Source organism: Pan troglodytes, chromosome 19, assembly GCF_028858775.2.
Source record: "Pan troglodytes isolate AG18354 chromosome 19, NHGRI_mPanTro3-v2.0_pri, whole genome shotgun sequence".
Lineage (NCBI taxonomy): Eukaryota > Metazoa > Chordata > Mammalia > Primates > Hominidae > Pan > Pan troglodytes.
In genome coordinates, this window is record NC_072417.2 from 35,669,691 (window position 1) to 35,812,635 (window position 142,945).

Here is a 142,945-nt window from a genome sequence, read left to right on the forward strand (position 1 = left end):
AAGTGATCTCTGCAAATGACGTATATAGTATTTGGCATTTCAGGAACACATCTGAAATTAGGTATACCTTCTTACCTGAAATAAGGAATCTGTTGTTAAGGACAAGCTATATTTTATATTCAGACAAAAAGTTCAGAATCCCCTCTTGTTTGTTACACTATCCTCTGTAGTCTTTTTTTTTTTTGAGACGGATTCTCGCTCTGTCACCCAGGCTGGAGGGCAAGGGCGCGATCTTGGCTCACTGCAACCTTGGCCTCCCGAGAGAAATATCAGTAATTTCTCTTGGTAACAAAGCCACAGGCACTGCTAACACTACTATGATTTGTCACCTATTAGTAGTTGAAGGAGATGCTAAATTCTAGCTAGAGGTTAGTGTAAATAAATATATATATTTTTTGTCATTCAAGTTCTCAGACTTCCTGAAGCCTGTTCAAGTTAAGAACCTTTGTGTTATAGCAGCAAGTATTTTTCTTTCTACTTTACCGTTAAGCTCTTGGGGCACGGATGATGGATGCTTTGGTAGCTGAGGTGTCTATCACTGTGCCTGGCATAGAATCAGGATTCATCCAATGAGTCTTGATGAATAAAGTTGGACACCAGCGCACAAATATAAATTAGGATAATAATGACTGAGTGCTTACTATGTGCCAGGCAATACTTTAAGTTTTTACAAGCTTAACTCATTCAATTCTCACACCAATCCTCTGAGGTAGACATTTATTAATATCTCCATTTCATAGATGAGGAAATAACAGCAAGACTTGTTAAGAAGCTTGCACATACTGGGATTTTTAACCCAGGCAGTGTCTCTGGAGCCCTCATGCTTCACTTTCATGCCAGAAAAATAAAGAGTTTTGTTTTGTTGTTGTTGTTGTTGTTGTTGTTTTGAGACGGAGCCTCACTCTGTGGCTCAGGCTAGAGTGCAGTGGCACAATCTCGGCTCACTGCAACCTCAGCCTCCCGGGTTCAAGTGATTCTCCTGCTTTAGCCTCCCAAGTAGCTGGGATTACAGGTGCATGCCACTATGCCTGGCTAATTTTTTGTATTTTTAGTAGAGATGGGGTTTCACCTTGTTAGCCTGGATGGTCAGGATCTCCAGACCTTGTGGTCGACCAGCCTTGGCCTCCGAAAATGTGGGGCTTACAGAAGTGAGCCCCACACCTTGCCAAGAGTTTTAAAGATAAAAGATGTAGGATATGTCAGGCCGGGCACGGTGGCTCACACCTGTAATCCCAGCACTTTGGGAGGCTGAGGCAGGCAGATCACGAGTTCAAGAGATTGAGACCATTCTGGCCAACATGGTGAAACCCCATCTCTACTAAAAATACAAAAATTAGCTGGGCGTGGTGGTGCTTGCCTGTAGTCCCAGCTACTCGGGAGGCTGAGGCAGGAGAATTGCTTGAACCCGGGAGGTGGAGGTTGCAGTGAGCTGAGATCATGCCACTGCACTCCAGCCTGGCGACAGAGTGAGACTCCGTCTCAAAAAAAAAAAAAAGTTGTAGCATATGTCATGTCTAAGTCAAGAAAGATCAGTAGGCTGGGTGCGGTGGCTCACGCCTGTAATCCCAACACTTTGGGAGGCTAAGTTGGAACACAAGGTAAGGAGATCAAGACCATCCTGGCCAACACAGTGAAACCCTGTCTCTACTAAAATACAAAAAATTAGCCGGGCATGGTGGCATGTGCCTGTAGTCCCAACTACTGGGGAGGCTGAGGCAGGGAAATCACTTGAACCCGGGAGGCAGAGGTCACAGTGAGCCTGGATCGTGCCACTGCACTCTAGCCTGGTGACAGAGAAAGACTCCGTCTCAAAAAAAACAAAAAACAAAAAAAGGCCGGGCACGGTGGCTCAAGCCTGTAATCCCAGCATTTAGGGAGGCCAAGACGGGCGGATCACGAGGTCAGGAGATCGAGACCATCCTGGTTAACACAGTGAAACCCTGTCTCTACTAAAAATACAAAAAAATTAGCCAGGTGTAGTGGCGGGCGCCTGTAGTCCCAGCTACTCAGCAGGCTGAGGCAGGAGAATGGCGTGAACCCAGGAGGCGGAGCTTGCAGTGAGCCGAGATCATGCCACTGCACTCCAGCCTGGGGGACAGAATGAGACTCCGTCTCACAAAAAAAAAAAAAAAAAAAAAAAAAAATCAGTAAATATTGCCTCTAAGGCTGGGCGCTGTGGCTCACGCCTGTAATCCCAGCACTTTGGGAGGCCAAGACGGGTGGATCACGGGGTCAGGAGATCGAGACCATCCTGAATAAAATGGCGAAACCCTGTTTCTACTAAAAATACAAAAAAATTAGCCGGGTGTGGTGGCGGGCACCTGTAGTCCCAGCTACTCGGGAGGCTGAGGCAGGAGAATGGTGTGAACCCGGGAAGCAGAGCTTGCAGTGAGCCGAGATTGCGCCACTGCACTGCAGCCTGGGTGACAAGCGAGACTCCGTCTCAAAAAAAAAAAAAAATTGCCTCTGATGTGCTGAAATGAATAATCATCAGTATGAATGCACTTGACTTAAAATAACCAAGGTATCAAGCCTCCCTTTTACTTGTACAGCGTCTATCCTCCATTCATCCTCATTTCCTTAAAATTTAGCGCTGAGACTATTAAAATAAGTCAACAAGGCCAGGTGTGGTGGCTCACACCTGTAATCTCAGCACTTTGGGAGGCCAAGGTGGGCAGATCACAAAGTCAGGAGTTCGAGACCAGCCTGGCCAATATGGTGAAACCCTGTCTCTACTAAAAATACAAAAATTAGCTGGGCATGGTGGTGGGTGCCTGTAATCCCAGCTACTCAGGAGGCTGAGGCATGAGAATTGCTGGGTGTGGTGGCATGCACCTGTAGTCCTGGCTACTTGGGAGGCTGAGGCAGGAGAATCACTTGAACCCGAAAGGCAGAGGTTGCAGTGAGCCGAGATCATGCCACTGCACTCCAGCCTAGGCGACAGAGTGAGATGCCATCTTAAAAAAAAAAAAAAAGTCAACAAAGGCTATATCCGAAAAAAAATTTTGTCTTGCTTGAGGAAACTGACATGTTATATTAGCTGTTAAGTTCTTAAAGAAATAGAATCAAATTTGATTTTTTTAAAAAAGAATGTCAACTGGTGATTGATTATCTGAATAGGAAAAACAGAAAAAGAAAAAGAAATAAAAATAAGTAAAAGACTGGGTGTGTTGGCTCATGCCTGGAATCCCAGCACTTTGGGAGGCCAAGTCAGGTGGATCATCTGAGGTCCTGAGTTCGAGACCAGCCTGGCCAACATGGTGAAACCCCATCTCTAGTAAAAATACAGAAATTAGCCAGGCATGGGGGTGCATGCCTGTAATCCCAGCTACTTAGGAGGCTGAAGCAGGAGAATCTCTTGAACCCGGCAGGCAGAGGTTGCAGTGAGCTGAGGTCGTGCCACTGCACTCTAGCCCGGGCAATGCAGCAAGACTCCATCTCAAAAATAATAATAAGTAAAAAAAGGCCTCCAAGATAAAAATAGTAATGACCTGCCTAATAAAATGTAGTTCGAAGGAACAGTTTTAACAGTCCTGTTCAACTCTTAAAACCAAAAGTTTACTCATTTTTGTTTTCTTTGTGTAGGAAAGAAAAGCATGAGAACCATGGAACATTCACTGTATATTATAGGGTTTTCATAATAAACCACTGATTTGTGTATGTGTGTTTATCTAGAGTTAACGAGATATAATAAGGATGTTAGTAAGCCATAGTTAGAACTCCTGGGACAGGAAGAAACTTGACACTAATAACCTGGGGAGAAAAAAAACCACCTGAGCCAAAGTGGAAATATCTAAACCTGAATTTCGGGAGGCCTATGTCTGGAAAAAAAACTATTATGGCTGTTTTTCAGACTGTGGGACAAGTTGTTTTACATTTAACTTTAAACAAATGTGAAGTAAGTTGCCATTTATTGAGCAACCTGTCCACACAACAATCATAAACAGTAATGTTAGTTACTATTAGTATTAGTCAACCCCCTCAGATACTTCTCACTGAATCTCAAAGAGATTAAGTAACTCCCCCACCATTACACCATCCCACAAATGAGAGAGCTGGAGTTTAAACCCAGCTATAGGGGGCTCAAAACCCCATGTTTTCCAGTATGACTAAAGTATCCAAGCTGTCTTTCTGGAACCCCAGAGTTTCAGGAAGCTACCCTCAGGGAGAAGAGGAAGCTGCAATATGGTGGGCTCTGCATTCCCATTTGTCTTTCATCAGAGATGTTCTACTTGTGACTGTCTTATAATTTGTTTGAAGATAATGGTTCTACTTGCTAAAAAGAATTTTTTTCGAAAACCACCACAGTATACTATGCTGTCTTCCCAAGTCTGATAATGAGAAATAACCAGCTAAAATAGCACCAATAGTGTATTCTGGGATATACTCATCTCAAAATTTGACAGCATTAAAAACAAACCTGGCCAGGTATGGTGGCTCACGCCTGTAATCCCAGCATTTTGGGAGGCCGAGGCCGAGGCAGGCAGATCACGAGGTCAGGAGATCAAGACCATCCTGGCTAATACGGTGAAACCCCGTCTCTATTAAAAATACAAAAAATTAGGCCAGGCGTGTTGGCTCACGCCTGTAATCCCAGCACTCTGGGAGGCCGAGGTGGGTGGAGCACGATGTCAGGAGATTGAGACCATCCTGGCTAACAAGGGGAAACCCTGTCTCTATTTAAAAATACAAAAAAAAATTAACCGGGCATGGTGGCGGGCGCCTGTAGTCCCAGCTACTGGGGAGGCTGAGGCAGGAGAATGGCATGAACCTGGGAGGCGGAGCTTGCAGTGAGCCGAGATCACACCACTGTACTCCGGTCTGGGTGAGAGAGGGAGACTCCATCTCAAAAAAAAAAAAAAAAAAAAATTAGCCGGGAGTGGTGGCAGGCGCCTGTAATCCCAGCTACTCTGGAGGCTGAGGCAGAGGAATCGCTTGAACCTGGGAGGCAGAGGTTGCAGTGAGCTGAGATCGCGCCACTGCAGCACTGCACTCCAGCCTTGGTGACAGAGCAAGACTCTGTCTCAAAATAAAATAAAATAAAATAAAAAATAAAAACCTATGACAAGACTAATGAAGATTACTTTGTTTCATGGTAATGAAATGCAGATGAAAAAGATCATTCTGGCTGGGTGTGGTGGCTCACGCCTGTAACCCCAGCACTTTGGGAGGCCGAGGTGGGCATATCACCACACGTCAGGAGTTCAAGACTAGCCTGACCAACATGGAGAAACCCCATCTCTACTAAAAGTACAAAATTAGCCAGGCGTGATGGCGCATGCCTGTAGTCCCAGCTACTGGGGAGGCTGAGGCAGGAGAATCGCTTGAACCCGGGAGGCGGAGGTTGCAGTTAGCCAAGATCACACCATTGAACTCCAGCCTGGGCAACAAGAGCAAAACTCCATCTCAAAAAAAGAAAAAGAAAATGAAAAAGATAATTCTGTAAATATTTCATGCATGCCCTGCCCAGAAAAAAAAAATTAGTTTTGCTGATAATACCGCTAATCTTTGTGTGAACTTATGTTTTCTTCATTTTCTAGGGAAAAAAACAGCATTATTATGTCATCATACTTCATAAATCATGTCAACATGATTATTAGGGTCAACCTGTCAGGTATTATCATCACTTCTTTTTTTTTTTGAGACCAAGTCTTACTCTGTCACCCAGGCTGGAGTACGGTGGCACGATCTTGGCTCACTGCAACCTCTGCCTCCCAGGTTCGAGCGATTCTCCTGCCTCAGCCTCCCGAGTAGCTGGGATTACAGGCATGCGCCACCACGCCTGGCTAAATTTGTATTTTTTAGTACAGACGGGGTTTCACCACATTGGTCAGGCTGGTCTTGAACTCCTGACCTCAGGTGATCCGCCCGCCTTGGCCTCCCAAAGTGCTGGGATTCAGGCATGAGCCACTGTGCCCAGCCATCACTTCTATAATACTACTATAGTCTGGATATCTGGATTTCCATTCAGAGTTTATAAATTAACCTTTATTTTGCAATTGCTAATTTACTGCTGTTAAGCAGAACATATTAAGAGATGCAGACCTTTATTTTTAGCTAGTTTTTTTTTTTTTTTTTGAGAGGTAGTCTCGTTCTGTCACCGAGGCTGGAGTGAGTGCAGTGGCGCAATCTGGGCTCACTGCAAGCTCTGCCTCTCGGGTTCACGCCATTCTCCTCCCTCAGCCTCCCGAGTAGCTGGGACTACAGGCATCCGCCACCATGCCCGGCTAATTTTTTTGTATTTTTAACAGAGACAGGGTTTCACCATGTTAGCCAGGATGGTCTCGACCTCCTGACCTCGTGATCCACCCGCCTCGGCCTCCCAAAGTGCTGGGATCACAGGCATGAGCAACGCACCCGGCCAGCTAGTTGTTATTATTACAAATATTGTTCTTATTTTCATAATACGATTTTATTTATTTATTTATTTATTTATTTTTTAGACAGAGTCTCACTCTGTTGCCCAGGCTGGAGTGCACTGCACCCTGGGCAACAGGAGCTAAACTCTGTCTCAAACCAACAACAACAACAACAACAACAACAACAAAAACATATTTAGGGCCAGGTATGGTGGCTTAGGCCTGTAATCCCAGCACTTTGGGAGGCCGAGGCGGGCAGATCACAATGTCAGGAGTTCGAGACCAGCCTGGCCAACATAGTGAAACCCCATCTCTACTAAAAATACAAACAATTAGCCAGGCTTGGTGGCACGTGCCTGTAGTCCCAGGTACTCGGGAGGCTGAGGCAGGAGAATCGCTTGAAGCCAGGAGGTGGAGATTGCTGTGAGTGGAGATCATGCCACTGCACTCTAGCCTTGGCAACAGAGCCAGACTGTCTCAAAAAGAAAGCAAAAAACGTATTTAGGGTGTAGAAGTACATATTTCCTAAAGGCATATATTATGTAGTGGTAAAGTCTAAGCTTTAATGTAGGTTCTTGTTAAAGTTACCTCAGTTCTTTAATTCTGAGAACTCACAGAAATTACCAGTGTGCAATACCAAAGTTAAATTCACTTTTTTACACCAAAGTTAAATTTATACAAATGTTATTTTTCTATGGGGTTTTATAAAGCTTGAGATCCATTTTTATTCCTGAATTATCCAAAAATAAAAGGCAAATGGTGTTATCTTCTAATGGGTGCAAAAAAGGGTTACAAATTTAGCTCAAAACATGTCAAGTGATATAGAAGAGTTCGGCTGGGCGCGGTGGCTCAAGCCTGTAATCCCAGCATTTTGGGAGGCCGGGGCAGGAGAATGGCGTGAACCCGGGAGGCAGAGCTTGCAGTGAGCGGAGATCGCGCCACTGCACTCCAGCCTGCGCCACAGAGTGAGACTCCGTCTCAAAAAAAAAAAACAAGAAGAGTTCCTGGTAAGAAAATATACAACACTTAGGAAGTGAAACAAAATTAAAAACTAAACTTTGCATTACACTTACCATATAGTAATTTAAAAGTTATCTTTTTTTCTTTTTTTTTGAGAGGAAGTTTTGCTCTTTTTGCCCTGGCTGGAGTGCAATGGCACCATCTTGGCGCACTGCAACCTCTGCCTCCCAGGTTCAAGCAATTCTCCAGCCTCAGCCTCTCAAGTAGCTGGGATTAAAGGAACTTGCCACCATGCCAGACTAATTTTTTGTATTTTTAGTAGAGACGGAGTTTCACCATATTGGCCAGGCTGGTCTCGAACTCCTGACCTCAGGTGATCCACCCACTTTGGCCTCACAAAGTGCTGTGATTATAGGCATGAGCCACAACATCCGGCCTTGTCTGATGTTTTTCTAATGATTAGAGTTCAGTTATAGGTTTTATGGAGGGAGATCACAAAAGGGAAGTACCATTGTTATCATACCATATCCAGGTTGATATCCATATGATTGTTATTGATGACATTAATCTTGATCACCTGTCCAACATTTCTCAACCTTCTCCATACTTTTCTCTCCTGTACTCTTTTTCTCTGCTGTACTCTTTCTCTCCTACTTTTTCTCTCCTATATTCTTTTGAAGCAAGTCCCCAAGTGTAGCACTACACTCAAGGTGTGGTAATAGTGGTTGTGATGAATTAAGCTCTACCACCTTGATGGCTAAGTATCTGTATGAATAATTTGGAATTCTTTCGTGAAGTGGATATTTACCTTCTCTTCCATTTCTATATTTATTCAATACTTTATATCAGTATGGATTCATGGGTATTTATTTTATACTTTGGGGTATAATCTAATACTATATATATATATATATTTTTTTTTTGAGACAGGGTCTAGCTCTGAGGCCCAGGCTGGAGGGCAGTGGCACGATCTCGGCTCACTGCAACCTCTGCCTCCCAGCTTCAAGTGATTCTCCTGCCTCAATCTCCAGAATAGCTAGAATTACAGGCTCCTGCCAACACGCCCAGCTATTTTTTGTTTTGTTTTGTTTTTTTGCTTGAGACAGAGTTTTGCTCTTGGTGCCCAGACTGGAGTGCAATGGCACAATCTCAGCTCACCACAATCTCTGCCTCCGGGGTTCAAGTGATTCTCCTTCCTCAGCCTCCCAAGTAGCTGGGATTACAGGTATGTGCCACGATGGCCTGCTAATTTTGTATTTTTAGTAGAGACGGGGTTTCTCCATGTTGGTCAGGCTGGTCTCGAACTCCCAACCTGAGGTGATCCACCCACCTCAGCCTCCCAAAGTGCTGGGATTACAGGTGTGAGCCACCGCGTCCAGCTATTTTTTTTTTTTTTTGTATTTTTAGTAGAGACAGGGTTTCACCACATTGGTCAGGCTAGTCTTTAACTCCTGACCTCAAGTCAGGCCAGGCGTGGTGATGGGCGCCTGTAGTCCGAGCTACTTGGGAGGCTGAGGCAGGAGAACGGCGTGAACCTGAGAGGCAGAGCTTGCAGTGAGCAGAAATCGCGCCACTGCACTACGGCCTGGGCGACAGAGCAAGACTCCATCTCAAAAAAAAAAAAAAAAAATTAAAAAGAAACCAAGGCCTGGTGCAGTGGCTCATCTAAAAAAAAAACAAAAAACAAAAAACAAAAAACAGAGAAAAAGAAACCAAGATGTGGTTGCTGGGTACACTCATTGCTTCTGGGGTGTCATTGCTTCCAGGCTCTCCCAGTAGACAGAGCTAAGATATATGTATGTATACTAACCCATATATACACACAAATCTATAATTATTTCTGTAAATATCCATCTCTATCTATAGTAAGCTAAACGTGAATTGTTGTAATCCAGTAGCCTTTTTTTTTTTTTTTTTTTTTGTGAGATAGACTCTCAGTATGGTGATTAGGCTGACCTCAAACCCTGGGCTCAAGGGATCCTTCTGCCTCACTCAGGCTCCTGTTGTGCACTGCCACCCTGCCCAGCTGTGGTCTTTGGTTTTATAATGTGAGTAGTCATATTCTTTTTCAATCTGTCTGTCTTTTTCCAGAGTACTTAATCCAGGGGATCCAAGTTTGTGCTGTTAATATAATTACTCATGTGTTTAACAATTGTTGCCACATTTTAATTAATTTATTTATTTATTTGTGTTGAGACAGAGTCTCACTCTGTCGCCCGGACTGGATTGCAGTGGCGCGATCTCAGATCACTGCAATCTCCGCTTCCCAGGCTCAAGCGATTCTCCTGCCTCAGCTTCCTGAGTAACTTGGATTACAGGCGCGCACCACCATGGCACACCTGTAATTTTTGTATTTCTAGTAGAGATGGGGTTTCATTATGTTCGTGAGTCTGGTCTTGAACTCCTGATCTCAAACAATCCACCTGCCTTGGCCTCCCAAAGTGCTGGGATTACAGGCATGAGCCACCGTGCCTGGCCCTGTTGCCACATTTTAGTGAGGAAGAACTAATTTCATTTTCCCAGGAACCTTGAAATGTTAGGGAGGTAAGAGATGACAACCAAATACTAGAGGAAAAGGAAAGCTGGAACCAGGTGCCATGGGTCATGCCTATGGGAGGCCAAGTCGGGAGGATCACTTGAAACCAGGAGTTTGAGACCAGCCTGGACAACACAGCAGGACCCTCATTTCTTTCTTTCTTTCTTTTCTTTTCTTTTCTTTTTTTTTGAAACAGCGTCTCGCTCTGTTGCCCAGGCTAGAGTGCAGTGGCATGATCTCGGCTCACTGCCAGCTCCGCCTCCAAGGTTCACACCATTCTCTTGCCTCAGCCTCCTGAGTAGCTGGGACTACAGGCGACTGCCACCACGCCCATCTAATTTTTTGTATTTTTAGTAGAGACGGAGTTTCACCGTGTTAGCCAGGATGGTCTCGATCTCCTGACCTCATAATCCGCCCGCTTCGGCCTCCCAAAGTGCTGGGATTACAGGCGTGAGCCACCTCACCCGGCTCTTTTTTTTTTTTGAGACTGAGTTTCACTCTTGTTGTCCAGGCTGGGGTGCAATGGCGCAGTCTCGGCTCACTGCAACCTCTGCCTCCCGGGTTCAAGTGACTCTCCTGCCTCAGCCTCCCGAGTAGCTGGGACTACAGGCACCCGCCACCACGCCTGGCTAATTTTTTATATTTTTAGTAGAGATGGAGTTTCACCGTGTTAGCCAGGGTGGTCTCGATCTCCTGACCTCATGATCCGCCCACTTCGGCCTCCCAAAGTGCTGGGATTACAGGCGTGAGCCACCTTACCCGGCTCTTTTTTTTTTCTGAGACTGAGTTTCACTCTTGTTGTCCAGGCTGGAGTGCAATGGCGCAGTCTCGGCTCACTGCAACCTCTGCCTCCCGAGTTCAAGTGACTCTCCTGCCTCAGCCTCCCGAGTAGCTGAGATTACAGGCGCATGCCACCACGCCCGGCTAATTTTTATTTTTAGTAGAGAGGGGTTTCTCCATGTTGGTCAGGCTGGTCTCAAACTCCTGACCTCAGGTGATCTGCCCGCCTTGGCCTCCCAAAATGCTGGAATTACAGGCATGAGCCACTGTACCCAGCTGCGAGACACACATTTCTACAAAAAATAAAAGAAGGCTGGGTGCAGTGGCTCAATGTCTGTAGTCTCAGCTACTTGGGAGGCTGAGGTGGGAGAATATCTGGAGCCCAGGAAGTCAAGGCTGCAGTGAGCCTTTATCACTCCACTGCACTCCAGCCTAGATGATGGAGCAAGACCTTATCTCAAAAACAAATAAATAAAATTAAAACAAAAGAAAAAAAAGGAAAGGGGGCACTGCTTATTGCCCTTCCCAGCAAATGTTGTTGAAAGAGGAGATGAGGGGCCAGGTGCAATGGCTTATGCCTGTAATCTTAGTACTCTGGGAGGCCGAGATGGCCGGATCACCTGAGGTCAGGAGTTCAAGACCAGCCTTCAACATGGTGAAACCCTGTCTCTACTAAAAATACAAAAATTAGCTGGGCGTGGTGGCGCATGCCTGTAATCCCAACTACTTTGGAGGCTGAGGCAGGAAAATTGCTTGAACCTGGGAGGCGGAAGTTGCAGTGAGCCGAGATTGCCCCACTGCACTCCAGCTTGAGCAACAAAGCAACACTCCATCTCAGGAAAAAAAAAAAAGGTAAGAAAATCATTTGAGCCCAGGAGTTTGAGGCTGCAGTGAGCCATGATTGCACTACTGTGTTTCAGTCTGGGTAACAGAGTGAGACCAAGAGAAAAAAAAAAGCACAGTTCCCTTTTCCACATTAGAAGCTACTTTTCATTACTTAGAAATCTTTAAATTTTACCAACGTGTCTGAGTGGAAGAAGGGAGAACAGAATATGTCATGAATAGACATTGAGTTCACCATAAAACTCCCAAACAGAATTGGGGAACTTGTTATATTCTGAAACTCTTGTTACATCAAGAGTTTTTCAGAGAGAAGCATGGCTTATAATAAATAGTTTGGAAATCTGAGTCTTAAAGACCTTTTCAAGAGCCTAAGCTACTGACTCCTCCTTCAAAGAACACTGAGATGGAGCCTTTTGCAAGTAAATAAATATCCCTAATTTCTCAGATAAAGGCATTGCAGAATGAGTGCTTCCTACCTTCTTAACTCCTTCCATTCCTGGCCATACTGCTCTCTGATCATTCAGCATTATTCCGTGAACATTTTCTACATTTTCTTTTTTTTCTAAGGCAGAGTCTCACTCTGTCACCCAGGCTGGAGTGCAATGGCGCAATCTCGGCTCACTGCAAGCTCCGTCTCCTGGGTTCACGCCATTCTCCTGCCTCAGCCTCCCGAGTAGCTGGAACTATAGGCGCCTGCCACCATGCCCGGCTAATTTTTTGTATTTTTTTAGTAGAGACGGGTTTTCACTGTGTTAGCCAGGACGGTCTCGATCTCCTGACCTTGCGATCTGCCCGCAATATAGAGCTTTACTCAAGGGAGTGACATGATCAGAACTGCATTTGGAAGATTATTCTGATTTACCTTTTTTTTGAACCCAGGAGGCAGAGGTTGTAGTGAGCCAAGATCCCACCACTGCACTCCAGCCTGGCCACTGGGCAAGATTCCGTTTCAAAAAAAAAAAAAAAAAAAGTTGGCACTAAACTGAATAAACTAGCCGTTTTTTCTGAGGACATGTCTTGTAGATTAAAAAAAAAATCGACTAGCAGTCTTTGAAATGAACACTATACTTTACCTTTATGGCTTGTATTGAGAAAAGTATATAACGCTTAATAAAATAAAAACTCCAGCTGTGTGTGGTGGCTCATGCCTGTAATCCCAGCACTTTGCGAGGCCCAGGCAGGCAGATCACCTGAGGTCGGGAGTTCGAGACCAGCCTGACCAACATGGAAAAACCCCATCTCTACTAAAAATACAAAATTAGCCAGGCATGGTGGTGCATGCCTGTAATCCCAGCTCCTCGGGAGACTGAGGCAGGAGAAACGCTTGAACCAAGGAGGCAGACATTGCAGTGAGCCAATATCACGCCATTACACTCCAGCCTGGGCAACAAGAGCAAAACTCCATCTCAAAAAAATAAAATAAAATAAGATAAAAACCCCAACCCACTAGGAGACCTAAAAGAGAAGGGAAGACATGCTAGGTTTTTCCATGGCAGATTCCCCCAGACTGAATTAGTCATTTGCTAGTCATTCCTATAATAGTTTGTGCATATATTTTTCATGTTCTTATCACATTGAGTAATATATACTTAAGTTTCTCCTACTATATCATGGAGTGCCTTAAAGAAAAGAAATGGCCGGGCGCGGTGGCTCACACCTATAATCCCAGCACTTTGGGAGGCCAAGGCGGGCAGATCACAAGGTCAGGAGTTTGAGACCAGCCTGGCCAACATGGTATAACCCCGTTTCTACTAAAAATACAAAAATTAGCCGGGCGTGGTGGCATATGCCTGTAATCCCAGCTACTCAGGAGACTGAGGCAGAAGACCTGCTTGAACCTGGGAGGCAGAGGTTGCAGTGAGCCGAGACCACACCACTGCACTGCAGCCTGGGTGACAGAGTGAGACTCCGTCTCAAAAAATAAAAAAAGAAAAAGAAAAAAAGAAAAGAAATGTATATTACTCATCCTTGTATCCTCAGCAGCTTGCTTAAGCTTGCTTAAGACTGTGCCCATAGCAGATACCTAATTAATATTTGTTTGAGTAACTAATAAGAAAAGTGGAATGTGGGCCGGGTGCGGTGGCTTACGCCTGTAATCCCAGCACTTTGGGAGGCTGAGGCGGGTGGATCACCTGAGGTCAGGAGTTCAAGACCAGCCTGACCGATATGGTGAAACCCCATCTCTACTAAATATACAAAAATTAGCCAGGTGTGGTGGCGGGCACCTGTGGTCCCAGTTACTGGGGAGGCTGAGACAGGAGAATTGCTTGAACCTGGGAGGCGTAGGGTGCAGTGAGCCGAGATCGCGCCACTGCACTCCAGCCTGGGTGATAGAGCAAGGCTCCTTCTCAAATAAAAAAAAAAAAGAAAAGAAAGGTGGAATGTGAATTGAGCCTTGAGGGTTTCAGTAAGCACAGAAGCAATATAGAGCTTGACTCAAGGGAGTGACATGATCAGAACTGCATTTGGAAGATTATTCTGATTTACCTTTTTTTTTTTGAGATGGAGTCTTGCTCTGTCACCCAGGCTGGAGTGCAGTGGCACCATCTCGGCTCACTGCAACCTCTGCCTCCTGGCTTCAAGCCATTCTCCTGCCTCAGCCTCCCCAGTAGCTGGGATTACAGGCATGCACCACCAAGCCCAGTTAATTTTTGTATTTTTAGTAGAGACGGGGTTTCACCATGTTGGCCAGGCTGGTCTCGAACTCCTGACCTCGTGATCTGCCCGCCTCGGCCTCCCAAAGTGCTGGGATTACCGGTGTGAGCCACCGTGCCCGACCCCTGATTTACCTTTATTACATTAGAGACCATGATTATTTTGAAGCAATAGTTTACAAGAGCTGGCTCATACCAGGTTGTAAGAATCAACTGTTGAATTTTTAGAAATTTTAAAAGCCAGTTGTTAAAACACTGTCACTGTTAAATTATTATGTAAAGTTATAATTAAATCAGTTATATTAAAAACCAAAATAAATACTCAAAACTCATTACTTCCAAATTATTATTATTATTTTTGCAGACGGAGCTTCACTGTTGTTGCCCAGACTGGAGGGCAATGGCATGATCTTGGCTCACTGCAACCTCTGCCTCCAGGTTCAAGCAATTCTCCTGCCTCAGCCTCCTGAGTAGCTGGGATTACAGGCACCCGCCACCATGCATGGCTAATTTTTGTATTTTTAGTAGAGGCAGGGTTTCACCATGTTGGCCAGGCTGGTCTTGAACTCCTGACCTCAGGTGATTCGCCCACCTCGGCCTCCCAAAGTGCTGGGATTACAAACGTGAGCCACTGCGTCGGGCCCCAGATTATTTTTCTACATTTTATTATTATCTATGCTCTTGAGATTATTTATGTGTGTTCTATCTATATAGTGGGAATGCTATGATATGCTACTGTGCATCTCTTCCTGACTCCATCTTCAGTGATATAATGTTAGTAGCTTGAAAGCAACCATGATGGAAATATTTGCACTATCAAAATAGGCAAACACTACAAATCAAGGCTTTCTTCCCCCTGCTTCTGAGAGTTGGTTGTTAGAAATTTAGTAGCACACCATTGTTTTTTGTTTTTTGGTTTTTGGTTTTTTTTTGAGACAGAGTCTCACTCTTGTTGCCCAGGCTGGAGTGCAATGGCACAGTCTCGAGTCACCGCAACCTCGGCCTCCTGAGTTCAAGCAATTCTCCTGCCTCAGCCTCCTGAGTAGCTGGGATTACAGGCATGGGCCACCATGCCTGGCTAATTTTTGTATCTTTAGCAGAGGTGGAGTTTCTCCATGTTGGTCAGGCTGGTCTTGAACTCCCGACCTCAGTTGATCCACCCACCTCAGCCTCCCAGAGTGCTGGGATTACAGGCATGAGCCACAGCACCCGGCCTAGCACACTATTGTTTAGAAGGCAACATTGATAAAAGGGCAATGAAAAGTTTGGAAAATAGAGTTGAGGAAATTTGCAGACCGTGGGGGAAAAAAGAAAGTTAAGTGTGAGAGAAAAGTTGAGAGGATTAGACTTACTTGGAGATTCCAATATACAAGTAACAGGAATTTAAGAAAGAAAGAACAAAGATGCATGGGGTGGAGCGGAGTGGGGTATGAGTGTGTGGAGGTGGAAGATATGAGTAATGCAAGAAAAATAAAGCAAAAAAAATTCCAGAACCGAGGGCAACAGTTTCTAAATTGAAAGGGCTCTCTGTCTAGCACAATGAGTGAAAATGCACATCAAAGCATGGCATGTCACTTGCATTTTCTTTTTCTTTTCTTTTTTTTTTTTTTTTTTGAGATGGAGTTTTGCTTTTGTCATCCAGGCTGGGGTCCAATGGCATGCTCTTGGCTCACCGCAACCACCTCTTCCCAGGTTCAAGCGATTCTCCTGCCTCAGCCTCCCGAGTAGCTGGGATTACAGGCATCTGCCGCCTCATCCAGCTAATTTTTGTAGTTTTAGTAGAGATGGGGCTTCACCTTGTTGGCCAGGCTGGTCTCAAACTCCTGACCTCAGGTGATCCACCTGCCTCGGCATCCCAAAGTGCTGGGATTACAGGTGCGAGCCACTGCGCCTGGCCTGTCACTTGCATTTTCAAAACATCAAAGATAGAAGATCCTCAGAGTTTCCAGAATTAATAATAAAATTAGGGTCATACAAAAGGTATACAGTTGTGTTAGCTGGGCGCGATGGCAGGCGTGTGTAATCCCAGCTACTCAGGAGGCTGAGGCAGAAGAATCGCTTGAACCTGGGCAGCAGAGGTTGCAATGAGCTGAGATCGCGCCCCTGCACTCCAGCCTGGGTGACTGAGTGAGACTCCATCTCAAAAAACAAACAAACAAACAAAAAAGGTATACAGTTATGTTCTTTTGTAAGTAAGGATTTCCTTAGATTTCTCAGCAATAACACAGAAATGAGAAGACAAGTCATAGTTCTAAGGAAAAATGGATTCCAACCTAGAATTATGTAACCAGACAAATTATCACATTAATCAAGTGAGATCAAATAAAGATATCTTTCACCCAGGAGGCTGAGACAGGAGGACGGCTTGAGGCCAGGAGTTTGAGGCTGCAGTGGCTATGCTGGTGCCTGTGAATAGCCACTGCATTCCAGCCTGGGCAACATAGCAATACTTCATCCCTTAAAAAAAAAAAAAAAAAGATATTTTCAGACACGCAACATCTCAAAAAATTTTCCCCTTCACCACACCCTTTGTCAGAAAGCTACTGGAGGACATATTCTACCAAAGTGAGGGAGAAAAACAAACATGGAATCCAGGACAAAGGGGACTCACACAAAGAAGTAAAGAAAATTCCCAGGATGGTGAAGAAGGGAATTCCCAGAACAGCTGTGCAGTTCGTCTAGTGAGCAACAGTTAAGATTGGCATGGGAGGGATATTTCCAAGAAAAAACAAAATAGGTGTATTATCTGATGAGTTTGAATGAATGGAGCCTCGCAATTCTGGCAAAGCATTTGTGGGGTGGGGGGTGGAAATTAATGATGGGTACATAGAAGCCTTAACAAACCAACCATTGAGACAATCACTAACCCCAAGGAAAATAAAATAAAAAAAAAAGTCTGATAAGAAAGGAAATATGGCTGGGGGCGATGGCTCACACCTGTAATCCCAGCACTTTGGGAGGCCGAGGCGGGCAGATCACTTGAGGTCAGGAGTTTGAGACCAGCCTGGCCAACATGGTGAAAACCCATCTCTACTAAAAATACAAAAATTAGCCGAGTGTGCTGCTGGGCCCCTGTAATCCCAGCTACTTGGGAGGCTGAGGCAGGAGAATCGTTTGAATCCGGGAGGTGGTGAGCCGAGATCCAGCCACTGCACTCCAGCCTGGGGAACAAAGCGAGTCTCCGTCTCCACAACAACAAAAAAGGAAATGTAATCATAGTATATTACACAAACCAACTGGGAAAAGTATTTTCTTTATTTTTATTATTTTTTGAGACCGAGTTTCGCTCTTGTTGCCCAGACTGGAGTGCACTGGCGCGATCTCGACTCACCACAACCTCTGTCTCCCGGGTTCAAGCGATTCTCCTGCCTCAGCCTTCCTGAGTAGCTGGGATTACAGGCATGCGCCACCACGTCCGGCTAATTTTGTATTTTTAGTAGAGATGGGATTTCTCCATGTTGGTCTGGCTGGTCTCAAACTCCCGACCTCAGGTGATACGCCCGCCTCAGCCTCCCAAAGTGTTGGAATTACTGGCGTGAACCACAGCGCCCGGCGGGGAAAAGTATTTTCAAACTCATAATAACGTAAGTTCAAAATCGGTTTAACCCACAATTTGGGGAGGTTGGGGGATGAATGTGTGTAGGGAGGGGGCGGGAAGAGTTGGTGAGAGGCCAAAAAGAGGATGATACCATACTTAGTGGGAAACAGACCCCCCACCATAAAGATAAAGGAAATCAGAAACTGCTCAAGTCCTGGACCCCCTCAGACGGATAATGGACAGAGAAAGGGGGTCAGGAGGGAGGAGTAGAGAGGGTTGGTAGGGGGGTTTGTTTGGAGCAAGTCTTCAGTGTTGCGACTCCCGCCCTCTTTGGAGGAAGGGGCATGGAGTGCTCCCCTCAATTCAGAGCTCCAGGAGGGGCCTTTGAACGGTAACGCGCGAGCTGGGAAACCTGAAGCCTTGGTGCCCTCCCCACGAAAGCCAGAGGCCGGCGGCGACCTGCGCCGGATTCCCTCCCTGTGGACAGGGAGGCCGACTCCTTGCTTGGGGACAGGACAAGGCTGTGAGGTTGGGCTGGAGGGGCGGGCGTGGAGTTGCCGCGGTGAGGACGGCCCGCTTGGGCGCCCCAGAGGCCGGGCAGGGGCGCGGGGACCCGGTTGCACCGGCGGCGGTCGTCCTCTCTGCGGCAGCTGCTGCCGCCCTGCCGAGCGCCCGCGGGAAAACCCCAGAAGGCCCCGGCCGCCGCCGGGCAGGGCAGCGCCCGCTTCCATCCGCTGCGGGCCCAGAGTCCCGGCCGCTCGGCCAAGCGAGGTGAGAGGCCTGTGGCTTCCAGCCGCGATCTGGGCCCTCGCCCTGCGACTCCGACTCCTGTCCCAGTCCCCTACCACACGGACCTCGGCCCCAACTACGGCGGTCACCTCGGACCCTGGCTCTCGCTCCCCGACCCTCGCTCTCTGACAAAGGGTCTGGGGCGAGGGCGTGGAGCCGCGGCCGGCGGGAGGCGAGCGCTCAGCCCCGGTGCGGGGTCCCGGGGGTAGGGGTCGCTGAGCCCGGGCTGGGCTGGCTGGGGCTGCGCAGCCCAGGGTGCCTGCGGCGGGCGAAGACCTGTGCCCCACCTAGAGCGGAGCCCGCGGTGTGTGCACCTAGGCCAAAGAGGTGACCCCGGGAATGAAATCTAAGGAATAGAGGGAGTTAACTGTAGAGTGGCGTTTTAGTTACATCGTAGTTAAGTCTGTGCCACACACCAGTTAAACCGGTTATTTAGAAAGACGGCGGGAAACCAGCAGAAATACCTGAAAAAAATACCACATGATTGCACAGGAAAGTTACAATTCCAGAGAGGGGATGCATGGGGGAGGGGAATGCTGTTTTTCTTTACAAGTCTTAGAGTGCTGTTTGGCTTTTAAAACTAGTTAATTAAAATTTTCCTGGTGGGGCGCGGTGGCTCACGCCTGTAATCCCAGCATTTGGGAGGCCGAGGTGGGCGGATCACCTGAGATCAGGAGTTCGAGACCAGCCTGGCCAACATGGTGCATTTTGTAAAAATGCAAAAATTAGCTGGGCGTGGTAACGGGCACCTGTAAGCCCAGCTACTCCGGAGGCTGTGGAGGGAGAATGGCTTGAACCCGGGAGGCGGAGGTTGCAGCGAGCCGAGATCCCGCCACTGTACTCCCACCTGGATGACACAGTGAGACCGTGTCTCTAAATAGATAATAAAATAAAAATAAAATTTTCTTTAAAAAAGAACCGTAGTGACCTTTAGTTACCCCGAATCCTAGATTTCCCAGCAGGCTCCCCAACTCACTGGCTGTGAGATCTTGGTCAAGCCATTTTATCCTCTGGAGCCTTGGTTTGCTTATCTGTTAAATGATACTAGTAACACCCAACCAGAGTTGCTGTAAGGATTAGTGACAAGTTAGGCGAAGTGCTTTGTCAGGGCCTGTGATGGGCACAAACCAGCTGTTCAATGAACCTTATGAATGAAGTTATTTTAAATGAATAAGGGGGTTTGTAGCCAAAAGCGGCCTCTAGCCTACAATACCTGTGTGCTTAAGGGCTGGAGTTTATGTGATCCAATTTGAATGTGGGTTTTTGAGCAGACCAAGGCTGTAAAGGAAAGCAATAATAGAACTATTTGTGTGAACAACTTGAGGGCTTTTTAAATGTTAATTGGTACCTGGACAGCTCCCAGGTTGTGGACTCTTGAAGTGAGATACGGAGAAAAGGGGGTGGAATTTGTGAAAGAGACAGAATATGCTATATTTATTATCTTATTAGCAAGTAGAAAAATTAGGGAAATGATTCACTTTACAAAAAATGAAAGATGGATCACAGGCCTCTTAAGAGGGAGTTGTCTCTGGTGTTTAAAAACAATGTATAAGAGAAAAGCTCAGATATTTCAGTCATTTGCTGTGAAGTGACGATCAGAAGTTAAGGTAAAGGAAATTTTCATCTTAATATTCCACTGAACCCTAAAAAGTTGATGGAACTAGGATTTGAATCAGAGTTTGATTCTGAAGCCTCTTCTTACTTTTTTTTTTTTTTGGTCTCCATTAAAATGTTTTATTTAAATAGAAATTACAGGTCAGGCGCGGTGGCTCATGCCTGTAATCCCAGCACTTTGGGAGGCCGAGGTGGGGGTGCAGATCACCTGAGGTCAGGAGTTCGAGACCAGCCTGACCAACACGGAGAAACCCTGTCTCTACTAAAAATACAAAATTAGCCGGACGTGGTGGTGCATGCGTGTAATCCTAGCTACTCGGGAGGCTGAGGCAGGAGAATCACTTGAATCTGGGAGGCGGAGGTTGTGGTGAGCCAAGATAGCACCATTGCACTCCAGCCTGGGTAAAAAAAGCAAAATTTCGTCTTGAAAAAATAATAATAGGTTGGGCGCAGTGGCACATGCCTGTAATCCTAGAACTTTGGGAGGCCAAGGCGGGTGAGTCACGAGGTCAAGAGATCGAGACCATCCTGGCCAACATGATGAAACCCCATCTCTACTAAAAATACAAAAATTATCTGGGTATGGTGGTGCACGCCTGTAGTCCCAGTTACTCGGGAGGCTGAGGCAGGAGAATCTCTTGAACCTGCGAGGCAGAGGTTGCAATGAGCCGAGACTGTGCCACTGCATTCCAACCTGTAGATGGAGTGAGACTCCATCTCAAAAAATAAATAAATAAATAAATAGAAATTACAAATATGATATGCCTTTGTTATATTACTTAACAATATAGCAAGGTATAAAGTCCCTTTTCCACTTCCCAGAGTTTATCAATATGAATGGTTTGGTGGGCAATCCTCCAACCATTTTTTTTTGAGATGGAGTCTCACTCTTTGTCCAGGCTGGAGTGCAGTGGTGAGATCTCAGCTCACTGCAACCTCTGCCTCCCGAGTTCAAGCAATTCTCCCGCCTCAGCCTCCCTAGTGGCTGGAATTACAGGCGCCTGCCACCACGCCCAGCTAATTTTTGAATTTTTAGTAGAGAGGGGTTTCACCATCTTGGCTAGGCAGGTCTTGAACTCCTGAGCTGGTGATCCACCCCACTAAGCCTCCCAAAGTGCTAGGATTACAGGCTTGAGCCACAGTGCCCGGCCGCTTTTTCTTTCTTTTTTTTTTTTATGACAGATACACATACACATATTTAAAATGGATTATTCAATATACTGTTCTGCAACTTGCCTTTCTAAAATTAAGCAATGTAAATTAAGCCTATTTCCATCCCATTAGATACACACACTCCTTACTTTCTTTAATAGTTGCATAGTACACTATTGCATGGATGTACTATAATTTATTTAACCACTTTTCTTATACACCATTTGGGATCTTTCAGATTTTTTGCTCTTATCAACATTGCTTCAGTGACCATCCTTATATATGTTTGTGCACTTTTGTTAGTATTTCTGTAGAACAGATTTGTAGATGTTGGAATTATTGGGCCTTAAAGTATGTATGTTTAAAATATTGGTAGATACTGCCAAAGTATACTTAAAATAAAGCTGGTGGTCTTAACTGTTATGCCCCACTGCCCCTCAAGCAAAGTAGTGAATACATTTTAAAATAGCTGGCTTCCTTTGTGGTGGTGGCAGCTGTGTGGACTCATAGGGGTGAGCTTCTCATGGAGAAGGAAAAAGAGAAAGACTGTGAACAAGTCTTTGAAGCAGAAAGCCCTTTTCCTTAGATATTTTGTGTTTATCCAAGGCAATGGTATTAACTGAAACTTTGCAGGTTAACTTTGGGTTTGTGGCTTTCTTGTGGTTCGTAAATTCTCACTATTCAAAATACATGGTATTTGAATTTCTTTTTTTTTTTTTTGAGACAGAATCTCACTCTGTCACCCAGGCTGGAGTGCAGTGGCGCGATATCGGCTCACTGCAACCTCCGCCTCCCGGGTTTAAGCGATTCTCCTGCCTCGGCCTCCTGAGTAGCTGGGATTACAGATGTCTGCCACCATGCCTGGCTAATTTTTGTATTTTTAGTAGAGACGGGGTTTCACCATGTTGGTCTGGCTGGTCTCCATCACCTGACCTCATGATCTGCCCGCCTCAGCCTCCCAACGTGCTGGGATTACAGGCATGAGCCACTGCGCCTGGCCAGTATTTGAATTTCTAACACTATGCTACTTTTGTGGTAATATAAATAAATAATTGTTAAAAGTGGCTGAATGATCTGTTGCTGTAAATCCAGAGTTTTGAACTTATTTAAAGCAAGGTGGCCGGGCACGGTGGCTCACACCTGTAATCCCAGCACTTTGGGAGGCCGAGGCGGGCGTTCACGTGAGGTCGGGAGTTCAAGAACAGCCTGACCAACATGAAGAAACCCCACCTCTACTAAAAATACAAAAATTAGCCGGGTGTGTTGGCGCATGCCTGTAATCCCAGCTACTTGGGAGGCTGAGGCAGGAGAATCACTTGAACCTGGGAGGCGGAGGTTGTGGTGAGCCGAGATCACGCCATTGCACTCCAGCCTGAGCAACAAGAGTGAAACTCCGTCTCAAAAAAAAATAAAAAATAAAAAATAAAAAAATAAAGCAAGCTGCATTCACACTGTAACTGTATTCTAGCTTGCCACAGGAGGGCAACCTTTAAAGGAGAACCAAATGGCTACAAAAAGAACACTCCTTTGTGCTTCCTAATAATTGTTCAAAGCTCCAAGGGTCAATCACCTTAGGATGTGAAGAATATCGCCAACGTATCATTTGGCAGAAAATACGAAAATGAAATACCCTGGCTCTTCTAGATGTGACAGCAATTATATAAACTAAGAATGGCATTTTTGTTAGGTTTTGGGAGTTGTAAAGAAAAGAGACACTCCCTTAAGGCACCTCAGCAATTTGGCATTATTGTAAATTGACACAGAGAATAACAAGAAGCACAAAGCTTCAAGAGAATTGGATTCAAGACAGCTCAAATGAGACCTTAACTGCAGTTTGTGGATATTGACTCCAGGGTGCTCTTATTAATGTGATTCATTGACTCTCCATTTTCTCTTAGGTACCGTGTTCCTTTTTCCTGTACTTTGCCCTGTATATCTTTTCTATACTTCATAGTTTCTACATACTCATATTTATTGCTCCGTTACATCTTTGCCTTGTCAAGCTCCTCAATCTCCTATCTCTAACTAATGGTAATTCGGAGTCCAGAGAGGGAGAGTTAGATTAGTTCAGTTCATCTTTTCATACCAGGGTACATTATAGGATTTTGGCCAACCAGTGGATTGGTTGCCCTTGAGCCAAGAGCTTACTTGTGATCTTATCCATAGTGGCAAATTGCCTAGGATCAAGTGGTCAGATTAAAGTAGCTGTAGGTTCATCAGTTTCCTTCAGGAAGCATTTTGGGCATATTAGACACTGGGATTCTTATAATAGGTGGCATGCTAAATGTCCAGTAGTTTCCTTTCAGATAGTGTTTATTGAGTACATACCTAATGTTTTCCAATGCTAGGTTTCGGGGAATTCAAAGATAAATTAAGTACCCATGGAAGTCACAGTATCACTAAATACAGACATATGGATTCAAGAAATGTTGTAACCAGCCTGGGCAACATGGTGAAACCCCGTCTGTACTAAAAATGCAAAAATTAGCTGGATGTGGTGGCAGGCACCTGTAATCCTAGCTTCTCGGGAGGTTGAGACAGGAGAATTGCTTGAACCCAGGAGACAGAGGTTGCAGTGAGCCAAGATCGTGCCACTGCACTCCAGCCTGGGCTACAGAGCAAGATTCCATCTGAAAAAACAAAAAACAAAAACACAAACAAACAAAAAAACCACAAATGTTGTAATAGGCAGTGGCTCATGCCTGTAATCCCAGCACTTTGGGAGGCTGAGGCGGGTGGATCACCTCAGGTCAGGAGTTCGAGACCAGCCTGGCCAACAGGGTGAAACCCCATCTCTATAAAAATACAAAAATTAGACAGGCACGGTGGTGCATGCCTGTAACCCAGCTACTCAGGCAGCTGAGGTTGGATAATTGCTTGAACCTGGGAGGAGATGAGCTGTTATCAAACCACTATACTCCAGCCTGGGCAACAGAACAAGACACCGTCTCAGGAAAAAAAAAAAAGAAGAAAAGAAAAGAAAAAAAAGAAATGTTATAATACAAGCTAAGTAGTACTGTACAATTATACAAATATACATTCAAAAATTTCAGTTCCAGCCAGGCTTGGAGGCTCAGCCTGTAATCCCAGCACTTTGGGAGGCCGAGGCAGGTTGATTACCTGAGCTCAGGAGTTTGAGACCAGCCTGGCCAACATGGTGAAAACCATCTCTACTAAAAATACAAAAATTAGCTAGGCATGGTGGCAGGTGCCTGTAATCCCAGCTACTCGGGAGGCTGAGGCAGGAGAATTGCTTGAACCCAGGAGGCGGAGGTTGCAGTGAGCCGAGATCGCGCCATTGCACTCCAGCCTGGGTGACAACAGCAAAAATCCCTCTGCAAAAAAAAAAAAAAAAAAAAGCCAGGCACGGTGGCTCACGCCTGTAATCCCAGCATCTTGGGAGGCCAAGGCAGGTGGATCATGAGGTCAGGAGATCAAGACCATCCTAGCTAACACGGTGAAACCCTGTCTCTACTAAAAGTAGCTGGGCATGGTAGGGGGTGCCTGTAGTCCCAGCTACTCAGGAGTCTGAGGCAGGAGAATGGCGTGAACCCGGGAGGCGGAGCTTGCAGTGAGCCAAGATTGTGCCACTACACTCCAGCCTGGGCGACAGAGCCAGACTCTGTCTCAAAAAAAAAAAAAAATTTCAATTTCATGGAGCTTATGCTTTAATGTACATATGAGAAGAGACAAATAATAAACACTATTATAGTATGTTAGATGGCGATCAGTGATATGGAGAAACAAAAAGTAAGAATGTAGAATAAGAAGTATTGAGGTGAGGGGCTGCAATTGGTAATAGGAGAGGCCTCCCTGAGAGAGTGACATTTGAGAAAAATCTGAAGGTGGTGAGGGAATGAGCCATACATTTATCTGGGGAAGAGAATTCCAGGCAGGGAATAGCCAGGGCAAAGGCCCTGCATTGCCATGTTGAAGGGATGCCAAAGAGGCTAGTGGATCTGGAGTGGAGGGAGCAAGGGATCAGAGTGGGAAATAAAGTAAGATATGGCAGGAGTGTGGTACCGGGACCAGATCATATGGGAACTTTTCTGCAAACAAAAAGATTTTTTTTCTTTTTTTTTGACAGCATTTCACTCTTGTTGCCCAGGCTGGAGTGCAATGGCGCAATCTTGACTCACCACAAACTCTGCCTCCCGGGTTCAAGCGATTCTCCTGCCTCAGCCTCCCGAGTAGCTGGGGTTATAGGCATTTGCCACCTTGCCTGGCTGATTTTGTATTAGTAGAGACGGGGTTTCTCCATGTTGATCAGGCTGGTCTCGAACTCCTGACCTCAGGTGATCTGCCTGCCTTGGCCTCCCAAAGTGCTGGGATTACAGGAGTAATCCACCGCACCCAGCCATGAAAGGGTTTTAGTTTTTGCTTTGAGTGAGTCAACCACAGCAGGGTTTTAAGCAAGAGAATGCTGTCCTCTGACATATTTTAACACAATCATTTTGGCTGCTGTGTTAAGAATAGACTTAAAGGGGCCAGAGTGAAAGCAGGGAGACCAGTTGAAGACTACTGGAATAATCCAGGTGAAAGATAATGGTGGCTTGAACTAGGGTGACAGCAGTAGCTGTGATGAGGAGTGGTCATATTTTGGCTATATTTTGTAGAGCAGAGAGGATCGCTGATTAATTAAATATAGAGTCAGGGACAACTCCAAGGCTTTTGGGCTGAGAAACTGGAAGAACGGAGTTGCCTTTCACTGAGATGGGGAAGACTACGGAAAGAACAGGTTTGTGGGAGAGCATCAGGTACTTGTTTTTAGACATACTAATTTTGGAATGCCTGTAAGCTCTCCAAGTGCAGATGTTGAGTAGGCAGCTGGATATACTGGCATGAGTCTGGAGTTCAGGGGACAGTTATGGATTGGCGCTACTAATATATTTGGAAGTTATATAGGTCAGTGTTGTCCAACATGGCAGCCACTAGCTACATGTGACAATTTAAATTTAAATTTAAATTCATTAAATGAAATTAAAACTTCAGTTCTCGGCTGGGTGCAGTGGCTCACACCTGCAATCCCAGCACTTTGGGAAGCCGAGGTGGACGGATCACTTGAGGTCAAGAGTTTGAGACCAGCTCGGCCAACATGGTCATGGAAACCCTGTCTCCACTAAAAATACAAAAATTAGCTGGGTGTGGTGGTGGGTGTCTGTAATCCCAGCTACTCAGGAGGCTGAGGCAGGAGAATCACTTGAACTCAGGAGGCAGAGGTTGCAGTGAGCCGAGATCATGCCACTGCACTCCAGCCTGGGCGACAGAGTGAGATTCTGTCTCAAAAAAAAAAAAAAAAAATTCAGTTCTCAGTTGCTCTAGCCATATTTCAAGTACTCAATAGCCACATGTAGCTAATGGCTACTGTATTTACTGTATTGGATAGTGCAGATGTGGGACACTTCCATTATTACACAAAATTCTATTGAACAGCACTGATGTAGGTGACATTTGAAGTCATGGGTCTGTAAAAGATCACTTATAAAATTAATATTAAGGGAAAAAGAGATTCAAAGACTGAAGCCTTTATGTTTCTGTACTTAAATATACAAATTGGTGGTGAGGGTGGGATGATGAGGTGGTAAGGGCATGCTTCCTTTTTATTTATTTATTTTTTTAAATGAACTGTGCTTACTAAGTGGATAAGGGGGCAAAAGACATTCCAGGCAAAGGGAATAGTGTGTGTTAATAGAGGTATAAAATGATATGATTGGGGAACTGTAAGAAAGCTGGCATTTCTGGAGCAAGGCCACATTATTTTAGTATAGTTACACACACACCCACCCACACACACACCCACGCACACCCAACTCCAAACCTCTTCTTTGCTTCAACACTTTGGGACTGAGCATGTGGTGCTGAGGCTAATCAGTTTAGGTCTAATTGGAAGGCAGAATGAGAAGGGGAAAAAGAATTTTCCTTGTCACTTGTAAATTGTGAATGGGAACAAATGTAAGAATTAAATTTAGGGAAACAAATACTGCCTCCTAACAAGTTTTTTCAGTGATAGAAATCAAATGTGATAGCCATTTTTAATTTTAGGAAGTCTTGTTCAAATAAAACCTAAAAGTTATTTAAGCTGGAACTGGATTTCTATCTGGACTAGGGCAAACTGGAGGTAAGCTGATGTAGCTAATCAGCTATGGCTTTCATGAGACGTATTCACGCACACAACAATCCCCAGGCACCATTCTGGAAGGCCAATCATTTCAGAATATGTTTTTTCAAGATGTCAGTTTGTTTTAACAGTAGGTTGTTATACCCAAACTACCATATTCTTAGTTTTCTTTTTTTGTATTTTTTTTTTCAAGTTTGCAAAAAGCAGTAACTTAAGCCACAGGGAAAAAAGCACAAAACTGTTTTTCACCAATTAAAAGGAACCCTTTCTATTTACATGTGTTTTAAACTAAAATAGCCTTAAAAAAGGTAAAGATTTCATTAGAATAAAAAAAGCTTAAAAATAGAATCTATTAAGATCTTGCATTATCATTCAACGCTCTTTGCAGTTAAAAATCATGTCATTATTTCCATTATACTTACCTCCTGTTTTTCTGGGCTTATTAGCCTGGCTGTAGAAACTTGCTCCAGCTGAAATTTGGCAAGCTGACAAGGCTGCGTGCCAGAAGTAATTTACTATCCAGTGCGGTTTGCAAAGTAAAAGAAGCTATAAATAATAGAAAAAGAAATGAAAAGTTACTGGTTCCAAATATTTTAATGTGTGTAAAGTGTGTCACCTCAAACTTTTCAGCTTTTGTTGTTGGCAATGTGAGATAACATGAAAGGTTTGAAAAGTACAGATGCTTTGCATTCGCATCAAACTGAGGGCTCTGATGTTCTTAGGCATCAAAGACCAGTCTGCGTCTGTCACTTCTCTGACTTTGAAGTCTACGAGCGCTCTCTGTATGGGAGGATCAGGCAGGGGACTTGGAACAAGGCAGGGGGATGGGATTCCAGGTGCCTTGCCTCTTATTATGGCTCAAACTAGGTACTTCCCTTTATCAAATAATAATAATGAAAAAAAGATGAGCATCTCTTTCTCTGCTGTTTTTAACCACGGAGCTGTCTGAGAACTTCAAATGTGACAATGTGAATATTCCAAGGAAAAGTTCAAGTTTACTTTGAAGTTTACTTTTAAGTACTTTGAAGGCAAGAACAGAAATTTTAACTTAATTTGCAAACATCTGGCTAGTGTTCATCTGGCAGTCTTCTTAAAAGATTCTGTTGGCACCCTGAGACCCCTCTCATTTTCCAGACCAAGTGTTTGGTCACCATGGGGTGATCAGGGTACATCTTTCTGTGATCAATCTTACAATCTGGAAAAAAAATAATTTATATTAAAGCAAATACTAATATATCATGGGCTAGAATGCAAAATTATCATAAACTCTTTTGGAAAGGGAAAAAGACATTGACCATTTGAGTTTCAATATTTCTGACCCTGCCACACACATAGAAATAACAATTGAAGCTCTTGAAGAGAATGATACGTTGAAAGAGAGAGTCTGGTAAGTAATTTTTTCTTAATTAAAGTGTAACTTCCATAAAGTGTAGATTTTTTTTTTGGAGATGGAGTCTCACTTGGTCGCCCAGGCTGGAGCGTAGTGGCATGGTGGCTCATGCCTGTAATCCCAGCACTGCAACATCCACCTCCCAGGTTCAAGCAATTCTCCTGCCTCAGCCCCCTGAGTAGCTGGGATTACAGGCGCACGCCACCATACACGGTTAATTTTTATATTTTTAGTAGAGATGGGGTTTCACCATGTTGGTCAGGCTGGTCTCAAACTCTTGACCTCAGGTGATCCACTGGCCTCGGGCTCCCAAAGGGCTGGGATTACAGGCTTGAGTCAGCGCACCTGGCCAGGATTTTGAGACATTGCGGGCTTTATGCAAACAGTTTCTTCTTCTGTCTTGGGCTTTCTCCAGTAGGTACTTTTTTTTTTTTTTTGAGGGGAGTCTCGCCTTGTTGCCTGGGTGGGAGTGCAGTGGTGCAATCTCAGGTACTATCTCTCTTTTTGAGGGCTCCTTCTTGAGTTGATATTTCAAAATATTTATGTGATGCTATTAGGTGAGTTAATACATAAAGGACTTTGGCCAGGCACGGTGGCTTATGCCTGTAATCCCAGTACTTTGGGAGGCCGAGGCGGGTGGATCACCTGAGGTCAGAAGTTCAAGACCAGCCTGGTCAACATGGTGAAACCCCGTCTGTACTAAATATACAAAAATTAGCCAGGCGTGGTGGCGGGCGCCTGTAGTCTCAGCTGCTCAGGAGGCTGAGGCAGGAGAATCACTTGAACCTGGGAGGCCGAGGTTGTAGTGAGCTGAGATCATACCATTGTGCTCCAGCCTGGGCAACAAGAGCGAAACTGCGGCTCACAAAAAAAAATAACATAAAATAAAGGACTTAGAACAGTGTACATAGTAGCTGGGCGCACAATAAGCCCTACATAATGAGAGCTTTTTTTTTTTTTTTTGAGACAGAGTCATGGGGTTTCACCATGCTGGCCATGCTGGTCTTGAACTTCTGACATTGTGATCTGCCAACCTCGGCCTCCCAAAGTGCTGGGATTACAGGCGTGAGCCACTGCGCCAGGCCAATGACAGCTATTATTATGAGATGCAGAAGTGAAAAGAAGGCTTTGTCATTTCTGTCATAATAATTCTTTTTTTTTTTTGAGACAGATTCTCATTCTGTTGCCCAGGCTGGAGTGTAGTGGCACGATCTCGACTCACTGCAGTCTCTGCCTCCCGGGTTCAAGCGATTCTTGTGCTTTAGCCTCCCAAGTATTTTTTTTTTTTTTTTTTTGAGATGGAGTCTCGCTCTGTCTCCCAGGCTGGAGTGTAGTGGTGTGATCATGGCTCACTACAACCTCCGCCACCCAGGTTCTAGCAATTTTCCTGCCTCAGCCTCCAGAGTAGCTGGGATTCCCGCCACCATGTCTAGCTAATTTTTGTATTTTTAGTGGGGGGGTATTTCATCATGTTGGCCATGCTGGTTGTGAACTCCTGACCTCAGGTGATCCACCTGCCTCGGCCTCCAAAACATCATAATAATTCTTTCTTTTTTGGGACAGAGTGTCGGTCTGTCACCCAGGCTGGAGTGCAGTGGCGTGATCTCGGCTCACTGCAACCTCCATCTCCCGGGTTCAAGCGATTCTCCTGCCTCAGCCTCCCGAGTAGCTGGGACTACAGGCACGCACCACCATGCCCGGCTAATTTTTGTATTTTTAGTAGAGACGGGGGTTTCACCATGTTGGCCAGGCTGGTCTCGAACTCCTGACCTTGTGATCCACCCACCTCGGCCTCCCAAAGTGCTGGGATTACAGATGTGAGCCACTGCGCCTGGCCCATCATAATAATTCTTGAAGGTAAATATAAAAGCTAGGCAGGGCGGGGTGGCTCACATCTGTAATCCCAGCACTTTGGGAGGTGGAGGCGGGTGGATCGATCACAAGGTCAGGAGTTCCAGACCAGCCTGGCCAACATGGTGAAACCCCGTCTCTACCAAAAATACAAAAATTAGCCGGGCGTGGTGGCATGCGCCTGTAGTCCCACCTACTCAGGTGGCTGAGGCAGGAGAATCGTTTAAACGGGAAGGCGGGGGTTGCAGTGAGCCGAGATCGCGCCACTGCACTCCAGCCTGGGCAACAAACCGACACTCCGTCTCAACAACAACAACAACAACAAGAATATATATATAAAAGCTAAATTTTGGCCAGGCGTGGTGGCTCATGCCTGTAATCCCAGCACTTTGGGAGGCCGAGGTGGGCGGATCACCTGAGGTTAGGAGTTCGAGACCAGCTTAGCCAACATAGTGAAACTCCGTCTCTACTAAAAAGACAATAATTAGCTGGTCGTGGTGGTGAGCGCCTGTAATCCCAGCTACTCGGGAGGCTGAGGCAGGAGAATCACTAGAATCTGGGAGGCTGAGGTTGCAGTGAGCCAAGATCACGCCACTACACTCCAGCCTGGGCAACAAGAGCAAAACTCCATCTCAAAAAAAAAAAAGCTAAATTTCAAAATAAGGGAGGATCGCTGGGCGTGCTGGCTCATGCCTGTAATCCCAGAATTTTGAGAAGGGGAAACAAGATGATCACTTGAGGCCAGGAGTTCAAGACCATGGTGACAATACAGCGAGACCCTGTCTCTATTTACAAAAACAAAAACACCATCCTCGGCAACATAGTGAGACCCCTGTCTCTACAAAAAAAGAAAAAAGGAAAATTAGCCAGGTGCGGTGGGGCACACATGTAGTCCCAGCTACTTGGGAGGCGGGGGTGGAAGCATTGCTGGAGCTCAGGAGGTTGAGGCTGCAGTGAGCTGTGGTCACACCACTGCACTCCAGCCTGGGTAATATAGTAAGACCCTGTCTCAAAACAAAACAAAAACGTAATTAGCCGGGCATGGTGGCTCACGCCTGTCATCCCAGCTACTCGGGGGATCGCTTGAACCCAGGAGGTGGAGGTTGCAGTGAGCCGAGATCGCACCACTGCACTCCCCATTAGGCAACAGAGAGAGGCCACCAGGCCCAGCTAATTTTTTTGTATTTTTAGTGGAGACGGGATTTCTCCATGTTGGCCACGCTGGTCTTGAATTCCAGACCTCAGGTTATCCGTGGCCTTGGCCTCCCAAAGTGCTGTGATGACAGGCGTGAGCCACAGCGCCTGGCCAGCGAGGCTCGGTCTTAAAAAGAACAACAAAACAAAACAAAACAATATAAAGGAGGAGCGTATTTATAGTTAGTTTGATTTAAAAATTGGGCGGGCGTGGTGGCTCACGCCTGGAGTCCCAGCACTTTGGGATGCTGAGGCGGGTGGATCATGAGGTCAGGAGATTGAGACCATCCTGGCCAACATGATGAAACCCTGTATGTACGAAAAACACAAAAATTAACTGGGTGTGGTGGCACGTGCCTGTAGTCCCAGCTACTCGGGCGGCTGAGGCAGGAGAATCCTTTGAACCAGGGGAGTCGAGGTTGTGGTGAGCTGAGATCGCGCCACTGCACTCCAGCCTGGTGACAGAGCGAGACTCTGTCTCTAAATAAATAAATAAAATAAAATAAAATAAAAATCATGGTTAATTTATCAAGGTCTCTATCAAATTTACTTTGAAATGATTACAGTCTGTCATAACTTGCTGACTTCCTTGTACCTAAAGAAATTTAGCAAGTGCCTTTTCTTAGTGTCATGCATTTATTAACTGAGTACTTATTATATGGTAGGCACTGCTATAAGCTGTAGAGTATCTAGCCAGTCAAAAAGGAAAAAATTCCCTGCCCATATGGAGTTTACTATCTAGTGTCATCTCCACTCTTACTGTTAACACAGCCCCAGAGATTTTACTTTTACAAATAAATTCTATCTTTGTCTTACATTCGTGATTTCCTTCCACTTCTGACATGTCTTACAGCTGAAGGATTCAAGAAATGGTGTAGCACAAGCCAACCCTCGTCTCAGTTCTGAGATGAGTGGGTAAAATGTGAAAGGAAAGAAAGAAATGAAAGGCACAGAGGTGGAACATGGTTTTGCTGAGCCCATTCTCCTTTCATAAATCACACACAGGATCCAGGTGCTAATGTGAATGTTGAAATAAGCGGATTTAGCAAGAACTGCTGCTTTGGCTTTTTTATATCCAGAACTAAAAAAGAACTGAACCATGTAGTTATCATTTGACGTTTACTAACTATACCAGCAATATTGCCTCCAAGCTGTGTTGCCTGGTGTTTCTCTTAGAAATGCTAAGTTGCTTGGGCAATGGTTTAAGGAGGGTGTCTATACCTTAGTGATTTATTTTGGTAATTCTCAAACTTTTCAATACAAAAATCTCCTTTTCTAAAAAGAATTTATAGTGTCTGATATTCACCTAGGGACATATATTTTGAAAGCTATTGCTTACAAAGCCAGGATATTGATTTAAATAATAAACAATTCTATTTTATTTATTTATTTATTTAGAGACGGAGTTTCACTCTTGTTGCCCAAGCTGGAGTGCAATGGCGCGATCTCGGCCTCCCAGTTTCAAGCGATTCTCCTGCCTCAGCCTCCCGAGTAGCTGGGATTACAGGCGCGTGCCAGCACGCCCAGTTAATTTTTTTGCATTTTTAGTAGAAACGGGGTTTCATCATGTTAGCCAGGATGGTCTCGAACTCCTGACTTCAGGTGATCCGCCCGCCTCGGCCTCCTAAACTGCTGGGATTACAGGCATGAGCCACCGCGACCGGCTTTCAAAAATGTTTAATTGTACAATATCCTCCTGCTTTGCTTTTTTTCTTGTTGTTGTTCTTGGTGTTGGGAAGTCAGGACGTGGGATGGGAACACAATGAAAATAGACAATATTCTGAAGAAAATGCATCTCGTGTCCCTTTCAGGTTTGAGCAGTCCACCTCTCTACACCTGGAGGCGCTTTTGCTGTCCAAGTCTAGCGGCGCGCGCACTTAACCCCTCCCTCCCGTCTAGCCCCGCCCCTCAACTCCTGTCCGCTAGAGTCGTCCGGCCCAAGACCAGGGCGGGTTCTCGCTGCAATCCCACAATTGGCCACAGGGAGGTGACGGTGGCTGTAGAAGCCGAAGGGCCTTCCCCTAAGTAGGAGGTGGCGGAAGCGGAAAAGGCGGGACCTAGGGAGCACGTTACGTCCGGACGCGTCGGTGGTAGAGCTGGGTCTCCGAACCTGAAACCGGGAGCTTCCTGCTCGTGTTCGCTGTTGAGAAGCTACCCGCGGGGTTGTAGACTTCGGACCTCATGGCAGAGATAATTCAGGAACGCATAGAAGATCGGCTCCCGGAATTGGAACAGCTGGAGCGCATTGGACTGTTCAGTCATGCGGAGATTAAGTGAGAGAGGGTTGGGGAGAGGGAAGAGCTGAGGCGGCCTGAGGGGAGGTTGGGAGTGTGTGGCAGGGGCTGGGTGTGGGGACGCTCGACCTGTGTTTACTTTTCCTAACGTGGCGGAAGCCCATTTCTCGTTTTCGGTGATGTCCAGAATTAATTTTTCATTCGTTGCAAGGTAATCCGTCCGCCTACTTCCCCATCAGACGTTTTGACAGCCCTTCATGGAGCCGGGTCTTAGGGCTGTAAAGGTGATAAACCCAGGATTCCTGCTCATTAGGAGCTAATTGGGCAGAGTGTGGTGGGGGAGACAGACAAATTAAATATTTTGATAACAGTGTACCGTAAGTTGATCGTAGTACCTTGTACTGCTGTAGGGATGGGAACAGAGTGCTGTGAGAGCCCAGGGGGAGTGGATAAATTCCTAACTAGACTTGAAGGTGGGGACCATTGAAATCAGTTTCATATGCTACTCCAGAGCCTAACTACAGCTCCTGGCACATAGGAGACATTCAGTAGCGTGTTAAAATTATGTTTAATAGTTTTTGATGGTTTCTGTGACTGTTGCTTTGTTTTGCAACGTCTGAATGTAGTAATGTGACTCAGAGCTTCAAAGTAAGCATTCGTTAATGAAACACAGAACAAAGCAGTGTGGACGCTTAGAAAGTGCTCAGTTAAGGTTAATGTTACCATTACTAAAGACACCTGTCTTGCACATCTTGCATTAAATTCTCCTAATATATATTTGTCATATGTTCATTCCTTAGCTAAGGACTCTGAATCTTCTCCCATAAGTCCTTCGTAGTAATAAGTCTTTTAAGGCAGACGCAATTTAGATTTTTAAAAAAATTTACATGTTGAGAACTCAGAAATAAGAGGAATTTCGGAAAGAAATTTATTATTAAAATTTAAGTGACCTGAACTTGGAGTAAAAGAAGTCTTTATTAATACCAGCCAGGCGCTGTGGCTCACGCCTGTAATCCCAGCACTTTGGGAGGCCGAGGTGGGTGGATCACGAGGTCAGGAGTTCGAGACCAGCCTGGCCAATATGGTGAAACCCCGTCTCTACTAAAAATACAAAAATTAGCTGAGCGTGGTGGCGAGCGCCTGTAGTCCCAGCTACTCGGGAGTCTGAGGCAGGAGAATCGCTTGAACCCGGGAGGCTGAGGTTGTAGTGAGCCAAGATCATGCCACTGCACTCCAGCCTGGGCGACAGAGCGAGAAAAAAACAAAACAAAAAAAAACACCATACATAAATGGTATAAAGTTCTTAATTGTATTTGCTTTGCTGGTGGGAATGTCATTGGTTTTGGGAGTTGATTAAGATGATTTTCCTGAAAGTTTAAAAATGAATCCTGATACCCTTAAGAACACAAAAGTAACTGTGTAAGAGAATACTTTTTTTTTTTTGAGATGGAGTCTCGCTCTGTCGCCAGGCCAGAGGGCAGTGGCGCGATCTCGGCTTACTGCAACCTCCGCCTTCCAGGTTCAAGCAATTTTCCTGCCTCAGTCTCCCGAGTAGCTGGGACTACAGGCACGCACCACCACGCCCAGCTAATTTTTGTATTTTTAGTAGAGATGCAGTTTTACCATGTTGGCCAGGGTGGTCTCAGTCTCTTGACCTCTTGATCTACCCGCCTCAGCCTCCCAAAGTGCTGGGATTCCAGGCGTGAGCCACTGTGTCCGGCCGATAATACTTTCTTATGAAAGATAACTCTAGGAATTTCGTATTTTGAAAAACATGTTTTAAATATATTCAAAATAAACTTAAACGTTTAATTTTTGCAGTTTTCAAGTGAAGTTTAAATGGCTTTCTCCTCAGGGCTATCATTAAGAAGGCTTCCGATCTAGAGTACAAAATCCAGAGAAGAACCCTTTTCAAGGAAGACTTTATCAATTATGTTCAAGTAAGTGTGTAATTAATAATTTCTTTCTTTTTTTTTTTTTTTTTTTTTGGTGAGATGGCATCTCACTCTGTCACCCAGGTTGGAGTGCAGTGGTGTGAATGGTGTGATCTCTGCTCACTGCAACCTCTGCCCTCCAGGCTCAAGCGATTCTCCTACCTCAGCCTCCTGGGTAGCTGGGACCATAGATGCATGCCACCATGCCTGGCTAATTTTTTGGTAGAGACTGGGTTTTGCCACATTGCCCAGGCTGATCTCAAGGGATCCACCCACCTTGGCCTCTCAAAGTGCTGGGCTTACAGGTGTGAACCACAGTGCCCGGCCAATAATTAATAATTTCATTACTTTTTTTTGAGGCAGGGGCTCGCCTTTCACCCAGGCTGAAGTGCAGTGGTGCCATCATGGCTCAGTGTAGCTTCCACCTCCTGAGCTGAAGCCATCCTCCCACCTCAGCCTCTGGAGTAGCTGGGACTACAGGTGTGTGCCAGTATGGCTGGCTAGCTTTTGTGTTTTTTGTAGAGACAGGGTTTTGGCATGTTGCCCACGCCCAAAATGCTGGGATTACAAGTGTTTGTGAGCCACCGGGCCCAGCCTTACTTTTTTTATTTTTGTTTTTGAGACAAGAGTCTTGCTCTGTCACCCAGGCTGGAGTGCAGTGGCGCGATCTTGGCTCACTGCAACCACTGCCTTCCGGGTTCTAGTGATTCTCAAGTCTCAGCCTCCTCAGTAACTGGGATTACAGGCGTATGGCACCACACCCAGCTACTTTTAGTAGAGACTGGGTTTTGCCATGTTGGCTAGGCTGGTCTCGAACTCCTGGCCTCAAGCAATCCACCAGCATCGGCCTCCCAAAGTGAGTGCTATGATTACAGGCATGAAGCATCATGCTCGGCCCTAGCCTTACTTTTTAATCCCTTCACAAATTGATTGATTGGTTGATTAATTGAAATAGAGTCTCTCTGTGTCACCCAGGCTGGAGTGCAGTTGCACAGTCTCTGCTCACGCTCACCGCAACCTCTGCCTCCTGGGTTCAAGTGATTCTCCTGCCTCAGCCTCCCATTCCTTCACAAATTTAAAATCAGTTCTAGAATGATGAGCTTAACATCAATTTTTTTTTTTTTTTTGAGATGGAGTTTCACTCTTATTGCCCAGGCTGGAGTGCAGTGGTGCGATCTCGGCTCACTGCAACCTCCGCTTCCTGGGTTCAAGCAGTTATCTGCCTCAGCCTCCTGAGTAGCTGGGATTACAGGCGCCCACAACCACGCCGGCTAATTTTTGTAGAGACAGCTTTTCACCATCTTGACCAGGCTGGTCTTGAACTCCTGACCTGGTGATCCACCCGCCTCGGCCTCCCAAAGTGCTGGAATTACAGGCATGAGCCACCACGCCCGGCCAACATCAATTTTTTAAAAAAATTAAAAGAATTCCAGAAACGTTCATTAGATAGATATTTCTGAAAAGGAGTAGCATTGGGAGTAGCATTACTCCACTAAGACTGTAGTCCTGGCCAAACTGAACTTACTTTTCCCCTCCTCTTTCTCTCTTGTCGTTTTCTTTCTTTTTTTTTTCTACTGGGTTTGTAGATCAGAGATTGTCAGAGACATAGTGTGTATCAGGACTTCAGCAAGAGATTTGCCTCTTGGTGAGCAAGATAGAGGAGAGTGAATGTGATGAGTGTAGAGAATTGAAAAGTTACTGCTTGTTTATCTATTGTCTGTCCACTTGGAAAGAGGTGTACTGCAAGATTTTTTCATCTTGTAAATGCATGGAAGGTTTGAATAAAGAAAAATTATGTCAGACCAATTTTCCAATGGGGGAGAATAGCTAATATGTTGGATGACGGAATCAGGATTCAGAAAGAACCAATAACAAGATCACATGTTTATAAGACTAGAAGTTTTGGTTGGGCATGGTGGCTCATACTGTAATACCAGCACTTTGGGAGGCTGAGGCGGGCAGATCACCTGTGGTCAGGAGTTCGAGACCAGCCTGGCCAACATGGTGAAACCCCCATCTCTACTAAAAATACAAAAATTAGCCGGGTGTGGTGTTGGGTGCCTGTAATCCTAGCTACTCAGGGCCTGAGGCAGGAGAATTGCTTGAACCCAGGAGGTGGAGGTTGCAGTGAGCCAAGATTGTGCCATTGCACTCCCAGCCTGGGAGACAAGAGCGAAACTCCATCTCAAAAAAAAAAAAGACTAGAAGTTTTGAGCTTAGATTTAAAAAGACAAAAGACAGCTGAACAAACAATATATGAACCTTGGCTAAGCTATTGTTTTTGGAAGAGGTCCTATGAGTAGGTTGCTCACTCAAAATGAGCCAAGACCATATTATGTCAAAAATAGATTTTTTTTTTTTTCCAAATAATACACTCACTCTTGCCCAGGCTGGAGTGCAATGGTGCGAGCACTCATTGCAGCCTCGAACTTCTAGGCTCAGGTGATCCTCCTGCCTCAGCCTCCCAAGTAGGTAGGACTACAGGCTTGTGCCAGATGGCTGGCTAATTTTCTTATTTTTTGTAGAGATAGGGTCTCCTTATGTTGCCCAGGCTGGTCTTGAACTCCTGGGCTCAAGTGATCCTCCTGCCTTGACCTACCAGAGTTTTGGGAATTACAGACTTGAGCCAGTGTGCCCAGCCAAAAGATTTCTTAAAGCTAAATTAGACTGTGAAAGCACAAACCATGAGAGAAAAGACTGATTGATTTGATTGTGTTCAAAATACAAATTTCTGGAGGGGCGTGGCGGCTCACGTGTGAGACAGGCAGATCGCTTGAGCCCAGGAGTTCAAGACCAGCCTAGGCAACATGGCAAACCCCATCTCTACAAAAAATACAAAAATTAGCTGGGCATGGTGGTGCACACCTGTAGTCCCAGCTACTCTGGAGGTTGAGGTGGGAGGATCAGTTGAACCTGGGAGGTGGAAGCTGTAGTGAGCCATGATGGCGCCATTGCACTTCAGTCTGGGTGATAGAGACCCTGTCTCAAAAAAAAAAAAATTTTTTTTCTGTGCAAAAAAGACACTACAAATAATGTGAAAATACAAGCCACAAAATGTGAGAAAATATTTGCAACACATAATTAGAACTACATATACACATATATAAAGAACTGTAAATCGAGAAGAAAATGAAAACTAAAAAGAAAAATGGGCAAATCATGTGAACGTGAAAGTCACAAAGGGGAAACATCACTTGTAGTTAAACTTATGAAAAGACATCAGCCTTATCAGTAATTAGTTAAAGAAAGATTAAAACCAGGTGTAGGGGCCGAGCGCGGTAGCTCATGCCTGTAATCCTAGCACTTTGGGAGGCCAAGGCGGGTGGATTACTTGAGGTCGGGAGTTGGAGATCAGCCTGGTCAACATGGTGGAACCCCATCTCTACTAAAAATACAAAAATTAGCCAGGCAGAGTAGCACGTACCTGTAATCCCAGCTACTGGGGAGGCTGAGGCAGGAAAACTGCTTGAATCCGGGAGGCGGAGGTTGCAGTGAGCCTAGGTTGCGCCACTGCACTTCAGCCTGGGCGACAGAGCGAGACTCCATCTCAAAAAAACAAACAATAAAAAAAAACCAGGTGTAGGACTGCTTTATATTCATTATAAGAGCAAACTTTTTTTTTTTTTTTTCTTTTTTGAGATGGAGTCTCGCTCCGTCACCCAGGCTGGAGTGCAGTGACATGATCTCGGCTGACTGTAACCTCTACCTCCTGATCAGTCTCCCAAGTAGCTGGGATTACAGGCATACACCACCAGCCTCGGTGAATAGGGATATAGCTAAAGGGATAATGTTGAGTAGAAATATGGATTGATGGGCCGGGCACGGTGGCTCATGCCTATAATCCCAGCACTTTGGGAGGCCAAGGTGGGTGGATCACTCAAGGTCGGGAGTTTAAGACCAGCCTAGCCAACATGGTGAAACCCCATCTCTACTAAAAATACAAAAATTAGCCGGGCATGGTGGCAGGCGCCTGTAATCCAAGCTACTCGGGAGGCTGAGGCAGGAGAATCTCTTAAAGCCAGGAGGCAGAGGTTGCAGTGAGCCGAGATTATGCCACTGCACTCTAGCCTGGGCGACAGAGGGAGACCCTGTCTCAAAAAAACAAAACAAAACAAAAAAACCTATGGATTGATGGATGTAGCATGATACCATTTATGTAAAATTTAAAGGCATTCAAGACATCATTATAATAAAGTCCAAAGTCATATTTGGGAATGATAACAAAGTCAAGGTAATTGCTGCCTCTGGAGAGGGAGAAGAGTAGAATCAGAGATAGGTACATAGGTAGCTTCATTTTTATATGAACTGTTTTATTTCTAAAAAAGATTTGAAGCAAATGTAGTGCAATGTAGGTTTGGTGTAGCTGCATTGTAGCTGCATGGGGTGTTTTATATGCTTGAAATATTTCATGGAATAATTTTTAAGTGAAGCATGTAATTATAAGCTTGTTAATTCTGTTTAAGTTTTATAGCTAAGTGAATTTTAAGTGAGTTCTAGACATTTATTGTAAATTATGTGATAGCACATTATTTTTTATTTTATATTCTCGATTTTTGTTTTATGACTTTAACTAAATTTCCAGTATTTAAAAGGTTTTAGATTTTCTAGCTTCTCATTTTTTTGTATGTTTTTCTTTCATAGTATGAAATTAATCTTTTGGAGCTGATCCAGAGAAGAAGAACAGTAAGTAGAAGATTTTCTAGAAGTTGGAGAAAAATACAGAACTAAGCAGTATGGCTGTATAGTTAGGACTTGTGTTTGGGAGACAGTGTTGATAAAACTGTGGTGATGTGCCTATAATGGATATTTGTAATTATTTGTTTGCTTCATCAGTACCATTAAGTGGTCAAGTAGGAATGCTGTTTTGGACAAATATGATTAAGTTGAGGCTCTGTTTTTTTTATGTCCCCCTTTAGCGCATTGGATATTCATTTAAGAAGGATGAGATTGAGAATTCTATTGTACACCGGGTACAAGGTGTTTTCCAACGTGCCTCAGCAAAATGGAAAGTGAGTGATCAAGGCATCCTTAACTTTCTGAGATGTGAAGATAAGTATTATACATATTGTATTAGGGATTCAAATGCAGTTTTCTATTTTTATCTTGGGTATCTTTATACTTACTCTAATGATGGTATCATTACACAAAACATTTTTTGAGCCACTTAACAAACCAGTAAGAAAATTGATCTTATTACCTTATAGTTATTCTATGAGGACAGTGCTGAAAACAGTGTATTTGATACATTACTAAGGATTGGAAATTTGGGAGATATTTGTATATATTTGTAAGTACACTGAAGACTTAGAGCTAGAAAATAAATGGTTATGTAGGGGCAATACCTCAGAAACTTGATTTTTTTTCTTTTCTTTTCTTTTTTTTTTTTTTTGAGATAAGGTCTCACTGTGTTGCCCAGACTAGAGTACAGTAGGGTGATCTCGGTTCACTGTAACCTCTGCCTCCCAGGCTCAAATGATTCTCCCACCTCAGCCTCCCCAGTAGCTGGGATCACAGGCGCATGCCACCATGCCTGGCTAATTTTTGTATTTTTGGTAGACATAGGGTTTCGTCATGTTGCTTAGGCTGGTCTCGAACTCCTGGGCTCAAGTGATCTGCCCACCTCAGCCTCCCAAAGTGCTGGGATTACGGGAGTGTTTGGGATTGGGTATATTATATAAGAAGTATTTTGGATTCTTGGGAATGACAAATTTTATATTGCTACCCCAGATTGAGATTCTTTAAGAACTGCATTAAACCAACTGGATAGATAACAAAGTTTTTTTGGAGCATTGTGAGTGGGAGTTGGGGGAAAGGTTGAATTATCATAGTTAAGAGATCTGAGGCCTTTGTGAGGAAGAGCCAGATAGGATGAGAGGTGACTGGATTTTCTGAAATCTGCTGCTTTTTTTTTTTTTTGGTGGGGGATGGAGTTTTGCTCTGTTGCCCAGGCTAGAGTGCAGTGGTGTGATCTTGGCTCACTGCAACCTCTGCCTCCCAGATTGAAGCAATTTTCCTGCCTCAGCCTCCCCAGTACCTGGGACTTCAGGCACGCACCACCGCGCCTGGCTAATTTTTGTATTTTTAGTAGACAGGGTTTCACCATCTTGGCCAGGCTGGTCTCAAACTCCTGACCTCAGGTGATCCACCTGCCTCAGCCTCCAAAAGTGCTGGGATTACAGGCCTGAGCCATTGTGCCTGGCTTTTTTTTTTTTTTTTTTTTTTTTTTTGAGGTGGAGTCTTGCTCTGTCACCCAGGCTAGAGTGCAGTGGCACACAATCTCGGCAGCTCACTGCAACCTTCGCCTCCTAGGTTCAAGTGATTCTTCTGCCTCAGCCTCCCTAGTAGCTGGGATTACAGGCACATACCACCACACCTGGCTAATTTTTTTTGTTTGTTTTTTTGAGTTGGAGCTTCCCTCTGTTGCCCAGGCTGGAGTGCAGTGGCCCGATCTCGGCCTCCCGGCTTCAAGCGATTCTTCTGTCTCAGCTTCCTGAGTAGCTGGGATTACAGGGGTCTGCCACCACGTCCGGCTAATTTTTTTGTATTTTTAGTAGAGACAGGGTTTCACCATATTTGACAGGCTGGTTTTGAACTCCTGAACTCAAGTGATCAATCCACCTTGGCCTCCCAATAATCTTTGTAATTTTAGGTTAGGTGGGGTTTCACCATGTTGGCCAGGCTGGTTTCAATCTCCTGACCTCAAGTGATCTGCCCGCTTTGGCTTCACAAAGTGGTGGGATTACAGGTGTGAGCCACCGCATCCAACCTGAAATTTGCTTGTTTTTAGCAAAATTAATTAATGCAAAGGTGTATTATATGTAAAGGTCAAATTTGGGCAGCTTACTACATTGCTTTTCTTTCAGGACGATGTTCAACTTTGGCTCTCCTATGTGGCTTTTTGTAAGAAGTGGGTGAGTAAAGCCATGCATGTCTTGCTTCCTCTGACTGTCTTTTTGTTAATCTGCCCTTTAAGCTTCATGCCAGATGTTTTTTCCTGAAGTGTAGGGTTAACATGAAAAAAGAACCCAAGAAGGCGGAACATCAATATAACATTGGATATCTGAATGACTATGGTTTCCAATTCAATTGAAAAGAATATAATTTTTACGTGTATTTGTTCAATATAGTTGATTTTTTAAAAAGATATTTAAAGTGTTTAGTGGTTTAATTGAGGTAGAAAATTTTGAGGGTCTGTGTTCGTTTATATATCCCTAGCAATAGCATGTCATGCTCCATTGGATTTTACAGTTGGTAAAGTTAGGGTACATATTACTTAGAGAGTAAGATCAATGATTTATCTGTGCAGGAAGTAGAAATATTTTCCTTTTTTACAGGCTACTAAAACTCAACTTAGCAAGGTATTCTCTGCCATGTTGGCGATTCATTCCAACAAACCAGGTATGGTGAAATCTTTGTCAATTTTTCTACATTTTATTTAGACTCAAGCCATTTTGGATTTTATTTCGATTGGTGAATCTAAGAGAAATTATTTTGAGGACTTGAGCTTAGGCAGTTGGCCTCAGCAGTTTTTCTTACTGAATAGCTGCCTCGTAGTTCACCCCTGCCTACTATATACTAGTTACTGTCCTAGGTGTTGTATCTGCAGGCAAGAAGGACTGTATTTCTTTTTTTTTGAGACGGAGTCTCGCTCCGTCGCCCAGGCTGGAGGGCAGTGGCGTGATCTCGGCTCACTGCAACCTCCGCCTCCCAGGTTGAAGCAATTCTCCTGCCTTAGCCTCCTGAGTAGCTGGGATTACAGGTGCCCGCCACCACGCCCAGCTAATTTTTGTATTTTTAGTAGAGACTGGGTTTCACCACGTTGGTCAGGCTGGTCTCTCAAACCCCTGACCTCGTGATCCACCCGCCTTGGCCTTCCAAAGTGCTGGGATTACAGGCGTGAGCCACCACTCCCGGCCAGACTGTATTTCTTTTTAGATGATGGCAAAATAAACTTTTGAATCCTTTGTGGGACATTTTATTTGGAGGCAGTCAAATCTGAGGAATTTTAGAAGCTTAAAGGGGAAAATATCAATATAAATTTTAGAAGAGTGCTGGTACAGAGTAGACTCATGTTTTGTAAGAGAAATATTTCTCTTGTGAATAATGTATAAATGGTCTAGTTGATAGTGGAGGGGCCTCAGCACCTATTCTCAGGGTATTAGGCTTAATCAGATATCTTATACCACACAAGACTCAAATAGACTACATTTGGCACCATTTTACTCAGAAATATAGCAGGATAGCCTTAGGTATGTTCCTTCTGCAGAATGCTCTTAGCAGAATGGAGGTAGCCTCTGGTTCCTAAGGTGACTGTTCAGGTATGAGGAGATGAGATCATATCAGTAGGTAGGGGATCCAGTCTGGTTTAGAAGCCCCATGGATGGGCATGGCTTCTACAGATCCTAGAAAGGTCATGCTCAATTTTAGGAGTCACATGTTCAAGGAAGCCCAAAGCAATTGCTTGCCACCATTGCTGACCCTTCTATTCCAGGTGTGGTTACCAATCAGGCGTCATTTTTAACAAAAGCAATCTTGATAAGATAGGTGACCTTTATTAAATGTCTAGGGAAATAGCTAGAATGTTAACTCAGGGTTAATTTCCCATGTAGAAGGACAAAGGGTTTTAGAGAAAATTATGAATTATAATTTATTTTATTTTTTATTTTTTTGAGACAGAGTCTTGCCTCTGTTGCCCAGGCTGGAGTGCAGTGGTGCGATATCAGCTCGCTGCAACCTCTGTCTCCTGGGTTCAAGTGATTCTCGTGCCTCAGCCTTCTAAGTAGCTGGGATTACAGATGTGCACCACCACGCCTGGCTAATTTTTGTATTTTTAGTAGAGATGGGGTTTCACCATGTTGGCCAGACTGGTCTCAGAACTCCCAGCCTCAAACGATCTGCGCACCTCAGCCTCCCAAAGTGCTGGGATTACAGGAGTAAGCCACTGTGCCTGGCCCTATAATTTCTCTAAATATTGAGAAAAGAGCAAAAAATAATTTTATTTGTGGTAAGATAAGCAGTTTTTTCTGGACTTTTTTTTTTTTGACATGGAGTCTTGCTCTGTCGCCCAGGCTGGGGTGTAGTGGTGCGATCTCAGCTCACTGCAACCTCTGCCTCCCAGGTTAAAGTGATCCTTCTGCCTCAGTCTCCGTAATAGCTGAGACTATAGGAGGGTGCCACCACGCCTGGCTAATTTTTTGTATTTTTTAGTAGAAACGAGGATTCACCATGTTGGCCAGGCTGGTCTCAAACTCCTGACATCAAGTGATCTGCCTGCCTTGGCCTCCCAAAGTGCTGGAACTACAGATGTGAGCCACTGTGCCTGGCCTTTTTCTGGCATTTTACTACCTTTAAAATTTGTATGTGGGCCAGGCACGGTGGCTTATGCCTATAATCCCAGCACTTTGGGAAGCCGAGGCAGGCAGATCATTTGAGATCAGGAGTTTGAGACCAGCCTGAGCAACATGGTGAAAACCCATCTCTACAAAGCTACAAAATTTAGGTGGGCGTGATGGCGTATGCATGTGGTCCCAGCTACTTGAGGGGCTAAGGTGGGATTCTGGTAGGTGAAGACTGCAGTGAGCTGTGTTTGTGCCACTGCAGCCTGAGCAACAGAGCAAGACCCTGTCTCAAAAAAAGAAAAAAATTGTATGTGACTTACAATAATGTCCTTAGATCTGATGAAAACAGTAACAGACACTTAGGTACTCATCCTCTAAATTGAACATTTGTTATCATTTACTCATTTGCTTCAGAATACTGTTTCTAATTTTAGATAATGTAGCCAAGCTTTGCAGTTAGAAACTGTCTGTCCGAACTGCTTCCCCTTTTGTTAAAGGTTTTTTAAAAAAATTGTTTGAGTGGGCCGGGCGCAGTGGCTCATGCCTGTAATCCTAGCACTTTGGGAGGCCGAGGCGGGCGGATCACGAGGTCAGGAGATTGAGACCATCCTGGCTAACATGGTGAAACCCCGTCTCTACTAAAAATACAAAAAAAATTAGCCGGGCATGGTGGCGGGTGCCTGTAGTACCAGCTACTCGGGAGACTGAAGCAGGAGAATGGCATGAACCTGGGAGGCGGAGCTTGCAGTGAGCCGAGATTGCATCACTGCACTCCAGCCTGGGCGACAGAGTGAGACTGTCTCAAAAAAAAAAAAAAAATTGTGCGAGTATTAAAATTGGATCATTTGGTTCTTTTCTTGTCTGACTTGATTAATTTATTGAAATGAAATCTGATGGTTTTTCACTTACAGCTTTGTGGATTATGGCAGCCAAATGGGAAATGGAAGATCGATTGTCTTCAGAAAGCGCAAGGCAACTATTTCTTCGGGCACTGCGCTTTCATCCAGAGTGCCCAAAACTTTATAAAGAAGTGAGTGTGTATGCACATAGGATGAGACAGTGATGTTTCAGTTTGGTCCTCTGGAGACATATTTTTTTTTTTCCTGGATTCAAGCAATTCTTACGCCTTAGCCTCCCGAGTAGCTGGGATTACAGGTGCCCGCCACCATACCTGGCTATTTTTTTTGTATTTTTAGTAGAGGCGGGGTTTTGCCATGTTGGCCAGGCTGGTTTCACTTTTTTTTTTTTTTTTTTTTTTTTTGAGACAGTCTTGCTCTGTTGCCCAGGCTGGAGTGCAGTGGCACAGTCTCGGCTCACTGCAAGCTCTGCCTCCTGGGTTCACACCATTCTCCTGCCTCAGCCTTCCGAGTAGCTGGGACTACAGGTGCCTGCCACCATGCCCGGCTAAATTTTTGTATTTTTTATTAGGGATGGGGTTTTACCATGTTAGCCAGGATGATCTCGATTTCCTGACCTGGTCATCCGCCCGCCTCCACCTCCCAAAGTGCTGGGATTACAGGCGTGAGCCACTGCGCCCGGCCCATGTATTCTTTATTAAATAAAAAAGGCTTCAATTTATGGAGGCTAGGAATAAGTGTGGAGGTGTGGGTAAGGAAAAACATCTTTTTTATTTTTTGAGATGGAGTCTCGTTCTGTTGCCCAGGCTGGAGTGTAGTGGCCTGGTCTTGGCTCATTGCAACCTTTACCTCCTGGGTTCAAGCAATTCTCCTGCCTCAGCCTCCTGAGTAGCTGGGATCCCACGTCCAGCTAATTTTTGTATTTTTAGTAGAGATGGAGTTTCGCCCTGTTGGGCAGGCTGGTCTCGAACTCCTGAACTCAGGTGATCTGCCTGCCTCAGCCTCTGAAAGTGGTGGGATTACAGGTGTGAACCACCATGCCCGGCCAGGGAAAAACATCTTTTTGTAGGTGTTGACACTGCAGCTTCTAAGTTAGTTGAGAGGTTGGAACCCCCGCCTCCTTCCTGTGGTTGTAAGGAATAGGGAACTAGACTCTAACATTTTTTTAGCTGGGAGCCAGATTTAGCCTCTTTATACTTTTGTTTTTATTTTTTTTTCTTGTTCCCTTGGTTCTCCAAAGAAGCCCTCTTCTGGCTTCTTTGCCTTGTCTTCCTCTTTTCTCCATGTTCTTTCTGTCTCCTTTTCTTGAGATAGATACCTGGTAGTACTTCTTTCTCTCTTCGGGGACTTACTCCCTTATGGATGGTGCCCTAGAACATTTGAGGGCCAAGCTTTAGATAAAATCCCAAATAAGAGAAAGAATGTATTGGAAGCTGCACTGTTTTCTGAGTCATTTGTCAGGATAAAAGAGAAACTGCTATTTAATTCTTTTTTTTTTTTTTTTTTTGAGATGGAGTCTCACTCTTGTTGCTCAGGCAGGAGTGCAATGGTGTGTTCTTGGCTCACTGCAACCTCCGCCTCCAGGGTTCAAACGATTCTCCTGCCTCAGCCCCCGAAGTAGCTGGGATTATAGGTGTGCACCACCATGCCCTGCTAATTTTTGTATTTTTAGTAGAGATGGGGTTTTACCGTGTTGGGCAGGCTGGTCTCGAACTCCTGACCTCAAGTGATCCGCCCGCCTGGCTTCCCAAAGTGCTGGGATTACAGGCATGAGCCACCGCGCCCAGCCTGCTATTTAATTCTTAAATGAAAGTTAAGCCTGAGTGTGGTGGCTCATGCCTTTAATCCCAGCACTTTGGGAGGCTGAGGCAGGAGGATCACTTGAGGTCAGTTGTTTGAGGCCAGGCAGCAACGTAGCAAGATCCTGTCTCTACAAAAAATAAAAATAAAAAAATTATCTGAGTGTGATGGAATGCACCTCTAATCCTAGCTACTCAGGAAGCTGAGGCAAGGGGATCACTTGAGTGCAGGAATTCATGGCCGAAATGAGCTGTCATCACCAGTGCACTCCAGCTTGGGTGACAGAGCAAGACCCTGTCTCAAAAAAATTTTAAAAAGCATCTCCAAAGATTTTCAGTTTATTTCTCTTCTGTAGTACTTTAGGATGGAGCTGATGCATGCTGAAAAACTGAGGAAGGAGAAGGAAGAATTTGAAAAAGCCAGTATGGATGTGGTAAGGTTCTAATTATTTTATTCTCACTTGCTAACGATGTATAACATTTTGAGCCTGCTTAGGAGTAAGAGAAAATATTTGGAATATATTTTTCTTTTTTTTTCTTTTTTTTTGAGACGGAGTCTCGTTCTGTCACACAGGCTGGAGTGCAGTGGCACCATCTTGGCTCACTGCAACCTCTGCCTCCGGGTTCAAGCTTTAATGTTTAATGTTGTTACATTTTGAAACTTCCAGATGAGTTAGTGTTACTTATAAATGGACTTAGTTAGGAAAATGAAGCTTTATGCTATAAAAAGATATTTGGACTAATTAATGTGGTTCTCAAAATTGTTACTTACAGAATAGCCAAATGCTATTCTTTAACGCTGTATGATCTCATAAAGTGATATATTAATGGATTCAAGGAGCTTGAGAAAGGTTGTGAAATGTGTGGTTTCCTGGCCTTCTTTCTTTCCCTTTTTATATAATTTTTTATATGACAGAATAATTAAAAGATTTAGAATGTTAGAGCTGAGAAGAAACTTTGCTATTGTCTGTTATTGTGGTTTCCAGCTTAGAACTTTTTTCTCAGACGGAGTGTTGCTCCTTGTCGCCCAGGCTGGAGTGCACTGGCACGATCTTGGCTCACTGTAACCTCCGCCTCCCGGGTTCAAGTGATTCTCCTGCCACAGCCTCCGAAGTAGCTGGGATTACAGGTGCCCGCCACCACTCCCGGCTAATTTTTGTATTTCTAGTAGAGATGGGGTTTTGCCATGTTGGCCAGGCTGGTCATGAACTCCTGATCTCAAGTGATCCGCCTGCCTCGGCTTCCCAAAGTGCTGGGATTATAGGCATGAGTCACCACGCCAGGCCAGGACTTTTTTATTCAAATAAAATGTTACAGAGAAGCGCAAACAAGACATGTAAAATCTGACCTGTTTTGGTCCAAATGGAGAGTGAGGCCTTAAGCCATGTGATCTTGCCACCACTCTTGGAGCCTGAGAGAACACAGTTGGAAGGTCAGTGATCTTGTTCAAGCTGCACACTTTACAAGTGAGGGAACTGGCCCGGAGAGAGAGATATGATTTACCAGTGGTCATATGGCACAGGTAGTCTAGGATTGTTAATTTTCGTCCTAGTGCTTTTCCTCCTTGTACTACCTGTTAAGTTACGTTTGATATAACACTCTTTAGGAGAATCCTGATTATTCTGAAGAAATCCTTAAGGGCGAGTTGGCATGGATCATCTACAAAAATTCTGTAAGCATAATTAAAGGTAGGTATCTTTTGAACATTATTTTTGGTAGGAAAGTGAAACATTCTTTTCTTAATGAAGATCTTTAGCTAGTTTTGAAATTTTCCATTAGAATGTGTATAAAACTCTGTAGGAATAGTGTCCTGTTTCTTTCAGAAAATACTTATTTTTCCTAGGCTATAATTGAACATTTCAGTAACTTATTTATTTTTTGAGATGGAGTCTTGATCTGTTGCCCAGGCTGGAGTGCATTGGCGTGATCTTGGCTCACCACAACCTCTGCTTCCTGGGTTCAAGTGATTCTCCTGCCTCAGCCTCCCAAGTAGCTGGGACTATAGGTGTGTGCCACCCTGCCCAGCTAATTTTTGTATTTTTAGTAGAGACGTAGTTTCACTATGTTGGCTAGGCTGGTCTCGTACTCCTGACCTTGTGACCTGCCCGCCTCGGCCTCCCAAAGTGTTGGGATTACAGGCGTGAGCCACCATGCCCGGCATAAGTCTCTTTTTAAAATTTATATTCTACTCCCATTTTTTTTTCCTTAAATTTTAATAGGTTTGGGCCAGGTATGGTGGCTCATGCCTGTAATCCCAGCACTTTGGGAGGCCAAGGCAGGTGGATCACCTGAGGTCAGGAGTTCGCGACCAGCCTGGCCAACATGGTGAAACCCCATTTCTACTAAAAATACAAAAATTAGCTGGGTGTGGTGGTGGGCGCCTGTAATCCCAGCTACTTGGGAGGCCGAGGCAGGAGAATTGCTTGAACCCGGGAGGTGGAGGTTGCAGTGAGCTGAGAGCGCCTGGGCAACAGAGCGAGACTTCATCTCAAAAAAATAAAAATGTCAATAGGTTTTTGGGGAACAGGTTTAGTGGTGATGTCTAAGATTTTGGTGCACCCATCAACGAGCAGTGTACACTGTACCCAGCGTGTACTCATTTATCCTTCCATGTTTTTTTTTTGAGACAGGGTCTTACTCTGTCACCCACGCAGGAGTGCAGTGGTACAATCATGGCTCACTGTAGCCTCGACTTCATGGGCTCAGGTGATTCTCCCATTTCAGCCTCCTGAGTAGCTGGGCATGGACCTCTATGCCTGGCTAGTTTTTGTACTTGTAGTAGAGATGAGGTTTCACCATGTTGTCCGGGCTAGTCTTGAACTCCTGAGCTCAAGTGATCCTCCTGCCTTGGCCTCCCAAAGTGATGGCATAACTGGTGTGAGCCATTGCACCAATCCTCAGTAAGTTCTCATGGAGTAATTAAATCATGTGGGGAGTTGAAAATTAGTTCTTTTTTTATGAATACTCCAAAGATTAACAATAGCTTTGCTTGAGTAGGGGGACACTGGGGTGAGGGGACTATGGGATGACTTTTCTTCTATTTTATTCTATTTCTCATTTCAAAAACAAGAAGATTAACTCCAGTACATGAAGAGAATGCTACTTTTAAAGTAAAGTGATTCTTATTGGCAATAAACTTCCCCTCCCCTGCTTTTTAAATTTAGGTGCAGAATTTCACGTGTCACTGCTTTCAATTGCACAGCTATTTGACTTTGCCAAAGATCTACAAAAAGAGATTTATGATGAGTAAGTAAAGTTAGTAGAAAGGTGAATATATCTATTTCTGATCTTGAGATTAAGGGTTTGAGGTTGGATATTTAGTAGAAGAGAAAGAAGATACCACACTAAATCCCTGGAATAAAAGCTAATATTGGCCGGGTGCAGTGGCTCACACCTGTAATCCCAGCACTTTGGGAGACTGAGGTGGGTGGATCACCAGAGGTCAGGAGTTCGAGACCAGCTTGACCAACATGGTGAAACCCCGTCTCTACTAAAAATACAAAATTAGTTGGGCGTGGTAGTGCATGCCTGTAATCCCAGCTACTTGGGAGGCTGAGCCAGGAGACTCGCTTGAACCTGGGAGGCGGAGGTTGCAGTGAGCCAAGATCCCACAATTGCACTCCAGCCTGGGTGACAAGCAAAACTCCATCTCAAAAAAATAAAAATAAAAAAAAATAATATCATATTACATTAAAAAAAAATTTCCTGGCCCAGTGCAGTAGCTCACACTTTGGGATGCCAGTACTTTGGGAGGCCAAGGCAGGTGGATCCCTTGAGCTCAGGGGTTTGAGACCACCCTAGGCAACACGGTGAAACCCTGTCTCTACAAAAAATAAGCTAGGTGTGGTGGTGCATGCCTGTGGTCCTACCTACTCTGGAGGCTGAGGTGGGAAGATCACCTGAGTCTGGGAGGTTGAGGCTGGAGTGAACTGTGATCCTGCCACTCCACTCCTGTCTGGGTCACAGAGTGAGACCGTGTCTCAGAAAAAAAGTATCTTCCTGATTGAGTTCTTTGATTCACTTACTGGGGGAAATAGTTTATTCAATAAAAAAAAAAAAAATCTAGCCAGGCACAGTGGCTTAAGCCTGTAATCCTGGCACTTTGGGAGGCCGAGATGCATGGATCACCTGAGGTCGAGAGTTTGAGACCAGCCTGACCAACATGGAGAAACCACGTTTCTACTAAAAATACAAAATTAGTCGGGCGTGGTGGCGCATACCTGTAATCCCAGCTACTCGGGAGGCTGAGGCAGGAGAATCACTTGAAGCCGGGAGGCGGAGGTTGCAGTGAGCCAAGATTGCGCCATTGCACTCCAGCCTGGGAAACAAGAGCAAAATTCCATCTCAAAAAAAAAAAAAAAAAATCTAAAGCATAATTCTAAATTCTGTTTTCCTGGCATTTATCCATAAAATGAGAGTTATACTCATATGTTTATAGTTGAGTGCTGGTAATTTTATTCTTTTTATTTCTTTATTTTTATTTATTTATGTTTTTAATTATAGAGATGAGGTCTCACTATGTTGCCCAGGTTGATCTTGAATTCCTGAGCTCAAGTGATCCTCCTGCCTTAGCCTCCCAAAGTGCAAGGATTACAGGTGTGAGCCATTACACCTGGCTGGTAATTTTATTCTTTAATGTCTGATTATATGGTTTAACAATTATTTGTAAGCTTCGGCAACATGGCGAGACCTGTTTTTACAAAAAATAACAATAAAATTAGTTGGGTATGGTGACATGTGCCTGTAGTCCCAGCTACTTGCGGGGCTGAGGTGGGAGGATCCCTTGAGCCTGTGAGGTTGAGGCTGCCGTGAGCTGTTATTGCGTCACTGCACCCCAGCCTGGGTGACAGAGTGAGACCCTGTCTCAAAAAAAGAAAAAAAAATTATTTTTAGCCTACCTTGTGGGTACTTCCGTTTTTTGGTAGCACCTCTTCCTTTGACAGGTGGGGAAATGGAACTTGAATCAATCTGTTGTTTGGATATCTTCAGGGTTTTGAGAGAGGAGTAGGTTGTGCTTTTTCTCTATTATTTAGAAAATGAAGAACCCTGGGCTGGGCGTGGTGGCTTACGCCTGTAATCTCAGCACTTCGGGAGGCCGAGGTGGGCGGATCACTTGAGGTCAAGAGATTGAGATCATCCTGGCCAACATGGTGAAACCCCGTCGCTACTAAAAATAGAAAAATCAGCTTGGTGTGATGGCATGCACCTGTAATCCCAGCTACTCAGGAGGCTGAGGCAGGAGAATCGCTTGAACCTGAAAGGTGGAGGTTGCAGTGAGTGAGCTGAGATCGCGCCACTGCACTCCATCCTGGTGACAGAGAAGACTCTGTCTCCAAAAAAAAAAAACAGATGCAGTGGCTCATGCCTGTAATCCCAGCACTTGGGAAGGCCGAGGCGGGCGGATCACCTGAGGTCAGGAGTTTGAGACCAGTCTGGCCAACATGGTGAAACCCCGCCTCTACTAAAAATACAAAAATTAGCTGGGTGTGGTGTCACATGCCTGTAATCCCAGGTACTCGGGAGGCTGAGGCAGGAGAATCGCTTGAACCCAGGAGGCGGAGGTTATAGTGAGTTGAGATCGTGCCACTGCAGTTCAGCTTGGGCAACAAGAGAGAAACTCTGTCTTAAAACACACACACACACACACACACACACACACACACAAACGAAAATGAAGAGCTCATCTATAATAAAGTTCTTTAGGCTGGGCACAGGGGCTGTAATCCCAACACTTTGGGATGGACTATTGCTTGAGCACCCAGGAGTTGGAGACCATCCTGGGCAACATGGCAAAACTCTGTACAATAAAACTACCAAAATTAGCTGGGTATGGTGGCATGCACTTGTAGTACCAGCTACATGGGAGGCTGAGGTGGGAGGATCACCTGAGCCTGGGAGGTGGAGGCTGCAGTGAGCCATGATGGCACCACTGCACTCCAGCCTGGGTGACAGACCCTATCTCAAAAACAAAAAAAAGTTCTTCAGGTCTCTTGGAGACTTGTGTTGTCACAGATAACTGCTGATTTGACTTTGAGAGCTAACTTGAAAGTTAACATTTGTGAATGATACCTGAAATATTCTGAAACTCAATAAATGTGGGACAGCTCTGGCCAGGTGCAGTGGCTCACACTGTAATCCCACCCAGCACTTTGGGAGCCCGAGGCAGGAGGATCACTTGAGGTCAAGAGTTTGAGACCAGTCTGGCCAACATGGTGAAAACTCATCTCTCCCAAAGAAATACAAAAATTAGCTGGGCGTGGTGGTATGCGTCTGTAATTCCAGCTACTTGGAAGGCTGAGGCAGGAGAATTGCTTGAATCCAGGAGATGGGGGTTGCAGCGAACTGAGATTGTGCCACTGCACTCCAGCCTTGGTGGCAATGAGATTCTGGCTCAAAAAAAAAAAAAAAAAAGTGAAAAAGTGGGACAATTCTGATCCATTGACAAAATTTCTACAGTTAGTGAACATATTCTGGAGAGCCTGTTGGGAAATATATATATATATATTTTTTTTGAGACAGAGTCTCGCTCTGTCGCCCATGCTGGAGTGATGCGATCTCGACTCACTGCAACTTCTGCCTCCTGGGTTCAAGCAATTCTCCTGTCTCAGCCTCTCTAGTAGCTGGGACTACAGTCACATGCCATCATGCCTGGCTTATTTTTGTATTTTTAGTAGAGATGGGGTTTCAACATATTGGTCAGGCTGGTCTCGAACTCCCGACCTCAGGTGATCCACCCACCTCAGACTCCCAAAGTGCTGGTCTCCCAATGGCCGAGCCACCGGGCCCGGCCTGGGAAATAGTTTTTATGGTACTGCAGTTGTTACAGGGATGTCCTTTGTAGATTTTTTAAGCACAGGTAACTGTTTCTGTGATATTCTGAGTCAGTTTCTTGTTGTGGGATTGATACCAGTAAATTGTATTTTTCAGCCTTCAGGCTCTACACACAGATGATCCTCTCACTTGGGATTATGTGGCAAGGCGAGAATTAGAGATTGAGTCACAGACAGAAGAGCAGCCTACAACGAAACAAGCCAAAGCAGTGGAGGTCGGCCGGAAGGAGGAGAGGTGCTGTGCTGTGTATGAAGAGGCAGTGAAGACTCTGCCAACAGGTGAACTTCACCAAACCATGGTGTGATATAGAAGGAATAGTATCCCTGAGTGTGAAACTTAAGCTCCTGTTCCCATTGCCAAAATCAATATTGGGGATGTCTCTGTAACATAGTTTACGATGAGCCTGGCTTTTTTTTTTTTTTTTTTATTGGGAGGCAGAGTCTTGTTCTGTCACCCTGGCTGGAGTTCAGTGGCTCGATTTCGGCTCACTGCAACCTCCACCTCCCGGGTTCAAGCAATTCTCCTGCCTCAGCCTCCCAAATAGCTGGGACTACGGGTGCCCGCCACCATGCCCAGCTAATTTTTTTGTATTTTAGTAGAGACGGGGTTTCACTGTGTTGCCCAGACTGGTCTTGAACTCCTGAGCTCAGGCGATCTACTTGCCTTGGTCTCCCAAAGTGCTAGGGTTACAGGATTACAGGCGTGAGCCACCGTGCCTGGGTTTTTTTTTTGTTTTTTGTTTTTTTTTGAGACAGAGTCTCACTACTCTGTTGCCCAGGCTGGAGTGCAATGGTGTGATCTCGGCTCACTGCAACCTCCACCTCCCAGGTTCAAGTGATTCTCCTGCCTCATCCTCCCGAGTAGCTGGGATTACAGGCGTGTGCCACGATGCCTGGCTAATTTTTGTATTTTTAGTACAGACGGAGTTTCACCATGTTGGCCAGGCTGGTCTTGAACTCCTGACCTCAGGTGGTTTGCCCACTTTGGCCTCCTAAAGTGCTGGGATTACACGCATGAGCCACCGCATTTGGCCGTGCCTGGCTTTCTAACTTGGTCTTGGCTTTCTAACTTTCATGGCCTTCCTCCATAGTAGTGGTATTTATGTTCATCTATTTTGGGGGAAGCTTAGGAAATAATTCCTAAGATTCTTTAATTATTATTTCTTAATTATCTATGTTTTTTTTTGAGACAGGATCCTGCTGTGTCACCCAGGCTGGAGTGCAGTGGCGCAATTTCAGCTCACTCCAACCTCTGCCTCCTGGGTTGAAGCAATCCTCCCGCCTCAACCCCCTAAGTAGCTGGGTCTACAGGCGCATGTCTCCACGCCAGGCCAATTTTAATGTATTTTTTGTAGAGATGGAGTTTTGCCATGTTGCCCAGGCTGGTCTTGAACTGCTAGAATCAAGTGATCCGCATGCCTCGGCCTCCCAACTTGCTAGGATTACCGACGTCCTTAATTATCTTTTTGAGACAGAGTCTCACTCTGTTGCCCAGGCTGGAGTACAGTGACACGATCTCGGGTTACTACAACCTCTTCCTCCCAGGTTTGAGCAATTCTCCTGCCTCAGCCTCCCGAGTAGCTGGGATTACAGGTGCATGCCACCATGTCCCATGGATTTTTGTATTTTTAGTAGAGATGAGGTTTCACCACGTTGGCCAGGCTGGTCTTGAACTCCTGACTTCAGGTGATCAGCCTGCCTCAGCCTCCCAAAGTGATGGGATTACAGATGTGAACCACTGCCCCGCCCTTAATTATCTTTGGAAAGTGATTTAATTTTTATTTTGTAATAATGTAGAATAAAGGCAGAGGGGATATATAACCTGGATAAGGCTTTCAATTTTTATATTTAAGCTGTTACTCAGTTGTTTTCCCCCAATATTTGAGGTGTTTGATTGGCTGTAGTCAGCGTAACACTTCTTAAAATCAGGCTGATTTAAACTCTTCTTCAGAGGAGAGTTTTCCCCTTGAAGAAAAGGTGTATGATGACTGTTTTTTTCCTTCTCTTTTAATAACTTTGATGTGATGAATGTTGAACTAAGTGATCTGATCAACACAATCTTTCTGACTTTTCCAGAGGCCATGTGGAAGTGTTACATCACCTTTTGCTTGGAAAGATTTACTAAGAAGTCAAATAGTGGGTTCCTTAGAGGGAAGGTGAGGTTGTTACATGGTTACAGTGGTTGACTAGATAGTGACTGCCTTCTGAAAGAACAGAAGCACAGATCTTTTGGTGTCTGGCACAGTTTCTGAGAACTTTTATGTTTAGCCACTCTCTCTCTCCTTGTGGGTGACGTGTCATTCTAAAGGTCTGAGTCTGGTTTGCCGCCAGGTTAGGAGGGGCTCTCGTGTAACTGGGCTCTGTTCGGTGCAGCTGCCCATTGCATCTATTCATAAGTGAAACCACCATGCAGGAGCAAGTCAGCTTCTTTGAATTTTAAGAAATGCGCAAAACTGCTTTTGTTCTTGTCAGAGGCCAGAGGCCCCTGCTGGGATCTTTGTAATGAACTGAGGGATTTTTCTGTTTTCAGAGGTTGGAAAGAACCATGACTGTATTCAGGAAGGCACATGAACTGAAGCTTCTGTCAGAATGCCAATACAAGCAGTTGGTAAGAACATGGAGAAAATATTCTGTGCCAGTTACAAATACCTTATTCCAGTTGTTTTGTGCCAGAGTCATGTTTTAAATATATATAGTCTTAAGATGAAGGCCACTTGGGAGTTTGGTATGTGAAGTGTGTTTATATGTGTTTCCCAGTATTTGGCCTATGCAAAAAATGAAATCTGTACTAGCAAAGGGAGGAATATTATACAGTGAAAAGCACTTAGAACAAGAGTCATGATTTGGGTTTATTTTGTTTGTCCACCCATTCCTTTTTTTTTTTTTTTTTTTTTTTTTTTTGAGACGGAGTCTCACTCTGTTGCCCAGGCTGGAGCGCAGTGGCGCGATCTCAGCTCACTGCATCCTCTGCCTCTTGGGTTCAAGTGATTCTTGTGCCTTAGCCTCCCAAGTAGCTGGGATCACCGGTGCATGCCACCACGCCCAGCTAATTTTTGTATTTTTGGTAGAGACGGGATTTCACCATCTTGGCTGGGCTGGTCTCTAACTTCTGACCTCAAGTGATCCGCCTGCCTCGGCCTCCCAAAGTGCTGGGACTAAGGCATGAGCCATCACGCCTGGCCAAATTTTTGTATTTTTAGTAGGGACAGAGTTTCACTATGTTGGCCAGGCTGGTCTTGAGCTCCTGACCTCAAGTGATCTGACTGCCTCAGCCTCCCAAAGTGCTGAGATTACAGGCGTGATCCACTGCTCCTGGCCGTGCCTGGCTTTCTAACTTGGTCTTTCAGGCGTGAGCCACTGTGCCCAGCCTAGATGATTCATTTTCTGTCGGAAGAAACATATCAAACCGTTTCGTCTCTTAGACTGGAGGCTCTATGGGTGGTAGGGAATGCACCTGATTTGTTCACTATTGAATCTAGCACATATAGTGTGCAATAAAAATGCTTGCTGAATGTACTGATTATATACTGTCATTTAATTTTTCAGAAATTTGTACAATTGGATTGGTTTTAGGTTTGTTTTTTCTCTTTTTCAAATAATGTAGGTATAAGCATTTTGAACAGGTAAAATTTCCTTTCATTCATGTATTTTTTGGACCATATTTGTTAATGTAGAAGTCCCAAATTGAAGCGTTGAGCACTTTCATGACTCTTGCTACAAACTGTCAAATTGAATTTCAGAAAAATTGCATTAGTTTATGTTATGTCCAACTCTGTTTGAATATACCTGTTTCCTTGACACTCCACAAATACTGATTTTGTGGATTGATTTTTGTTTATTGATTTTTAAAATTTTTTTGGAGACAGAGTCTTGCTCTGTCACCCAGCCTGGAGTGTAGTGGCATGATCTTAGCCCACTGCAACTTCCTCCTCCCAGGTTTAAGTGATTCTCCCAACTCATCCTCCCGAGTAGCTGGGATTACAGGCGTGCACCAACACACCTAGCTGATTTTTGTATTTTTAGTAGAAACAAGGTTTCACCATGTTGGCTAAGCTGGTCTTGAGCTCTTGACCTCAGGTGATCTGCCTGCCTTGGCCTCCCAAAGTGCTGGGATTACAGGCGTGAGCCACTGAGCGCAGCCTATTTGTTAATTTTCATCCTCTGTTTGGTGAGCATGTGTTCTGGCATAATGAACTGTTTTGTTTTTATTTATTTATTATTTTTTTGAGACGGAGTTTCGCTCTTGTTGCCCAGGCTGGAGTGCAATGGCATGATCTTGGCTCACCTCAACCTCCGCCTCCTGGGTTCAAGCAATTCTCCTGACTCAGCCTCCTGAGTAGCTGGAATTACAAGCATGCACCACCACGCCTGGCTAATTTTGTATTTTTAGTAGTGACAGGGTTTCTCCATGTTGGTCAGGCTGGTCTTGAACTCCCGACCTTAGGTGATCTGCCTGCCTCAGCCTCCCAAAGTGCTGGGATTACAGGCGTGAGCCACCATGCCTGGCTGTGAACTGTTTTATTAAAAACTTATACGCCGGGCATGGTGGCTCACGCCTGTAATCCCAGCACTTTGGGAGGCCGAGGTGGGTGGATCATCTGAGGTCAGGAGTTTAAGACCAGCCTGGCCAACATGGTGAAACCCCATTTCTACTAAAATACAAAAAATTAGCCAGGCGTGGCGATGGGCGCCTGTCGTCCCAGCTACTCGGGAGGCTGAGGGAGGAGAATTGCTTGAACCCAGGAGTTGGAGGTTGCAGTGAGCCGAGATCATTGCGCCACTGTACTCCAGGCTGGGTTACAGAGCAAAACTCTTGTCTCCAAAAAAAAGAAAAACAAAAACAAAAAAACCTAACTTACAGTCTAAATTCTTTAGGTTCTCTGGTTTTTACGTCTTCCCTGTTTTTGGATAACCCTCATGGGTAGGAGCAGTGAAAATAGGAGAAATTCTAAATTGTTCACTTCGTGCCTGTTTAACAGCCATGGAAAATTTGTTTTGATACCTATAAATTATCACATAGCTCATTTCTTTTCTTTTTTTTTTTTTTTTGAGATAGAGTCTTGCTCTGTCGCCGAGGTTGGAGTGCAGTGGTGTGATCTCAGCTCACTGCAATCTCCACCTCCTGGGTTCAAGTGATTCTTCTGCCTCAGCCTTCCGAGTAGCTGGGATTACAGATGCATACCACCACACCCAGCTAATTTTTGTGTTTTTAGTAGAGACGGGGTTTCACTATGTTGGCCGGGATGGTCTTGATCTCCTGAGCTCGTGATGTGCCCGCCTGGGCCTCCCAAAGTGTTGGGGTTACAGGTGTGAGCCACCACACCCGGCCTCTTTTTTATTTTAAATTGTAGTGGAAAGGTTGGTGAAATTCTTGCCTCAAATGAGGCATAGGTTTACATTTACATAGATTGTTTGGGTTTCAGTAATTAATTTTCCAGTCATCCTTCATCTTGTCTAGAGTGTTTCGTTGCTGCGGTATAACTTCCTGAGGGAAGCTCTGGAAGTGGCAGTAGCTGGAACTGAATTGTTTAGAGACTCTGGGACAATGTGGCAGCTGAAGCTGCAGGTGCTGATTGAGTCAAATAGCCCTGACTTAGCCATGCTTTTTGAAGAAGCCTTTGTGCACCTGAAACCCCAGGTCAGTGAGCTGGATCTTTTGTATTCATTATATTTGGGAAACCTTTTAAGACTAGCCAAGGCTCATTTGGAATGTACTTGTCTATTGAGAGCCAACTCTAGAGTGGCATTTGCTATTAAGTGGTGATGGTTCATAGGTTAAGAGTAGAAGAATTTGCTTCTATTTAATATCCTTTATTTGAAAGTTAACCAAATTATATAAAACTTCCTATTCTATTTAGATATCTTATAAAGTTAGAAATACCAGTAGAATATTAATGTCACTTGCTGAATATAAGCCCAACTTTTTTTTTTTTTTTTTAAGATGGAGTCTCGCTCTGTTGTCCAGGCTGGAGTGCAGTGGCGTGATCTCAGCTCACTGCAATCTCTGCCTCCCGGGTTCAGGCAGTTCTCCTGCCTCAGCCTCCCGAGTAGCTGGGACTACAGGCGCACGCCATCACACCCGACTAATATTTTCTATTTTAGTAGAGACAGGATTTCTCCATGTTGGCCAGGCTGGTCTGGAACTCCTAGCCTCAAGTGATCTGCCCGCCTTGGCCTCCCAAAGTGCTGAGATTACAGGCGTGAGCCACGGTGTATGGCCAGATTCACTTTGCAGTGAATTTTTTATATTAGTAGGTAAAACGTATTCCAGAAGATAAAGTAGGAAAAAAACTACTGCTCATTTGGTGGTGTTTTTTCCTTTTTTTTGAGATGAAGTCTTGTTCTGTTGCCCAGGCTGGAGTGCAGTGGTGCAAACTTGGCTCACTGCAACCTCCACCTCCCAGGTTCAAGTGATTCTCCTGTCTCAGCCTCCCAAGTAGCTGGGATAAGAAGTGCCCACCACCATGCCCAGCTAATTTTTGTATTTTTAGTAGAGACAGGGTTTTGCCATGTTGGCCAGGCTGGTCTTGAACTCCTGGCCTCAAGTGATCCGCCTGCCTCCGTCTTTAAAGTGCTGGGATTACAAATGTGCGCCACCATGCCTCGCTTTTGCTGCTCATTTGTACGTACCTCTGGGACATGAATGAAGATCAGATAGTTCAGCCTAGATTAATTAGTTCTTGTGTTGTGGGTCTTAGACAGCAGAGACATGACCTGGGTAGCTGTGGGTCTAACTGTGTGGGCTGTTAATTACTTACTTAACTAAAAGATGATTGATGATAACTACATGAAATATTTCCCAATAGAAAGGAACTAAAATTCACAGAAGAGTGTTGCTCTGAGTGACTTGGTCAGAAGGCTGGCTGTGTTCTGGAGTGCCATTCCTGCTGGGCAATGAGAATTCTGTCACAATGAGGACTGTTTGGGAATGAATCCCTATTTTACATGTTGATTATCTTAGGAGGAACCTGCCTTTTTAACTAGTTTTCAGAGCATAGGACTAAACTGTCATTTTATAGCATAAAAAAATTGATACATAATATTTTACATATTTATAGGGTACATGCGATGTTTTGTTATATGCTGTTCTCTAACTAACATTTTTTAAACTGGGAGTAGGTTTGTCTGCCATTGTGGATTTCCTGGGCAGAGTGGAGTGAAGGTGCCAAAAGCCAAGAAGACACTGAGGCAGTCTTTAAGGTATAGGCTCCGTGTTCCAAGTCTTGTGGTGTGGGGAATGGCAGAAGGTTCCCTGGTTGGTCAGCTCTAGTGTTGCAGGTGTGCCTAAAGCACTATGGAGTGGCCTCAGGTGGTTCTGGGAAAATCTGTTTTGGTATCTATAAGTTTTCTCACATAGCTTCTTTCTTTTTTCTTTTAAATTGTAGAAAGCTCTCTTAGCTGTCATAGGTGCCGACTCAGTAACCCTGAAGAATAAGTACCTGGATTGGGCTTATCGAAGTGGTGGCTACAAAAAGGCCAGAGCTGTGTTTAAAAGGTACTCACAGATGTTCATAGTTGTTACTAGTCCCTCTACCCCATGCTCAGCCGCTCATACCCAGATTATTTGAATCACAGATAGCATCTGAGGGAGTAATCTGATACACTTTTTCTTTTTTTTTAAGATGGAGTCTTGCTCTGTTGCCCAGGCTGGAGTGCAGTGGCACAATCTCTGCTCACTGCAATCTCCGCCTCCTGCGTTCAAGTGATTCTCCTGCCTCGGCTTCCCGAGTAGCTAGGATTACAGGCACCTGCCACCATGCCTGGCTAATTTTTAAATTTTAGATTTTAAAGACAAGGTTTCACCATGTTGGCCAGGCTGGTCTCAAACTCCTAACCTCAGGTGATCTGCCCACCTCAGCCTCCCAAAGTGCAGGGATTACAGGCATGAGGCGCCACACCTGACCCAATACACTGTTTCCTTTTCCTTTTTTTTTTGTTTTTTTGAGACAGTGATTCTCCCGCCTTAGCCTCCTGAATAGCTGGGATTACAGATGTGCGACACCACGCCCGGCTAATTTTGTAATTTAGTAGAGACGGTTTCATCATGTTGGCCAGGCTGGTCTCGAACTGCTGATCTCAAGTGATTTGCTTGTCTTGGCCTCTCAAAGTGCTGGGATTACAGGCATGAGCCAGTGCATTTGGCCTCCAATGAACTTTTTCAAAAAGTAATGTTTCCTTTTCTTTTTTGAGACAGGTTCTCGCTCTGTCACCTAGGTTAGAGTGTAGTGGCACAATCATGGTTCACCGAAGCCTTGACCTTCTGGGCTCAAGCAGTCCTCCCACCTCAGCCTCCCAAATGTCTGGGTCTACAGGCATGTACCACCATGTCCAGCTAACTTAAAACATTTTTTTTTTTTGGTAGAGACTGAGTCTCACAGCATTGTTCAGCCTGGTCTCAAACTCCTGGGCTCAAGCAGTCCTCCTGCCTCAGCCTCCCAAAGTGCTAGGATTATAAGTGTAAGCCACCATGCCTGGCCTTCTTTTTCTTTTTTTTGAACAATAAAAGCAGTTCATTGTGGTGGGGGAAAACATAACCATGATAATTTATTACATCATCAAAGGAAAAATTACTGTTAACACATAATTTTAAAATTTGTTTTTATGTAGTTGAGATTATAGTATAACTGTAATTTTATTTATGATTTAAAAAAAATTTCTTTTTTTTTTTTGAGATGGAGTCTCACTGTGTTGCCCAGGCTGGAGTGCAGTGGTACAGTCTCGGCTCACTGCAACTTCTGCCTCCCGGGTTCAAGCGATTCTCCTGCCTCAGCCTCCTGAGTAGCTGGGATTACAGGCATGTGCCACGACGCCCGGCTAATTTTTTATATTTTTAGTAGATAAGGGTTTTTGCCATGTTGGCTAGGCTGGTCTCGAACTCCTGACCTCTGGTGACCTGCCCGCCTCGGCCTCCCAAAGTGTTGGGATTACAGGTGTGAGCCACTGTGCCCGGCCTAAATATTTTTTTTTTCTTTGAGACAGAGTCTTGCTCTGTTGCCCAGGCTGAGTGTAGTGGTGCCATCTTGGCTCACTGCAAACTCTGCCTTCCTGGTTCAAGTGATTCTTGTGCGTTAGCTTCCCAAGTAGCTGGGACTACAGGTGTGTGCCACCACACCCAGGTAATTTTTTATTTTTAGTAGAGATGGGGTTTCACTGTGTTGCCCAGGCTGGTCTTGAACTCCTGGGCCCAAGCAATCTGCCCAGGTCAGCCTCCCAAAGTGCTGGGATTACAGGCATGAGCTACCATGCCTGGCCATGCCCCGCTAATTCTTAAATTTTTTTGCAGAGTCAGGGTCTCGCCTTGTTGCTTAAACTGATCTTGACCTTATGGCTTCCAGTGATCTTCCTGCCTTGGCCTCCCAAAGGGCTGGGATTGTAGGTGTGAGGCACTGTGCCCAGCCAAAAATTCTTTATAAACATCATTTATTAAACATAGCTATATGAGCTGGGCACGGTGGTTCAAGACCTCTAATCTCAGGATTTTGGGAGACTGAGACAAGAGGATTGCTTGATCCCAAGCATTTGAGACGAGCGTGGGCAACACAACGAGACTTCGTTTCTATGAAAAGTTAAAAGGCCGGGTGCGGTGGCTCATGCCTGTAATCCTAGCACTTTAGGAGGCCGAGGCGGGCAGATCACAAGGTCAGGAGTTCGAGACCATCCTGGCTAACACGATGAAACCCCGTCTCTACTAAAAAAAATACAAAAAATTAGCCGGGCGTGGTGGCAGGCGCCTGTATTCCCAGCTACTTGGGAGGCTAAGGCAGGAGCATGGCGTGAACCTGGGAGGCGGAGCTTTCAGTGAGCTGAGATCGCGCCACTGCATTCCAGCCTGGGCGACAGAGCGAGACTCCATCTCAAAAAAAAAAAAAAAAAAAAACTTAAAAAAAGTTGGGTGTCATGGCATGTGCCTGTGATTTTAGCTACTTGGGAAGCTGAAGTCAGAGGATCACTTGAGTCCAGGTGGTTGAGGCTGTAGTGAGCCGTGTTTGTGCTAGTACACTCCAGCCTTGGTGACAGAGTGAGACCCTGTCTCAAAACAAAAACAAAAACACCCAGGCGTGGTGGCTCATGCCTGTAATCCCGGCACTTTGGGAGGTCGAGGCAGACGGATCACGAGGTCAGGAGATCGAGACCATCCTGGCTAATATGGTGAAACCCTGTCTCTACTAAAAATACAAAAAAATTTAGTCAGATGTGGTGGCGGGCACCTGTAGTCCCAGCTACCTGGGAGGCTAGGCAGGAGAATGGCGTGAACCCGGGAGGCGGAGCTTGCAGTGAGCCGAGATTGCGCCATTGCACTCCAGCCTGGGCAACAGAGCAAGACTCCGTCTCAAAAACAAAAAACAAAAAACAAAAAACCAAAACAACAACAACAAAAACAAAAAACCCAAAACAAAACAAACATAATAGCTGTATTGAAGGCAGCCAGCATACATGTGAAAAAATGTTCAAAATGACTAACTTTTAGAGAAATGCAAATCAAAACCACAATGAGATACCATCTCACTAGTCAGAATGGCTATTAAAAAGTCATAAAATTATAGATATTGGCAAGGCTGCAGGGTAAACCTTATATACTGTTGGTGGGAATGTAAATTAGTTCAGCCACTGTGGAAATCAGCTGGAGATTTCTGGAAGAACTTAAAACAGATCTACCATTTATCTCAGCAATCCCATTACTAGATATATACCCAAAGGAAAACAAATAATTCTACCAAAAAGACATGTACTCGTATGTTCATCACAGCACTATTCACAATAGTAAGGACATAGAATCAACCTAGGTGCTTATCAACAGTTGATTGGAAAAAAAACAATGTGGTAAATATACTCTATGGAATACTATGCAGCCATAAAGAACAACAAAATCATGTTCTTGGCAGTAGCATGGATACAGCTGGAGGTCATTGTCCTCAGCAAGTTATCACAGGAACAGAAAACCAAATACCACATGTTCTCACTTGCAATTATAGCTAAACATTGGGTACACGTGGATATAAAGACAGAAATAGTAGACACTACAGGATAGGGGGAAGGAGGGTAGGAGGAACGGAGGAAAGGGCTGAAAAGCTACCTATCGATTACTGTGCTCCTTACCCAGGTAACAGGGTCAGTCTATCCCAAACCTCAGTGTCACGCAATATACACACATAACAAACCTGCACATGTACTCCCCTGAATCTAAAATAAAAGTTGAAATTAAAACAATACATGGCTGATGGGCCAGGCACTGTGGCTCACACCTGTAATCCCAGTGCTTTAGGAGGCTGAGGTGGGAGAATTGCTTGAGTCCAGGAGTTTGAGGCTGCAGTGAGCTATGATTGTGCCACCACACTCCAGCCTGGGCAACAGAGGGAGAGCCTGTCTCAAAAAATAAAAAAAAAATAAAGAGGCCAGGCGTGGTGGCTCATGCCATTCCTGTAATCCCAGAACTCTGGGAAGCCAAGGCTGAGGTGGGAGGATTGCTTGGGCCCAGGAGTTGAAGACCAGCCTGGGCAACATAGCGAGACCCTTTCTCTACTAAAAATGAAAAACAATTAGCCAGATGCAGTTTGCACCTATGGTCTCAGCTATTCCGGAGGCTGAGGTGGAAGTATTGCTTGAGCCCAGGAATTCTAGGCCGCAGTGAGTCATGATCTCAGCACTGTACTCCAGCCTGGGTGACAGAGGGAGACTTTGTCTAAAAGGAAAAAATAAAAGAGAAAGCTGTATGATATACCACTCTGTGGATGCAGTATAACTTTATGTTTTTGTTTTTTGAGACGGAGTCTCACTCTGTCACCCAGGTTGGAGTGCAGTGGCTTGATCTTGGCTGCCTGCAGCCTCCGCCTCCCAGGTTCAAGTGATTCTCCTGCCTGAGCCTCCCAAGTAGGTGGGATTATAGGTGCCCACCACCACACCCAGCCAATTTTTATATTTTTAGTAGAGGCAGGGTTTCACCACGTTGGTCAGGCTGGTCTTGAACTCCTGACCTCAGGTGATCCACCTGCCTTGGCCTCCCAAAGTGCTGGGGTTACAGGTGTGAGCCACCATGCCCGGCCGTGGATGCAGTATAACTTTTTTGGCCACAGTAATACTGTTTTGATGAATATTTCTGCACAAATATTTGTCCATATTAGAAATCATTTCCTTAGAATATATTCGTAGAAATGGAATTACTGATTTCCCAAAAGACTTTGACATGTAGTTGAGGGAACTTGAAAACTCTACAATTGATAAAGAAGAGTACAGTAAGAAAATTAAACCAGGCATGGTGGCGCACGCCTGTAATCCTAGCACTTTGGAAGGCTGAGGCGGGAGGATTGCTTGAGCCCGGGAGTTCAAGACTAGCCTGAGAAACCTAGTGAGACCTCTTCTCTACAAAAAATTTCAAAAATAAGCTGTGTGTGGTTATGTATGCCTGTAGTCACAGTTACTCTACAGGCTAAGGCAGGAGGATTGCTTGAGCCTGGGAATTCAGGGCTGCAGTGAGCTATGATTGCAATACTGCACTCCAGCCTGGGTGACAAAGTGAGACCCTGTCTCAGAAAAAAAAAAAAAAAAAAAAAAAAAACCAAAAAACTAAGAACTGGGTATGAAGAGAAAGTCATTAGTGGTCATAGAATCGTGAGAATGACTGGCCATCAGGTCAAGTCCTTGCATTGATTTGAAGTCAAGTCTTTATTAAACCATGTGTTGTGGAGGCACTGGTCTCGGTATTTACAGTTATGAGATGTAAGAGGCTTTTTGTCATTGTTGAAGATAACGTTTTCTCCTTCCTTTTTAGTTTACAGGAGAGCCGACCATTTTCAGTTGACTTTTTCAGGAAAATGATTCAGTTTGAAAAGGAGCAAGTAAGTGTTCTGTTTCAGCATTTCTTGTCTGGGAAAATGGATTAGTGGTTACTAATCTATCAGACTGTTTTTTGTTTTTTTGTTTTTTTTGAGGCAGAGTCTCGCTCTGTTGCCAGGCTGGAGTGCAGTGGCATGATCTTGGCTCACTGCAACCTCCATCTCCCAGGTTCAAGTGATTCTCCTGCCTCAGCCCCCCGGAGTAGCTGGGACTACAGGCACACGCCACCATGCCCAGCCAATTTTTGTATTTTTAGTAGAGATGGGGTTTTACCATGTTGGCCAGGATGGTCTCTATCTGTTGACCTCGTGATGTGCCCACCTCAGACTCCCAAAGTGTTGGGATTATAGGCGTGAGCCACCGTGCCTGGCCCGGGAGTGTTTTGTTATGTAAAAAGCTCTCATTATAATACAGTATAAATTTCTGATCCCTTGGTCTAATCCCTTTTCCATAGAGCTGGTTTAAGAACGGTAATCAAGCAAAGAGAAAGTATATGTTTGGGGAATAGAAACCTTGGATGTTACTTTTTTTTTTTTTTTTTGAGATAGAGTCTTACTCTGTTGCCCAGGCTGGAGTGCAGTGGTGTGATCTCGGCTCACTGCAAACTCTGCATCCTGGGTTCAAGTGCTTCTCCTGCCACACCCTCCCGAGTAGCTGGGATTACAGGCACGGGCTGCCACGCCCTGCTGATTTCTGTATTTTCAATAGAGACGGGGTTTTGCCATGTTGGCCAGCCTGGTCTCAAACTCCTGACTTCAGGTGATCCGCCCCCCTCAGCCTCCCAAAGTGCTGGGATTACAGGTGTGAGCCAGCACGCCCGGCAAGCCAAGTATCTGTTCTTATTCTACAGTATAGAACAATTTTATAGTATAGGAGATAGTCTAGCCTAATATGTAATAGCCAGGCTTTGGATTTATAACATGATAGTTATGTGCCTTGAGCAAGTCACTTAATTCTAAGCTTCCCATCCTCATCTGTAAAGGAGGTCATTATACCTGTTTCAGGGGTATGAGAGTTGTAAGGCCAAATGGGATACTGGATAGAAAGGACGTTGCATAATGCCGTGCACATATGAGCCATTAAACAGGTGTGATTCTGTTTTTCATGCATGTCTAAAATATGAGGTTAAATTGACTGTTTTTGTTTTTTTTTTTTTTTTGAGACAGAGTCTTGCTGTCTGTTGCCCAGGCTGGAGTGCAGTGGCGCGATCTTGGTTTACTGCAACCTCCGCCTTCCAGGTTCAAGCGATTCTCCTGCCTCAGCCTCCCGAGTAGCTGGGATTACAGGCCCCTGCCACCGCACCTGGCTAATTTTTTTTTTTTTTTTTTTAGACGGAGTCTCACTCTGTCGCCCAGGCTGGACTCTTGGCTCACTGCAACCTCTGCTTCCCAGGTTCAAGCAATTCTCTTGCCTCAGCCTCCTGAGTAGCTAGGATTACAGGCATGCACCACCATGCCTGGCTAATTTTTGTATTTTTAGTAGGGACAGGGTTTCACCATGTTGACCAGGCTGGTCTTGAACTCCTGACCTTGTGATCCACCTGCCTTGCCTCGGCCTCCCAAAGTGCTGGGATTACAGGTGTGAGCCACCGCGCCTGGCCCTAATTTTTGTATTTTTTGTAGAGACTGGTTTCACCACGTTGGCCAGGCTGGTCTCAACTCCTGACCTTGTGATCTGCCTGCCTTGGCCTCCCAAAGTACTGGGATTACAGGCATGAGCCACTGCGCCCAGCAAGAATACTTTTTTTTTTTTGAGACAGAGTCTCACTCTGTCGCCCAGGCTGGAGTGTAGTGGCGCGATCTCGGCTCACTGCAAGCTCCGCCTCCTAGGTTCACGCCGTTCTCCTGCCTCAGCCTCCTGAGTAGCTGGGACTACAGGCACCCGCCACCACGCCTGGCTAATTTTTTGTATTTTCAGTAGAGACGGGGTTTCACTGTTGTAGCCAGGATGGTCTCGATCTCCTGACCTCGTGATCCACCTGCCTCGGCCTCCCAAAGTGCTGGGATTACAGGTGTGAGCCACCGCGCCCGGCAAGAATACATTTTTAAAAATAGGTGGAGAATGAGCAGTTTTTGGTTGTAAAGTTAGTTACAGCTATTCTGCTAGGTACATAATTCATCAGCATTTTAATCTAATACTTATAGTTGTGCTAAGAGATATTAAAGCTTGTTTTATAGGTGAGGAAATGTTTAAGGTCAAAGGGTTCAAAAACTTGCTGAAGGTCATATAACTAGTATTTATTTTAAGGTGGATATAACAAATAAGTACCAGAGCCCAGATATTCAAAAGGAAGAAATCCTTACTCAAAGCGAATAGAACCTTCGCTGTTTCTTTATTTAATTCCCACTCATTCCTCAAGACTTTCAAATACTGTTTTCTGTGAAGCTGCCCATGTCCCCCACTTTTTTCTAATAGCACTTTTCTCCATGCTACTACAGCAAAGTGCTTTTATGTTTCACATATGTACTTCACTCTGTTGAGTGGCTTTGATTTTTTTCCTAGAAAAGTTGAGAGCCAAGTTGTGTTCATGTTAAACTCTTCCCTTCAAATACCTGACAGACAGTAGCTGCTTAACAATATGGTTGGAATGAATTTGTTATGTTATAAATCAGGCTTTTGAGACAAGATTGTCTATCTTTGTCAGGAATCCTGCAATATGGCGAACATAAGAGAATATTATGAGAGAGCTTTGAGAGAGTTTGGATCCGCAGATTCTGGTAAGTAAACCCTTAATTTGTGACCAATTAGTATGGTTAGAACAGTGTTTCTTGGCTGAGTACAGTGGCTCATGCCTGTAATCCCAGCACTTTGGGAGGCCAAGGCAGGCGGATCACCTGAGGTCAGGAGTTCGAGACCAGCCTGGCCAATATGGTGAAACCCCGTCTCTACTAAAATAAAAATTAGCTGGACATGGTGGTGTGCACCTGTAATCCCTGCCTGGGAGGCTGAGGCAGGAGAATCGCTTGAGCCTGGGAGACGGAGGTTGCAGTGAGCTGAGATTATACCATTGCACTCCAGCCTGGGCAACAACAGTGAAACTCCGTCTCAAAAACAAACGAACGAACAAAACTGTTTCTTAGTTTTTTGATTTGCATCATAACCCTCTTTTAAAATAAAACTTGTTTCCTTCCTCTGCCTCCTCAGTTGCTTTGTGTATACTAATTTTATCATTTCAGGATCATAAGTTCAGGGGTCCATGGGTCGTCTGTTAAGAACCCTAGATTTCTCAGGAGCCTGAGACCAGCCTGGGCAACATATTTAGATCCCCATCTCTACAAACAATAAAAAAAAAAAGTAACTGGGTATGGTGGTGCATGCCTGTGGTCCCAGCTACACAGCAGGCTGAGGTGCGAGGATTGTTTGGGCCCCAGGATGTTGAGGCTGCAATGACTGTGATGCCACCACTGTACTCCAGCCTGGGCAATACAGTGAGATCCTGTCTCAAAAACAAAAACCAAAAACACCCCCTCTGGATTAGAGAAAGATTTGCATGGTTTTGTTTTCTTAAAAAAAATGTATTTAGAGTTACATGAAAGGGGTAAACGTGAGATGCTAATTGGCGTCTGCTGTTGACTATCTCCACATTGCCCTCATTTGTAGGACTTGTACAACATACTTCTGGGTATAGGTATGTCATGTAAAATCTGTGGACTTTATGAACTCATAAACATTGATTTGTTTATTTTTATTTTGTTTTGAGACAGAGTCTCACTCTGTCACCCAGGCTGGAGTGCAGTGGCGCAATCTGGCCTCACTGCAATCTCTGCCTCCCAGATTCAAGCGATTCTCGTGCCTCAGCCTCCCAAGTAGCTGGGAGTACAGGCACGCGTGCCACCATGCTCGGCTAATTTTTGTATTTTCAGTCGAGATGGAGTTTCGCCATGCTGGCTAGGCTGGTCTTGAACTCTTGACCTCAGGTGATCCGCCCGCCTTGGCCTCCCAAAGTGCCGGGATTATAGGTGTGAACCACTGTGCCTAGCCAAAAAGTTTAGTATTTTTGAGTTCATTGAATAAAATAGACTTTTATGATTGATGTGAAGGTTTTCTACTGGGAAAAAAAACAAAAAACAAAAAAACAAAACTGATGAGGCACAGTGGCTCACGCCTGTAATCCCAGCACTTTGGAAGGCCAAGGTAGAAGGATTGCTTGAGCCCAGGAGTTCAAGACTAGCCTGGGCAATATAGTGAAACCCTGTTTCTACAAAAAATAAAAAAATTAGCCTAATATGGTGGTGTGCCTGTGTTCCCAGCTGCCCTGGAGGCTGAGGCAGGAGGGTCACTTGAACTCAGGAGGTTGAGACTGTAGTAAGCCATGTTCCCGCTACTACACTCTAGCCTGGGCAACACAGTGAGACCCTGTCTCAAAAAAGAAAAAAACACACAAAAACAAACCAAAACCTGCCACTATACTTTAAAGAAGCTAAGAGAGGTATTGTTAAACAAAGTGTCCTAGGGAAGTAACAGTGAGAAGTTAAGTTTCTTAGAAATCTTGAGTTGAATTGATATTTAATAAGGTTACCTAATAACACTCTGTCAGTTATCTAATTGTATGTTTTTTTTTTTTAAAGATCTTTGGATGGATTATATGAAAGAAGAATTGAACCACCCCCTTGGTAGACCTGAGAACTGTGGACAGATCTACTGGCGAGCGATGAAAATGTTGCAGGGAGAGTCAGCAGAGGCATTTGTAGCTAAACATGCTATGCATCAGACTGGCCATTTATGAAGATGAACAATACAGTCAGCTTTGTGAAATAGTATTGCAAGCAAGCCCCGTGGGCAAATTTGTATTGAGTCCATCTGTAATTTGCTCAGTGATGGCAGACAAGATGGCTGTCTGGTTTTGAGACACACTTTAATTTTATGTTAACTTGTTAAATCTTTTTTAAAAATTAAATATTTTTATGACTGAGACTGGGTCTTGCTCTGTTGCCCTGGCTGGTCTTGAACTCCTGGACTCAAGGGACCTTCTCACCTCAGACTCCTGAGTAGCTGGGATTATAGGCGCACGACACTGCTCAGTTTGATGTGCTAATCTGATTCCAGTAAAGAGAATTGCTGATTTAATGTTGAGGCCCGATCTTCCACAGGTCCTAAATGTTTCCCAAAATACATGGATAGCATACGACTGGGTTTTTAAAAAATTATCCCAGGTCAAGCATGAGTATCTCTAATCTCGACCTAAGAGCCAGTTAAAATGAAGGAGAAAGTGGCCAGGCATGGTGACTCAACGCCTGTAATCCCAGCACTTTGGGAAGGCTGAGGCAGGCGGATCACCTGAGGTCAGGAGTTTGAGACTAGCCTGGCCAACATGGTGAAACCCCGTCTCTACTAAAAATACAAAAATTAGCCAGGCGTGGTGGTGGGTGCCTGTAATCCCAGCTGCTTGGGAGGCTGAGGCAGGAGAATTGCTTGAACCTGGGAGACGGAGGTTGCAGTGAGCCGAGATCATGCCATTGCTACTCCATCCTGGGTAAGAAGAGCGAAACTCCTTCTCAAGGAAAAAAAAAAGGAGAAAGTACAGTTTTGTTGGTTTATTCTCATTATAAAAGATACGTGGTATGCATTTGTTCTGGAAAATATGGAGGAAATAGAATAGTGTGGTAAAAAAAAGCATCCTGTCACTGGGAGAAGCTTTCGGTGTAGCTTATTGTTACGTTTCACTTAGTATTGTTTTTCTGTGTCATTAAATAGCCTTAAAAACATTTAATGAATTCATAACATTACATTGTAAAAATGAGCCATAATATATTTTACTAATCCTCTGGTTAGACTGTCTTTTTTTTTTTTTGAGATGGAGCCTTGCTCTGTCATCCAGGCTGGAGTGCAGTGGCTCCATCTCGGCTCAGTGCAACCTCCACCTCCCGGGTTCAAGTGGTTCTGGCTCAGCCTCCCGAGCAGCTGGGTGGGATTACCGGCACCCGCCACCACGCCCAGCCAATTTTTGTATTTTTAGTAGAGCGGGGGTTTCACCATATTGGCCAGGCTGGTTGCGAACTCCTGACCTCATGATCCACCCGCCTTGGCCTCCCAAAGTGTTGGGATTACAGGCGTGAACCACTAAGCCCGGCCTGGACTGTCATTTCTAATTTTTTAAAAAATTAGATAAATGCTGTTGATGAAGATTCTTGTCAATCTTTGTTCACATCCCTGGCCATTTCCTTAGGAGATTGACATCCGACAGTGGAATTACTGGATCAAAGGATACTGCTTTTAGAGAATATTGATATGTATTGCCGGTTTGCTCCTTCTTTCAAGCAATACATGAAAGTGTCAGTACCCTTACCTGTACTGGTGTAATTATATCTTTTATTTTTACCATTTTATAGGTGAAATGTGATATGTCATTGTTTTACCATACTTTTCTTTGATATTAGTGAAGTTAGTGTATTTTATGTTTCTCATCTTTTTACATCCTTAGACTATTTAAAAAATTTTTTTCTTACTAATTTATGAGTTAATTTTTTTTTTTAAATTGGACAAGTTCTTGCTTTGTCACCTAGGCTAGAGTGCAGTGGTGTGATCATGGCTCACTACAGCCTTGACTTCTGGGCTCAAGAGATCCTCCCACCTCAGCCTTTTGAGTAGCTGGGACTGCAGGTGCACACCACCATGCCTGGTTAATTTAAAATTTTTTTTGTAGAGACTGGTCTTGCTATGTTGCCAGGGCTGGTCTCTTAAACAGTTGGGCTCAAACAATCCTCCTACCTCAACCTCCCAAAGTGCTGGTATTATAGGCATGAGCCATTGTGCCTGGCCAGAGTTTTTAAAAACATATTCAGAATATTAACATCTTGTTTCTCATTTGTTGCAAATAATTTTACCCCCAGCCTTGTTTGTGGTGATTTTTTTTTTTTTTTGAGACAGAGTCTTGCTCTGTGGTCCAAGCTGGAGTTCAGTGGTGTGGTCTTACTGCAGCCTCTGCCTCCTGGGTTCAAACAGTTCTCCCTGCCAAAGCCTCCCAAGTAGCTGGGATTATAGGCACCTTTTGTGGCGATTTTTGATGCCCAGAGGTATTTTGTGTGTGTATGTGTGATGTCTGTTTTTAAAATGCTTTGGAAGCTCTTCCTGGTGCTGAGAACAACTCTTTTTCCCCAAGCAGTTAATTTTGCCAACACTATTTGGGCAGTTATGTTTCTCTCTGCTGATTTGTGATGTTACCTTTATTATATATTAAATTTCTATGAGTATTAGAGTCTACTTTAGAACATTTTTATTTTAAGCTTTTGTACTGTTTTCTTTTTCTTTCTGGTTTTTTTTTTTTTTTTTTTTTAGACCAAGTCTCACTCTGTCGCCCAGGCTGGAGTGCTATGGGGCAATCTCTGCTCACTGCAACCTCCACCTCCCAGGCTCAAGTGATTCTCCTGCCTCAGCCTCCCTAGTAGCTGGGATTATGGGTGTGTGCCACCACGCCTGGCTAATTTTTGTATTTTTAGTAGAGATGGGGTTTCACCATGTTGGCCAGGATAGCCTTGAACTGACCTCAAGTGATCCGCCTGCCTCGGCCTCCCAAAGTGCTGGGATTACAGGAGTGAGCCACCGTGGCCAGCCCCTGTTTTCTTGTCATTTGTTTTAAAATAAGAAAAAAATTCCTCTTTTTCCTGTCCCTTAAGTCCTGGGATGTTTAACATTCTTAATCTTATTTGGCACTTTAATTTTACAAAAGAGATATGTAGATTAGGGAGCAAAGAGGATAGTGGTAGTCTCCTTAACACAAGGCTATAAGGGTGGTCACCTGGGGTCATCACATCCCTGTATCTGATTCTCAATATTGCAGGTTATGAAAACACATCTAGCTAGTACACCTAGAGTTGCACTGTTAGAAACAGTAGCTCCAAGGCACATGTAGCAATTTAAATTTATTCGAATTATTCAATTTATTCACATTGGCCACATTTCAAGTGCTCAGTAGGTATATGGTTACTATATTGGACAGTACAGATAGTAGAACTTTCATTTCCACTTCCACCATTAAAGAACGTTCTATTGGACATTGCTGACCTAGAGGCAGTTAGCCTTGGGGATACTGACTCCTGTGTAGGAACATCTACATATAGAACAAAAATAATATCGAATATTATGTGTCAGTTTTATGCTAAATTTTTTCAAATGCCTTTTGTGTTGTACAAACAACACAGTCTTTGAGGGGGATGAAGGAAGAGGGTCTCATGTCCTGATGTTGACGTGATTAGCACACCTTGAGCTGGTTTGTTATTAGAGGTTAGGCACTGTGGGGAAGGCAGGGAAGGCTGTCTTTCCAGTTGGGCTGTTCCCAGCTCAGGCCCTGCCTATCCCCAGAAGCCACCTTTCGAGGCAAAATGGGAAATAATTAGGTTGTCGGTATCAGGCGTTGAGCATGGAAATACAGGAATCCCGAATGTTCAGGATTATTATGAGTAAGCGTCGTGGCCTGTATTCTGTGTCCACTGCATATTGCAGTTTGTGTCTTAATCATCTATCTTGGTTTCTAATGGATTAACTTCAAAGACGATCATTAGCTCAAGGTGGAGGTCACTGGGTTGCTCATGTGTCTTACCCACGCGGGGTTTTGAAGCTGGAGCACACCCCGAGTGGCCGAGTAGGGTACGCTTGGCGTTTCACACGCAGCTAGTCGTGCAGCCTTAGGATATGCACCGAGAGGAGTTTCTAAAATCCGTCTCCGAGATTGTTTCAGATTTCGCGCTGGGAGGGAGGGGCGGGCTCCGCGAGGCCGCGCGCCCCGCCCCCTGCACCGCCCCGCCCCCGCTTCCTCGTGACACCCCCGCGCCCCGCCCTCTTGGCCGGTACCCACCCCCTCCCCAGGCTGATTGGCGCTTCTGCGGCGGATCCTCCGGCGGGCAGGCGGGCCGGCGCGTCACGTGGCCCACGGCGTCCAGGGCGACCAGCCGCGGGCCTCAGGGCATGGACCTTCAGGCCGCCGGGGCCCAGGCGCAGGGGGCCGCGGAGCCGTCTCGGGGCCCGCCGCTGCCTAGCGCGCGGGGGGCGCCCCCCAGCCCGGAGGTGAGCGCCGCGTGGGGGCCGGGAGCAACAGCCAGCCGCAGCCTGGGGCGGGAAGTCGCGGGGCCGGGCTGGGCGGGGGCCGCGGGGCCGGGGAAGCGCCTCTGGCCGGCCTCGGGCCGCCCCGCGACACGGAGCGCTGTTTGGGCTCGCGCTCGAGCTGAAAACGGCCAGGCCGCGGGGCCGCGGGGCCGCGGGGCTGCGGGGCGGGGAAAGCCGAGGGCGTGGGTGGGCGCGCCGGGTCAGCAGGGAAGGCTGTCCGCCCGCTGGGCGCCGCTGCGGATTTGGTAAATGGGAGGTGACGCTGGTGACCGAGAGCCGGGGCCCGCTGCCAGGAGCCTGGGCGAGGGCCAGGTGAGGGCGGCGAGGAGAGGGACTTGACTTTACAGACCTGTGGACCTCTGTCCGTTGGTGGGGATGCCAGCTGACCCTGAGCCCCAGATGTCACATGCGCGCTCCCCCTTCTCCTTACTGAAACCAGAAAGGCCCTGTTTGACGCAGGGTTTCCAGAAACTTGTTTTCATGTAAGCTAGACAGCTCCTGGTTTTCCCGAGAACGTTACAGACCGTTATTACAGTTCTTACCTGTCCTTGTTTACAGTCTGTACCGGCTAGGTGCTGAGCGGCTTGAAGGTAGGAACCCTCTGTTAGGGCTGTTTGCCCAGCCTATCATAGTGCCTGGCACAGGAGATAGACATGCCGACTGGATGAATGATGCCTCAAAGATGGTACTTAGCCAAAGTAAGATATGAAAAATGCAGCGACACTTATAAAGAAAATTACTTTGGAGTGCAGAATAGAATGGGACTAATTTTGTCAGGGCATAGCAGGAAAGGATCAAGGTGAGAGGCTGGTGGTGTCTGCAGAGGCGTGGAGATGAGAAAGTGCAGGGCACATGGCCTGGAGTTGGGTCTCAGAGCATGCAGAGAACTATGCTCAACAGGTTGATGGGAGTGGGAGAAGAGGGGACGTGCGAATGCCATGGCTAATTTTGTGCTCTCTCAGTGGAGGGCTGTTGAAGGTTTTGAGCAGAGTAGTGATTAATTCTGTAAGGCTGGGCCAGATGGCTGGATGGGAAGGTGGTTAGGAGGCCGTGGCAGTGGTTTAGGCGAGAGGTCTGACTTCTCCTTGGGCGGCAGTGACCAGAGGTTGTCACTAACTACAGGGAGTGGAACTGAATTATTAAACCCAGACACGACTAGATAATGAATGCTGATTGGAGCAGGTGCCGAGTACAGTTTAGATGTAGCAGAAAAGATGAATTTAAATTCAAGAAATGTTACATTCTTGCCACATGCCAGGTGTTTTCATAAATGGTGTCTAATCATAAGTCCCCTGCAGGGTCAGAACAGTCACCCCCAATTTCTGGAGAAGAAAACGCAGGCACAGTAATTGAAGTGATGTGTTCAAGGTCACACTCTGAATGGATGGCAGAGCTGGGATCAAAATCAGGTCTTTTATGCAGGCAGGGAACATTTCGTGATTCATTAGAAAGAGGTCTTGGAGGTCATAGGGTTTCAGGAACTTCTGAGTGACGGGAGCAGAGAAGCATTTGGTTGGCTGTGCGGGAAGATTTTCAGTTAGATTAGAAATACTGCCTTCAGTGCTCAGCATTGCAGAGGAATTATAAAGCTTCCCCCACCTCAGTGTGTCGGTGAGGAAACAGAGAATTTGATAGAGTTGTTTACTAGCTATAAAGTTGTTAAGTAACTGAAAAGGTAAAACGTGTACCTGGGGGTGGCAACCGCAGGGAACAGCTACCAACCTATGGCTGAAGGAACAAAGAGATGAAGTTGATTAAAATTTAAAAGCTTAGGGAAAAGGCTCTGCAGAGCTGAAATTCCAACCTTTAAGGAGAAGGCACTGCCCCAGCTGATGGTAGGGGATCTCTGAGCTTGGAGGAGAGTCCTGAGACCCAGACCTCTAAAGACAAGGTGCAGTGATAAGACTGGCTCTGCAAGAGTTCGCAGAACTGTATACTGGATTCTGTGGCCACTATAGGAAGGCATTCCTGCTGCCACGGTGAAGTGTCATGAGGTGATGCCTACATGAATAGGAAGGAACAAGGCCCATCTCCCTCCAGCCTTGCTCAGTTTAACAGGGCAAAGCAGAAATGTGGGTGGCAGAGTCCCAGCCCTGCATCACCAAGGGGAGTATGGAAGACTGGGTGGGGTTGAGATGCAATAGCTGAATACTGGGCATACCCCAGATACCCAAGTCCTTGGTAATCATTTCTTCTTCCTGCAGGCTGGCTTTGCTACAGCTGACCACTCTGATCAGGAGAGAGAGACTGAGAAGGCTATGGATCGACTAGGCAAGTAGATGGCAGAGACGGAAGTTGGGGAGACCAAGGATGTGAGGAGAGGAATAGTCCCTCTGTCTCATTTACCTTCTCTTTTAGCCAGTCCTTTCTGCTGCTTAGTGACCTTCTCTGCCCAGTTGAACAGTACCCTCCTTTGGAAGCCTTGCTTGGAGCTTCCTTAAGGGAAGTTCTGAACTTTTCTTATGTACAAACCCATCCTTCTACCGAGAGAAACAGCTTGAAACGGTGAAAATAGTACAGCAGTCTCACCTTATTCCTAGGGGATACATTCTAAGACCCCCCCCCCGCCCCAATGGATGCCTGAAACTGCTTTTTTTTCCTCCTATATATACTATTTCTGATATGGTTTAACTTATAAATTATGCATATGTGATTAATAACAATAGTAATATAGAACAATTATGCCAGTATACTGAAAGTTACGTGAATGTGTTCTCTCTCAAAATATCTTTTTTTTTTTGAAATGGAGTCTCGCTGTGTCACCAGGCTGGAGTACAGTGGCACGATGTCAGCTCACCGCAACCTCCGCTTCCCAGGTTAAAGCAATTCTCCTGCCCCAGCCTCCCGAGTAGCTGGCACTACAGGCACGCGCCACCACACCCAGCTAACTTTTGTATTTTTAGTAGCTATGGGGTTTTACTATGTTGGCCAGGCTGGTCTCGAACTCCTGATCTCAAGTGATCTGCCCACCTAGGCCTCCCAAAGTGCTGGGATTACTGTGAGCCCACGCTCCCAAAGTGCTGGGATTACAAAGGCATGAGCCACTGTGCCCAGCCCCCTGCCGTTTTTTTTTTTTTTTTTGAGAGGGAGTTTTGCTCTTGTTGCCCAGGCTGGAGTGCAATGGCACAATCTTGGCTCACTGCAACCTCTGCCTCCTGGATTCAAGCATTCTCCTATCTCAGCCTCCCAAGTAGCTGGATTACAGGCATATGCCACCATGCCCGGCTAATTTTTGTATTTTTAGTAGAGATGGGGTTTCACCATGTTAGCCAGGCTGGTCTCGAACTCCTGACCTCACATGATCCATCTGCCTCAGCCTCTCAAAGTGCTGGGATTATAGGTGTGAGCTACCACGCTTGGCCCCTTTTTTTCTTTTTCTTTTTTTTTTGAGATGGAGTCTCACTCTGTCACCCAGGCTGGACTGCAGTGTCGCAATCTTGGCTCACTGCAACCTCTGTCTCCCGGGTTCAAGTGATTCTTGTGCCTCAGCCTCCTGAGTAGCTGGGATTACAGGCGCGCACCATATCGCCTGGCTAATTTTTGTATTTATTTATTTATTTATTTATTTTTTGAGACAGAGTCTCGCTCTGTCTCCCAAGCAGTGGCACTATCTCGGCTCACTGCAAACTCTGCCCCCTGGGTTCACACCCTTCTCCTGCCTCAGCCTCCCGAGTAGCTGGGACCACAGGCACCCGCCACCACGCCTGGCTAATTTTTTGTGTTTTTAGTAGAGATAGGATTTTACCATGTTAGGATGGTCTCGATCTCCTGACCTCGTGATCTGCCCTCCTTGGCCACCCAAAGTGCTGGGATTACAGGTGTGAGCCACTGCTCCCGGCCTAATTTTTGTATTTTTAGTGGAGAGGGGCTTTCACCATGTTGGCCAGGCTGGTCTCAAACTCCTGACCTCAGGTGATCCGCCCACCTCGGCCTCCCAAAGTGCTGGGATTACAGGCATGAGCCACCGTGCCTGGCCTTTTTTTTTTCTTTTAACTCTCACAACAACCCTATCTTCATTTTACAGATGTGGAAGTTGAGGCACAGAACAGTTAAATAAAAACAATTTAAAAATTGTGGTAAAAGATACATAACCTAAATTTACCATGTAACCATTTTAACGCATATAATTCAGTAGCCTTTTAGCATAATGGCAGTGTTGTGCAACCATCACCACTACCTAGTTCCAGAATCTTTTCATCACCCTAAAAGGAAACCCTGTGCTCACCAAGTAGTCATTCTCCATTCCTTCCTTCTCTGAGCTCTTGGCAACCACTAATTTGCTTTCTGTCTCTGTGGGTTTATCTGTTCTGGATAGGCAAATGTGAGTTGCCTGTAAATGGAATCATAACAATATGTGGCCTTTTGTGTCTGGCTTCTTCCACTTAGCGTATTTTCAAGGTGCATCCATGCCATAGCATGTATCAGCACTGCATTCCTTTTTATGGCTGAATAATTCCATCATATGCATATACCACATTTTGTTTTTCCGTTCATCCATTGATGGACATTTGATGTTGTGTCTACCTTTTGGTGATTGTAAATAGTGCTGCTGTGAGTATCCTTGTTTTATTTGAACAGCTGTTTTCAGTTCTTTTGGGTATATGTTTAGGACTGGGATTGCTGGGTCATATGGTAATTCTATATTTATGTTATGGAACTAGTTAAGTAAATTTCAGCTCAGTCACACTTTTTTTTTTTTTTTGGAGACAGGGTCTCACTCTGTGCAATGGCATGATCTTGGCTCACTGCAGCCTCCACCTCCCAGGTTCAAGCGATCCTCCCACCTCAGCCTCCTGAGTAGCTGGGATTACAGGTGCATGCCACTGCACCCAGCTAAATTTTTTGAATTTTTTGTAGAGACAGGGTTTGCGACATTGTTCAGGCTGGTCTTGAACTCCTGAGCTCAAGCAGTCCACCCACCTTGGCCTCCCAAAGTGCTAGGTTTACAAGGGTGAGCTACCGCGCCCGGCCCAGTCCGATGTTTGGTAATTGACAAAACACGGATTTGAAATCAGACAGTCTGGCTTTAGACCCCTTGCTCTGAACTATCACTTTATTGCTTATCACTGTTACTGTTGTTCCAGTATGAAGAGCATGGCTGTTTTAGGCTGATTGCCTTCTCTCCTGGGACCTGGCATCACCAAAGCACTATGTGCTCGGAAATCCGTTATCTTTCCCCAGTCTTTCCTCCGTTATTGTGAGGCCTTTTGAAAATGTACCTTCCGGCCTCCCTGATGTCAGAGGGAGGCACTAGGTGCTGCCCATTGTGATTAGATGGGTTCTGGTCTTCTGCCTGCAGTGCCCCTGCTCCCCTTTGTCCCTGTGCTCACCTCTAACATGCTCTTTGAGGCTGAAGGGAGGAATAAAAGAGCAAAAACAACCGGGCACAGTGGCTTACGCCTGTAATCCCAGCACTTTGGGAGGCCGAGGCGGGTGGATCACAAGGTGTCAGGGGTTCAAGACCAGCCTGGCCAAGATGGTGAAACCCCGTCTCTACTAAAAATACAAAAAAATTAGCTGGGCGTGGTGGCAGGCGCCTGTAATTCCAGCTGCTCAGGAGGCTGAGGCAGAGAATTGCTTGAACCTGGGAGGTAGAGGTTGCAGTGAGCCGAGATGGTGCCATTGCATTCCAGCCTGGGCGACAGAGCGAGACTCTGTCTCCAAAAAAAAAAAAAAAAAGAGCAAAAGCTTAATACAGGCTTGTATTGTGAAAGTGTATTATTTATCAGAGGCCCTTTGCCTCAGTGACATACAAACCACCTGAAAATGTTAACTGTCCCTAGCCCTCTTTGTAAATTAAAGGACCTGACAATTAATGCCTTGTATAAGACAAAACATCTTATTGAAAATAAATTATCAGCTCTTTTAAAAACATACAAAGAAGTGCATTTTTAAAAAAGTGCTCGGTGGCTAAAGAAGACTCTGTGCACTTGTTTTACTACCTTCGTAGTAAGTCTGCCCAAAATTTACTGAGCACAGAGCAGGTCCTCTTTGGTTTGTCACTAAGACCATCTTCTCTTTGTCAATTTAGCCCGTGGAGCACAGAGCATTCCTAATGACAGTCCTGCCCGGGGTGAGGGCACCCATTCTGAAGAGGAAGGCTTTGCCATGGATGAGGAGGACTCTGATGGAGAACTGAATACCTGGGAGCTGTCAGAAGGGACAAACTGTCCACCCAAGGAACAGCCTGGTGATCTTTTTAATGAGGACTGGGACTCGGAGTTGAAAGCTGATCAAGGGAATCCATATGGTAGGTGTGGAGTCTCTGGGGGTCCTGAACTAGGCCTTCTCAGACACACCTGTCAGACCAGCCCTGAAGGCAGTTTGGAACAGGGGTCCACATCTATAAGCTTAGGCTGGTATCTGTTACAGGTCTCCAATTTCTGTGACACCTTCTCTTTTATATTGAAAAAATCCAAATTTTGCATTTGACTCCATAATGTATCACTGTTTTAACGTCAAAACTGTTACTCTCTCCAAAAATCTCTGCTATGAATCGAGCAGCTGCAGATAGAAGTGCTGTGTTATCCAGTTTGCTTCTTCACTGCTAAGAACCCTTGTCTGAGAAGCATAGCTTCTCAGCTGTTCCGAATGAATGCATTTACAATTCTTCAGGAAAGGAGAATTGTGTGTGTTTTTAAACAAAATAAGTGCAAGGATCTGTCCCCTAGACATACCTTTTTGGCTGTCCGTTTTTACCTTCCTTCCTTCCCTCCTTCCTTCCCTTAATCTGTCTTTTAAAACTGCCTGCAGATGCTGACGACATCCAGGAGAGCATTTCTCAAGAGCTTAAACCTTGGGTGTGCTGTGCCCCACAAGGAGACATGATCTATGACCCCAGCTGGCACCATCCACCTCCACTGATACCCTATTATTCCAAGATGGTCTTTGAAACAGGACAGTTTGACGATGCTGAAGATTGAGTGTGGAGCTTTCTGCCTTGTAGGTGGGCGGGCCTCCACGTCAAGATCTCTTTTCCTGTCTTGGAGGTGAAAAGTCATATCTGAGAAAATGTTTGCAGTGACCCCTAGTCTGGGGTACACAGACCAGTGTTCCTTATTGACAGTGTTCAATAAGGCCCCGTCATTCTCGCCAGTCTGTTGTTGTTCTTAATGGGCTCCTCCTTGAAATGTGTGTGTGTTTGTGTCAAGAGGAGTTGTGTTCTTTGTAAATAAAGGTTAAAAAAAGAAACCAGTATGCTTCGTCTGCTTTTTTCCCATTTATTTATTTATGGAGACAGTCTCACTGTGTCACGCAGGCTGGAGTGCAGCAGCGCGAACTTGGCTCATTGGAACCTCCACCTCCTGGGTTTAAGCGATTTTTGTGCCTCAGCCTCCTGAGTAGCTGGGACTATAGGTGCTCGCCACCACACCCGGCTAATTTTTTGTATTTTTAGTAGAGATGAGGTTTCACCACGTTGGCCAGGCTGTTCTCAAATTCCTGGCCTCAAGTAATCCACCCGCCTTGGCCTCCCAAAGTGCTGGGATTACAGGTGTGAGCCACCGTGCCCAGCCTTCACTACTTCATTTAAAGTCCCTGAATGACATTTTAAAGATTCAAACGCTTGGAGGCTTAAAACTACTCTGTGAAAGAAAAAAAATTTTAGTTTTGCTTCTGTAGATCTAGTACTGTTGACCAAGGATTGGAATCCAGGAGACACTGGTGATTTTGTAGCTGATTGTTTTCCTGTTGATAGAAAATGGAACATTTACTTAGTTAACAGGCTTTTCCCTAGGCCAAAAACTAAATGGGAAATTAGTTAAACCAGCAATTGCATAATCCTTAATTGACACTAAACTCGGTTTTCCATTTAATATTTTAATCCTTACAATTACTTATATGAAGTCACTTTTAAAAATTTACCTCACTTTGGCCGGGCGCGGTGGCTCACACCTGTTATCCTAGCACTTTGGGAAGCTGAGGTGGGCGGATCACCTGAGGTCAGGAGTTCAAGACTAGCTGGCCAACATGGAGAAACCCTGTCTCTACTAAACAAAAATTAGCCGGGTGTCATGGTGAACACCTGTAATCCCAGCTACTCAGGAGGCTGAGGCAGGAGAAGGAGTCGCTTGAACCCGGGAGGCAGAGGTTGCGGTGAGCCGAGATCATGCCATTGCACTCCAGCCTGGGCAACAAGAGTGAAACTGTCTCAGAAAGAAACAAAGAAACAAAAAAACCAAAAAACTTTACCTCATTTTAGAGATGAGGAATGCAAGACTCAAAATGTTTTGACCAGGCCAGGCATGGTGGCTTGCGCCTGTAATCCCAGCACTTTGGGAGGCTGAGGCAGGCAGATCACCTGAGGTCAGGAGTTCGAGACCAGCCTGGCTAACATGGTGAAACCCTGTCTCTACTAAAAATACAAAAGTTAGCCGGGCGTGGTGGCGTGTGCCTGTAATCCCAGCTACTTTGGAGGCTAAGGCAGGAGAATAGCTTGAACCTGGGAGGCAGAGGTTGCAACGAGCCAAGATCATGCCACTGCACTCCAGCCTGGGCAACAGGGCGAGACTCCGTCTCAAAAAAAAAAAAAAAGGTTTTGACCTCTTCAAGATCACACAGAGTGGCAGAACTGGGACCTAGGTGCACATGTGACTCTGAGGTCCATTCTTGGCCCTGCATGTATGAGAAGATAGCAACACTATCTGGGGCCTCGCCTTGGCAGGTCTGGGATCCACTAGAGTAAGTCACCTTTGGGTCTGACGGGCTCAAGGATTGTTTCTTCCTGCCTCCTTATTGAAGATGACACAAGAAAAGCTTTCAGATGTGAAATTTTAGTATACTCCATAGCAGTTAATTGAGCATTTAACCATTTAAACTTTTTCAAAGGCTCCACAAGGTGTATGAACAAGGCAGAACCTTGTGAGGGAATGCAGTGGCTTTGGCGGTGAGGGGAGTCATGGCCAAGGCTGTCGGAGGGAGGAAAAAAATGCCCCTTCCACTGTCTTTGCTAAAAGGGCAGTTGTAGATCATATCACCACACCCCCTTTCTTCCTCCTCCCAAGGTCATAGATGATGAGACCATGAGTATGTCTGGCATGAAAAGGTAAACTTGAGAAACAGAGCCAAGAGATATTAGGGGCTTGAGGAGGATGGCAGAATTGCTGAAATGGAAATGTCATGTTATTGAAAGGTTGTGTTGGCCCATGTGTGAGCAGGAGTTATGAGGCAGCTGAAACTATGAGTAAAGGTGGAAGCTGTGAGTTGGGGTATTATATATATAGGGGGGCGGGAGGGAGAGAAGAAAAAAATAGTATGAAGAGCATACGTGCATAAGTAGCTAAGCAAAGAAAATTCACACAATGTTGCTGCTGTGATCCATGGAGGAGTTGTCAATCTAGGCCTCAGTTTTGCTATTTATTTATTTATTTATTTATTTATGAGTCGGAGTCTCGCTCTGTCGCCCAGGCTGGAGTGCAGTGGTATGGTCTCAGCTCACTGCAAGTTCTGCTTCCCGGGTTCACGCCATTCTCCTGCCTCAGCCTCCCGAGTAGCTGGGACTACAGGCGCCCACCACCACGCCCAGCTAATTTTTTGTATTTTTAGTAGAGATGGGGTTTCACCATGTTAGCCAGGATGGTCTCGATCTCCTGACCTGGTGATCCACCCGCTTCAGCCTCCCAAAGTGTTGGGATCACATGTGTGAGCCACCGCGCCGGGCCATTTATTTATTTATTTAGAGATAGAGTTTCGCTTTTGTTGCCCAGACTGGAGTGCAGTGGCACTGTCTCGGCTCACTGCAACCTCCGCCTTCTGGGTTCAAGCGATTCTCCTGCCTCAGCGTCCCAAATATCTGGGATTACAGGCGTCTGTCACCACACCCAGCTAATTTTTGTATTTTTAGTAGAGACGGGGTTTCACTATGTTGGCCAGGCCGGTCTCGAAGTCCTGACCTCAGGTGATCCGCCTGCCTCAGCCTCCCAAAGTATTGGGATTACAGGCATGAGCCATTGTGCCTGGCTCAGTTGTTCTAATTTGAATATTATTCTGGTGCCCTACCACTGGGTGATTCGATCAAGAGAAAGAAGATGTAGAATATTGGTTATCTCAAGGGGATGAAGTGGGAGTAAGAAAAAAAAGTGAAATGGAAAAATACTAATGATATAAGGCATGAAAAGGTGGACTCTCAAACTACTTTCATAATATTGCATGTATGAAATAATTGCATGTATATGTATAAAGATTAGAAGGTAAGATGGAGAAGTGGAAACAATTTGATTAGATGATGGAAGTGTAAAAATTTTGCTTTTACATTTTTGTTATTTTAAGATTTTGCAATTAGGTATTATTTTTAAACCTTTCAATAGTTTTTGGGGAACAGGGGGTGTTTGGTTACATAGATAAGTTCTTTAGTGGTGATTTCTGAGATTTTGGTGCACCCATCACCAAGCAGTGTACACTTTACCCAATGTGTAGTCTCTTATCCCTCACCCCCCTGCAGTTAGGTATTTAAACAAGACCTTATTCTTTTTTTTTTTTTTTTTGAGACAGGTTCTTGCTCTGTTGCCCAGGCTGGAGTGCAGTGGCATGATCTTGGCAGCTCACTGCAACCTCCGCCTCTCGGGTTCAAGCAATTCTCCTGCCTCAGCCTCCCAAGTAGCTGGGATTACAGGCATGTGCCACCACACCCGGCTTATTTTTGTATTTTTAGTAGAGACGGGGTTTCACCATGTTGGCCAGGTTGGTCTCGAACTCCTGACCTCATATGATCTGCCCACCTTGACCTCCCAAAGTGCTGATATTACTGGAGTGAGCCACCGTGCCCGGTCAAGACCTTAGTCGTAAGTGTCCTTTGTCTAGGCTTCCCTGTTCTCGCTGACAAATATCACAATACTTACCTTATTCTACTGTGATCATTGGCTCATGCGTCTGCCTCCCTCTTTAGGCCAAGAGCTCTTTGAGGGCAGGACTATGACTTACTCAACATCCCTGTTTCATACATGCTGGGCATGGGGCCCAGCATGAAAATGTTCAGTGAATATCGCCACAAATTCATTTACCTTTAGTAATGGTGCAGTATTTGCCTTAACTGTATTTAGGGTTGCCTGATAACATCCCAGGCTGGTGATGAAAAAATAACAAGGTATTTGAAAAACCTTTAAAAAGTCTTTGTGTTAAATATGATTTGGATTTAATTATAATTCCTTATCTATTAACTTACCTTTTTTTTTTTTCTTGAGACTTGAGTCTCATTCTGTTGCCCAGGCTGGAGTGCATGGTGCGATCTCGGCTCACTGCAACCTCCGCCTCTCAGGTTCAAGCAATTCTCTGCCTCAGCCTCCCGAGTAGCTGGGATTACAGGCGCCTGCCACCACGCCCAGCTAATTTTTTTGTATTTTTGGTAGAGACAGGGTTTCACCATCTTGGCCAGGCTGGTCTTGAACTCCTGACCTCATGAACCACCCGCCTTGGCCTCCCAAAGTGCTGGGATTACAGGCGAGAGCCACCACACCTGGCCTAATTTACTATTTTTAAAAACAGTGTATGGGAACATAATGAAGAGAAATGTCTAGAAGCGGTGTGTTTGCAACTGTGCTTTAATCTGAAACCCTCCAGTCAGTGACCAAGAAAATTTTGTTCTCTAAAAACTAGTGTATGTATGACAAGACAAATGAGTTTGTTATGCAAAGTATGGCTGGGCGTGGTGGCTCAACTCACCCTTGTAATCCCAGCACTTTGGGAGGCCGAGGCAGGTGGATCTCCTGAGCCCAGGAGTTTGAGACCAGCCTAGGCAACATGGTGAAACCCCATCTCTACCAAAAATACAGAAAAAAAAAAATCAGCTGGGCATGGTGGTGCATACCTGTAGTCCCAGCTACTTGGGAGGCTGAGGTGGGAGGATCGCTTGAGCCCAGGAGGCAGAGGTTGTAGTGAGCCGAGGTCGTGCCACTGCACTCCAGCCTGGGTGACAGAATGAGATCTCATCTCAAAAAAATAAAACACCCCAAAACCAAAGTATTTATTTGATAAACAACAAATCATGATTATTAAAAAAATCAATGAAAAGGAAATATCACAGTAATTTCTAACCAGTGTCCTATATTGAAGAATTGTAATTTTAGGTACTCAATAAAATGAAAAAAATCTTTTATTTATCTGAACCTCTACTGAGCTGAGAAGTCTCAATCTGAGAACTGGGGAAAACATAGATGTTGCTTAGTTTGGCCTTGTGCCATCTGCAGAAATCCTCTGTGCCTACTTCTAGTCGCAGGGATCTCACTACCTCAGAAGGATCCCCTGCGTTAGCCCCTGGCTAGTGTTGTTTGTTAGAAAAGTCTTCAGTGTAGGCCAGGTGCAGTGGCTCACACCTGTAATCCTAGCACTTTGGGAGGCCGAGGCGGGTGCATCACCTGAGGTCAGGAATTCGAGACCAGCCTGGCCAACATGGCAAAACCCCATCTCTACTAAAAATACAAAAATTATCCTGGAACGGTGGTGCACACCTGTAATCCCAGCTACTAGGAAGGCTGAGACGTGAGAATTGCTTGAACCCGGGAGGCGGAGGTTGCAGTGAGCCAAGATCTCACCACTGCACTCTGGCCTAGGTGACACAGCCAGACTCCGTCTCAAAAAAAAAAAAAAAAAAAAAGGAAAGTCCTCAGCGTGCTGAGCTGAAATCTACCCATTTAGTCCTGGTCTGCTCTGTGGTCTGACACTCTTTCAAATATTGGAAATTAACCATCTTATCCACTCTCTAGCTTTTCGTTTTCCAGGTTAAACAGTCAACAGGCAGTTGCATATACGTGTGTAGAATCGGAGAGGGATACTGGAGGTGTGAATTTGGGAATTGTTGATGTCTCAGTAGGTGTTAGAGCATTGAGAGAGGTTGAGGGTGTTTAGTGAGGGCACACGGAGAGAGAAGGGGGTCGAGGACAGAACTTTGGGGAGCAATGGCAGTGAAAAGGCAGGTGGAAGGATCTGGCCACAAAGGCAGGCTGTGGCAGCAGAGGAGAAGGAAGACCAGGTGGGTGAAGGTGCCTTTCAAGCCAAATCTAATAATAATAAGATTTTTAAGGAAGAGGGAGTGGCCATCTTTGATAGAGACAGGCCAAGTAAGATGAAGGCTAAAAGGGGTATTTTGGGATGTGGAAATTAGGAAGTGCTCACATGATGTCATGATTGGGGAGGGGGGAACAGGTACATTGTGGGCTGAAACAGGGGATATGTGTGGCCACCTGAGCTGCTGCCTTTGTCATCATTGCTTCTCTTGACTTGGGCAATGGTGACTTCTGGCCAGCTCCTCTCAGAGTGTCAGACTGAGAAGAGACAGTGATGGGAGAGAAAAGGAAGGAACGGGAGAAGGACAAAGGTCGACAGAGGCTGTTGAGAAATACAGGTACTAAGGGCCTGTTAGGAGGAACAAAAGAGTAACTTTTATTCTGACTTTTTTTCAAACAGTATCGTCCATCAAGAAAGAAACCACAACTGACCACAGCCAAAATCTTGAGTGATGGGAGAGGATATGTGTGTGGATCAGGTGTCTGGATGATCGTTTGAGATGTGTATTTGCTTTCCCTCCTTCATTCTCCTCTCCATGCAAGCAGTCAGTTGGCTCTCTGTCATTGCCTGAGTGGAGTCATGCGGCAGAGTCTAAAGGAGCCAAGAAATCTCTCTGGCTTTTGTTTTACAAAATGGATTTACTGATTTGTTTTTTGGTAAGGAGGCAAAGGGGTTTTGGGCCAACAGACTGTGCATCTTGAAGAAATCTGGAAGAAAAGAATTTTCCCCAGGATCCCCCCACCCCCAACAACAACAAAAAGTCTTAGGTTGTGAGATATGGTAGACAAGAGAGAAGAGAGAGAGATTGGGGGATGCTAAGGGCAGGTGGAACAGGAGCGCTGCTTCTTGGAGTGTCCCTGGGGAGCTAGGTCTTCAGAGAGTGATAGATGTTAGTGCTTGTAGGCAGTTGGGACTGTCTTGCAATGCCCAGGCCTTGGCTGGGCGCGGTGGCTCATGCCTGTAATGCCAGCACTTTGGGAGGCTGAGGCGGGTGGATCACTTGAGGTCAGGAGTTCAAGACCAGCCTGGCCAGCATGGCGAAACCCCGTTTCTACTACAAATACAGAAATTAGCTGGGTGTGGTGGTGGGCGCCTGTAATCCCAGCTACTCGGGAGGCTGAGGCAGGAGAAATGTTTGAACCCAGGAGGCAAAGTTTGCAGTGAGCAGTGAGCCGAGATCACACCACTGCACTCCAGCTTGGATGACAGAGCAAGGCTCTGTTTAAAAAAAAAAAAAAAAAAAAAAAAGACACCCTAAGCATTCTAAGAAGCTGATGGACCCAGAGGGCCCAGGGAAGACTTCTGAAGATGGACGGTGGATGACCTGATGCCCACCCCCACTTGCCTCCCTAGCATGACTCCAAGTAAGTGAGGAGAACCCAGAAGGCCTGGATGGAAGCTCAGGGTCAGAAATTAGGATAGTTTGAAGGACAGAATTGCTTCTTGTGAACCCCCAAGATGCAAGAGATGCCAAGTTGCAGAAGCCTGGACATGAGTGTTACAGCTGGGGTTCTGGGGGCATCATCAACTAGATCAAGATGATGTATTTGAGGTATCATTGGTTGATTAATACCAGAGTGCTAATAATTTTTGTTTTTATTTTCTATTTTGATGAAAAACTTGCAATTTTTGTACTGTAGTGGAACCAACAGGATTGTGCTGTTCACAGTTTGTATAGGTAGTTTTATGGTTTTTTTTTTTTTTTTGAGACAGTCTCGCTCTGTTGCCCAGGCTGGAGTGCAGTGGTGGGTTCTCAGCTCAATGCAACCTCTGCCTCCCGGGTTCAAGCGATTCTCCTGCCTCAGCCTCCCAAGTAGCTGGGACTACAGGCGCCCCCCCACCACGCCCGCCTAATTTTTGTATTTTTAGTAGAGATGGGGTTTCACTATATCAGCCAGGCTAGTCTTGAACTCCTGACCTCAGGCGATCTGCCCGCCTCAGCCTCCCAAAGTGCTGGGATTACAGGTGTGAGCCACCGCACCCAGCCAATTTTTGTATTTTTAGTAGAGACTGGGTTTTGCCATGTTGGCCAAGCTGGTCTTGAACTCCTGGCCTCAGGTGATCTGCCCGCCTTGGCGTCCCAAAGTGCTGGGATTACAGGCATAAACCACTGCATCCCGCCAGTTTTATGTGTTTTTGATGGCTCCCACTTGTTTCTGTCCATTTTATGGCTTTTTTCCTGTTGGGAAATTCTGGGGCAATGTAGCCCTTCATCCCAGCCCCAGCTTAGCTTGGTGCTGTGTTTACAGTAGGGTTGGTGGTCATAAGACCTCCGGAGGTTATGATGGGCAGTGCTTCCCCAAGTTTTACTCTCCACACTTGTGTGCCTGGGCTAAGACGGGCCTTTCCAGAGAGGCTTTCTTTGCCTTCTCACAAGCAGACTGTGTAGAGGCTGCAGAGACCAGGCTCTCTGTGTCCAGAAGCAACCGGCTGGATTCAGCAAAGCCCTGCTGCCTTGAGGAAATCTGAGACTGTCTCCTTGGGAGATGGAAGTAAACTCATGGGCTAAGTAAATATCTTGGCGCTGCACTGCCCTTGGTTTTCCGGAGTTTGCATTCTTGGGCCCAACTTTTCACAGGATGGTTGGAATATGGAGAAAGAGAAAAAATAACCCTGGCTGTGGCCCATCTGGATTCTGCCTCCTAGTTTTCCCAGAAAAGATTTTCCACCCAAATAAATGAGAATAATGGAATGGAGGACTGTGTGTGTGTGTGTGCACTCCTGAGTGTGGCAGGCCAAGGAGGAGAACCATCGGGTGGAGGGAAGAGAAGTTGGAGGGTGGAATAGGAAGGCAGGAGGCAGGGCTGGCTCCCACGTTGTTGACTTAGCAAGTCTGGCTGCAAAGCCAAGGCCTTCGGAAAGAACGGCCTCCCTGCTTTGGGCAGTTTTCCAGGACTGAGCTAGATCCTGCCTTGTTTATGGGCAGGACAGTTCAGTTGGATTCCTGCGCACCAAGGTTTGGAGAATGTCACCAGGATCTGCCCTCTGTGATGGCCCATGGAGTAAAGTATGACCATGGTTTTAAAAGAAGATACTTCCTCCCACCTCACAGGGTTTTCTAGTCCTTCTCGCCTTTGAGTCAGAAAGAGAAATTTCCCCCGGAGGCACGCTCCACGTTGTAACCTTTGCAAGGTGCAGTTGGTTTTCCTTTTATTTTCTTTTTTTCTGGTCAGGTGGTTTTTATTTCAAAAGCAATCTCCTCTGACACCCTCTCATTAGCTGTTGAACAAACGTGGCAGATACAAGTTAGAGCCGTGCATTTGGCAGCTCCAGGCAGGCGCCTGAATTTCTCTGGGCTGCTGCCTGTGGCCTTATCCTATTTGTCCAGCAGGTGGCAGTAAAGACCCACTGACTCCGCTGTCTCCGTAGGACCCACCGACTCTGCCGTCTCTGGTGCGACCCACATCCAGGGGCTTTGGAGGAGAGGCTGAGTCTGGTTCAGCGTTACCTTCCGGTTAGCTGGCTTCCTGCTGGCTGGCAAACCCACCTGCGAATCCTCAGGATTTACTCCGGATTTACAGCTGAGTTTTCTCAGAAGCGGTTACTGTGAAATCTAGGGCCAGGGTCATCATCATTCCTCACAGCACCTGCCTGAATCTGGCACGTGGTAAGCGCTTCACAGATGCCTGCCGACATCAGCCAAAGTGTGTGCATATGGGAAGGAAGGTGGAAGGCATTGTGCTGCGTCCCTCTACCGGGTCACATGCCAGGTGTTTTTCTTATGAAGTAGGGTTTATAATTCCCACTTCAGAAAGAGAAATCGAGGCTCAGGGAGGTGAAATAACTGACCAAAGGTCACAAAGATAGGCTGTGACCCAAGTCAGCTGACTCCAAGTTTTCAGCCTTGTATGCTTGCCGTACTGAGGTGGGAAACATTTAGATTCAGCGAGAGTCTAGGATGAACTTACTTTTAGAAAAGCAAGGGAATTTAGTGTAGGTGTGCTCTTTATTCATTAACGTATTTCTGGGCACCTGCCATATGCTGTGTACTGAGGAGGAAGAGGTAGAGGCTGTAGTTCCTGCTTTCATGGAGCTCGGAGTGGAGTGGGGAGGCAATGGCACACAGGTCATCACAACACCATCCATAACCATGGAGAGGGTAAGCCCGGGGTGTGGGGGAACCTAGAAGGGGTGGGAGATAAAGGAGACCCCTCAAAGGAGACGGTCTCTCAGCTGAATTCTTTTTTTTTTTTTTTTTTTGAGACAGAGTCTTTCTCTGTTGCCCAGACTGGAGTACAGTGGCATGATCTCGGCTCACTGCAACCTCTGCCTCCCTGGTTCAAGTGATTCTCCTGCCTCAGCCTCCCGAGTAGCTGGGATTACAGGCTCCTGCCACCATGCCCAGCTCATTTTTGTATTTTTAGTAGAGATGGGGTTTCACCATGTTGGCCAGACTGGTCTCGAACTCCTGACCTCAAGTGATCCACCTGCCACGGCCTCCCAAAGTGCTGGGATTACAGGCTTGAGCCACTGCGCCAGCCTCAGCTGAATTCTTGAGGACTTGCTGGGCAAGTAGTGGTGGGGGTGTCATCTAGGCAGAGAGAGCTGTGTGTGCAAAGCTCCCAGGTGTGAGAGGAGTTGAAGTGTTCGGGGGGAACTGGCCAGGGAGGTGGTGAGGGATGAAGTCTGGTAATCACAGGGCTTTGAAAGTCATGCTGAGGGGCTTGAAAGGTTTTTAACAGGTATGTGACATGGGCAGATTTTCATTTTTGGAAGATTATTCTAGTGTCTGGCAGGGAGTGGCAGGAAAAGGCTGAGACTGAAGGCAGGGAGGCCAAGCTAGAGGCTATAGTCTAGCAAGAGAGTAAACTAGGGTAATGGCTATGGAGATGGAAGGAGGTGGACAGATTGGAACTATTTATAGAAGGTAGAGCTGGCAGGAGTGGGAATAGATTGCCTGTGAGGGGAGGGCAAGGGAGAGAGAAGACTCTGGGATGAGCTTGAGGTCCTGAGTGGAGCAACCAGGTGGATGGAATAACCTCTTAAGTGTGAATGATTTTTATAATTATTATGTACTTTCTTTTTTTTTTTTTTTTGAGATGGAGTCTTGCTCTGTCGCCCAGGCTGGAGTGCAGTGGTGCAATCTTGGCTCACTGCAACCTCCGCCTCCCAGGTCAAGTGATTCTTCTGCCTCAGCCTCCCAGGTAGCTGGGATTATAGGCGCACGTCACCACACCCGGCTAATTTTTGTATTTTTAGTAGAGATGGGGTTTCACCATATTGGCCAGGCTGGAGGCTGGTCTCGTACTCCTGACCTTGTGATCCGCCTGCCTCGTCCTCCCAAAATGCTGGGATTATAGGCATGAGCTACTGCGCCCAGACTCATATGCACTTTCACATCCACTCTTTCAAGAGGATGGTGCTCCATGTTCCAGATGTACTGCTGCATTCTCAGCGTTTGGAAGACCCGCCCCCACCTCCAGGACGGTGTAGTCCTGCGCCTTGACCTTGTCCAGGTCTGGCCTCTAGGGTCCTGTTTTTCCCATGCTCTCCTCTCTCCCAGAGCAGATGCTCAGGGAATGGCACTTTTCTTACACAGGGTGCCTGGAGTGGACACTCTGCTTGCCTCTCCCATATTCATTCCTCTTCTGTTGGTGATCATTCCTTTCCCATGCAGCCCATGAGCTTTGGGGAAAGCTAATCCCACCCCTGTACATAGGGGCAGGGCACAGGGCTCAGGACTCAGCTAACTCTCATAATTGCAGTCCTTGTCCTCTGTATTCATTTCCCAGGCCTGCCATAACAAATTACTACAAATTTGGTGGCTTAAGACAACAGAAATGTATTCTCCCATAGTTCTGGAGGGCAAAAATCTGAAATCAGGGTATTGGCAGGGCTGTGCTCCCTCCAGAGGTTCTAGGGGAGTCTGTTTCTTGCCTCTTTCAGCTCCTGATGGCTGCTGGCCCTCCTTGGCTTATGGCTGCTTCCAATCACTGCTTCATATTTACGTGGCTTTCCCCTCCGTCTTCTCCTCTCTCTCTCTTTTTTTCTCTTTTTTTTTTTTTTTTTTTGGAGACTGAGTCTCACCCTGTCACCCAGGCTGGAGTGCAGTGGTGTGATGTTGGCTCACTGCAACCTCTGACTCCCGGGTTCAAGCAATTCTCCTGCCTCAGCCTCCTGAGTAGCTGGGATTACAGGCACCCACCACCATGCCCAGCTAATTTTTGTATTTTTAGTAGAGACGGGGTTTCACCATGTTGGCCAGGCTGGTCTCGAACTCCTGACCTTTTGATCCACCAGCCTCGGCCTCCCAAAGTGCTGGGATTACAGGCATGAGCCACTGTGCCCAGCCTTCTCTATCTCTTACAAGGATACTTGTCACTGGATTTAGGGCCCACTTGGGTAATCCAGGAGGATTTAATCTCAAGACTCTTAATTACACTTGGAAAAATGCTTTTTCCAAATCAGGTCACATTCACAGGTTCCAGGGGTCAGGAAGTAGACATAATTTTGGGAGGGGTTGTGTTAGTCCCTTCTCACACTGCTAAAAAGAACTGCTGGACACTGGGTAGTTTATAAGGAAAGAGGTTTAATTGATTCACCATTGTGCAGGGCTGGGGAGGCTTCAGGAAACTTACAGTCATGGTGGAAGGGGAAGCAAACACTCCTTCACATGGCTGCAGGAAGGAGAAGTGCCGAGCAAAAAGGGGAAAAAGCCCCTTATAAAACTATCAGATCTTGTGAGAACTCACTATCATGAGAACAGCATGAGGGTAACTGCCCCCATGATTAAATCACCTTCCACCGGGTCCCTTTCATGGTACGTGGGGATTATGGGAACTACAATTCAAGATGAGATTTGGGTGGGGACACAGCCAAACTGTATCAGGGTGCCATCCAACCTACTATGGCCTTTGTGGATGGCAAAATAGGACAAAATTGGGACTGTGATGACACCGTTGAGCCCCTATCAACCAATCCAGAAGACTGACTGCTTCAGGGCTTCACGTTATATAACTCAATAAATCCTCCTTAGTGCTTTAAGCCACTTCAACACAATCTGCCACGCCCCCATCACCAGCTGCTGAATGTGCCCTACTGATACACTGTGCCCACCTAGAGTCCTGCATGCAGGCAGTGGGGTGTGATGGAGATTGGAATTCTTCTTGGTTGGGCTCTATTGTGGACACTCCGTGTGACCGTGGGAAAACCACAGCTTTGCTGACCATCAGTTTGAATATATAAATGGGCCCTTGTCCCTGCAAAAGGCTCTTCAAAATGGAAGCCACTGTGGTTTCTGTTGTATGGCTTCTGCATTCCAAGAAAGATGTAATAGGACTGGAAAAGGGCCAGACAATGGAGTGATGAAGGGCTTTTACCATGAGGGCAAGCTCTGCAATTAGAGTTCTCCAGCCGGGAAAGATGGAGGCTGAGCAGGGAGTGTAACTAAATCCTTTTCTATGGTACAGCATATCCACAAGGCGGGCCAGACTCACCCAATTCCAGAATCCTTATCATATATATATATATATATATATATATATATATATATATATGTATGTATATATAGTAGCCAAATATAGCAGCACAGCCAGTATATATATATATACACACACACGCACACACCATATATATATATACACACACACATATACACACACCATATATATACACACACATATATATAGTGTATATATATATACACATATACATGTATATATGTATATATATACACACATATATGGTGTGCGTGTGTGTGTGTATAATCTATATAAAGAGAGGCACTTCTGAAAGTTTGAGAAGTTGTTTTAGGGCAAACAATAGAAAGCGCCGTGTTCCATGGTGAAGCTGAGCTCAAGGCACTCGGGCAGTTTGGTGTAGTGCACCTGGAATCTGGGAGAGCTTGGCTCCACTTCTGGCTTCAGCAGTGTGATGGTGAGCAAACCCCTTCTCTCCTTGAGTCTAAGATTGTGCGTCGGTAATTTGGGGGTAATAATCTTGGTAACAAACCAGAAGTGAGCTGCCACAGATGCCCACTGCTCTACCGACCTGCCACCACAGGCAGCCCTGTGCCTCCGCCTCCTGCTGGTCCTCTCGATGGCCAGTCGAGTATCTCCCCTCTTAGGCGTGAGGCCTCATCCTCTCACGTTGCTCAAGGACTGCTCAAGCGATTCTCTCGTCTTTCCCACACCACCCATTTCCCTCTCTCTACTAGATTACTCTCACATACACAAAAACAGTATCATTTCTTCCATCTTAAAACCACCCTCCCTTGATTCCACTCTCCCTCTAGCTGCTGCCCACGTTCACAACTCCACTCTGCAGCAAAACTCCTTGAAAGAATCATCTCTATTCATTGTCTCTTATGGCTCAATGAATCTTTACAAAATGAATGTACCTATGGAAGGACCACCCAGATTTTAAAAAATACTACCAGTTCCCCAGAAATCCAGCCCCCCTCCCCATCACTTACACTTCTTTATACTCTAAGGTAACTACTATCCTGATTTATTACACCATGGATTCGTTTTATCTTACTTTATTGTAAAATACACATAAACGTTACCATTTTAACCATTTTAAAATGCACAACTCAGCGGCATTTAGTACATTCACATTATTGAGCACCCATGACTGCTCCCTAGTCAAAGGACATTTTCATCACTTCAAAAGGGAAGCCCATATCCATTAGCAGTCACTCTCCATTCCCCATTGGCCTCAGCCCCTGGCAACCACTCATCTGTTTTTTATCTCTATGGACCTACCATTCTGGATATTTCCTATAAATGGAATCATGTAATATGCGGCCTTTTGTGTCTGGCTTCTTTCACTCTGCATAATATTTTCAAGGTTCATTCATGTTGTAGCATGTATCAATACTTCATTCTTCTTCTTCTTTTTTTTTTTTTTGAGATGGAGTCTTGCTCTGTCGCCCAGGCTGGATAGAGTGCAGTGGCGCAATCTCAGCTCAAGGCAACCTCCTGGGTTCAATCAATTCTCTTGCCTCAGCCTCCCTGAGTAGCTGGGATTACTGGTGCCTGCCACCAAGCCCGGCTAGTTTTTTTTTGTATTTTCAGAAGGGATGGGGTTTCACCATGTTGTCCAGGCTGGTCTTGAACTCCTGACCTCAAGTGACCTGCCTCCCTTGGCCTCCCAAAGTGCTGGGATTACAGGCGTGAACCACCACACCTAGCCTCAATATTTCATTCTTTTTTTATGGCTGAATAATATTCCATCACATGGCTATACCACATTTTGTTTATTTATTTATTTTTATTTTTTGTAGAGATGGGTTTTTGCCATGATGCCCAGGCTGGTCTCAAACTCCTGAGCTCAAGTGATCCACCTGCCGCGGGCTCCCAAAACGCTAGGATTACACGTGTGAGCCACCACAACTGGTCTCTATTGTGTATTCCAAAGTAGCTAGAAGAGAGGACAATATTATACTCCCTAATATGAGATCAGGAGGTCAGGAGTTCGAGGCCAGCCTGAACAACATGGCAAAAACCCATCTCTACAAAAAAAATACAAAAAAAAAAAATTAGCTGGGCGTGGTGGTGTGTGCCTGTAGTCCTAACTACTCAGGAGGCTGAGTGGGAGGATTGGTTGAGGCTGGGAAATTGAGACTGCAGTGAGCTGTGATTGTGCCACCGCACTCCAGCTGGGTGACAGAGCGAGACCCTGTCTCCAAAAAAAAAAAAAAAAAAAGACAATAGATAGTTGTTAACTATAGTCACTTTGCTTTGCTGTCAAACAACAGAACTTACACCTTTTCCTAACTGTCTGTCTGTAGCCATTAACCTGCCTCTTTTCTCCTGCATCAATATTATACTCTCTAATGTGAGATTCATCCACGTTATTGCAGATAGCAGTAGTTTTCTCAGTTTCATTGCAGGGTAATACATCATTATGTGAATATATTACCATTTACTAATCTATTTTTGATGGATTATTTCCAGTTTGCGGTTATTATGAAGAATGCTATGAATGTTTTTGTTCACTACTTCTGGTGAACATATGTATGGATTGCTATTAGATATACACCTAGGAAGGGAATTGCTGGGTCATAGATTATAAACGTGTTCAGTTTTAGTAGATACTGCCAAAGGGTTCTCTTAAGAGTGAACCAATTTTCACTCCCATAAGAAGAGTGTGGGCAGCCGGGTGTGGTGGCTAATGCCTGTAATCCTAGCACTTTGGGAGGCTGAGGCAGGTGGATCACGAGGTCAGGAGTTCGAGACCAACTTAACCAACATGGTGAAACCCCATCTCTACTAAAAATACAAAAATTAGTCAGGCGTGGTGGTGGGCGCCTGTAATCCCAGCTACTCAGGAGGCTGGGGCAGGAGAATCGCTTGAACCTGGGAGGCAGAGATTGCAGTGAGCCAAGATCGCACCATTGCACTCCAGCCTGGGTGACAGAGCAAGATTCTGTCTCAAAAAAAAAAAAGTGTGTGGGCCGGGTGCAGTGGCTTACACCTGTAGTCCCAACACTTTGGGAGGCTGAGGCAGGCAGATCACTTGAGGCTAGGAGTTCAGGACCAGCCTGGCCAACATGGTGAAACCCTGTCTCTACTAAAAATACAAAAATTAGCCAGGCATGGTGGTGGGCACCTGTAATCCTAGCTCCTCGGGAGGCTGAGGCATGACAGTTGCTTGAACCTTGGAGGCAGAGGTTGCAGTGAGCTGAAATTGTGCCACTGCACTCCAGCCTGGGCCACAGAACAAGACTCTGTCTCAAAAAAAAAAAAAAAAAAGTGTGTGAAAGTTCCAGTTGCTCCACATCTTTGTCAACACACAGTATTTCAGTTTTTTTTTTTTAATTTTAAAAAATCTGATGGCTGGCAATTTTCTAAGTTTACTTGAGGCCGACTCTCACCTCTTCCATTCCACCAAGACTGCTCTTGCCAATGGTCAGTGCTCAGTCATCGTCTCGTTTGACCCACCGCCTTGACAGTTTTGAGGAGTGCTAGTCAGGTATTTTGTAGGATAGCCTGCTATTGGGATTTCGTCTGCTTTTCTCACCGCAAGACTGGATATTTGATGTCTATTACTGTGTGCTAAATATGATGCTCAGTCCTGTTTCAGAGATAAAGCCTCTTTTCTTTTTATTTTTGAGACGGAGTCTCAGTCTGTTGCTCAGGCTGGAGTGTAGTGGTGCCATCTGGGCTCCTGGGCTCACTGAACTCCCAGTTCCAAGTGATTCTCCTGCCTCAGCCTCCCGAATAGCTGAGACCACAGGCGCGCACCGCCATGGCTGGCTCATTTTTTTTTTTTTTAGTAGAAACAGGGTTTCACCATGTTGGCCAGGTTGGTCTTGAACTCCTGACCTCAGGTGATCCACCCGCCTTGGCCTCCCAAAGTGCGAGGATTACAGTTGTAAGCCAGCGTGCCCAGCAAAGCCTAGGTTCTTAGCTTGCGCTCACTGAACAGCCTTGCGTATCTCCTCCTTGTCTCAGTTCCCTCAGTGTGGCTTCCAGGGCCCCATACTCTCTCGGTTTTCCTTTAACCACAGTGGCTGCCCCTCTTCACCCCCTCTTCTGGTTTCTCTTCTCTCTGACCTCTCTCTGTTGGCGGTGCTTCAGGACTCAGCCTTTAACTCTCTTCTCTATATTCACTCTGCTGGTGAGCTCCTGCAGCCTCATGGCTTTAAATACCATCCGTATGCTGACATTTCCCAAATTTACATCTGTAGCCTGGAATTCTCTCCTTAATTCCATATATATATTTTTTTATTTTTATTTTTTGAGACTGGGTTTCAGTGTGTCACCCAGGCTGGAGTGCAGTGGCATGATCACAGCTCACTGAAGCCTTGACCTCTCAGGCTCAAGCAATCCTCCCACCTCAGCCTTCTGCATAGCTACAGGGACTACAGACTCATGCCATCATGCCCAGCTAATTTTTGAATTTTTTTTGTAGAGACAGGGTTTTGCTGTATGGCCCCGACTGGTCTTGAACTCCTGAGCTTGAATGATCCTCCTGCCTTGGCCTCCTAAAATGCTGGGATTACAGGCATATGCCACTGTGCCCAGTCAATTCCATATATCTAACTGCTGACTTGGCATTTCCCCTTGAATGTTTAATAGCTCAAATTTGGCCAGGCGTGGTGGCTTACGCCTGTAATCCCAGCACTTTGGGAGGCCGAGGCGGGTGGATCATGAAGTCAGGAGTTCAAGACCAGCCTGGCCAAGATGGTGGGTGAAACCCCGTCTCTACTAAAAATACAAAAATTAGCTAGGTGCAGTGGCAGGTGCCTGCAATCCCACTACTCGGGAGGCTGAGGCAGGAGAATCGCTTGAACCTGAGGGACAGAGGTTGCAGTGAGTGAGCCGAGATCGCACCACTGCACTCCAGCCTGGGCAACAGAGTAATACTCCGTTTCAAAACAAAACAAAACAAAAAACAAACAAAAAACAAAAAAAACCCCTCAAATTCAGCAAGTCTAAAATGTACCTTCTTTTCTTTTTTTTTGAGACGGAGTCTTGCTCTGTTGCCCAGGCTGGAGTGCAATGGCATGATTATCTTGGCTAACCGAAACCTCTGCCTTCCAGGTTAAGGTGATTCTCCTGCTTCAGCCTCTCAAGTAGCTGGGATTACAGGCATGTGCCACCATGCCTGGCTAATTTTGTTTTGTTTTTTTTTTTTTTTTGAGATGGAGTCTTGCTCTGTCGCCCAGGCTGGAGTGCAGTGGCGTGATCTCGGCTCACTGCAACCTCCGCCTGCTGGGTTCATGCCATTCTCCTGCCCCAGCCTCCCGAACAGCTGGGACTACAGGCGCGTGCCACCACGCCTGGCTAATTTTATTTTTTGCATTTTTAGTAGAGAGGGGGTTTCCCTGTGTTAGCTAGGATGGTCTCAATCTCCTGACCTTGTGATCCACCTGCCTCAGCCTCCCAAAGTGCTGGGATTACAGGCATGAGCCACTGCTCCCGTCCTAATTTTGTATTTTTAGTACAGATGGGGTTTTTCCATGTTGGTCAGGCTGGTCTTGAACTGCCAACCTCAGGCAATCCTCCTGCCTCGGCCTCCCAAAACGCTGGACAGAGGTGAAGCCAGCTGGGCTTCTGGATCAGGTGGGGGATTGGAGAACTTTTATATCTAGCTAAAGGATCTTAAACACACCAATTAGCTCTGTGTCTAGCTAAAGGTTTGTAAATGCACCAGTCAGCACTCTGTAAAAACGGGCCAATCAGTGCTCTGTAAAATGGACCAATCAGCGCTCTGTAAAATGAACCAATCAGCAGAATGTGGGCGGGGCCAAATAAGGGAATAAAAGCTGGCCACCAGAGACCCCCCCAACCTCCAGCAGCAACCCGCTGGGTCCTCTTATGTGGTGTGAAGGCTTAGTTCTTTTGCTCTTCGGAATAAATCTTGCTGTTGCTCTGTAATCTCAGTACTTTGGGAGGCCGAGACAGGCAGATCATGAGGTCGGGAGATGGAGACCATGGTGGCTAACAAAGCGAAACTCTTTCTCTACTAAAAATACAAAAAAAAATTAGCCGGGTGTGGTGGTGGGCACCTGTAGTCCCAGCTACTCAGGAGGCTGAGGCAGGAGAGTGGCGTGAACCCAGGAGGCGGAGCTTGCAGTGAGCCGAGATTCCTCCACTGTACTCCAGCCTGGACCACAGAGCGAGACTCCGTCTCAAAAAAAAAAAAAAAAAAAAAAAAATCTTGCTGTTGCTCACGCTTTGGCTTCGCACTACTTTTATGAGCTGGAACACTCACTGAGGAGGTCTGCAGCTTCACTCCTAAAGTGAGTGAGACCACGAACCCACTGGGAGAAACAACTCCAGACATGCCACCTTTAAGAGCTGTGACACTGAACGCGCCACCTTTAAGAGCTGTAACACTCACTATGTAGGTCTGTGCTTCACTCCTGAAGTCAGCGGGACCACGAATCCATCCGGAGGAACAAACAACTCTGGACACGCCACCTTTAAGAGCTGTAACACTCACTGCAAAGGTCAGCGGCTTCATTCCTGAAGTCAGCAAGACCACGAATCCACCAGAAGGAAGAAACTGGGGACGCATCTGAAGGAACAAACTCCAGATACATCAAGAACTGTGCCACTCACCGCGAGGGTCTGTGGCTTCATTCTTTAAGTCAGCCAGACCAAGAACCCACCAGAAGGAACCAATTTTGGACACACTGGGATTACAGGTGTGGCCCAGCATGCCTGGCCCCCCTTTTTTCATACCTTAAATCCAGTGTCAGGAATCGATTTGTTTCTGCCTTTCAACACATCCCAATACAATCTCATCCTTCTCTTGCTACCATCCTTGCCAGAGCCACTATTAATTTTCACCTGGATTACTGGAATAGCTTCCTATTTGGTCTTTCTGTTCCATTCATGTATTCTTAGCAGAGAAGCCAGGGTGATCGTTTTGCTATATAAGATTGTACCAATTTGCACTCCCACCGGAAGTGTGAAAGTTCTTTGTTAGATCTTCTTCCCCTGCTCAAACTCCCCCAGTGGCTCCATATTTCCGAGGAGGAGTCCATGTTTTTACGGTGGCACACCAGGCCTTGTACAACCGGGTCTTCTGTTACTTATGTGACTTCATCTTTTTTGCTTGGCTCTCCACACTCCACCCCTTTTTCGTGTTGCTCGAGCGAGCCAGGCATGACCCTGCCTTCTGGCCTTCGTGGTGGCTCTTGCTGCTGCCTGCCTGGAATGCTCAACCACAGATAGTCTTATGGCTAACTCCCTTGCCTCCGTAAAGCCTTGCTCAGCTGGCTTGAGGGTTTCTGCCTGGTATCTGTGAATTTAAACATAAGGGCTGGCTTGTGGTTTACATAAGGGTAAACATGTTTTTCTTTCCATGTATTTTCAAAGTTTGACATGGGCCATTTTCCTTGCTCTTTTGTGGGACATGTGTCTATTTCTAGCCTGCCGTTATTTGTACTGGAGATGTGGCCCAGCTTTATAGGCGGGCTCTCCTGTTCCATCTCCAGCTTGATGGGCTGGGGTTTGTTTCCTCTTTCGTGCACTCTATGGGGGATTAAGAGTTGAAGTTCAGGATCGCTTGGCTTTGGTCCATTTCCTCAGGGAGAAAGCCAGCTTCCACATCCTCTCTGGGTTCCTGCTTTCCCTTCTTTCTTGGTCTATTCTTATTTTCAACCCTTTTGCAAGCTCATTTGGCGCCTTTATAGGACTGAAAACATTTTACCCAGCATTGTTAATGTTTTCAGCAGGAAACAGAGCGCCCAGTCTGTTCCATTGCCAGAAACAGAAGTCCATTAAATACCGCTTTAGGAAGGCAGCATGTTACAGGAGAAAATGCCAGGCAGGTCTCAGGAGCCCCGGGTCCCCATCCCAGCTCAGTCTCAACAGCTGTGATCTTAGACAAGTCACGTGGACCCCTGGGCCTCAGTTTCTTACCTGGTGAAGGAGGGCTGGGAGATAGGGTGACCTCATGGGTTCGGTGATTGTAAGTTAGGGTTAGTGTTTCTCTGTTTTAATGGAGCTCGTGACTGTGCGAGGCAAAATCTCCCAGTTCAGGTGGCCATTTTGTATTTCCTCAGTGACCTACCAGGCCCTGGTTCAGGAGAAGAGATGGCAGATATAGAATATCAAAGGTAACAAATAGAAAATAAAGAACAACTAATTAATTCCTCCAAGATCTCAAGGAGAGAGAAGCAGAGAAGAGCTGACATCATGCATGAGACAAAGGCCACTGTTCATGGGTGGGTGGGGACAAGAGTATGGGCATGGTAAGTCTGTGGGTGAGGGTCTGTCACTGGGCAGGGAGCCTTGTAACCCAGGCCCCTGGAACCCAGGCTCAGGGCCTGGCCAAAGGCTTTCACCCAACATCCCCCCACCCCCCGCTCCTCCCCTTAGTTTTGTTTTATTTTGTTTTTTCTCTCTTTTTTTTTTGAGCGGAGTTTCACTCATGTCGCCCAGGCTGGAGTACAGTGGTGCGATTTCGGCTCACTGCAACCTCCACCTCCTGGATTCAAGCAATTCTCCTGCCCCAGCCACCCAAGTAGCTGGGATTACAAGCATGAGCCACCACGCCTTGCTAATTTTTGTATTTTTAGTAGTGACGGAGTTTCACCACATTGGCAAGGCTGGTCTCGAACTCCTGACCTCAGGTGATCCATCCACCTCAGCTTCCCAAAGTGCTGGGATTACAGGCGTGAGCCACCGTGCCTGGCCCTCCCCTTAGTTCTTTAGTCCTTAGTCTCTTTTAGCTTTCATTTGAAATATATGTATATATAAAATAATAATATATAAATACAATGTATTCATTAAAATTATATCCATATATCCATATATAATTTTATATATTATATACATATATAATTTTAATGAATATGAATTTTAATAAATGTGAATATTTAATGAATGAATTATAAAATTATTAAGCATATATAATTTAAATGATTTTTTCTGAAAATCTAAAGTAAAATATATTTATTAAAATTATATATATTAGGCTGGGCATGGTAGCTCATGCCTGTAATCCCAGCACTTTGGGAGGCTGAGGCAGGCAGATGACTTGAGGTCAGGCGTTTGAGGTCAGCCTGGCCAACATGGTGAAACCCCGTCTCTACTAAAAATACAAAAATTAGAGGGGCATGGTGGCGTGCACCTGTAATCTCAGCTACTCAGGAGGCTGAGGTGGGAGGATCTCTTGAGCCTAGGAGGCAGAGGTTGCAGTGAGCTGAGATCACACCACTGCACTCCAGCCTGAGCAACAGAGTGAGACATTGTCTCAAAAAAAATTATATATATTCATATATAATTTTAATGAATAGATTTTTAGATTTTCAGAAAAATTGAGAAGATAGCTCCACAACGATGTGAATGTACGTAATGCCCGGAACTGTACACTTGAAAGTGGTTATTAAAACGGAAAATTTTATGTTACATATGTTTTACCATTGTTTTCAGAAATCAGACAAAAAGCTAGGCACAGTGGCTCATGTCTATAATCCTAGCACTTCGGGAGGCTGAGGCAGGAGGATTGCTTGAGCCCAGGAGTTTGAGACCGGCCAGGGCAACATAGTGAGACCCCATCTCTACAAAAAATAAAAACATTAGCTGGGCGTGGTGGCATGTACCTGTAGTCACAGTTACTTGGGAGGCTGACATGGGAGGTTTGCTTGAGCCTGAGACTGCAGTGAACCGTGATTGTGCCACTGGACTCCAGCCTGGGCAACAGACCAAGACCCTGTCTAAAAAAAAAAAAAAAAAATTCAGACAAAACAATGAAGAAAAGTCTGAGAAACCACCACACAGAGTTCCCATATACCCTACACCAATTTCCCCTATTATTAATATCTTACATTAGTATAATACATTTGTTATAATTAATGCACCAAGAATGATACATTATGATTAACTGAAGTCCATGGTTTATTTAGATTTCCTTACATTTTACCTGGTCTCTTTTCACTTTCAGGATCCTGTCCAGGATAGCTCATTATAATTTGTTGTATCCCTTTAGCCTCCTGTGGTGGCTTCTCAGACTTTTTTTTAATTGGTTATTTTGTTTTGTTTGATTTTTAAAATTTAGGCCGGGTGTGGTGGCTTATACCTGAAATCCCAGCACTTTGGGAGGCCGAGGCGGGTGGATCACTTTAGGTCAGGAGTTCGAGACCAGCCTGGCCAACAGGGCGAAACCCTGTCTCTAATAAAAATACAAAAATTAGTCATGCGTGGTGGCACGTGCCTGTAATCCCAGCTACTTGGGAGGCTGAGACATGAGAATCACTTGAACATGGGAGGTGGAGGTTGCAGTGAACTGAGATGGCGCCACTGCACTCCAGCCTGGGTGACAGAGCGAGACCCTCTCTCAAAAAAAAAAAAAAAAAAAAAAAATCGGGTAAAACATGTATAACATAAAATTTACCATTTTAACAATTTTTAAGTGTGGAGTTCAGTGGCACATTCACGTTGTGTAGAGCCATCACCACGTCCATTTCCAGAACTTTTTCATCAACTCAAATTGAAACTTGGTACCCATCAAACACTCCTGTTTCCTCCTGCCCCTCCCGTGGTAAGCATGCCTCTTTCTGCTGTCTTTGACTATTTTAGGTATCCTATATAAGTGGAATCATTGCAGATTTGTTCTCTTTTTCTTCTTTTGTTTGTTGACCTTGACAATTTTGAGGAGTGCTGGTCAGATATTTTGTAAGATTTCCCACTATTGGAATTTGTCTGTTTTTCTCACGACAAGACCGATGCTTGATGTCTATTTATTACTGTCTGCCAAGTAAGATGCTAAGTGCTGGGAATTCATAAATAAAGCCTAGGTTCTTAGCTTGTGCTCATTTTGCAGATGAGGACTTGACTCTCAGAGAGTTTTAGTTACTTGCCCAGGGTCATATAGCCAATAAATGGCAAAGATGGGATTTGAACTTATCCTTCTGATTTAGACTTGCACCTTCTCCTCCACACTCCTTTTATGCAGGCCAACCAGAGCTGGTGTCCCTTCCCTCCTCTTGGACCATTCACAGTCAGTTGGGTGGGTCAGAGCCAGGCAGGTGCTGGGTGCTGGGCCACCTCCATGGAGCAGGCAGTAGCTCTCCACCGAGATTTTTCTTAAATATTTATTTATTTATTTATCAGAGAGGGTCTCCCTCTGTCACCCAGGCTGGAGTGCAGTGGCATGATCATGGCTCAGTGCAGCCTCAACTTCCCTGGCTCAAGTGATCCTCCTGAGTCTCTGGGACTACAAGCGCATGCCACCACATCCAGCTAATTTTTGTATTTTTCATAGAGATGGTGTTTCGCCATGTTGCCCAGGCTGGTCTTGAACTCTTGGACCGAAGCAATCCTCCCACCTAGGTCTCCCAAAGTGCTGGGATTATAGGTGTGAGCCGCTGTGCCTGGTCTTTAAAAACTTTTCTTAATTTTAAACAATTTGAAACATTTTATACATACATGAGTGTATATAACGCATGGGGTCAGTTTGAAGGATAATAATGAAAATAAATGCCCATGTTCCCAGCACCTAACCGAACAATTCCATGTTTTCAATACTTTCTAAACCTCCCTGGGTGCTCCCTTCCCCTTAAGTCCCACCTTTTCCCCTTGTCCCTGGCAGGTCATCACCATCCTGAATTTTGTGTCTGTCATTCTCTTTTCTCTGTGGTTTTACCACATAGGCATATGCCCCATACGTCAATATGTTGTTTAGTCTGGAGAGATTGTTGGGCTTCTATTGAGTGAGGTCACAATGCACATTATGTTATGATATGCCTCTTTCAGTCAACATTGTGTTTATGGGATTCATTCATTCAGTTTAGCTTATTCATTTTCACCACTATATAGTATTTCATTGTATAAATACGGTCTGTATTTTTTAATCCATTCTCATGGCCGTGGGGATTTGGGCCATTTGCAGTTTTTGCCTTTATAAGCAGTGCTGCTAAGAACATTCTGCGGCCCATGTTGTGGGAGAGTTTCTCCAGCTGTCTTATGAAGAGTGGATTTACTGGATCATAGAGTATGTGTTCCAGGTGATACCAAACTGTTTTCCAAAGGCTTGGGTCCGTCTCCACTCCCACCAGTCGTGTATGAGGGTCCTCGCCCCTCCATATCCTCAGAGCCGTCTTTGGTGCTGGTCTGTCTTTCACCTCAGCTATGTCGACATCTCAGAGGCCATTGGCCGTACTCAGCGCTCAGGCCTTACTTGGCCTCTGGCCTGAGTATCTCTAGCTTAGTCACTTGGACTTCCGGCTTCCCTGAGCGTTTAAGCCCGTGCTTGTGTTGTTGGCTCCAGCCCTGGGTCCAGTCACAGAGCTCCAGCCTTGGCTCCAGATTCTGGGTCCTGGTAGGGCTCTGTGTCTCCAGAGTGGTCAAGGAAGTTAGACCCAAGCAAGGTGGCACTGGAATTTTCCATCATGCAGGAGACAGTGTCTTCCCATCCCCTTGCCTTCTTCCTGCCCTGAGAACCAGGAATCCTTAAGAGGGCTTTCATGGTTTTTTTTTGAGGCCTTTTGGTTGGTGAACACCAGAACTGTCAGTACTGGCAGGAGGACGTGACATCTGTGCTGGCCCTAGGCCAGGCCACATGGACGTCTCTGCACAGAGCCAGCTCATCCGGCCCCAGGCGTCAGGTGCACGGGTGTGCACAGAGCCAGGCCCCACCCAGTTCAGGACAGCCCCAGAGCCCACTCCTTTTGCCTTCACCTTCCTATCAGATGCTCCTATTTTTTAAAAAAAGTTTATTTATTTGTAAAGATGAGGGTCTCACTATGTTTCCCAGGGTGGTCTCAAACTCCTGGCCTCGAGCAATCTTCCCACTTCGGCCTTCCAAAGAGCTGGGATGATAGGCATGAGCCACTGTGGCTGGCCCAGATGCTCCTTTTTCTGATGGTGCCTGCACCAGGGATGGTTCCCTGTGTCCCAGGCTCAGAGTTTCTGGGTTTTCCTTGTCTTGGTAACCACGACAGCATAGTGGCTACCAACACAGACCAACCTGGGTTCGAATCCCAGTTCGACTTCTGACTAACTTTGGCATCTAGTACTGGTAACATGACTTCCCTTAGCTGCTGTTTCCCCATTGTAAAATGAGGATACCATCTACATCTACAGGATTATTGAATGAGAAAATGTGCACAGAGTGTTAGCACCCTTCCTGGCACACCCAGGACCCCAAGAACTGTTTTGGGTGCTTATTGTGATGTGGTGGACCTGGGTTTCAGTTCTGATGCTGTCACCTCTGAGTTGTGTCATTTAGCCTGTCTGGGCCTCAGTTTCCCATTTGCAAAATGGTAGTAAGGATTTTTACTTCATTTGGCTCATTGATCTAAAATATGTAAAGGGTACAGAGTTGCTCAATAAATATTAGTGACTGTTCTTATTATATGAGATGCAAGGACTTACTTTTTTTCCTCAAAGGATATAGACAGGGGACATAGAGAAGACTCATTTCCTGTGGAACAGTCCAGACTTCACATATTCAAGTTTTTATAAACATTATTCTTTTAAAAAAGAATACATGATAAACATTTTGGAGAAGAGAAAAGGAGGGGGAAAAACTCACTCACGATCCCACCACCTGAATGTAAGCACTGTGAGCAAGCATGCTGCTGCACTTCCTTCCGGGGTTTCCACATGCATTTTATTAAGTGGTCGTAATTACAGGATATACGCAGTTTTGTATTCTTTTTCTTCTACTTAGCGGCATATCATAAATGTTACCCCATGTGGCTACATGTTATTGGCAATTGTGATTTTTTTTATGGCTGCATACCATCCTTAATTATGACCTTTATGAATAAAGTTCTCCAGCATTTCCCGTTTTTTCCTGAGGATGGATTCCAGAAGTCAAGTTACTGGGTCAGACGGTGTAAACACTTTTTATAGCTTCAGATTCGTATAGCCAAATTGCTTTCCAAAAGGGTGGTATCAATTTGCAGTGTAGTCATGCCTGTAAATGCTCATCCAGCTGCATATTTATTGGTATTGGGTATTACAAATACAGTTTTTTTGGGGGGGGGCTGACTTATGTGCTATGTCTTGTCTTTATCAGCATCAGTTGCCAAACCAGAAAAAAGTTAAAAGGAGTTGAGAAACTACAACAAACTTCATTAGTGCAGAATCATGGTGTTGAAAAAGACCTTGAGCAGACTATTAACTTTTTCTTCCCCCTGATTTTTACCATCTGCAATTGAACTATAAAGGTGGATTAATTTAACATAATTTTTTAAAAGTTTATTTTTTTCTATTACAAGAGTAAAATGTGCAAGCCTGGACAATATGGCAAAACCCCTTCTCTACAAAAAATTCAAAAATTAGCTGGGTGCGGTGGTGTGTGCCTGTAGTCCTAGATACTTGGGGGCTGAGATGGGAGGACAGCTTGAGCCCGGGAGGCAGAGGTTGCAGTGAGCTGTGTTTGTGCCACTGTACTCCAGCCTGGGCGACAGAGCAAGACCCTGACTCAAAAAAAAAAAAAAAAAAAAAAAAAAGAGTAAAATGTGATTAGTAAAGACATGTTGGAAACTATAGAAAAAGTTGGAAAGATACGCAATCACTGATCATCCCAAGGCTAACATTTTGGTACATATCCTCATTTTCTTCCAATTTTTTTGTTTGTTTTTTGAAACAGAATCTCGCTTTGTTGCCCAGGCTGGAGTGCAGTGGCACAATCTCGGCTCACTGCAATCTCTGCCTCCTGGGTTCGAGTGATTCTCTTGCCTCAGCCTCCCGAGTAGCTGAGATTACAGGTGCATGCCACCACACCTGACTAATTTTTGTATTTTTAGTAGAGATGGGGTTTCACCATGGTGGCCAGGCTGGTCTCGAACTCCTGGCCTCTAGTGATCCACCTGCCTTGGCCTCCCAAAGTGCTGGGGTTACAGGTGTGAGCCACCTCGCCCAGCCCCCTTCCAGTGTTTTTTCTCCAAACATTTTTCTCCTTTCGTATAGCTGTGACTATACTATATAAACAATTTTCAATTTATCTTTTTCCATTTAACATAACAATACAGGTATTTATATAATTATAAGCATATATAGATATCCTTTTGACAGCCTACGTATTTTGTTATTTTTTATTTTCTTTTTGGAAAGAAAACACCTATGATTTTAAAAAATTCAAATAGTGCAGAAAGAACAATGAAAAGTCTCCTTTCCACCCTTGGCTTCAGTAATCCTCCCCACAGTCCTGTGGTCACCATTTCCTTGTGGATCCAGAGATGTTCTATGCAAATACAAACAGAAGCGAGCTTTTCTACACAAATAAAGATTGGAATACCATTCATCTTGCTTTGCACTTTGCTTTCTTGTCTTTCTCACTTAATATATTTTGGACACCATCCCACAACAGCACATATGGTTTTAACATGGACTTTCTTTTTAATAGTTAATAGTATATATTGTGTGGATGTACCATAATGTATTATCCAGTCCTTGCTTTTGTTTCTATAGACTATGTTGCAAGCAGCAGTCTTGCCCTTTAGGCACGTGTGTGAGTAGTCTCTGTAGGATAAATTCCTAGCACTGAAAAATTGCTAGGTCAGCAAATGCATTTTAAAATGTACGTTTTATTTTGGAAGACACTATCAGATTGCCTTCAAACTCTACCCGATAATGTATAAAAGTGCCTGTTTCTCCATACCAACAGAGGGTAAACAACATCTTTGATCTTTGACTAACTGAAAGGTAAAAATGGTATTCCCATTTTGTTTTAATATAAGTTTTTCTTATAGGAAAGGCTGAATAGGCTGGGCACGGTGGCTCACGCCTGTAATCCCAGCACTTTGGGAGGCCGAGGTGGGTGGATCATGAGGTCAGGAGTTCAAGACCAGCCTGGACAACATGGCAAAACCCCGTCTCTACTAAAAATACAAAAATTAGCCAGGCATCGCTGGGTGCAGTGGCTCATGCCTGTAATCCCAGCACTTTGGGAGGCTAAGGCAGGTAGATCACGAGGTCAGGAGATCGAGACATTCCTGGCTAACACAGTGAAACCCCGTCTCTACTAAAAATACAAAAAAATTAGCTGGGCATGGTGGCGGGCAGCTGTAGTCCCTGCTACTCGGGAGGCTGAGGCAGGAGAATGGCGTGAACCCAGGAGGTGTTGCAGAGATCATGCCACTGCACTCCAGCCTGGGTGACAGAGCCACTGCACTCCAGCCTGGGCAACAGAGTGAGACTCCATCTCAAAAAAAAAAAAAAAAATTAGCCAGGTGTGGTGGCACGTGCCCTGTAATCCCAGCTAATCAGGAGGCTGAGGCCAGAGAACTGCTTGAATTCAGGAGGTGGAGGTTGCAGTGAGCTGAGATCGCGCCACTGCACTCCAGCCTGGGCAACAGAGCAAGACTCCATCTCGGAAAAAAAAAAAAAGGCTGAATAATCTTTCAAAGCCACTTACATTTTGATTTCTGTGAACTGACTAGACATCATTTTTAACTGCTGAGAAATAGCCCGTGGAGATTTACCAAAATGTATCTAATAATTCTTTTATGTTGTTTCAAAACTTTCACTGTTATCAATAATACCTAGTGTCATCTTTTTGCATATATCTTCTATCTGCTTCCGTTTTTTTGGATCATTTTCTTTTTCTTTCTTTTTTTTTTTTTTTAGACGGAGTCTCACTCTGACTCACCCAGCCTGGAATGCAGTGGCACAGTCTCGACTCACTGCAATCTCTGCCTCCCAGGTTCAAGCAATTCTCCTGTCTCTGCCTCCCGAGTAGCTGGGACTGCAGGCGTGCACCACCACACCCAGCTAATTTTGTATTTTTAGTAGAGATGGGGTTTCACCATGTTGGCCAGGCTGGTCTCGAACTCCTGACCTCAGGTGATCCACCCATCTTGGCCTGGATCGTTTTCTTTTTTTTGGAGACGGAGTTTTGCTGACACCCAGGCTGGAGTGCAGTGGCACAATCTCAGCTCACTGCAACCTCCATCTCCCAGGTTCGAGCGATTCTCCTGCCTCAGCCTCCCAAGTAGCTGGGACTACAGGTGTGCGCAACCACTTCTGGCTCATTTTTGTATTTTTGGTAGAGATGGGGTTTCACCGTGTTAGCCAGGCTGGTCTCAAAACTCCTGACCTCAGGCAATCCACCTGCCTCGGCCTTCCAAAGTGCTCCGATTACAGGCGTGAGCCACTGCGCCCAGCCCATTTTCTTAGAACAGATGCTTAGAAATGAAATTAGCCCATCAAATGGTATTGGACTTTTAAAGACACGATTGCCAAATGGCTCTTGGAAAGGCTTATACTGCTTTACAACTCCACCAACAACGTACATGTGTACTCAATTCCCTTTCCATTGCCAGCATTGGCTTTACCATATTTAAAAAAAAATCTCCCAGGATGTAGCTTCTGTAGATTTATTCTGTCCTCTAATCCAGTATTAACCTAACCTTCAAAGCCAGGTTTGTATTGCAAAACAAATCCTTCCTGTCAAATTGAGGCCTGACTTTATTATGGAAGAACTTAGGAGTTCTGCATCAGAAATGTTGATGTCTATTTTCCTTCCTTTGTAAAGTCCCATGGCCAAGTTTGTATGAATCATTACAGAAAAAAAAAAAAAGATTGCCATTGTTCCAACAAGTGCTCAAATGCTTCTCAACTGGATTACCAATTGGAATAGATTACCTATGGCCATGGAGGTGTGCGGCGGCACAGGTGTCAGGCTCTGCCTAGGAAGGTACTGTCTGATTCACTCTCACTGGGATGTGGCAAAGTCAGCAAGGGTGACACTGGGAAGGGTCTTGTGTGCTGGGCTGCATCAGAATGGGTGTTACCTGAAAGAATAGATACTTGTTTATATCTGCTCGACATCTCTTTCCTCTTCTCTTGAGAGGGGTGGCTTTCTTCCTTTCGAACTACTGTGTCATGAGCTAGCCCTGACCTACCAGAATCCCCTTTCCTCTTGGCTAGCATGACTGACTCGTGGGTGGGTATGACCCAAGAATGACCAGTCAGTCCTTCCTGAGATTTGACATATGTATGCTGAGAGAAAGAAACTTAGATTTCCCATGAAGCTTGGTAATGGGGGATGATTTAGGCCTAAGCTCTTGGTGGTCTCCCTCTTTTTTTTTTTTTTTTTTTTGAGACAGGATCTGGCTCTGTCACCCAGGCTGGAGTGCAGTGGCATGATCACAGCCCACTGCCACCTCTACCTCCCAGGCTCAAGTGATCCTCCCACCTTAGCCTCCCAAGCAGCTGGGACTACAGGTGTGCACCACCATGCCCAGCTAATTTCTGTATTTTTTTTTTTGGTAGAGACAGGGTTTCACCATGTTGCCCAGGCTGGTCTCGAACTCCTGAGCTCAAGCCATCCACCCGCCTTGGCCTCTCAAAGTGTTGGGATTACAGGCATGTGCCACCGTGCCTGGCTGGTCTCTTTTCCTCCATGTGGAAAAAGCTGCCTGCAGTAGAAGCCTGGGAATATGAAACTAAGAAAAGGCACACAGGCGAGGCAGGAGAGGGGGAAAGGGATGGTCTTTATGCTAGTCATTTGAGTGCTCATCGACCTGGATTTCCTTCTGCACTTATAATGGAAGAACTCTGGTGCACCAGGGGAGGCCAGAGAACTTCACGTCTGAGATGAGCACAGCGAATTCCAGAGAGAGGGAACCAAGGGTTGGTACTAGGAGAAAATATCCCTTGTCAGATTCAAACATCTCAGATGTTTGAAATGATAGGATAAGGCAAGATAAGAACTGCTGCTGGGAATATGAGAAGCAAGTCAGGAAGTATAAAGGCAGGGAAGAGAAAGGAGTCTATTGTATTCATCTGAGCACAAGACGATCTTGAGCCAGGTTGGCAGTGGAACGGTGCGGAATGGTGAGGAATGGTTGCAAGGAGAATTGCAATGGAATAATTGATAGGACTTGGTGACTGGCTGGCTAGCTGTATTAGTTGGCTTAGCCTGCCATCACAAAATACCACAGACTAGGTGGCTTGAATCATAGAAATTCATTTTCTCATGGTTCTGAAGGCTTGGAAAGTCCAACATTAAGGTGCCAGCAGGGTTGGTTTCTGCTGATGCCTCAGGTTGCACGTGGTGCCTTGTCACTGTGTCCTCATATGGCCTTTTCTCACTGCTTGTGTGGAGAGAGATCACTGGTGTCTCTTCCTCTTCTTATAAGTACACCAGTTCTGTGGGATTAGGGCCCCATCCCTGTGACCTCATTAACCCTCATGTACCTCCTTAAAGGTGGTCTCTCCAAATGCAATTACATTAGTGGTTAGTGCTTCAACATATAAATTTGTGGGGAGACACAATTCAACCCTGACACTAACAAAGTAGGAATACATTTTTGGGGTAGAATGATTAATTTGTTTGAGTTTATTTTTCTCTCATGTCTTAAAAAGATATTTGTAACCATAGGTACATGTGATTTAAAAAACTCTCTTCTTTTCATTTATTAGTATATTATAAGCATTTTCCCATATTGCTATGTAGCATTTTTTTTTTCTTTTGAGATGGAGTCTCACTCTGTTGCCCAGGCTAGAGTGCAGTGGCATGATCTTGGCTCACTGCAACCTCCACCTCCCAGGTTCAGTCGATTCTCCTGCCTCAGCCTGCCAAGCAGCTGGGATTACAGGTGCATGCCACCATGCTGGCTAATTTTTGTGTTTTTAGTAGAGACGGGTTTTCACCATGTTGGCCAGGCTGGTCTCGAGCTCCTGACCTCAAGTGATCTGCCCACCTCGGCCCCCTGACGTGCTGGGATTACAGGCATGAGCCACCACGCCCAGTCATATTGCTATGTAGTTCTTGTAACTATCATTTTTTTTTCTAACTGCTCCTTCCGGAGCAGGGCTACCCATAGGCAATGTGACCAGGGAAGCCTATAACTATCATTTGTAAAGGCTACAATGCCTTTGTGGTGGTACCCTAGTATTATTCCGAGTCTTTATTTATTTATTTATTTTTGAGACAGAGTCTTGCTCTGTTGCCCAGGCTGGAGTGCAGTGGTGAGACCTTGGCTCACTGCAATCTCTGCCTCTTGGGTTCAAGTGATTCTCGCGTCTCAGCCTCCCTAGTAGCTGGAATTACAGGTGCCTGCCACCACGTCTGGCTAATCTTTGTATTTTTAGTAGAGACAGAGTTTCACCATGTTGGCCAGGCTGGTCTCAAACTCTTGACCACAAGTGATCAGCCCACCTCGGCCTCCCAAAGTGCTAGGATTACAGGTGTGAGCCACCAGGCCTGGCCTCTAGTCTTTATCTTAACTAGTTTCCCTCAACTAGGCAACCAGCTGTGAGCCCATTCCATCCATCTTTTCCCAGCCTCTGTAACCATCCTTTCTTTCCTATCTTGACTGCCATCAGCCTGCCATAAGGCCAGATCATTGCATGCTGGGCACTTCCTCACTGGCCCACTGTTGCCCTGCCCCTAGTTGTGCCCCCTCCATTCACCTGGCACAGAGGAGACAAATGAAGCTTAAGGCTGTGCTTTTCATGTCACTCCTTCACCCTTAAAATGAATGGGATGATGAACCCCAAACTTGCTAGCTAGGCGGGGCGCAGTGGTGCATGCCTGTAATCCCAGCACTTTGGGAGGCCAAGGTAGGCAGATCGCTTCAGCCCAGGAGTTTGAGGCCTGATGAATATAGCGAGACCTTGTCTCTGCAAAAAATTGAAAAATTAGTTGGGCATCGTGGTGTGCACTTGTGGTCCCAGCTACTCAAAGAGGCTGAGGTGGGAGGATTGCTTGAGCCTAGGAGGTCAAGGCTGCAGTGAGCTATGATCACACCACAGCACTCTAGCCTGGGCAACAGAGCAAGACCCTGTCTCAAAAAAAAAAAAAAAGAAACAATATATAAAGTTCTGTAATTCACATTACTGAAATTGGAAAGATAATCAACATGACCAAACTTAATCATAGTTGTGTCTGGATGTTCTGTAAATGGACCAGTGATGTTTGAATGAATATAATAAAAACATAAAAACTTAAAATTGTTTTAATATGTTTTCAAAAGTTAATTTTGAATATTTCATTTTATTTTATTTTTTCAAGACGGAATTCCACTTTTGTCTCCCAGGCTGGAGTGCAATGGCACAATCTTGGCTCACTGCACCTCTGCCTCCTGGGTTCAAGTGATTCTCCTGCCTCAGCCTCCCCAGTAACTGGGATTACAGGTGTGCATCACCATGCTTGGCTAATTTTTGTATTTTTAGTAGAGATGGGGTTTCACCATGTTGGCTAGACTGCTCTTGAACTCCTGACCTCACATGATCCACCTGCCTCGGCCTCCCAAAGTGCTGGGATTACAGGCGTGAACCACCATGCCTAGCTTTAATTTTGAATATTTTAGAAGAAAGTATATTAAAATTAAAAGATATCCAGGAAGCTCCCCATTTATTTAGGTTTCTTTAATGATTTTCAAAAGGATTTTATAATTTTCTCCATAAATCACTTTTGTTAGATTTATTCATTTCAGTTTATCTTTTTAGCATGACTATCTTTTTTTTTTATTTTCAAGGGATGGGGTCTTTGTATGCTGCCCAGGCTGTACTCAAATTCCTGGGCTTAAGCAATCTTCCCACCTCAGCCTCCTGAGTAAAGACAACAGCATGTGTTACTATGCCCAACCGATGATTATCTTTTTAAAAATTACTTTTGTAATTTGATGTTGGTTGTAGAAATTCATTGACTGTTGTATATCAATTTTTTATTCAGCAACTTGCTAAACTTTTTTATTAAAGCTAATAATTTCTCTATAGATTTTTGTGTTTTCTATGTAGCCCAATCATATAAATGAATAATGAATATTTTATTCTTTTCTAATTCTTATGCCTTTATTATTCTTCTCTTCATCCAATATGATATTGAATAAAAATGTTATAAGCAGGTACTCTTTTCTTTGGTCTCAAAGGGAGAGTATTCAATGCTTCACCATTAAATTAGATTTCTGCATTTTTTAATTGTTGTTGGAGAAAGTGGTCTATAGGATACCAGTATACCAGTCCTTTGAAATTTGTTGAGACCTGAATGTAATTAAATTTCTTAAGTATTCTATGTATTTCTGGGAAATGTATATTCTAAAATAGATGGGTGCAGTGATTTATATCACTTTAAAAAGTTAAACATCTTATATATAAGAAAACTTCCAAACTGTTTTCTAAAGAGGTTGCATCATTTTACATTCCCACCAGCATCATATGAAAGTTCCAGTTTTTCCATATCATTGCCAACACTTGGAATAGTTATTATTATTATTATTATTAGTTTATTTATTTTTTGAGACGGAGTCTCACTCTGTTACCCAGGCTGGAGTGCAGTGGCGCGATCTTGGCTCACTGCAACCTCTGCCTCTCGGGTTCAAAAAATTCTCTGTCTCAGTCTCCCAAGTAGCTGAGATTACAGGTGCCCGCCACCACACCCAGCTAATCTTTTTGTATTTTTAGTAGAGACGGGGTTTCACCATCTTGCCAGGTTGGTCTTGAACTTCTGACCTTGTGATCCACCTGTTTCAGCCTCCCAAAGTGCTGGGATTACAGGTGTGAGCCACCGCACCTGGCTTGAAATAGTATTTTTAATGTTAGTCATTCTAGTGGTGTGTGTGGTATCTCATGGTGGTTTATTTGAATTTACCTAATAACAAATGATGTTGAGCCTCTTCTCATGGGCTTATTTGCCATCTGTATATCTTCTTTGGTGAAGTGTCTGTTCAAATCTCTTGCCCATTTTCTCTCTTCTTTTTTTGAGACAGAGTCTCGCTCTGTCACCCAGGTTGGAGTGCAGTGGCACGATCTTGGCTCACTGCAAGCTCTGCCTCCTGGGTTCATGCCATTCTCCTGCCTCAGCCTCCCGAGTAGCTGGGACTACAGGCGCCCGCAACCACGCCAGGCTAATTTTTTGTATTTTTAGTAGAGACGGGGTTTCACTGTGTTAGCCAGGATGGTCTCTATCTCCTGACCTCGTGATTTGCTTGCCTCGGCCTCCCAAAGTGCTGGGATTACAGGTGTGAGCCACCGCACCCAGCCTCTCTTGCCCATTTTCTAACTCAATTGTCTGTCTTATTATTGAGTTACCAGAGTTCTTTATATATCCTAGATATAAAAATTTTGTCAGATATATGCTTTGTAATATTTTCTCCTAGTCTTGCCTCCTACTGTGGCAATAGGACTAGTTCAGGAACCATCAATGATATGTGAGTGGAAGTGATATGTGCGACTCTTAGGTCAACTTTTAAGAAATAATGAAGCTTTTCCACTTGTTTGTTATCTTTACATTGGCTATAAAGAGGCCCCAGGGGACAGTAGAGCCACAAGAAGGAGCCTGTGTCCCTTAAACCCCACGTGGAGAAAAGCTGCCTGTCCACCAGGGCCACTGAAATTAACAGTAGTGAGAAATACATTTCTATTGTGTTAAGACACTGACATTCTGGAGTCTATGTGTCAGTCTACGTAGAGACTAAAAATAAATTTCTAGGCAGGGCACGAGGGCTCATGCTTGTAATCCCAGCACTTTGGGAGGCGGGGGTGGGCGGATCACTTGAGGCCAGGAATTTGAAACCAGCCTGGCCAACATGGTGAAACCCCCATCTGCACTAAAAATACAAACAATTAGCTGAGCATGGTGGTACGTGCCTGTAATCCCAGCTACTTGGGAGGCTGAGGCATGAGAATCACTTGAACCCAGGAGGCGGAGGTTGCAGTGAGCTGAGATTGTGCCGCTGCACTCTAGCTTGAGTGACAGAGTGAGACTCTGTCTCTAAATAAATAAATAAATAAATTTCTAATCACACTGATACATGTGACTTCTGTTCAATATATTTTGTTTCAAGAGATCATCTGAAGCAATTTCCAGAATTTGTTCTTCCAACCAGATCAATTTATTTGTTAAGAAATTGATGATAATCTAGTTTGGGGAAATATATATTTAAACATTTTATTAAGTCTTTCAAGTGTTTCTTTGCAAATTTTTTTTTTTTTTGAGACAGGATCTTGCTCTGTCACCCAGGCTGGAGTGCGGTGGCACGAACATGGCTTACTGCAGCCTCCACCTCCTGGGCTCAGGTGATTCTCCTGCCTCAGCCTGCTTTGTAGCTGGGGCCACAGGTACATGCCACCATGGCTGGCCAATTTTTTGTTTTTTTTGTAGGTACAGTGTCCCACTACATTGCCCAGGCTGGTCTTGAACTCTTGGGCTCAAGTGATCCTCCTGCCTCGGCCTCCCAAAGTGCTAGGATTACAGGTGTGAGCCACTGCACCCACCCTCCTTTATAATGTTAAAATAATTTCAGTAAGTACTTTTTCTTTTATTCTTGTTTTTGAGATGGAGACTTGCTCTGTCGCCCAGGCTGGGGTGCAGTGGTGCCATCACTGCTCACTGCAACCTCCACCTCCTAGGTTCAAGGAATTCTCCTGCCTCAGCCTCCCGAGTAGCTGGGATTACAGGTGCCCACCACAACACCCGGCTAATTTTTGTATTTTTAGTAGGGATGGGGTTTCCCCATGTTGGCCAGGCTGGTCTTGAACTCCTGACCTCAAGTGATCTGCCTGCCTCGGCCTCCCAAATTGCTGGGATTACAGGTGCAAGCCACCACACCCTGCCCATTTCAGTGAGTTCTTCTAATGAGTTCACAACCAGGTTCATGGTGGAAATGTTCTCAGAATTTGTTCATGGGTTGGTTCAATGAAGTTGCTTCTAGAGCCTTAGGAGGGCTGTAGCTGATGGAGCCTCCATCTAGTGAGCACACACTCCATCTGGTTAGCACTTCATATAGATTTTTCTCTCAGCCCTTGTCATACCATCAAGAGGTAGGAAATAGAATTCCCATTGTAAAGCTAGGGAAACCGAGGCTCAAGAGAACTGAAGTCACTTGCATAAGGCTGTACCAAGACTCAAACCTGAATGTGCCCAGTTCCAGACTTGCCCTCTGCTATCCTGATGGGAGTGAGACTGAACTAGAGACCATAGTTCTGCCTCATTTTCCCCCAGGGACCTGGTCCTGGGCTCCTCACAGGGGGCCTCAGCCATCAGCCAGATGCTTCTCAGGCCAAGGGCCTGGGGCTGCCTCAACAACCAGTTCCTTCTTCTTTGTGGACTCCATTCTGAAGGAGCCATGGGAGGTAATAGAGCCTCAGCATGGAGGGACTGTGCACGTGTGCATGGGTGCACCAATGTCCCCACGCCAGGATAGAGGAAACATAGACAGCCATTAGCTTTCTCTTTTCCAAGCCTCCTCTCCCACCACCACCATGCCATGGCTGCCCTGCCTTCACATCTACAAGAGTGTTGGAGGCTTCCCACCCTGGGGGAAGCACAGCTGAATGTCTGGAGAAGAATCACAGTGTCCATTTTGCTCCTGTGCCTTGCCAGTGGGGCATCTGGATTTTGGGGACTTGTCTTCAGAAGGCGTAGGGTTTATAGGTGATGATTACAAGTAGGTTAAAAACATCTTGTAAGGAAGAAATGAAGCTATAAGGTTCTTTATTAATTTTTAAAATTTTCTGTCATGTGACTTGTATGAGTCCATTTTCATGCTGCTGATAAAGACATACCTGAGACTGGGCAATTTACAAAAGAGTTTATTGGACTTACAGTTCCACTTGGCTGGGGAAGCCTCACAATGATGGTGGAAGGTGAAAGGCACGTCTCACATGGCAGCAGAGAAGAGAAGAGAGCTTGTGCAGGGAAATTCCTTTTTTTTGTCTTTTTTGAGATGGAGTCTTGCTCTGTCACCCAGGCTGGAGTGCAGTGGCACAATCTTGGCTCACTGCAACCTCCACCTCCTGGGTTTGAGTGATTCTCCTGCCTCAGCCTCCCAAGTAGCTGGGATGATAGGCATGTGCCACCATGCCTGGGTAATTTTTGTATTTTTAGTAGAGATGGGGTTTCACTATGCTGGCCAGGCTGGTCTTGACTTCCTGACCTCAGGTGATCCACCCGCCTTGGCCTCCCAAAGTGGTGGGATTACAGGTGTGAGCCACTGTGCCTGGCCTCCTTTTTAAAACCATCAGATCTCATGAGACTTATTCACTACCACAAGAACTGTATGGGAGAAACTGCCTCCGTGATTCAATTGTCTCCCACTGGGTCCCTCCCACAACACATGGGAATTATGGGAGTACAATTCAAAGTGAGATTTGGGTGGGGACACAGAGCCAAACCATATGACTTTCTTATTTTTATAATTGAATTTATAAAAAATGCAATGAATTTCACAAGTTGCTTCTCTATATGAGAAACATCTTTTGTAGCTCAGCTTTATTTCCTGCATGTGTTTCAAATAATAATATTGTGTTGTGACCAGGTGCAGTGGTTTATGCCTGTAATCCCAGCACTTTAGGAGGCCAAGGCAGGAGGATCACTTGAGCTCAGGAATTTGAGACCAACCTGGGCAACATGGAGAAACCGTTATTCTACCAAAACCCACCCCTCCCAAAACCAAAAAGCAACAAAAATTAGCCAGACGTGGTGGCTTGCGCCTGCAGTCCCAGCTACTCAGGAGGCTGAGGTGGGAGGCTCGCTTGAGCCTGGGGAGGTGGAGGCTGCAGTGGGTTGAGATTGTGCCACTGCACTGCAGCCTGGGTGACAGAGAAAGACACTGTCTCAATAATATTAATATTAATAATAATGCTGCATTGCAAGGAGGCTTTTACAAATTATTTAAAAATTTTTGGTAAAATATACATAACGTAAAATGTACCATTTTAACACCCACCCCTTTTTTTTTTTGAGACAGAGTCTTGCTCTGTTGCTCAGACTGGAGTGCAGTGGCATGATCCCAGCTCACTGCAACCTCTGCCTCCAAGGTTCAAGTGATTCTCTTGCCTCAGCCTCTCGAGTGGCTGAGATTACAGGCGCCCGCCACCATGTCTGGCTAATTTTTTTTCTATTTTTAGTAGCAACGGGGTTTCACCATGTTAGCCAGGCTGATCTTGAACTCTTGACCTCAGGTGATCTGCCCACCTCGGCCTCCCAAACTTCTGGGATTACAGGCGTGAACCACCATGCCCGGCCCATTTTAATAATTTTTTTTTTTTTTAGATGCAGTCTCAATCTGTCACCAGGCTGGAGTGCAGTGGCAAGATCTCAGCTCATTGCAAGCTTTGCCTCCTGGGTTCAAGCGATTCTCCTGCCTCAGCCTCCTGAGTAGCTGGGACTACAGGCGCTCGCCAGCACGCCCAGCTAATTTTTGTATTTTTAGTAGAGACGGGGTTTCACCATGTTGGCCAAGATGGTCTCAATCTCTTGACCTTGTGATCCTCTCGCCTCGGCCTCCCAAAGTGCTGGGATTATAGGCGTGAACCACAGCCTTAATCATTTTTAAATGTACAGTTGAGTGGCATTAAGTACATTCGCATAGTTGTACCCCCGTCACCACTGTTCATCTCCATAACTTTTCTTATCCCAAACTGAAACTTGATACCCATCCGACACTAACTTCCCTTTTCCTTCTCCCCCAGTCCTTGGCAATCTCTATTCTACTTTCTGTCTCTATGAATTTGACTATGTGTGGTTCCTCATGTAAATGGAATCATACCATTTGTCCTTTTTTGTCTGGCTCATTTCACTTGGCGCAATGTCCTCAAGCTCCATCTATGCTGTAGTGTGTGTCAACATGCATCCTTTCTCAGGCCAAATACGATTTCACTGTATGTACATATCATATTTTGTTTATCCATTCATCTGTCAATAAACATTTGGATTGTTTCTACCTTTTGGCTACTGGGAATAATGCTGCTAAGAACATGGGCGTACAAAGATATTTGAGTCCTTGCTTTCCATTATTTTGGGCATATGCCTGCAAGAGGAATTGCTGCCAAAGAGCTTTTTAGAACTCATTTTGGGGACTTTCCCAGGTCATTATTTTGAATTTCTTCAGCTATGGCCACTGTCTGTCTTCTGAATGTAGATTTGATTTTTAGAAACTCCCAGCACAAAATGGAATGAGAGGGCTTACCCACACTGCATCTTCTAATAAAGGAGTGTGAAGAAGGAAGACACATAAGTTCCTTTCCAGCGGAAGGAATTGAGGCTGAGAGAGGGTAAGGGCTTGCCCAGTGGGCAGGGTTGCAGTAATAGGGCTGGGGTTCAAACTCTGGTCTCTCTGAACGCAAAGCCTCTGCTTGGTCCTTGACCATGTTCTTTCTCTAGGAAGCAATTTGTTGAGCTACTAAGTTGGGGAATATAATTTTAGATTAAAAAGTGTTATGGTGACTGATTTAAAAATATTTTTTATATATTTTTCTCTTCAAAAAGAAAAAGGTCATTTTTTAAAATCTGGGATATAAAGTAAAGCAGAAAGAAACAAGTTACCCATGTTTCCACCACTGTTCATCAATTATATCTCTATATAAAATGTTTCATTGTTGGCCGGGCATGGTGGCTCACGCCTGTAATCCCAGCACTTTGGGAAGCCGAGGCAGGGGGATCACGAGGTCAGGAGTTCAAGACCAGCCTGGCCAACATGGCGAAACCCCGTCTTTGCTAAAAATACAAAAATTAGCCAGGCGTGGTGGTGGGCACCTGTAATCCCAGCTACTTGGGAGGCTGAGGCAGGAGAATCGCTTGAACCCGGGAGGTGGAGGTTGCAGTGAGCTGAGATCACGCCATTGCACTCTAGCCTGGGCAACAAGAGCAAGACTCCGTCTCAAAAAAAAAAAAAAGTTTGATTGCATTCCCCCAGTTCAGCTGGGCATGTTATTCACTTGATCACTCCAGGCCAAGAATAGACAAGTATTTAGTAACCTTAGGAGGCTGTGCCTTTTCACTTACAAAGGCTTACATTGGCAGATGGGAGGAGGCAGCATGGGAGCCATGGAAGAACATTGCTGGGATCTCCTTTCAAGAACGAACTTGCCATTCAGCTGCAAGGAATGAGGTTAGCAGATAGCGTGCAGCTGCAGCACCTTTGGGGTCCTCCATAGCAGCATTTGTTTTTTGTAGAGATGAGTTCTCACCATTTTGCCCAGGCTGGTCTTGAACTCCTAGCCTCAAGCGATCCTCCTACCTCAGCCTTCTAAAGTGCTGGGATTAGGCCGGGTGTGGTGGCTTACACCTATAATCCCAGCACTTTGGGAGGCTGAGGCAGATGGATCACTTGAGGTCTAGGAGTTCGAGACCAGCCTGGCCAACGTGGTGAAACCCTATCTCTACTAAAAATACAAAAATTAGGCCAGGCGCAGCGGCTCACCCCTTTAATCCTAGCATTTTGGGAGGCCGAGGCGGGTGGATCACCTGAAGTCAGGAGTTCGAGACCAGCCTGGCCAACATGGTGAAACCCCATCTCTACTAAAAAAAAAAAAAAAACCAAAAAAGCAAAAAATTAGCCATGCATGGTGGCATGTGCCTATAATCTCAGCTACCCAGGAGGCTGAGGCAGGAGAATCACTGGAACCCGGGAGGTGGAGGCTGCAGTGAGCTGAGGTCGTGCCACTGCATTCCAGCCTGGGCGACAGAGCGAGACTCCGTCCCCCACCCCGCAAAAAAAAAATCCCAGCTACTCAGAAGGCTGAGGCAGGAGAATTGCTTGAAGCTGGGAGGTAAAGGTTGCAATAAGCCAAGATCGTGCCACTGCACTCTGGCCTGGATGACAGAGCGAGACTGTCTCAAAAAAAAAAAAAAAGAAAAAGAAAAAGAAAACAAACAAAAAAAATAAATAAAGTGCTGGGATTATAGGTGAGCCACCGCATTCAGCCAGTAGCAGCATTTGAGCTGAGGTCTCTCTCTTCCCAGGCAGCTCCCAAGCCAATGGCTGAACATGGCCAGGGGTACCAGAGCCTGATCATTTCTGCCCAATGTGGGAGTCTTCCACTGGGCATTTTGGTTCACTCCCCCACTGGGCTGCCGGAAGCTTTGAAAATTCTGTATTCTACCCTATTTTTCTTCCTCCCCTCTTTCTTTTCACAGGATTAGGTCTGCATTGCACTTGGAATGTTTTCCCTTCACAGACCTACGTCATCCGCCCCCTTATCTTTTGTAATTATTGCCCCCCAGTAAATCTTTTCCTCTTCACTCCATCTCAGCATCTGCTTCCTGGAGGACCCAGATTGACATAGGCAGTGACTATTGATCAGAAAATCTGTGCATGTTTCTGAGCTTTGATTTAATCTTTGAAAAGTTAAGCTTAGAGTTTCCACATCAAATAATGTTCAACATGCCATCCATTTTGAACTTATTACAGAGCATTAAAATATTGACAAAAATTGTGTTGTCTATTTCACCTAATCAAATAATCTTTTCTTTGTATTTATTTACTTGTGTAAAATATTTTAAGAAGTACAAAAATGGGCTGGGCGTGGTGGCTTACGCCTGTAATCCCAGCACTTTGGGAGGCCGAGGTGGGCAGATCACGAGGTCAGGAGATCAAGACCATCCCGGCTAACACAGTGAAACCCCATCTCTACTAAAAATACAAAAAATTAGCCGAGAGTGGTGGTGGGTGCCTGTAGTCCCAGCTACTCAGGAGGCTGAGGCAGGAGAATGGCGTGAACCCGGGAGGCAGAGCTTGCAGTGAGCCGAGATCATGCCACTGCACTTCAGCCTGGGTGACAGAGTGAGACTCTGTCTCAAAAAACAAAACAAAACAAAACAAAACAAAAAAAGAAGTACAAAAATGGTAGAAAAGGTATGTAAGAACTCTGAAAAACTACAGAAGAAATACTAGTGAAAGATTGGAGATAAAAGAGATTTCAATGTGGAAACCAAACCTCACAATAGCAAAGATGGACAGAAAATGTTGAGAAAGAGAGGAATTCTTGGAAACAAGACAGCTGCTCTCACAAATGTTGGTTGTGAGTAATCAATGAAATCTGGTTAATGTGTAAGAACATAGCATAGTAAAAATGTGTTACAGCTGAGTGTCTTGCAATGTATGCTCATGTGAATTAAGTGCTAAACACATAAAATAAATAGATGAAACTAGTTGTATCTGCTGTAACTCACACACTGCAGGAGCTTTTAAGAGTTGCTTATAAAATAGACTAGGTGCAGTGGCTCATGCCTGTAATCCCAGCACTTTGGGAGGCTGAGGTGGGCAGATCACTTGAGGTCAGGAGTTCGAGACCAGCCTGGCCAACATGAGGAAATCCTGTCTACTAAAAATACAAAAATCAGCCGGGCATGGTGGTGGGCACCTGTAGTTCCACCTTCTCAGGAGGCTGAGGCAGGAGAATCGCTTGAACCTGGGAGGCAGAGGTTTCAGTGAGCCGAGATCACACCACTGCACTCCAGCCTGGGCGACAGAGTGAGACTCTGTCTCAAAAAAACAAACAAACAAACAAACAAAAAAAACACCACTGGGTGCAGTGGCTCACACCTGTAATCTCAGCACTTTGGGAGGCTGAGTCAGGGAGATCGCTTAAGCTCAGTTTGAGACCGGCCTAGGCAACATAGTGTGGCCTCATCTCTATTAAAAATTAAAAAAAATTAGCTGGACATTGTCGTGCCCGCCTGTAGTCCCAGACACTTAGGAGGCTGAGGCAGGAAGATCACTTGAGGCCAGGAGATTAAGGCTGCAATGAGATGTGATCTCGCCACTGCACTCCAACCTGGGTGACAGAGGAGACCATGTCTCAAAAAAAAAAAAAAAAAAAAAAGAGTTGCTAATAAAATAAGAATGCATTTTATTTATCTGACTATGCTTGAAAATGCAATAGACCAGTGGTCCCCAACCTTTTTGGCATCAGGGACTGGTTTTGTGGAAGACGATTTTTCCATGGATTGGGGTGCGGGAGATGGTTTTGGTATGAGTCAAGCACGTTACATGTATTGTACACTTTTTTTTTTTTTTGAGACGGAGTCTTGCTCTGTCACCCAGGTCACCCAGGCTAGAGTGCAGTGGCACGATCTCAGCTCACTGCAACCTCTGCCTCCCAGGTTCAAGCAATTCTCCTGCCTTAGCCTCCAGAGTAGCTGGGATTACAGGCACCCACCACCGCACCCGGCTACTTTTTGTATTTTTCAGTAGAGACGGGGTTTCACCGTCTTGGACAGGCTTGTCTCGAATTCCTAACCTCGTGATCCACCTGCCTCAGTTTCCCAAAGTGCTGGGATTACAGGCGTGAGCCACTGTGCCCAGCCAGTTGTGCACTTGTTTTCTTGCAACTGGATGGTCCCATCTGGAGGTGATGGGAGACAGTGACAGATCATCAGGCATTAGATTCTCATAAGAAGCGAGCAACCTAGATCCCGCACACGTGCAGTTTACAGTAGGGTTCACACTCCTATGAGAATCTAATGCCACCACTGATCTGACAGGAGGCAGAGCTCAAACAGTAATGCGACCCGTGGGGAGCAGCTGGGAATATAGATGAAGCTTCGCTGGCTTGCTTGCCTGACGCTTACTGCCTGCTGTGCACCCGGTATGATGGCAGGGGTGGGGTGGGGACCCCTGCAATAGACTGTTTCTAGGTAGCAGTGGTAGTTGTGCGTCTCACCTCCCATGGTCAGGAAGGCCACTCTGGTTGTAGTCAAGTGTGTATTCACTGGAGTCTTTTCCTTTCCATGTAGCCCTAGTTATTTTTTGTTTTGTTTTTGATTTCTTTTTGAGACAAGGTCTCACTCTGCCGCCTAGGCTGGAGTGTGGTGGCGCGATTATAGCTCACTACAGTTGCCGCTTCCTGGGCTCAAGTGATCCTCCCACCTCAGCCTCCTGAGTAGCTGAGACTACAGGCACACATCACCACACCTGGCTAATTTTGCTTATTTTTTTGTAGACATGAGGTCTCACTATATTGCCCAGGCTGGTCTTGAACTCCTGGCCTCAAGTGCTACCCACTTCCCCCGCAACCACCCCTTTCCACCTTGGCCTCCCAAAGTGTTGGGATTACAGGTGTGAGCTACCACACCTGGCTTCCTGGTTCTGACAATAAAGGACCTATCTTAGGCTGCGGGAAGCATTTTCACCCCGAGAGCAGCCTGATGTTTGAGGTTGTGGCTGTGACTTCTGCAGGTGCCTGCTGAGAGGCAGGGCTCCCCGCTCCTCTTTCTGTCAGTTCCCTGGGGCTTGTATCTACAGCCACAGAGACCACAGCCCTGGCCATTCTCCTGGAAGGCCCATTTACTTCCCTGATACAAAATTCCCCACACTCCCTCCTCCCTTCCATGCCCCAGTTGGCCCAAGAGCTTATCTCAGCTTAGGTTGGGGCTGCTTCACTTGGCTGCCCATTCACTAATGCCCTGGCTGCATGCCTGACCACTTAAGTCAGACCAGGAGCTAACAAGGTGCAGCCCGGCCAGGTGAGGTGGCTCACGCCTGTAATCCCAGCATTTTGGGAGGCCGAGGTGGGCGGATCACGAGGTCAGGAGATCGAGAGCATCCTGGCTAACAAGGTGAAAGCCCGTCTCTACTAAAAATACAAAAAATTAGCCGGGCGTGGTGGCAGGCGTCTGTAATCCCAGCTACTCCGGAGGCTAAGGCAGGAGAATGGCGTGAACTCAGGAGGCGGAGCTTGCAGTGAGCCAAGATCACGCCACTGCACTCTAGCGTGGGCGACAGAGTGAGACTCGGAGTCAAAAACAAACAAACAAACAAACAAAACAAGGTGCAGCCCAGGCTGAGAATCGCTGGCTTAGCCAAACCTGTTCCCCTGACGGAAGGAGAAATGAAAGCAGCTCACGCTATAAACATGGCATCAGGCCCATTTCATTGGCGACACCACTGCCCTGAGGACAGGGGGTTCCCGCTCATCTTGTTCCAATCTGCAGTGCCTGCCATAGTTACTTCCATGGAGTAGAGGCACACAGTCTTGTTCTCAGTAAAATAATATTGATTTTTTAATTAAATTAAATTAATTATTTTTGAGATGGAGTTTTGCTCTTGTTGCCCAGGCTGGAGTACAATGGTGAGATCTGGGCTCACCGCAACCTCTACCTCTTGGGTTCAGGTGATTCTCCTGCCTCAGCCTCCCAAGTAGCTGGGATTATGGGCATGCGCCACCACAGCCGGCTAATTTTGTATTTTTAGTAGAGACAGGGTTTCACCATGTTGGTCAGGCTGGTCTCGAACTTCCAACCTCAGGTGATCCGCCCAACCTCGGCCTCCCAAGGTGTTGGGATTACAGGCGTGAGCTACCGCATCCAGACTATATTGATTTTTAAAATACAGGTCCACTGTATTTAGTCCTCCTCACACTCCCACCCAAACCTTCAGATGAGCCAAAGGCTTGGAATTTGGGGTTGAAAAAAATAGGATCAAGATCTGTCTTTGATAGCAAATGGCAATGTTCCTTCACTCATATGAGGCTGAGATTTTCCATCTGAAAATGGGAATAGAACTGTTGCTGATTGATTCTCCTTTAGTGGGGGCCTGGAAATGTGCGAAGACTTGACATTCATCAAATCCAATTCTCTCCACAGCCGTGGAATGACTATTTACTTTATTTGCACGTGTTTTTTTCTCATTATAACATCATACTCTAAGGTGGGAGGCCTGTTGCCAGGGCTACCAGATGTAGGGCATTATGCCATTTTAGTTTTTAGTTTTAGCATTTTAGTCCTATGCCTATTTGGTTAAATTTCTCTGTGTTTCAGGCTATTCTAGGCTTCTCACTTTGTGGTCACAAAAAATAAATATGTTGAACTTTCTCTCTTATTTTCTCTGTTTCTTTAGTTTTCTATAGTTTCTTCTGGATCTTTACCTTGAATTTGCTAACTTCACACTCTATTTCTGTTGACTTATTCCGAGAGCCTCCCCTCCCCAAGTATAACAAATGAATTGCTGCTTCTGAGCAATACCGGCACCCAACACCTACCTCCAGGTTGCAGTGAGGAGTAACACATAATGGGTGGAAGCACCGGCACACTAAATACTCACACAAATGAGCTGTGATTACGTAAACAACAGTCCTCCTGTGTGGTGTGAGCTATGATAGCAGGAAGTACAAAGTACGCTGAAAATGCTCAGTAAACTGAGAAAGGTTAAACAGTGACTGGTCATTACTACTGTGGGTCTGAGGATCCTATGTCTCTGCCTAATGCCCTTATTTACTTATTCACCAACAGTGATTGATATCAGCCATGGCTGTTTGTCACACAGCTGTCCAATGTCTTTTTTTGTTTGTTTGTAGTTAACTTCAAAATTTTCTTCGTGGTAAAACACACATAACAAAATATAGCGTTTTAACCACCCTTTTTTTTTTTTTTTTTGAGATAGGATCTCACTCTGTCACCCAGGCTGGAGTGCAGTAGTGCGACGACGGCTCAGTGCAGCCTTGACCTCCCTGGTCCCAGGTGATCCTCCTGCCTCAGCCTCGTGAGTAGCTGGAACTACAGGCAGCTGCCACCACACTTTGCTAATTTTTTGTATTTTCTTTTTTTTTGAGATAGAGTTTTGCTCTGTTGCCCAGGCTGGAGTGCAGTGGCACGATCTTGGCTCATTGCAACCTCTGCCTTCCAGGTTCAAGCTTTTCTCCCCGAGTTGCTGGGACCACAGGCACGTGCCACCATGCCTGGATACTTTTTTTTTTTTTTTTGTATTTTTAGTAGAGACGGGGTTTCACCGTGTTAGCCAGGATGGTCTCGATCTCCTGACCTCGTGATCTGCCCGCCTCAGCCTCCCAAAGTGCTGGGATTGCAGGCATGAGCCACTGCACCCCGCCATGCCTGGCTAATTTTTTGTATTTTTAGTAGAGACAGGGTTTCACCATGTTGGCCAGACTGGTCTTGAAGTCCTGACCTCAGGTGATCCACCCGCATTGGCCTCACAAAGTGCTGGGATTACAGGCATAAGCCACCGCGCCTGGACTAATTTTTTGTAGAGACAGGGGTCACCATGTTGCCCAGGCTGATCTCGAATTCCTGGGCTCAAGCGGGATCCTCCTGCCTCAGCCTCCCAAAGTGCTGGGATTTCAGGAGTGAGCCACCATGCCTGACCTTTCTTAACCATTTTGAAGTGGTATTACATATAGTCACACTGTTTTGCTACCATCACCACCATGAACTTTTCTTAACCTTGAAATGCCCTTTTGAATTGTCTTTCTGTTTCCAGGGAAGTTCCTCTTATGTCTTATGAGGAAGTCAGAACTCAAGTTCCCAGCCTGCCCTGGGTCTGGGACATAGACCTGGGCCAGGCTCCACCAATCAGATGCGTCCATACTGACACTGGTTCAAGTGGGAGCCCCAGGGAGAAACAGGCTGTGGCTGGAGCAGCCATGTTTGCTGGTGTGGATGGCAACAAGGGTGCCCAGCTTTTGGTGGTGACTGCCGGTGGTAGCAAGTTCATGTTCCTGGTGCTGACATGAAATCAGTGCTGGCTACAGTAGTGATTGCAGCAGGACCAGGTTTCTGGCACTTAGGACTTGCCTTCAGTGACAGTTTCCTTATCAAACCATGGGTGTTACTCTCTGAATGTTTCATCTCCAGTCTGCTCTTAAATACATTTCTTTTTTTGCTTAACCAGCTAGGCAGTAAAACCATGCCAGTCCTTTTCATCAGAAGGACTGCCGAGAACAGAGAAACCAGGTTTGTTTAGATCCTCTTGCTGTTGGATGCTGTTGGCAGAGCCACATTGCTCTTGAGCCCTCTTCTAATGAACTTGTCAAGCCCTAGCTCTTTCCTTGTCTCTCCTTGACTTCAGTCCAGATGGGGAGGGCTCTGGGATGCAATTAGCTCCCCCTTATTTTTGGGGTCCTTGGGAGAGAAGTCATTTTCAGAAACTGGTGCCAGGAGAAGGGAGCCCTGGTGCCTGGCCTGTGTGGATGTTGGCTCCTGGTTATTTTCTTCTTCATCCACAGAATGTTTGCGTGGACACAAGGCTTACCATGAGCCACTCGCTTTTCTTTTCTGTTAAAGCTTTCTGCTGGCTTTTCAATATTGTTTCTCTGGAGAGCAAATTTCAATATTGTTTCTCTGTTGAGAGGCACATTTGAGGATGGGAGGCAGGTTTTTCTCTTTCTGTTGGGAGGTACAGAGAAAAAACATCATTCAAGATTCCCCAGAGTTCCTTTCTGATCCGTGAGGTCCCGAATACCCTTGTGCCTCAGCTTTCCCTCTGCAGGATTGGGCTTGGTTTCCAGGTTCATGCATCACATGATTATTGAGCCCCTTTTTTTTGCTAGGATCATTCTGGAGACACAAATATGAGTAACAGGTTTGGCCTTCAGAACTCATAGCCTAGTGGAAGTGGGCAAACAGATCCAAGCCTCAGCTAGTAGCTACTGAAAAAGCTTATTTAATATTCATATTGCCCTTTAAGCCTCATCTTGTTTCTCCTCTCCTCTCTGAGTATTTCTGGGATTCTCTAGAGGATGCTTATGTGTTCAGCTGTTCCATCCTGGTTGTCACTTGCCACCCCTGCCATCCTAAACAGAATATGTCAGTGGGCATGTCATAGAGCCCAGCTGACCTCTGCCCAGTTGGTCTCTCTCCCACTTCTGCAGATAAATGGAGGAGATGAGTTTCTTTCCCTTTTAGGTGAAAACTTGCAGCCCCAGTCTTGCATATTGTGGGATGACTTCTTCCCAGGATGATCAAGAGTGGGAATGTCTACTCCCCGTATGGGAACACACCCTCCTTGGTGTGTTTTTGCACTCAAAGCACAACATGATTATACCTCAAGACTCAGTGATCCAGCCTCAGTCTCAGCGGCCTCATCTTGAATAGCATCTTGGGGACGTGAATGGTGCGGTCTGGGCAGCACCGCACTGAAGTGTGGCTCAGGTTCTTTCTATAGGCTCTTCTCCAGCTCTTGGTAAAAACTAGGCCTGCCTCAGATTCTCATCTCCTGTGGGTGTTACCTACGTAAGATTATACATTTTCCTAAGTGGAAGAAATTGTTTTCTAGCACAGGAGAGTCCAAAGCCATGCCTACTCCAAGAAGCATTTTCTACTTACACAGATAACCTTCCCTGGCACCTTGTGGACTCATTTGGTTCCCAGGAGCCCAGCTGTCTCCACTATCTCCATAGCTACAGGAACATTTGCTTTACATCTTCTCAAGAAAGAGTCACACAGAGTGGATTTTTCCTAAAATAAAAGGCTATCTTCTCCCAGGGATTAATTCAACACTTGTAAAAGAGAGGCCTGCTTGAAGCTTTGAAAATATAGGCTCTTTCTCACTCCTAGACCTATTGAGGTCTGAAGGATCTTGGGAGGAGCTTTTAGTTAGTGTGGTTTTTGTTTGTTTGTTTGTTTGTTTGAGACAGGATCTTGCTCTGTTGCCCAGGCTGGAGTGCAATGGCGCAATCATAGCTCACTGCAGCCTCGACCTCCCAGGCTCAAATGATCCTCCTACCTCAGACTTTCAAGTAGCTGGGACTATAGGAGTATACCACCACACCTGGCTAATTTTTTATTTTTTGCAGAGATGGGGGTCTCACTATGTTTCCCAGGCTGGTCTTGAACTCCTGGGCTCAAGCAATCCTCCTACTTTGGCCTCCCAAAATGTTGGGATTACAGGCATGAGCCACTGTGCACAGCCTTAGTGTTTAATCTCAGAGTGTCCCATGCTTTTCTTCTGTTATGGACCAAATTGTGTCCTTCTCAAATCCATATGTTGAAGTCCCAACCCCCAGAACCTCAAAATGTCACTGTATTTCGAGTTAGGGTCTTTAAAGAGGTAATTAAGTTGAAATGCTGCCATCAGGGTGGACCCTAAACAAGCGTGATTAGTGTCCTTATAAGAAGAGGAGATTAGGACACAGATAAACAGAGGAAAGACCACATGAAGACAGAGGAAGAAGATGGCCATCTGCAAGCCAAGAGGGGAGGCCCCAGAAGAAACCAACCCTGCTGGCACCTTGATCTCAGACTTCCAGACTCCAGAATTGTGAGAAAATAAATTTCTGTTGTTGAAACCACCTAATCTGTGGTACTTTGTTATGGCAGCCCTAGTGCACCAATATGTCTTCCCCTTCAGCTGTCTTTGCAAAAGCCTTTCCCCTAGTATTAATAAATACCATGCAAGTATTAAAAAAATTTTTTTTTTATGGAGTCTTGCTCTGTTGCCCAGGCTGGAGTGCACTGATGTGATCTCAGCTCACTGCAACCTCCCACTCCCGGGTTCAAATGATTCTCCTGCTTCAGCCTCCTGCGTAGCTGGGATTACAGGCACCCCCCACCCCCACCACGCCCGGCTAAGTTTTTTTGTATTTTTAGTAGAGACGGGATTTCACCATGTTGGCCAGGCTGGTCTCGAACTCCTGACCTCAAAGTGCTGGGATTACAGGCATGTGCCACCATGCCTGGCTTGTGCAGGTCCTAAGACCTAATATGCATGTGCCTGCAAATGGGCCTTGTGGACTGGACTGCTTTAGAGAATCTAGAAGGGAGCACACTACATTTGCACCCATTCTTTATCTGGGAGGATATCTCCATCAGGTGTGTGGCTTCAGGAGGGACATGAAGTGGTGATGAGGACAGAAGGGGACACTATTCTTGCCAGCCATAGAAATTGCGTCCACTTTGGCCATGGATGAGAAGGATATTCATCTCTCGCATCTGCAAGACAGATCCCAAATCAGACATTCTGAAGCTGTGCCATCCAGCACAGGAATATCAGCCATACGCAGCTACTGTGCACTTGACTTGCGGCTTGTCTGAATTGCAATACACTGTGAGTGCAAAATACATAAAGACTTAGGTAAAAAAAAGCAAAAATCTTATTAGTTTTTATAGTGATTACACACTGAAATAATATTTTGGATATACTGAGTTAAATAAATATATCTTTAAAATCCGTTTCACCTGATTCTTTTTACTTTTTTTACTGTGGCTACTAGAACATTTACACTTATGGAGTGGCTTGTACTATATTTCTTCTGGACAGTGCTGCTATAAAGAGGGCATAAGCCTGGCCAGCCAGTTGCCAGCCAGCTCTCCGGAGGGTCACAGGCAGTCACCACATGCTTAGGACTTAGAGTAAAGTTTGAGACCTGGTCCTTGCCTTTGAGGGGAATCCAAGTCTCTAGTCCCTGTTGAAGGAGTCCCCTGGTGGATGCCCAGCTTGTATTTTTTTTTTTTTTTCTAAATCCCTTTTCTCTCTCTTTTTTTTTTTTTTGAGATGGAGTCTCGCACTGTCACCCAGGCTGGAGTGCAGTGGTGCAATCTTGGCTCACTGCGACCTCCGCCTCCTGGGTTCAAGTAACTCTCCTGCCTCAGCCTCCCAAGTAGCTGGGATTGATTACAGGCTCCCGCCACCACACCTGGCTAATTTTTTGTATTTTTAGTAGAGACAGAGTTTCACCATGTCGGTCAGGCTGGTCTCGAACTCCCTGACCTCAAGCGATCCACCCGCCTCAGCCTCCCAAAGTCCTGGGATTAAAGGCATGAACCACCGCACATGGCCTGTATCTTATCTTTACTTGATGACGACCCCTGAACCCTGCTCTTGCCTGTTTACATTTTTGTTCTTTTCGTGGCTGTGATCATTAGCTACTCCCAGACCTCTGACCACTACCCTATGGCCTGGTTATTGTTCCTGCCTCCCTCTCCCTTGGCTGGGGATTCCAAGAACAGACTTCTGGCTCCTTCTCCCAGGTTCTCCTGGGCCCAGGACTGTCCAATAGGTTCATGACCTGCCCCCCTAGTCTGTCTCCACTAGACTCCATCCAGGACCCCAGGGAGCTGGACTCAGGTCACCTGGGGCTCATAGAGCTCTTGTTCAGGATACGAGACATTGACCTCAGCCCGTGGGACTGGGAGAGAAGGCCAGGAAAAAGTGGCAGCCCCCTTAGTTGAAGGAACCTGTGATCTATTTTGAACTAATCCCATAAAGAAACAAATGCAGGATCCAGCGTCCCCAATGAGACTCTAGTTAGCCACCTCTTGACCTTGTGTATGTAGCTATGTCAAGCTGCTGTTCAGCACAGATAACTCAACTTTCATGTGATGAATTCCTGAGGCCCAGGGGAAATGTTGTAAATACTGGGAATGTGTGAATCAAGGAAATCGAATTAAGAAATATAAATCGGGCCAGTCGTGGTGGCTCATGCCTGTAATTGCAGCACTTTGGTAGGCCGATGGGGGTGGATCACTTGCGGTCAGGAGTCCGAGATCAGCCTGGCCAAAATGCTGAAACGTTGTCTCTACTAAAATTACAAAAATTAGCCGTGGCCGGGCACGGTGGCTCATGCCTGTAATGCCAGCACTTTGGGAGGCTGAGGCGGGAAGATCACCTGAGGTCGGGAGTTTGAGACCAGCCTGACCAACATGGAGAAACCCTGTCTCTACTAAAAATACAAAAATTAGCCAGGTGTGGTGGCGCATGCCTGTAATCCCAGCTACTCGGGAGGCTGAGGCAGGAGAATTGCTTGAACCCGGGAGGTGGAGGTTGCGCTGGACCGAGGTCGTGCCATTTCACTCCAGCCTGGGCAACAAGAGTGAAATTCCATCTCAAAAACAAAAAACAAACCAACAAAAAAATTAGCTGGGCATGGTAATGCGTGCCTGTAGTCCCAGCTACTCGGGAGTCTGAGGCATGAGAATCACTTGAACCTGGGAGGTGGAGGTTGCAGTGAGCCGAGATTGTGCTACTGCACTCCAGCCTGGGCAACAGAGTGAGACTTCATCTCAAAAAAAAAAAAAAAAAAAATCCAGAAAATGTGGAAATAACAGTCAAAGGGGGCCAACAGTCTTCTGGTGGTCACTTGGGGGAGCCATGAAGACAAAGGAAGACCAGGGTCCTTTTACACTCCTGCCTGGGACTCTCCAGACTCACTCTGCTCCTGGGCTCTGGGCCACGCCATCTCCTAGCTTTGGACCCTCCCAGACATGCTTTTTGCCCTTCTGTCTCCTACCTTTGCTCACACCATTGCCTTCTCCTGGGATGTCTTTCTATCCCATGTCTGCTCATTCAAATATACACATCCCCCCTTTAAGTCCAAGTTCAGACATTACTTCTCCTTGAAGCAGCCCCTGATTAATAACCAGAGTTATGTGCCCTTTAGGGGATGCCTTGTTTCTGCTTCCCTGGCATCCACTCCCTTCCCCTCTTTGGCCTCGTATTGTGGTTGTTGCTCTCCACCTCTCCTCCTAGACTGGAGGATGTAACCTGGGACAGGATCATGCTTGATCCTTGTCTCAGCCCTATAGCGCCCTGTAGGGTCAAGCACAGTGTCTGACCCCAATGCCTGCATGTTCATTGTCAACACTGACCTTTATTATGGCACTTTTCGCTGCGTGTATCTGTTTACATGTCTTTCTGTCCTGATAAACCGTAAGCCTCCATTGAGGGCCTACCAGGTGCAAGCGACTAGGGTTGCAAAGATAAACGAACCACAGTCCCAGACTTCGGAGACAGCTCCCACTAGAAGAACAAGTACTTGCCAGCATTATTATAAACGGGCCAGCAGCTGCATGTCCAGGGACAATGAGGAACAAAGGGCAGAGGTTGGTGCTGCCTTTTAGCAGAGTCAGGTCAGAGCAAGGTCTTGAAAGATGAGCAGATTTGTGGGCCCAAGGATTCTTGGGGAGGAACTGGAGATTGTCTGCATGGTGGGGTGGACCAGCCCATGTAGTTGGAAAATGCAGACTTGTGTCTCACCAACCTGTATCCCAGGTATTAGCAATCCTTGTTGTGGAATAGATGTGCAGAAAATGTTTGTTGACCAACTAAGTGACTGACGGAATGAACTCTTTAATTCTTTAAGGGTGGAGAATAATCATAACTCATTTTTCTTCTGGTGAATTTTATTTATTTATTTATTTATTTATTTATTTACTTACTTACTTACTTATGATGGAGTCTCGCTCTGTCGCCCAGGTTGGAGTGCAATGGGGCGATCATGGCTCACTGCAAACCCTGCCTCCCAGGTTCAAGCCATTCTCCAGCCTCAGCCTCCCAAGTAGCTGGGACTACAGGCATGCGCCACCATGCCTGGCTAATTTTTGTGTTTTTGGTAGAGATAGAGTTTCACCATGTTGGCCAGGATGGTCTTGAACTCCTGATGTCAAGTAAGCGACTGCCTCGGCCTCCCAAAGTGCTGGGATTACAGGTGCAAGCCACCATGCCCGGCCTCTCCTGGTTAATTTTAGATGGCCTCCCAGGTTTCACAATATTTTTGCTCAATTTTCCCATACATGCCTTGTCCTATAGTCAACTGTGGAGCTTGTTACCTATGGGGTTCTTGGGTCTCTTTCATGCAGATTCAGATTCAGTGGGTCTGGGGTGGGATCCAGAATCTGTTGAACACATGTCCTAGAAAGTCCTTATGATCAGGCAAGTTTGGGTGACTGCTGCTAGCAGGAAGGTAAGCATGACCTGGGTGCTTATTAAAATAGATACTCTTGGGCCTGGTGCGGTGGCTCACGCCTGCAATCCCAGCACTTTGGGAGGCCGAGGCGGGTGGATCACCTGAGGTTGGGAGTTCAAGACCAGCCTGACCAACATGGAGAAACCTTCCATCTCTACTAAAAATACAAAAATCAGCCAGGCATGGTGTCATGCATCTGTAGTCCCAGCTACTCAGGAGGCTGAGGCAGGAGAATCACTTGAACCTGGGAGGTGGAGGTTGCGGTGAGCTGAGATCATGCCACTGCACTCCAGCCTGGGCAACGAGAGTGAAACTCCATCTCAAAAAACAAAACAAAACAAAAACATACTCTTGCCAGGCACGGTGGTTCATGCCTGTCATCCTAGCACATTGGGAAGCTGAGGTGGGAGGATCATTTGAGCCTAGGCATTCAAGACCAGCTTGGGCAACATAGGGAGACCCCATCTCTACAAATAATAATACTAAAAATAGCCAGGCACGGTGGTGTGCCCCTGTGGTCTCAGCTACTTGGGAGGCTGAGGTGGGAGGATCGCCTGATCTCGGGCAGTCAAGGCTACAGTGAGCCACAACTGTGCTACTGCACTCCAGCCTGAGTGACAGAGTGAGACCCTGTCTCAAAAAAGCCAAAAAAAAAAAAAAAAAAAAAAACCCCACAAAAACCCAGTCCTTGAAATGAGCAGAACATGGTGGCATGCACCTGTAATCCCAGCTACTCAGGAGGCTGAAGTGAGAGGATCGTTTGAACCTAGGAGTTCAAGGCTGCGGTGAACTGTGATTATGCCACTGCACTCCAGCCTGGGTAACACAGCAAGACCCCATCACTAAAAAAAAATAAAGGTCCTGAAATCCACTCGAACCTATTGCCGAGTCTTCAGAGCAGGAGGGGTTGTGTTTAATGGGCTCTCCATCACACTGGTTGGGGGGCGCATTGCTTCAGCCCAGTGGGTTTCAACCCTGGCTGCTCATTAGGGTCCTGAGGAGCTGTAAAATGGCCTGAGGTGGGGTCCCAGTATCTGTTTTCCTCGCAAGCTTCCCAGATAATTCTGGTATGTGCTCAGGGCTGAGGACTACTGCAAGCGCCTAGGACTTTGGCCCTTCTGGCAGGCTGGTGGGCATTGTAGCCCAGGTGGATCCCCAGCACCCCTCAAGTCATGTGCTGTGGATCAGTGTTCCTCACAGCTAGCTGTACATTAGAGCCACCTGGGAGTGCTTTTAAACTCCCAATACCCAAGGCTCCACCTAGACCAATTAAATTAGAACCTACCTGGGGGGGTGGGAGGGCAGAGTGGAGAGGCCCAGCCTTATTCTCTTTGAAAAGCTTCCTAGGTGTCTCTGACAGGTGGCCAGGGTGAGGTCCTCGGAGCCTGGGTGCATGTGGTAGGTAAGTTGGATGGTGCAGAAGCAGCCGCAGTTGAAGCGTTTGTAAACCTCTGATGACAGGCGGGGACAGCCTTTTTTTTTTTTAAGCTGTAACTATTTTTTTTTATTATACTTTAAGTTTTAGGGTACATGTGCACATTGTGCAGGTTAGTTACATGTGTATACATGTGCCATGCTGGTGCGCTGCACCCACTAACTCGTCATCTAGCATTAGGTATATCTCCCGATGCTATCCCTCCCCCCTACCCCCACCCCACAACAGTCCCCAGAGTGTGATATTCCCCTTCCTGTGTCCATGTGATCTCATTGTTCAATTCCCACCTACGAGTGAGAATATGCGGTGTTTGGTTTTTGTTCTTGCGATAGTTTACTGAGAATGATGATTTCCAATTTCTTCCATGTCCCTACAAAGGACATGAACTCATCATTTTTTATGGCTGCATAGTATTCCATGGTGTATATGTGCCACATTTTCTTAATCCAGTCTATCATTGTTGGACATTTGGGTTGGTTCCAAGTCTTTGCTATTGTGAATAATGCCGCAATAAACATACGTGTGCATGTGGGGGACAGCCTTTTTAACAGCCTTGGTTTTAAGAGTCAGAATTTAGCACACCTGCCAGATTCAATAAACCTGCACTTCTGCTCTTAAAAATGGCTACAAGGGGCCTCCTCACCAGAGGCCCTCTCCAGGCCATCATTTCATTATGTATTCAGTGTTTTTGTAACTGATCCATCAGTCAATTGGTAAAAATGCCAAGGAGAAAACTTTGTTTAATGATCATGCATCTCTTTGACTTTGTTACCATAATTTCTGGGGGAGCGACAATTACCTTGTGTCTGGCTGTTCTTCCTCTGAGTGCAGCATCCTTCCAGCTGGTTTAGAGGGAACATCAGTCTCCCTCCCTCCTTCCGCGGGACTGTCACTTACTGCATGCTGATGTCCAGCCTCTGTATGGGCTTTGGGACCACAGCCGGAATGTCAGATTTAGGAATCCGCTCATTCGTGTGTTTGTTCATTCAACAAATCTCTGTCAGTGCCTTCTATGTTCTGGACACTGCACCAGGTGTTAAAGTGTAAAAGCTGCCATTCTAGAGATATGCCTAAAACACTAAAGGAGAACAGAGAAGTGAATTAATTCTGGGATGTGCGTGAGTGTCTTGGGAAGTCTTCTCCAAGGAGTGACATTTGTCCTGGGTCTTGAAGGGTGAATAGGAGCCATGCTGAAAAGGGATCATAACTCTCAAGGCAGCGTTTCTCAGCCTTGCCGGATGAGTAGAAGCACCTGGTGGGGGGGCCCAGGCCACAGTCCAGACCATCCAATAAGGACCTCTGGGGGTGAGACCCAGGCATCAGTGTTTTTTAAAGCTTCCCGGATGATTCCAAAGAGCAGCCATGGTTGG

The 142,945-nt window shown here is 45.6% G+C and overlaps 2 protein-coding genes across 7 annotated transcripts; both read left to right on the plus strand.

The window, feature by feature from the left end:
• Positions 1–33,649: 33,649 nt before the first annotated feature.
• UTP6 (UTP6 small subunit processome component) lies at positions 33,650–72,515 on the plus strand. Of its 4 annotated transcripts, XM_016932052.3 has the most exons (19): positions 33,650–34,051; positions 35,868–35,952; positions 40,588–40,629; positions 40,863–40,955; positions 42,810–42,857; positions 43,281–43,344; positions 46,196–46,314; positions 48,297–48,374; positions 49,547–49,628; positions 51,105–51,186; positions 54,868–55,049; positions 56,847–56,926; positions 57,301–57,378; positions 60,229–60,408; positions 61,890–61,970; positions 62,156–62,265; positions 67,537–67,603; positions 70,246–70,318; positions 72,170–72,515. In XM_016932052.3, the coding sequence occupies exons 1-19, from the start codon at positions 33,960–33,962 to the stop codon at positions 72,325–72,327; spliced, it is 1,794 nt and encodes a 597-aa protein (XP_016787541.2). In that variant the 5' UTR covers positions 33,650–33,959; the 3' UTR covers positions 72,328–72,515. The 4 variants fall into 4 exon arrangements, with proteins under 4 accessions (XP_016787541.2, XP_016787543.2, XP_016787544.2 ...); XM_016932054.4 differs by lacking the exon at positions 70,246–70,318 and having other exon boundaries at positions 33,773–34,051; XM_016932055.3 differs by lacking the exon at positions 67,537–67,603 and having other exon boundaries at positions 33,773–34,051.
• A 3,929-nt stretch (positions 72,516–76,444) lies between these two features.
• On the plus strand, positions 76,445–83,831 carry COPRS (coordinator of PRMT5 and differentiation stimulator). 3 transcript variants are annotated; one of them, XM_001174701.6, is made up of 4 exons: positions 76,445–76,601; positions 78,845–78,911; positions 82,672–82,890; positions 83,394–83,831. In XM_001174701.6, the coding sequence occupies exons 1-4, from the start codon at positions 76,503–76,505 to the stop codon at positions 83,561–83,563; spliced, it is 555 nt and encodes a 184-aa protein (XP_001174701.2). In that variant the 5' UTR covers positions 76,445–76,502; the 3' UTR covers positions 83,564–83,831. The 3 variants fall into 3 exon arrangements, with proteins under 3 accessions (XP_001174701.2, XP_016787545.1, XP_016787546.1); XM_016932056.4 differs by lacking the exon at positions 76,445–76,601 and adding an exon at positions 76,679–76,952; XM_016932057.3 differs by lacking the exon at positions 76,445–76,601 and adding an exon at positions 77,197–77,338.
• The last annotated feature ends 59,114 nt before the right edge of the window (positions 83,832–142,945 follow it).

Excerpts from the sequence above, each read along its gene's own strand:
- UTP6 (XM_016932052.3), top strand. The coding sequence starts at position 33,960 with ATGGCAGAGATAATTCAGGAACGCATAGAAGATCGGCTCCCGGAATTG. Across the intron at positions 55,050-56,846 it reads AGTGAAGACTCTGCCAACAG|AGGCCATGTGGAAGTGTTAC; the intron begins GTGAACTTCACC and ends TGACTTTTCCAG. Across the intron at positions 62,266-67,536 it reads GCCAGAGCTGTGTTTAAAAG|TTTACAGGAGAGCCGACCAT; the intron begins GTACTCACAGAT and ends CTTCCTTTTTAG.
- COPRS (XM_001174701.6), top strand. The coding sequence starts at position 76,503 with ATGGACCTTCAGGCCGCCGGGGCCCAGGCGCAGGGGGCCGCGGAGCCG. Across the intron at positions 76,602-78,844 it reads GGGCGCCCCCCAGCCCGGAG|GCTGGCTTTGCTACAGCTGA; the intron begins GTGAGCGCCGCG and ends TTCTTCCTGCAG. Across the intron at positions 82,891-83,393 it reads TGATCAAGGGAATCCATATG|ATGCTGACGACATCCAGGAG; the intron begins GTAGGTGTGGAG and ends AACTGCCTGCAG.